The 144,179-nt window shown below is 39.2% G+C and overlaps 1 protein-coding gene, 2 pseudogenes and 1 gene segment (V, D, J or C); 1 reads left to right on the plus strand and 3 right to left on the minus strand.

The window, feature by feature from the left end:
• Positions 1–315: 315 nt before the first annotated feature.
• LOC100713305 (serine protease 58-like) lies at positions 316–6,656 on the minus strand. Its single transcript, XM_023567409.2, has 5 exons — positions 6,376–6,656; positions 5,274–5,412; positions 3,416–3,666; positions 996–1,141; positions 316–562 (listed from the first exon to the last, which is right to left on the minus strand). Exons 1-5 carry the CDS (start codon positions 6,413–6,415, stop codon positions 413–415), a joined length of 726 nt encoding a protein of 241 aa, XP_023423177.1. The 5' UTR covers positions 6,416–6,656; the 3' UTR covers positions 316–412.
• A 10,791-nt stretch (positions 6,657–17,447) lies between these two features.
• Positions 17,448–50,194, minus strand: LOC100713033 (trypsin V-B-like; annotated as a pseudogene).
• Positions 50,195–54,364: 4,170 nt separating this feature from the next.
• Positions 54,365–76,398, minus strand: LOC100712764 (trypsin-like; annotated as a pseudogene).
• A 7,567-nt stretch (positions 76,399–83,965) lies between these two features.
• Positions 83,966–85,007, plus strand: LOC134476254 (T cell receptor beta variable 4-2-like). The segment is given in 2 exon segments: positions 83,966–84,514; positions 84,625–85,007. Coding segments are annotated over 2 exon segments (417 nt in total).
• The last annotated feature ends 59,172 nt before the right edge of the window (positions 85,008–144,179 follow it).

Below are 144,179 nucleotides of genomic sequence, written 5' to 3' on the forward strand. Positions count from 1 at the left end.
ACAAGTTAAGCATTTCCCCCTGGCTTTTAATAAACTATTCTCTTAGTCCCTTAATTTGCCTGCTTTCCTCATGATTTCTCTTTTAACTCCACCACCAAAATACCTAATTTTGTGCTCTACTAGAGATTATTCTTCATGTTCTCTATAGCAATTGTCACAAAGCATCAAATTGGATAATGGATGGGAAACGTCCTATTGTATCCTTGAACAGGCTCAATATTTTTTTCACGAATGAACAAATAGTGCTAAGTCTCTCCCCATTCTCAAAGTCTGCATGGTAAACAAACAGGAATCATAAGTGTTGGGTGTCTTTTTTATTGGATGTTTTCACCTTGAATTTTGCACAAGAAAGATGAAGTGTGTTGTGGACCCAGTGTGGAAATTATGCAGACATTACATTGAGAGGGTCACTTCAGTGGGTAGTCATGATTTCTGTGATCCATTTTACATAAGGATGAATCTCTGTGAAGAATCCTTCACTTCCCAGGGTGATAGAACCTTTGGTCCAGGACAAGATTCCCTGCACTCTCCCGCTGCAAATGGCTGGAGCCGCTGAAACTTCCTGCTCCGAAGAGAAAAAAGGAATTCAGTGTGGCTTTGTCTTCACTTAACAAAGATAAAATTTCAAGAAATGATGCATTACAGCAACCAAACCATCCAAGGTAATGGAACTATTTTGCTGGAGAGGTGACAGCCCTCTCTGAACATCCATATTGGTTTTCTCTTCCTGATTCAAACTTGGTCCAAATCTCAGTGTAGTTAGGAGACAGGACAGGTGTACAGGACAGGACAGACAGGGTCAGGAATAATCCCAGATATTGCTTACCCTTAGATGAAATGAGAGGAAAGAAATACATCTAAAGACTGAGCAGGGTGGGGAAAGGACTTTAGCTTTTCTATCCCTTGCTCTTTGGAGGAGCTTTTGATTTCCCATCATCACTGCTCCCTCCCAGTGGACCCCACAGTACACTCATCTGTGAAGGAGGGAAAGGTACCTCAATTTTAGATAGGATAGTTAGAGGTTGTCCTATACACATGATGTTCACTGTGGTTTTTTGTTCTTGTGTCAGAAGCATATTCTGGCAGTCACGAGAGGGAAGAATGTGTTGGTTTATCCATGTCAGGATATCAGGTTCAGTAACTGTGGGTAAGAGAAAGCACACTCCAGAGTTATTCCTCTCATAACAGTGCTGTTGTAGTCAGCCTATATTTTATAAATACATCCTTTCTGAGAATATTCAATGCAAATCATAGTAGACATGCTGTCCCTTTTAGGGTATTTAGTTTAATCTATAGTTCTCTCTCACTACTATGCATAATTTATGAAAATCAGAAGCACCTATGTAAACATTATGAGTTGCCATGAGTGATAAAGCCACTTATATAAAATCTATCCTGTCTCCATTTTGGGTCATCTACTTCATTTTTATAATTTATCATAAAAAGAGAAACTATCTTTACTGTGTATAAAACTACTTTTTAAATTATATACATGTTGAATTTCTGCTCTGAGAAATGTATCATTAGGTAATATTTTGTTGCAGTGTAAACATCACAAAGGGGATGTATCCAATCTATGTGAGGCAGCCTCTTCATAGGCTGTACTGTATGGCAGCCTCTTGTTTCTATGCTATCAGGTTGTATAGTATATTACTGTAATGAATAATGCAACATGGTTTTAAAGCACCTGCGTATATAAATATACCTGTAAAAATGAGTAGGTATGGAAAAAATACTAGGAAATAGGAAAGTTTCAGCTCCATCAGAATATAAAATGATCGCTGTATCGTTGATATCACTGGTTGAAACATTGTGTAGCACATGATAGTAAATAGATTATTTAGAAATTCATTATTTAAAAAATATATTCTGTGAGAGGTCAAAATCTCCATTTCTGCCACACAACAATTGCTATTAGATTGTCAGCTTCAGAATGCAGGAGCTGTTATCAAGGAATCATGCAATTTTAATTTTGTTAGGAGCAAGAAAGAAGAAAAAGAACTGAGCAGAAATAGATCAAGCTTAGCCAAGTGGTGGTTAGGAACAGTATTTTTTCTGATACAATAAAATACCCCAAAGTAAAATAGGACAGAAAGCATCAGGTTAAACAAGGAAGAGAGGAGTTATGTTTAAGTTCTTGTGTGAAGTAAATTGAAACACATTTAAGAAATGAGGTGAAATAATTTAAATTCCTGGAAATAAGGCATTCTTGACACATATTGGAAGCCCTATACAAGAGATCTTACAAAGGTATAATCTGGTATTGTTGTTCTGGTTTACAGAGCCTAAATGATAAAATCTTCATATAGCTTTATCTCTAAACAACAAGGAAAAAGTATTTTTGTAAGATGTGATACAAAGTCTTTGAGTAAGACAAAGTCTAGGACAGAAATCATACAAGTTGTAATTTGTTCAGAAAATACACTCCTTTACATTCCTAGGCACAGTTCTTTGCATCTAAACTGAAATAAGTACTCACAAAATATTGAGAACATGAAATTTCCTTCTTTCCTCTTTTCTTTTATCCTCTCCCCTTCTCCTTCCTTCCTCCCTCCCTCCCTCCCTTCCTTCCTGCCTTCCTTCCTTCCTTCCTTCCTTCCTTCCTTCCTTCCTTCCTTCCTTCCTCTCCCTCCCTCCCTCCCTCCCTCTGCTGAGGACTAAACCCAGAAACTTGCACAAGCTATAGGCAGGATTTCTATCACTAAGCTATACCTTCAGTGCACAGGTACTTTTTAGTTTCCTGCCTATGCTGGTTTGGGCACATGGTGAAGGTTGTATATTTACTTTTTTCCCTGAAATGTGTCTGTTCAGAGTCAGCAACAATATATCAGAATCATCAAACATTTGTCGAACAACTCGAGTCTCCGTGTCTAATAGGGGATTCTCAGATATAGCAGCAGGTATAGCAGTGGGACTCTCTGGAAGGAGCTAGTTTTGGTGATAGTACGAGCATCTTCCTCAACTGTCTTTTGACCTCAGCACACAGTGGGAAGAATGAATCACTGTGTTTCAGCACCCAGACTCTTTTTCTTCTTACTTCTCTTCTCTTCCCTTAAGCGCAGAGTGACCTTCTCACCATTCACTGAGTAGACCACCCTGCCTCAACACTGTCTCTGTGAGTGAAGCATCTTAGTTTTCCACCTCTGTTTCAAAATTCAGATCCTTTGAACTTGGTCTTGAGTATTCTAGATACAATAATGACCACCTGTTCTATGTATTACTGTCTGATTAGCTGCCTTCTATCAGCGTATTTCAATATTCTCCTGCAGTCCTGATGTGTAAGTTACAGGCAGTAATCACGATAGAGTCATAAACATCATCTCATAGCTTCTTTTTCTAGAAAGTGCATGTCATCATGTTCATCCTGTAGCTTCAAATTCCCTCATGTGAAAACACAGAGTGGTCAAACACTTACTGTTTTTATAGTCAACCCACATCCAGGTTGGAATAAAGCAGGTGTCATTAAACAATGAAGGTTCCATAGCTATGGCGATAGTTCCCACATAGGAGTTGATACCAGCTTCCCTGGAGAGTTTTATCAACATCAGGTCATTTTTCAGGGTTTTTTCATCAAATTCAGGGTGAGTCACAGTCATTGAGTAATTGCGCAGCTGTTCTCTCTTATTTTTGAAGCTGGGTTGATTAACTCCCAGTCGGATTTTTTCACTTTGGAAGAAAGAAAGTGAGAAGCTGGTTAAAAAAATATGGAATCATAGAATGCCATACTTAAAGAAATGCCAAAATCATCTTTTTCAACCATCATAATCTCATTTAGTAACCTGAAAAGTAAAATGACCTAATTTTGTAAGATTAAGAATTCCCAGGATTGTGGTATTACAGATACGAATATGTAAAATCTGACATGGTGTTAGGTATCTAAAATATACTCAAGAGTGTCCATTCTTGTTAAGAGTTGGACAGTTTGAATTAACAGAGAGCAAATAAAGATGGCAACATAATCCTTGATGTCCAGGCTTTGTGTATTCCACAGTCTCCAACAGTACCTGAGAAACAGGCTGTACCCACTGTTTCTGGATGTGGCTGGGCTGTCTAGTGCCCGCAGTGACTCCTATCACTGTGTTGAGCATGTGTTGCTTAGGTTTATAACAGGTGTGCAAAATACTATTAGCAGTTTGTCAGGACTCCCAACTGCCATTTCCCCTCATATTCCCCAGGTAAATCCAGGCTTGCCTACCTCCATCCCCAGAAGTCTAGTTGTGCAAAAGATTCTAAAGCCATTCCTTGCTCAAAGGACTTTAAGCACTCCATAAGGACAGTGGAAAGAATTTTTGCTTTCCCATCACCATTATAGGAGGATGAGAGCTGACTTCATTTCCAGTGTCTTCTTCCTCATGCAGAGAGCAAGCATTTGAGCTGTGTTAGACTACACTCTGTTAAGACAACCAGGGGGCTTAGAATCTGAGGTTGAAGTGGCCCTGGGTGCTCCCGGAATTCTAAATAGGGCTTCCGCACACAACAGCTTCTCACATCTGAGCACTCACATTAGCACTGAGATTTGCATGGGAGGCATTATGTTGTACAGAGAGTGTGTTCTCCTATGACTTACATGACATGGCCTCTGGATAACTCTAATTCCATCCTATGAATATTTCCCTAATCATTATACCTGTTTGGGAAATGCCTTAATATCTTTGCTATGTCAGAGACTACATGAATATTTTTCCCTGTGCCTGGACTATCCCATAGGCTTTATTCTTTTTTTTTTCTTTTTTTTTTTTTTTTGTCTTTTTCCTTTTTATTGATACCCGGGATGGAACTCACGACTGCCTGCTTGCAAGGCAGGCGCTTATGCCGCTGAGCTAAATCTCCAGCCCCAGGCTTTATTCTTTTTACTGCTTCTTTTCAAACTGGTTTCACATCTTTGGAGAAGTCTAGCACAAACAGCCCTGTATATTGTTCCTGTATATCATTGCCCACTATTGTTTTAGGCTGTGTTTTGGGCCATACGCTTGTTTGGGGGTTCTTGTATCAAAATGTAAGCTCTGTGAGGGAAACCTTACTTCCATCTTACACGCTCACTGTTGTCTCAGTGTGCTAAACAGCCTTAGCTATTTAGTAAAAGTTTGATAACGTTTGTTGATGAATGAATAGTATTTACTTTTCATTGAAGTCTGCTGATGTCTCCTATTGATCTTTAATTGAACCACCCAATGGTCTGCTCTCCACTGAGATCTTCTGTCTTACTGGTTCTTCTAGTCTCACTGAAAACTCTTGGGGATATTTCACCACGCCTACTTCACTGGAATACTTACGGTAAGGGGCAGTGAGCGGCTGTCAAGACCCACTCGGGGTGAATGAGGACCCCCACACAGGGCTCGGGGCTGGCCTGCAAGTACACCAGGTAAGGAATGGGGAGATCTTCCAGTACTTTCATATTTTCTAGAGTGACAACTGGAAAGAAGAAGGTTATGGGTAGAAAGAAAGACAGAGAAGTTAGGTGGCTAGAACTAGCCAAAATCATTTTTGCTAACTGGAGGTTTCCAAAGATAGTATTAGAGCCTCTATGCTTAGTATTTTTTAAAGTAAGAGAAAATCATGCATGCTGCTCAGGAAAACAATTTTAAGAAGCTAACACATAGTTTTGCTCCAGAAATTTGGAATTATTATATTTGGGTCCTGTGACAAACCAGTAGGCTCATCTCGTATTGATCAGAAGCTCCGACTACCAGTGCTACATATTTCAAAAATGAAAAAAATAAGTTGACACTTTAAATGTGTTATTTTTTAAGAATTAAATTTTACAGGCGAGGGGTTTAGCTCAGCAGCACCAAGAGCTTGCCTGGCAAGCATGAGGTTGTGAGTTTAATTCAGGTACAAAAAAAAAAAAAACAAAACAAAACAAAAAAAAAAACAAAAACAAAAAACAAAAAACAATTAACTTTTACCAAGAATGAGGGGGAAAGATGAAATACTGCCTGACTTTGGAATTTAAAAAAAAAAAATAAAATGGGGAACCTGGGGGCTGAGAGGCCCTCATCAGCCTTCAGTCTCTTCCTGGGCCCACTCATCTAATAACCTTTTGCCCAAGGAAAGAGAGGGTGGCTTACAGGAGAAAGGAAACCCAGGGTATCACATGCTTGGGGCTTGAAGAGGACATCCTCAGACAGCAGGGCACTGATGCCAAGGGCATCCTGTCTACCTCACAGGCATCGTAGGCATCAGAAAGCACAGTGACAGGATGAACTGTCTGCATGAAGAATGCTCCTTTCACTTCCACAATGAACTACTTTGTTAAAATGCCCCTCCTAAACCCACTTCCTATCAGTTTGGTTGTAGCTGCTGACTTCTCTTCCCAGCCCCTAATACACTTCTCTGGGTCTCACCCTGGGCAGAAACCAAGCCCCAAACTCTCACCAGTGGCAGTCATGAAAATGAAGATGATATAGGACTTCATGGCTGGCTATGGTCTCACTGGACAAATAGTTCAGCCTATAAATGACCTCAGTCTGGAGTCCAGAGTCTTTGACAATGGCAGCTGATGGATGGAGAGAAGATTTTTGTGGAGTGAGGAGAGAACCAAGGGTCCCACAGTGGTATTCAAGCGAGTCCTTATTAAGGCTAAATTGTATAAAATAGCGCTAGACGCCAACTATGATGTTGGTAACCAGGATGAAGGAGTAGACCTAGTCAAGGCCCTGGTTCCTCTGCTCTGACCCAGAAACCTCCCGGCATCATTATGTACCTGCTGACTGCCTACCTCCTGTCTGTGATGTAGTTTTATTTTATTGTCCCCTCCTTCCTTTGTGACTTTAAATCCCTCTCCCCTCCCTCTTTTCCTCCCTCCCCCAGTCTTCCTCTGCCAATTCCCTCTTTCTAGACTCTGTGCTACACCCAGACTCACAGAACACTGGAATATAAAATACATTTAAGAAATCCTTTTTTAAACAGACAAAACCTTTTCCCCTTTGCTTGCATCTGTTGAAAGACCAGATGTCAACCTTCCAACTCTATTTTGTTCCATGAATTATGAGCTAAGATCAGGATAGCTACACTCTGATCTTCAGCCTGGAGCCACTCACTGTTCCATTTGAACTGAACAAAACCCACTTCCTTATACTTATTCCTTTTTCAAAATGTACTTAGAAGATAACTTTATAAGACAATTTCTTGCTATCCCTCAGAGATCAGTAGTAATAAATAGCAGGATTAACCTCACATTTTATAGAAATGGAACAAATGCAAAACATACAGCTCTTCACTGGTCTATGTCAGAATAATTAAAGAGCTGATCAGTTATAAGAGACTATAAAATAGTGTTCTTATATCTAAAAATTACAAACTCAGTTCTTATAAAATTTAATTATGAATTTAAAACACGATGTCTGTATGCTCCCAAATGCACTAATCTTTAGGCGATTCCATTTCTTTGGTATGCAAAGCTTTAAATTAATATTAATAATAAAAGTATTTATTGTTTGTACTGCATGTCATATGCCTCACTTATATGAACAGATTTATATTTTTGTTATGACCAAAAATTAAATATTCCTTTTTTTGCAAATAAGAAACTAAAGCTCCATATGATTAAAAAAAACTTGCTCACAATCGCACAGTATAAACCGTCAATCCATGACATTTGAGGAAGCCTTGCCCTCCTCCACTCTTTGCAAAGGTTTGCCTGATAGAATGGTAACTTTTTTTCTGATGGTTTCTCTAGTTATTTCCAGGATGCAAGTGAAGATAGCAGCCTCAAAATCATTCCTCAATCTGACACTAACCTAATCCTGGGGTGGTTTTTGGAGTCTAAGCAAAGATTTGGATTTATTGAAACTGGCTCAGACCTGAAAACATCCTTAGAGCATTAGCAACCACTATGCAAAAGCTTTAATTATCTGTAGCACATGCATAAGATTTCCTTCCATAGCCCTGTTCCTGGTTACAGCAGCAGTGCCGATTCCCCCTTTTATGCCCTGTATACCCCATCCACCTATCTTTCCCAGCTACCCATCCTCTTCTCAGGAAGCCATCAAAGAGAGGGAAACCTCTATCTAAGTCACCAAAGGAAATTTGACCAGTTTTGTTACTATTTTGCATTGAAGATTCACTGATAAGAACCTGAAGACAACTACTGCCAATGCTCTCTCTGTTAAAGTATCTATTTTTCTAACAGGAAAAATTAGACTAGAGAATAATTATTCACTTTTTGGAGAAGTAACAGAGTAAAATTATTCCTTCTTTCTGGTCAGGGGTGGGTATTGGGGATTAAATTCAGTGCCTTTGAACTGAGATATACTCCAGCTCTTTATTTTTTGCTATTTGGCTAAATTTCTCAGGTTGAGCTTTTTGCAACCCTACTGGCTTGAGCCTCTCAGGATTCTGGGAGTGCAGTTGTGTACCCCCACGCCCATCTGAGAGGTTTTAAGGGCTCTAAGGCATTATTACCATCATACCTGTTATAATTCCTTTTGTTACATTTCATTAAATGTCACTTAGTTGTGACCTAACCCAAGGTTATTTCTAACAGAGTTTTTGGGGCAGCTTTACAGAAAGTATTTTCATATTCTCTAACATTCCTTTATATGGAAGGTAAAGTCTAATTTTCTTTTTCTTGAATATGGACTGGTACATTTTGTATACATTTCCTAGAACCCCATACAATTCTCTTGTGGCTATGTTTTTCTTAGGCATGAGTCCTTGGAATCCAGCTCGTTTGAGAAGTTTCATTCTGTCCCTAACAGAGGCCATATGGAAAAGACAACAGTCATGCCCGAGTCTCAGCCAATAGGCAGCAGTAATCACCAGATATGTGAGTGAAGACGCTCTAAGCCTAGCCAGTAACTGACTATAAATCATGACAGACTCTAAGAAAGATTCCCCAGTGGAACTCAGTCACATCCAAGAACCATGAGACATATTTAATGGTTAGTGCTATATTACACCAAGTTTGTGATGGTTTCTAGTGCAATAATCAAAACAGGCGGCAACCATTTTTAGCTTTGTCTCATGTTTTAATGGCAGAGAGTGAAGGGAGTTTTAAGAGAAGTGACTCTGCCTCATTGTTTAAGGGAGTCCACTGTAAAATGTCCCTGTCCACCTAGACGACCTCAAAAGCAATTTGATTACTTAAAATATGGAATCTATCTCCTGGTTTTCTTTTTCTTTTGTGGTATCGGGGAATCAAACTCACAACCTCACACTTGCCAGGCAGGCACTTAGGACACTGAGCTGTATTCCTAGCCCAGACACCTGGCTTTCTTTAATACCATGTCTGAGCCTCATTCTGACAAGTAGTGAATGTGTGGAGCATTCAAGATCATCTGGAGAAGGTTGTGGGGAGGGTTAAGAGGGATATAATTGTTTCCATTTGTAAGAATGTAACACAGCATAATTCAGCGAAGTCTGTGCATTATTTAAGACAAAACATTGCAGTCTAGGGCAGAAAAAATAAGAGTATGAAGGACTCACCACTTAGGATCTGCATTTCTCATGATAACCTCTGGAGCTTGGTTGTCTGGGTTCTATGACATTCATATTTTAGAATGTTAAGGTTCTGGAGGAGTTTATTGATCTCTGTAATTCTCAGTTTCTTTTTATGCAAAATCCATCACATAGATTTTTCTAGGATAATTAAGACATTTTTATAAAGTGGCTTTGACTATTGCTAGAGAAACAGTAAATATATAGATATTGATGAAGTACAGTAACTATAACTTCAGGTGTCTCATTTTTTCCAGGTTTTCAGAGCTGTCATTTTATTTTAATGTCTGAATATTGTTATAATATCTGTCTAACTTTTTCATATGCATTCATCTAATGATAGAAGCATGGGGTTTGCAGTTAAATTGAGTCAATAAGGTTCAGGTCCAGAGGACTTACTAGCTGCCTGAGAAAGACATTAAATTCCTTGAATCTCAGTATACTAAGCTATGATATAGGATGAATATTAGGGTACATATTTGTCATGTTTTATGTTTGTGTCCCCCAGGCCTCATGAATTTGCATTGTTCATATGTGATGGCTCATTGTATAGTGCTTGGATTGATGGTGTCAGTGCTCCACCCACATAGGGTTGGAGCCAGAATGTGATGTAATGGCAGGAAGAAGGTGTTTTTCTCTTTGCTGGTTCGAGTTTGCTGCTGGTGGCTGCCATGAACTGCAGCCCAGCCATGCCTGCCTGTCTTGGAGCCAACTGAGTGTGGACTGAAACCTCCAAAAACTGTAAGAAATAAACCTTTCCTTTCCCAACTTTGGGCTTCACGTATATTGTCTCAGTGACGAGCATAAAGTGCCTAAGACAATATTCATGGGATAGTTTTGATGCTAAAATATTATTTAAAAATATTTAAACATGGTGTATAATGCAGAGAAGAGATTTCATAAGTCATACTTATTATTACTAAGGTTTTCACTTCTGTGGTGAGCAATGAGTCCTGAGTACCATATTAAGGGGAAAAAGGCTTCAGTATGTTCTATTTCACAGAATTGTGTATTTTGATTCCAGTGATCATCCTGGAGATTGGTTCTTCCTGAAATTATATTCTGAATATACAGATATATCTCCACTAAAATTATTTGCAATGTTATAACCACGAGGCTGACAGTGGAGAGTAATGTTTTCCAAGTTTTCAGCAGCCAGAGATAAATTTATCAGTTGCTATAGTTAGATATAGCAAGTAAAGTGCCTTGCTTACATACAATTCTCTCTAATTTCAGGCTTTTTACCTCATCGCATTTCCTTGTATTTCCAGTAAAGATACCTGGATCTTATTGAATTGTGAAATAAAGATATATTTACAGTAAATATATTTTAGTGATCTATGGTAAGTCTAAGTGGCTGGTTTCTCTAAACCGTAGTGTATTTTGATAGTTCTTTGTTATTTTTTCTTGGGTTGTACTTAGGAAACTGTTCTATTTAGTATTTGTGAAAGATTTAATGCAAAACATAGGAGATTTTTGTGCAGTATTCACCCATAGTTCCAAATATTACAAGATTAGCACATAATATTCACCCACAAAGTGCAAGAGATCTTTTGGAGAGTTTAAGATCTTAAGAATCCAGCCTGGGGACTAGAGCACATGGCAGTCTCCCACATGGAGGCCTAGATCCCACAGTAAATGTCCTTTGCAAGTCTGTGTCAACGAGCCAAGGAATCTTCAGTAGGAGACTGGAGGATCTGGGCCAGAAAGCTGCAGAAGCTTCCTGTGGAGATGTCTGTGCCCAAAGGCAGGAAACAAATTTAAAGAAGATCAGCATCAGCATGGAATCCTCCCTTCCCATTCTCCTTTTGCACCATTATAACAGTCCTCCCCAAGTGGGCCTCCCATGTCCAGAACCATGCGAATCACACACTTGAGTGGGCATTCTCACTCAAATTGATGATCAATCCACCACAGCAGAAGCCTATGGATATTTCCTAATTATTCATCCCTTGATCTAATTAGATTTTTCTCTACATTATTTTCATTGATCAATATGTCATTCTTTTTGTGGTTGATTACTTACCAATGGGAAGACACATTGCCTATGAAGGCACTACTGTTTCACTGTTGACCTCTTAAAATAAAACAGAACTAGAAGTACCATAGGTCCAAAAGATGTTTTTGTTGAGAAGCTGAATAAATAAACAAAATTCCTACTTTTTTTATTGAAGGATATACCCTATGTATTTAGTCAATCCTCTATAAATGGAGACTTGAGTTTCTGATTTTCTGGGAAATCAGTATATATTAAAAATACTTGATTACTTCAGTGGTGATTATTCTCACTTTTAAAGCAGCTATTTCTTCTCTTAGCAACTATCTTATTTTAATTCAGTTAACCAACACAGTCCTCAGAATTTCTGTATCTGGCATCCTTGAATTTAACTTTGATTTTAAAAATTACATCTTTATTGAACATGTACAAAATTATATTTGTTATTATTTTCTAAACAATAAAGCATAGTATTTGCATAGCATTTACATTGTACAAGGAAACATACAATACAGAGATGAATAAAAGTTTACTGGAGAATATGCACTTGATATATGCCAATTATACACAATTTTAGATAAAAGACTAGAGTAGCTGCAGATTTTGTTATCTATGAGATGTCCAGGAACAGCTTCCTCATGGCTACCAAGAGATGGGAGTACAATGGAGGTTGTGTGTATTGCAGAATGAAACAGACACTCCTTGCTATGATAGTGTGTCACATAAGTTAAATGTAAGTAAATCAGCAACTTCTATCGTGTTACACAATCAGGAGCGTGAAGAGTTAAAGTGACTCTACTAAGGAGACACTCCGTTAAGGGAGATTCTGTAGAATGTCTGAGAAAAATTAATCTGAAAATGATCATAAGCTTAATTATCATGTAACTTGTATTAGAAACCCAAAGTATGAATGATAAAAACAAAAAAAAAACCCACATACAATTAGGAATAATGAGATAGATCTTTTGCAAATGGAAAGGAGATCTAAAGACAGACAAGGAAAGGATAAGAAGACAAAGAGAAGGGAAATAAAAAGCGATCATACATGTAACATACACATACTACTTCCTAACATCGTTGTAAATGTTATGGAATATTAACATATACAAATAAAAACTGAAAGAAATTTGTACATACCACAAAAATGCATTTCCTTTAAAAGCATGTATTGAAAAGGGCTTTTGGCTGTCTTCCCCTGACCTTCCCTCACTTTATGGTGGGTCTTTCTTGATCTCTCATCTTTTATTTATCTTGCTTAACTTGGTAGGTTTTGGAACTTTCCTTGAATGGAAGCAAGATGAATAAGTGTGGATTGGTGACGTTGGTGAGGAGGGGTAGGGAACAAAATCATGTCAGAATGAAGAGTGAAATCCTGAACTTATGCACTTGAAGGAAATTCTGAGGTGTTTAGTTAAGGTAAATGCAAAGGTATATATTTTAACAGAGAAAGATACATATAAATTTTGTTTCAGCCAGAAGAATAAATTTTGTTCGGCATACAGAAAAGCAATTCAGTGAAAATGAAGGAAATAAGACATAAATGTTTAATAGCCACAAGATCAAGGCTTAATAATGTTGACCTTATCCTAGGAGCACTGACGAGCCAGTGTTACAAGTTCTGAGCTTCTCTCTTATGATGGCCTCTGGAGTTACAAAAGGTTTGGAAATTGGGAATGGATGTGCACATTTTATTATGATCTCCACTCTTGAGATACTGATTATGGGTGGCATGTTTGTGTCCCCTGAAGTCCCTCTGCTGAAACCTTAACCTCTGATGAAATGATGCTAGAAGGTGGATTCTTGGAAAAGTAGAGAATGATCAGATGAGATCAGAGGGTGGAGCTTCCATGATGGGATCAGTGTTTCTGTAGAAGAGGAAGGAATATGACTAGCTTTCTTGACAGCATGAGAATACAATGATAAGAGATTTGAGGGTGTATCAGTAAACCAGGAAGTCAGCCATACTGGGTCCCTGATTTGGGCTTCAACAGGCTTCAGAACTGTGATAAACTTGTATATTATGTAAGCTGCACCGTCTATGGTGTTTTTGTTACAGCAGTCTGAATTGGCCAGGACTATATTCAACCTTCACTTTTCCCCAGAGGCTGAAACCTTCCCTTTTAACCTGCTCCAGTTATCTTAATGTCTGTGCTCAGACCCCACTGTGGTTTTTGCCAATTTAATACTACCTATGCACCATAACCATGTGTGGTGGCTTCTGATATTTTGCTCTGAATGATTTGTGGGGCAATGAAGACTTGGGATTAGAGCTGGGGATGCATTAATGCAGTGTGTGGGGTGCTCTATCCAGGTTGGGCTGAAGCAGACAGATAATGCCTGTATAGCCAAGGTCCTTATGACCAAAAGGAAATTAATTTTCTGCTAGTTTGTTCAGATTGTTACTTTTTTCTGCCTATAGTTTAAATTTGTAGTCCACACACCTCCTCTTGGAACAGGGTGTAGCTGAATACCCCACAGTGAAAAGGCCAGTTGCTGCTTGCAGAAGGCTTGCTTCCTGTGGGCAGCCAGTGCAAGCAGAGAGATGCAGTCAGATATACCTCTGGTTGCTGGCCACCACACTGGAAGCCTTGCTTCCTAAGTCTCCAGCATGAGGAGGGACATGCAGCCAGGTAAGCCCTGTGCAACCACAGGCCACCATTTGAGACCCTTGCTTCATTTGGGCAGCCATTGTCCACTGGGAGAATCAGACAAACACATCTAGTGTGCCTGACACCATCGTGGGAGTCCTGATGTAGACAGACTGAAAGAAGAAGCAGCCCCCCACCCACCATGTACACCTGGCTGTCATGGAAGGCCTAGTGTTGCTGCAAAGGTCTGGAGAAACCATCCCCATGCCTGCTACATCCCTGTAAACCTGAGGTCAGAGAAGACCAGGTGCCTGTCCCATTCCCCTATACCATGGAGGGGCAGCCAATGTGGAAAGTGCCTCATATCCCATAACCAGCTTGTTGGGAGATACCTAGGAGAATGTCAAGACAAAGGAGCATAAGGCAATCTCAGACCTCCAGCTCACATAGAACAAGTCTGGGAGATACAGTCATGGAAGAAAATGGAAGTCACACACCTGAAATCTCTGACAGGATAGTAATTGAAGAAGCAGCTTCATGAGATTGTAAAAGTAGTCAGATCAGAAATAATGTCTCAGGTAAAAGGAGAAATCACAAACATAAAGAATTTCTTGTCATATCTAAAGAAGGCATAGATAAAAAAGAGGAGCATAGGAAAATGATGGAAACCTTAAATGAACAATATACAAAGGAATTACAATGCATGAAACAAACTCAAAGAGCTATCCAGGAAATTTTAAAAAATCAATCAACAGCTGGCAAAACTCCTTGAAAGAGACTGAAGATAGACTTTCAGATCTTGAAGACAGGATTGCAGCTAGTGATCATAAAAGGAAAGATCTCTTAAAAACAGCAAGGAACCAGGAAATAACAATTCAATGGCTGCAAGATTACAGAAAAAAATAATTTAAGAGTGATAGGTATAAGAAGCAAGAGTCAACGCAAATGAAATAAAAAGATAACAGAAGTAATAGCAGAAAACTTCCCAAATATGGGAAAATGATAAGTCATACAGATAAGTGAAGTGAAGCATACAGACTCCAACTAACCATAACCAAAATAAATCTACACCCAGACATATAATAATCAATATCTCAAAAATTCAGCACAAGAACAGAATATTAGATGTTGTTAGTGAAAAGAAACATATCACCTACAAAGAAAACCAATCAAAATCACAGCAGACTTGTCAATGCAAACCATCATGTCAAGAAGAGTTTGGAGTGAAATATTTCAAATCCTGAAAGAAAACAACTTCCAACCCAGATTGATCTACCCTGCAAAACTGTCTTTCAAAATTGATGAAAAAATAGATACTTCCATGATTAAGAACAACTGAAGAAATTCATGACTAACAAACAAACCCTAAAGAGAGTACTAAAGAATATTCTAGAGAGAAATAAAGATGATCATGGTTCTAGGGACAACAGTAGAGGAGGATCACCAAACAAGACAGGCAATTAGATGAAGGAAAAAAGTGGATGCCAACAGCAGGCGAATAGCATGGCAGACAAAATAATGTATGTAGCCATTAAAATAGATGGTCTCAATTCAGCAATAAAAAAGAAACAGAGAATGGATCAAGAAACAACATCCATCAATATACTCTATACAAGAAACACATTGAACTAGAAAGAAAATTTATATGTTGAAAATCAAAGGAGAGAAAACAATTGTAAATCACAGGAGACCAGAAAAAAGCAAGGATAACTTGCCTATCAACTGTAGAATGGGTAAAAACTATGTGGTGTTGTCATACAATGGAAAGATACCCAGGTATAAAGTAGGATAATCTTGAGGCTTTTGTAGGTAAATGGATGCAACTGGAGATCATGTTCATGGGTGAAAAAGTTTGAACTCATATGAGTGAATCCTAGCACGAAAAACAGAAGGAAATAGTGGGATCCAAAAAAGCAAAATAGATATAATAAAAATGATAGGGGAAGGAACACCTAGGAGGGAAAGGTTGTAACCATGGTTGATTTCTTATTGTTTTGTCTTCAACTCTTGCATTATTTAGGTTTTGTTTTGTTCTGTCTTGTTTTGTTAGATTTTACTGTGTCTGATGGTATGTTCAACTGTTTTGAGCATAATGGGATATATTATGGTAATCATGGTTAGTTTCCTATTATCTTGTTTTGAAATCCTATAATGCTTTCATTCATTTGTTTAATTGGTTTTATTCTGTTTTGTTTTGTCTGATTTTATTATGTGTGATAGTATGAACAACGATTTTGAAGAAAATGAGACATTTTATGGTAGCCATTGCTATCTATCATCTTGGAAGTTCTATAAGCTGTCCTATAAGCTTTTATTCTTTTGTTTTTATTTATTTTATTCTGTTTGATTTTATTATGTGTGATGTGTGATAGTATAGACAACTGTATTGAATAAAATGGACATTATAGTAGTCATTGTTCATTTCCTGTTATCTTGTTTTGTAGTCCCATAATACTTTCATTCTTTTTTGAATTGTTTTAATCTGTTTTCTATTATTTGATTACATTATGTATGAAGGTATGGACAGCTATTTTGAAGCAAGAAAAGACTTTATGGTAGCCACTGTTAATCTCCTGTTGCCTTATTTTGAAGTATTGTGTCACTTGCATTGTTCTATTCTGATTTTCTTTATTATGTTTTGCTTTATTCTTTTTAAAATAAAAAAATGAATTTGTATATAATCTGAGCTGGGATTTTGAAAGACTGGTGATAGGAAAAAGAAAACTACTGTCTCATGCCTGCCTTAACAAGAATATTCTTGTTGAAAACATGAAGATTTAGGAGAACTGGAAGAAGTAGATTAAGCATTGGAAAATATAAGAAACACATGACTTTTAATAAATTTTGCACTTAGAATTTTCTCATCCATATCTTCAAAAAATTCTAGAAAGATCAAAGAAGAAAGCACTTTGTCTGAATTTCAGCAAAGTGTTGTCAATAAAGAAAGCTAGCATTTAACCATGTCTTTAGAATGAAGTGGTTAAATCCATCTTAGGGAGTTGATTTGAATTTTAGGTTCATTGTGCATTGTGCATTTAGGTTCATATGCACACAGAATGTGACCTGAAAAGACATCACTAAGTATGCACTGTTGCTAAAACTTACAACAAAAATTCGCTAAGTGAAATAAATAATACATATTAAGCTAAAAATATAGTGGTAAAAGTGGCTATATTCACTTTATATTCTTAGTATTTCAGACAATGGTATATTTCAAATCATCAGTAGATGGTTGGATTAAAGTCATAAGAACTTTTCCAACTTTCATCCTAAAATAAATTTAAGTCTTAGCTCACTTGTTAATTAGCATCAACATGCAAAAGAAAGTTTATGGACAGATGTGGTGCTGATTTAGGTGTTGATTTCAGCCACAGAAGAAAAGTGAAGTTGACTGCTAGTTTCAGATCCTAAGGAGATGAAGGTGTTCAGTTGGCAGTGATGCTTCCCTGAATCCAGGCCAGGTAGTTGCACACTTTGGCATAAATGCCAGCTTTGCCTTTCAAAGCGCAGCCAGGGCCCCAGGAGAGCACATCCTGGAGCAGTCCACTGCAGACCACAGGGCCACTGGAGTCACACTGAACAAGAAGGATGATTCAGTTAGTGCTCTTCTTGATATCCAAATGGAAGAATGAGCTCCAAGATTTTTCTGTATTATCTTGGGGCCATATTTCTAGGTCACTGGTCCTGCATAAAGCACTTTCACTATTCCTAGAAATCCAAATTCCTACCATCTTACCATATTGTTATTTTTCTTCTTTTTTTCTTACAGTCCCTCTCTTTTCCTTAGAAGGCCAATAGGTTCTTTAAAAGGTGAGAGCCGGAGAGAATGAATGCTGTCAAAGTAGCTCTGCTCCTTTAAGGAGGTTTCGATTCTATATCTGTCTCCTCAGAATAGTGCATGGGGAGATTCTTTGTACAATACCATCTGTGTATTTTCTATCCTTGAACCTAATACATAATATTTACTATAATTAATCCCAAAGCTACCACTTACCTCTCTTAATCACTTCAGGATCCAAGTTTATATAGCATCTGTGTTTGAGAAACAGAAATGTGAAGAAGACCAAGACTAAGGCGGTAGGAGAAGACATTGAAACTCATCTGACAAGAGTCCTTTATATCTACAAGAAACCCACGCAGAAAATGCAGCTGGTGGTCCCACCTGGGCAGGCCTTGTGGCAGGTGGGGTCAGACAGGATGGGAACATCCAGACCCTGAAGGGGTGAGGAGAACTTGACTGTTGAATGGAAGCAGATGACTAACATCATCTGAGAAACTTTCCTTCCTAATCTGTTTCCCAATATTCTTCCTCATTATTTCATTTTGCCAGTGCCTTCTAATGTGGGAGAACATTTTCTCTTCTAGAACATTTTCCAAGTTGTTTCAAACAACAAGTTGTTCTTGGATTGAAGGATTGAAGTCTAGAGACATTTTTCCCAAAGAGGGGTAAACTTCAGGCACTTATCGAGTCCTTTCATTTTCTTCTGGACATTATACTTATACCTCATTATACTTCAGCAAAATATATTGACATTATTGTAATGTGTTTTTGTTGTGTTTTTGGCACTGTTTCTGAAAAAGGATCTTCCTTATCTTGTAAGACTGCTCAGATTCAAAGTCAGACTCTAGTGTGTTGACTTGGGTGAAAAGTTAGACCAACTGAACTTCAATGTGCCTTTAACCTGTGGCATCCTCAAACTTGATTTTTGAATTGCAAGAGGCCCTTAATGTCATTACAGTGTTGCTGCATCTGGACATGAGGCACTGAGCACTAATTGAAGGGCAGGATCTTGGCAGAGCCATAGTGTTCATGTGAGAGTTGATAGTGGCAGGTGACTTCAGTTTAATCAGCGTAACATCATTATCATGGGTGTTCTTATTGTATTTGGGATGACATGATCTTCACTGCATCACTGAACTTCTCATTACCCCCAAAGGCATGCATGCTGTGTTCTCCCAGAGGAATCCGGGAGATTGGCTAGATAAAAGGATTCTAAATTTCTTATGCATCTGACTTGAGCTTGAGCTCTTTTCCCAATCTCAAAATCATGAGAATAAATATGACCTAGTCTCCTCAAGAATTCACTCACATGGATAGTGCACACCTAAATTATGATCGTGCATTATCACACATGGAGCAGGTTACAGAATTCCCTGGACTTGTGTCCCTGCCAGTGCCAGTTATGGCCCAGCATCTTGTCGGAATAATAAAGTATAGGAATGAAAACTAAATAACCTCTATGAAGCAGTGCAAGGTGAAGAGGTGATTGATGGAGGTGGACCCACACCAGTCCCTGGATGAAGATCACTGAGTTTCAAGGTGAGATGAGACAGAGTCAGAGATATGGGAGAATATTAAAGGATCACAAAGACTAATATTTAATACTGCAGTGGAAATATGATTCATTTTATTACCTCCACACTTCACAATTTCCTGGTTCAGCTCTAATAGGGCTATATAGTTATGCTCAATTATTTCTAGGCATATTTTATCAGTCACTATTTCTCTTCTTCATGTTTTATAAAATCATTTGGGGAGACAACAGTAAACTTGGAGGGTACCTCTCTACGTATAATTTCTTCTATATATTTTGCAATTCTTGAGGGAAAAATAAGACTCTTCAGATCTGAGTACCAGGTTCATTGTGTTAGTTACTTTTCTATCATTAAAGAGACAAAATACGCAACATCTAAGGTTAAAGGAAGAAGGTTTATTTAGATCAACTTGTAGAGGTTTCAGTACATAAATGACTAGCTCCAAGGCAGGATGTCCCATGGCAGAGGGGCAAATGTTCATGGCAGCAAAAGACAGGAAAAGCCACAATGGAGACAGACAGACAGACAGACAGACACACACACACACACACACACACACACACACACACACACACACACATACACTCCTCTTTCTGCCCAATTTATTTCACCCAGACTGCTGAGATTAAGGTGGTGCCAATCTAATCAGTGGACTGCTTGGTCCAGCAATCACCCACCCTTAATCCCAGCACCCTTAATCCTAGCATTGAACCATGTTTTAATCATAAATTTTAGATTCCGCTACCTCCAAAAAAACATAAGACTGCACGAGGCTCTTTGGAGGACATCTAGATACATCCATCATGCAAAAATCTATAATTTTGTCTGATTGTGCTGTGGTAAGGCCAGAGGATAAGTTGTTCTTATTGTAAAGAATTTGAATAGAGGTCACCTATGCCTCATACCAGTGAGCTGCAAACAACACCCACTGGTTAGTGATGAGGGAGCCACCACAAAAATGGGAGCCATCATTCAAGGACACCTGGTAGGGGAGGGAATTCTTCAGACAGATGTAGGTCCAATGATCTTGTCGTCATCATCAACATCATCATCATCATCAGTGGAGATAGGAATGAATAGGAAAAGTTACAGTCTCTCTGTTGAACAAATCCATAATGGAGCTTCTAGTCCACCATAAAGTTCTTACAAGCTAACCAGAAAAGAGGTGAGCATGTCCTCTTCTTGTATTACCAGAAAATGTAGTAGAAGGCACATTTCTCTGAAAAGCTTTACATTAAAGTTTTGTATTTGTTTATCATAACTCTTTTTGTAAAGTAGCAGAAAGGAAATTTAGGAATTACCTGAAAACGTTCTGACATACAAGAAAAGGAGAGTTTTGCACTTTTTTTCTGTTTACATTCTAGACTAAGATTTTTATTAAATCATTGTACTGAATATTAAAATACTCCCCTCCACAGCATTTCCTTTATTTCAGTGATCCTTCCCACATTTAGTAATGAATTTATAATTGTTGAGTGTGACCCTCTGACTCATCAAGATTTCAATTTTATTATATGACACATTTTCCTAATACTTGAATATAATTTTAGGAGAGCAGATTCAAGGGATGCATACAAATTAGTTGAGTTTATAGTAGAAACTTTTAAATTTTTGCTATTATATTTTCATAGTATAAAACTAGGAAAGAGATTCATTGCTCTAATTATGATTGAATGACATATTTATAATTAGCAAAGACATTGTAAAACATACACCATGGGATTTTTTTGTTCATGAAAAACAGAATATCATTGTCTGCTACGACCTCATGGGTAATAACCTGCCCTTTATTCCTGAGGAGACAGAATTTAACCTTTACCGTCTATTCAAAGAATGCAGATTTAACTAATAACTTGAAATTTTTTGAGTGGTCAGGGTAAGAACTTTTTTCACAACCTTCTTTTTTTTGGTACTGGGAATTAAACAAAGGGACTTAATACTGAGTTACAATCTCAGCCCTTTCTCATTTTTTGCTTTTATTATGAGACACAGTCTCACTATATCACTAAGTTGCCAAGGTTGGGTTTGAACTTGTCATCTGCTTGCCTCAGCTTATCAGATTTCTGGGATTATAGGCATACACCACCATACCTGTCTTAAAATATAAACATTTCTGTTTTATCAACTGTTCATTCCCTTTTCTTCTTCTTCATGAAATGTACTTGGAAGTTCCAGATGAGTTCTGCTTCCTTATGCCGTCTGTTCTGAGTTACTCCTACTCATCAAGATCTTTCAAGTGAAATTAATTACCTATAAGCCTAAAGTACCTAAAGTACTACACTTTAGGTACACTTTCAACACTTTAAGCTTTATGAATATAGAGCCTATGTTTAGCATTCTGTTTTCCTGCACTCGAGCCCCAAAACTTACACACCAGAGATACTTCCTCATTTGTCCATTTATCTGTTGAATGCACTCATCAGCTATGCCCAGGAAGGTGAGGAAGATGAAAGTCTTTCATGGTCCCTCACTGTATGTGGACCAAAGACTAGAATAGAGACTGAATCACAGATATTTGTTTCTCTAGATTTGGCATTAACACACATGGCTATAGGTGCCAGAAAAGTGATTTCAATAGAAACTCACAGATTTAAATTTAGAATTCAATTCCACGACATGGGGATGATGACTCAGTAGAAAACTTAAACATTGACTTCCACTTTTCCAGAAGGTTAAGGGAATGGGCATAGCAGACACACCTTGTGAGAACTTTTCCTGTTCTAGGCAAATAAGTAGGAGTGGGGTCACAGGACAAGGATATAGATTTCTCAACAGTCAAAAATGTCAGAGGCTTGGTTGACTCATTCTGAATTTTTATCCCAAAGACTCTTTTGAACTCTGCCTCTTTATGTTTAGATAATACTAGTTGTCACACAATTATATATTTTGTCTTAGGGTAATTCTGATTTTACATGTCCATATTAACTTTTCAGAATAAGTAGAAACAACTTATTTTTCTAAGAAGAGAATTCTAATTCTTACTTGAAATGGCAATAGGTAAAAAGAAATGGTAAAAGAATAATAACAACTTACATTTTTTTAGAATTTACTATATGTCAGGGATAGAGCTGTCCCACCTATGATTTCACTTTTTTTGGTGGAGGTGGTAGATATGATTGAACCCAGGATCTTCACCCCATGTTTGTTGGATTTTGATGAAATATGGCTGCTTAAGAGATTGTTAAAATTGGAATTGTTTTGTCAAAGATCAGGCATAATAAGATGAAATTATTTATGTACAGTATTTCAAGCTCTTGCATAAGATTCCAACGAAGAGGCAACTGTGTTGATGATTTACAGAGGAGCAAAAGAAAAACAAATACATTCATCCTTAAATTGCTTTAAATCCTCCTCAGTTGCTGAAGGGATGGAGACATTATCAAGTTGTGTGGGTATGAATAACATCTGATTGATGCAGAACATTTATCACAACTTCTGTTTGCTGGCATTTGGTGTTTTTCTCCTGCCACTCATTCATCATCCAAATTTGCCTTTCCCTTCATCATAGGAAAGTATGTGGCTCAGCAGAAAGAATGGTATCTGCTCATCTAGGAAAACATACACAGGAAATGATCACCCAGGCTCATGAGCCTCTATGTTTGTTGTGCATATGTGTAAGACAGACTCAGACACGGTTGATGGAACCAGGGATGGAACCTTGGAAGCCACCTCTATAAGCACCAGGTAAGCTGACCAAAACTGTAGATCTTATTGTTTAGCACAGAAGGTTGCAATTCTTGGAAGGAAAAGAATCTCTGATAAAATGTGGTACTGAAATTGAAGAAAAGTATTTGGAGAGAAATCCTCATTTGGTACTCCATACTTGTTTCATAATTATGGGGCTTCAACTTTCAAGTACATAAAAAAAATGGGAAAATTCAACTAAAGATGACTTAATGTATCCATAAATAGAGAATTTTCAATATTTCTAAATTAGTTTGCTTTCACATTAAACTAGAGGCCTCAGCTAGTAAAATAAAAAGAATGCATATATATCGTCTTTCTAGCCAAGACTAAAGTTTTTGTTTTTGTTTAAAAATCTCAAATGATTTTCAGTACTTATGTGACTTGAACATCTTAAGTTGATTAGATTTCTAATATTGTTGGTTTACTAGCTGCAACTTTTCATTAATAAAATAAGAGAAATAATTTTGGAATAAATTATAAATTCTTTGTGATATTTATTGTTAAATTATAAAAAATACACAGAAGATAATGTTAAACAATGAATCCAGTCAATACTCTGAGGCAGTGTGTTGTGGAACGGTTCCCTTGTGAAAGGTGCTGACCTTTTGAAATGGCTTTAAATCTCTCTAGTCAGTCCTCTTCATCTTCTATAGACCTAGAAGGAATGAAGCGGCCATAAGAAAGGGAGAAAAAGAATAAGAATGTAGTAAACCGAGAAAGTTTCAATTTCTGGGAGCATAGAAGTTGCTTCCTAGAGGAACTGCAGCTGTAAAGAGGCCCAGTTTGAGGGAGGAAAATCATGGGTCTCATTTTCACGAGTGGATACAAACCACCATGACTTGGAAGGATGAGGCAAAAGGACTTCCACGATTTTGAGCCAGAGTCAACCACATAGCAAGTCCCAGTCTCAAACCATAATAAAAAACAAAAGGAGAAATGAAAGAAAGAAAAATCAGAAATCCAAAGGGTACAAAAAAAGAAGTTCTACCTGTCCCTTTGTTCTTATTCAGAATGATTTTGGTGGTCCTAGGGTTTGCAAGGGACAGCTCCAGGGAATCCTCTCTCGGGACTCTGGCTGTGCTCTTAAAGGCAAACCTGGTGTCTATACCAGTGCGTGTAACTACCTGGGCTGGATTAAGAGACCATTGCTGCCAACTAAACACCTTTATGTTCCACAATCAGAGTTCATTTCACTCACCTTCTGTGCCTGAAGCAGTGTGTTAAAAATAAATTTTTATCAGCATCACTTCTTTTCCCTGATGGTCCTTGCTTGTTATTCAGAAACTTTCAAAACACAATAGGAAGATAGAAATTTGTTTTACTTTATTGGGAAGTTCATCATTCACTCAATCAAATGAATAGACACTTACTTGTCACCTTCCACACGCCAGAGTGTGAGACCTTGAGAACAGAAAGAGAGTGGGTCACGGCTCCCAGGAACCAGTTCTCCAGTTCTTTATAGGCCTCCACTAGCGACCACACTCCACAGGGGTCCCTTAATTGTCTCAAATGTCTCTCTCATTCCTCTGTAGGCTTTCGTTCCTTAGATTGTCACAAGAAGACCTCTGACTGTGTGCCATTCTACACCTCTCTGTTGGTAGATTTCCATGCATTTCTGTTTCAAGAGGTCTGCTCTCAGACCTGCCCGTAGAACCGAGATCACCCCTAGGCTTGGCAGCACTGAGGACTCCTTCACCATCACAGGCTACTGAGCAGGATATCACTTTGTCTCAAGCGTGAGGTCCTGAATTTGATCCCTAGTACCAAACTAAAAAACAGCAAAAAACAAAAAACAATGTTGCCATTTATTTGCTTTTATTTTCATTGCTAGATGACATATGACCTCACAGAAAAGAAATTTTGTTAACAGAGTTGTCAGGATATGTAGCCCCTGATGTTTATTAGGAAATATAAAATATCCCATCTTGTGAATACTTCATGAGTAATCAAACCAGATTTTTAGTGTTCAACTTTATGCTTAGATATTCATGGTCACTTAAAGAGAAGAGTTCAGCTTCAATTATTTATGGCAAATTCTTGCAGATGTCAAAACAATCACTTCTTTTGTGGACCCTCTTTCTTTTACTCGCCTACTTCATACAATTTACCATTAAATTGAAGAAATGTTATGTTATTTTATGCCCTGCATTTGGAGTCACTTTCAACAGGATTTTCCTCCTCCTAGGGAGATTTTAATTATCCTATAACATCATTCTTGCGTACTATATTGCAATATTTTAAACATCTTGAATACAGAGGTTATATTCAACATTCACTGCGATTTTCCTCAGAATTAAGCAAAAATTATATGTAGAATTACAACTCATGGATTAATACACTAATGAGACTCACTATATATTGCAATATTTTAAACATCTTGAACACAGAGGTTATATTCAACATTCACTGTGATTTTCCTCAGAATTAAGCAAAAATTATATGTAGAATTACAACTCATGGATTAATACACTAACAAGACTCATCAATAGTGCCCAGGAAGACAAGGAAGATGAAGGTCTACATGGCAATAGGTGGTAGAAAAAGTGGAAACTCATAGATCTAAATGTAGAATTCAATTCCATGAAACATGAATCAAATTTAGCTATCTGTGAATTTCCCAGAAGGTTATGGAAAGAAAGTAACTAACATATCTGTAGGGAGCTGTTCCTTGCACTAGGACAATAAGTAGGAATGAGGTCACAAGACATGACCATAGGTTATGATTCCCTGATAAAAGTCTCTGGGACTTTAGTGACTCAGCTTGGATTATGTGATAAGATCCTGCTCCCTTGATGTTTAATGAACTTTGGTCCTTTCACAGTTACATAGTTTGTCTTAGAGTAGTTCTGAACTTACATGTCCATTATAACTTTTTAGTAGGTGTAGCTGGAAATCTCTCTCCTGAAAAATGAAAATATTTTATTAGAAAATAAAATGTATGAAAAAGGGGATAAATAATATTAATAACTTCCAATTATCTAGAATTTAGCATCTGTTAAGGATACAGTAATCTTGCCTTTTTCATGATTTCACTTGTCAAGGATTCAGGTAGGCACAGTGAATTACAGACCAAAGTCATTAACTGTGAACCTTTCAGAGAAAAATAATTTGTCCATTTTAAATCATTTACTTACAGTGTGTTTTTATATTTGTATTATTTAAAAATAGTTTGTTATGAACTTTTGCTAATTTATGTTAATTTTATGATAGACTTTTATAGATTGGATAATATTCATATGCAATTTGGTTCTATGTACAGACTGAGGCATCTTCTGTGAGTTCAGAATGTATTTTTTATGCAAAAAGTGGGGACTTGCTGTTAAGTTTATTGCTTTCATTAATTTCAGTAATCCTCATAACAATTATAAAGTGCATATTATAATCACAAATTTATAGACTTCAAAACTAAGGCAGTGAATGTTAGGGGATTTCACCAAAATTGCCCAGCAGGCACAGAGACTTAGCTTTTCAATTGTGGTTTCAGAATCTACGATCTTATCAAGGTAATAACAAAATTCTTAGCAAGTAATAAAGAGCTGATGTTTACAGAGTGGTTAGTGTTTATCAGCAAACTATCTCTGCATCTCCATATTCAGTCATCTTTGAAAATATTATAATAGGGTAAAATGATTTTCACCAAGAGGGAACATCAGTGAGAAGGAAATACACATAGAAATAGTAGCCAGATTTTTAACCTGCATGATAAATCTGTTATTTCTGCTCAAACAAATCCCTTTCCAGTTATTGTTTTTGAATTCTAGTTTTTATCAAGAAGCTTTAGTGCCAGGAAAGTGCATTAAATGCAACTTTGAGAAAATTCACATTTGGGCCAGGAATAATCTTTTTCTAAGCTTTAGTATCATTGATAATAAGCTCCATTAAATATCTAAGGTTTTATATTTAAAATATTTGTATGCAAAATCCTTATGTACTCTTTGAATAATAGGAAAAAATATACCTCCTATGTGCTCATTTTGCTGAGGACAGTTGTGCATCAGTATGAGAAGCCTAGTTCAGTTAGTTTTTGATTTGAAAATGTGTCAAGTTATGCTAGAGGGATGGAAAAATGGTTCATTAAAAAGTAAGATTTCCTCAAGATCTCTGGAAACCCAGTGGTCTACATAGTAAAAAAAAGATTGAGTATGAAGAGGCTGGGACATTCAGAATAAATGAGTACCTTTTATACTCAAGATTTTATATGTATATCCTTTCAAAAGACTGACATCCTTAAATTAATTTAAAATGTAACATTAAAATCATACTAAGGGGCCAGGGATATAGCTCAATGGCGTAAGTGCCTGTCTGGCAAGTGCAAGGTCCTGAGTTCAATCCCTCCTACCAAAAAATGTTAAAACTTAAAATCATATTAAGAGTGTATATGTTTATTTTCAAACAATTCTATAAAAGTACTGGTCAATTGCTATAAAGAATGAGAAAGACTGATATTAACATATTGATCATGTCATGTACTTTTCTGGAGACTATTTTAAATGTAAAGGAAAATTTAAATCTTATATTTCTAATACTAGTATATTTCCAATAATGTTCAAAGATGAGACTGAGAAACACAGCCTTTTCCCATAATTAGAAATCTGTAAAACTAATGAGCTTTATGCTCTAGGTGCCAGCTGCAAGTTAAGTATAACTTAGCCAGACAGTGATGTTTTGCTTACTTTGAAGTCCTAGAGATTTATCATTTCAAGGACTCCTCTGCCCAGTCTCAGACAATGGTGGATTCTTCCCCCATGTTATATATTACAACCTCATCTAGTGTAACCAATTGTAGACTATTATGTTATCTGCTTTTTGTACCTCCTTCTAAAAACCTATATTAGTGACTGCTAAATCCAAGATGGTAATGATTATTTGAAACTGAGATTCCCATCAGCCCACTAGCATAATAAAACCATATGCCAACCAAAGTTCCTCTGGTAACATTGTCTTCCAATGGGTCTGATTCTGAATTCCATATTATATTTGGGGGCTCATCCAGGATACACAGTGCTTACCATGTGGTCACTGATGAGGAGGCCTGCTGGCTACTGGAGACTTGATCTTTGAACTGCAGATAAGGAGGCATGCCCTCCAATTCTTTTCTCAGACTCTCCTCAGTGGTCAACGAGTGGCAGCAACTGTGTGGTAGCAGTGACCTAATCAGACCCTAAGAGAAGACTGAAAGCAATGAAGTTGGTCAATGGACAGGTAAGGTAGGTTGCCCTTGGGATGCCCATTAGCTAGCTTCAGCCTATTTGTTTCTGTTTCCATCCTCAATTTGAGATGACAAGGGCACTGATCATGCTTTGCCTGCATTAGGCAGAGCAGTCAGATTCTGTCCCAGATTTAGTCAGATATTACTCTTGAGTTTGGGAGCAGGAATGTATTTAACTTCTGTGACTGTGTGTGAACATGTAGACTGAGAACAGACAGCGTAAGCAATAGGCACCATGTAACATTGTCCATGCACCATGATTGGGAAGCATAAGTCACAGTGCTTGATTGGGCCTTCACCTAGTTTCCATGGTGGTTGGCATGACAGAAGACTCCCACCCTCCTTAGCTAAATTGTACCTAAAACCCCACGAGGGGCACAGCCAGGTGGGCATCTAAAAAATCTCACTATTATAGGTGGCTGAGGTAGTTAGAAATATTATAGCCAGTAAGGCAGGGTTAGGTCCTCAAAGGAGCAAGTGCAGAAGAAGCCCAGATACCTTGCAATTGTGGGGAAGTCAGATACCTGCTGCTGTGAGCCAGCTCTCAAGACAAAAGATCAAACGAATGCATGCATATCCTACAGACTGATATTCTAAATAGTTCTCTATCACCCTGAGGAAGTCAGGAGTCACCATCCTAACCCCCTATGGGGAAGAGTCACTGCTCCCTGAGTGCCCACTTTCTATGTGACTTACTATCCCATTTGTCCTCAATTTAACCACTTTTACCTGAACAGTTAATCTTATTGGTTAATCATAGTTCTGTCCCAACTTATGCACATTTATCTTGCAAGTTCCCAATTTTCCCCACCTTAAACCAGTCTTATCCCATGATTTTACTCTGTAAAAGTCCCTAGAAAATATAGAGTCTTTGGCAACTCACTCAGGAACCCTGTCTCTCAGACAGAAGCTTTGTTTCTCTCAATAAATATATCCCGCTCTTAACTCCCATCGTTCCTAAAATTCATTCTTCAATTTTAAAGAACACAATTACATATCAGACATATAGTAGGCCAGGAGTTTCATTCCCCTATATCATCACTATGAGGGCTCCCTTCTTTGTTGTGGTGACTCCATTGAAGAGAACCACAGACATTATAGGGAGCCAGTCAGTACAGGTGCTAGCCAGAGTAAGCTGATTCCCCTGAAGTGCAAGGTGAAAAACACTTTGTAGAGGACTATGGAATGAAACTGCAATAACTCCTCCACTCATTTTGCAAACTGCTCCTCCACTCATTTTGCAAAACTGAATGGCCATGCTTGTGTTCTGCTTGGCCACTGGAATGCTCTTTGAATGTAAAAATCGTTTATCAAATTTGGAACCAGAATATCAAAAGCAGCCCAGAGCAGTTTCCCTTTATTGATTGCTAAATGCCATAATCTACTACCTAGGACCCGAGCATGTGTTTACCAGGTAAAGACTCTCTGGTAATAAAAGCAGAGCAAAAATCTCCTAGATGCACAAAGAATCAAAAGGTTAAAAAGACTTGTTCCATCTTGCCTGACAGCCCTACCAAGGATTTTCTGAAGCCATATACATAGGTTATAACCTGAATCTGCTGTAGAGGTTCCCAGGTAGCCACCAGTCAGCCACTTGGGCTCCGGGATCAGCACTGCATCACTGTCTCCAAGAGTATCACCTTTGATGCTGCTTCCCAGTCCATTGCCAGCTGTTCTCCAAGCTCAAAACTCTGTCCTCATAACAGCCTGTTCTGTCCCTGCCACCAGCATTTCCCATACTCCAGCCAGCTTCTCCCTCATTGCTAGCACTGCACACATCCCAGCCAGCTTCATTTCCATCTCCAGGACTTTCCAGGCCACAGTCTGCCCTGTCTCTGCCATCAGCACCCTAACTCACAACACAGGCAACTTCCTCCTGGCCACTTGCTTCATCTCTACAGTCTGCACCATCCCTGGCTCAGGCTGGTCCCTGAGGGTCCCCTGAGCCAAGTCTGTTCAGCTTCCAGCTCCACTTAGCACATCTCCAGATGTGTCTCCAAAGATATCCCAGGAGCCAGAGGAGACCCAATTAACAACCGACTTTGTACTATTAGCCTTTCAGCTCCAGCAGTCTCCTGAACTCAGATATCACATCCTTTCATATTCAGAAAAGCCTCAAGTCAAGATTGACCCACTGATTGATTTTTTTTGACACATCATTCTACCTGGGATTATTGCTAACAAATTCTTCTGGCCTTTTTCAGTACTGAAAAGCAAACTCATAATTACAAAGGATAAAAAACCTCGATAGAAACTAGAATTCCAGATTCTGTTGCTGACCCTGCCACTTGAGTAAACACAGCCTTTTTTTCTATCTGTCCAGTCTGGGACTTCAATAGGTCAGAGGGCCTTGTTATTTTCAAACTGTACTTCAAGGCTCTCCTGGCAAGGATAAAAAGAAAAAATAGGGAGAAAGCCTATCAAAATGTCCAAGATTTCTGAAGTTACTCAAGAACAAAAGGAAAGTCCAACTAGGTTTTATAAAAGACTGTGTGACACTTACAGAATCTATTCCCTCTTTGACTTTGGGGCTCCAGAAAACCAGAAGGTGGTAAATTCAGTCTTTGTGACCCATTGTGCCTCTTACAGCCACAAAAAACTCAGAAAACTGATGGACTTTTGGGCATGAACGCCTCTCAACTGCTTCAGATAGCCCAGAAAGCTTTCGTAAACGGGGGGGGGGGGGGGGGAAGACAAAATGTAATGTCATGAGGATGCTCTTTTGGCTATAATTTCAGAAAAGCTATCTCTGGAGAAAATCCAGATAAATCTTTTGTCACTATGGAAAAGGTAATAAAGCTATGAGGGGTTCCTAATTCAAAATAAGCAGTCACCCTTGTGCTTTGGCTCCAAACTAATGTACTTGATGTAAACAACAGGGACTTAGAAAGACAAATGCCCCTTCTGCCTGAGGGGTCAAAAATCCTCTGAGGAAGTGAACATGAACTCTCTGCTTGAACCTTTGTTCCTGCTTCTTGACACTGACATAAAAGGATAAGAAGGCTCTGCCAGACTGATTCTGGGTCCCAGGGTGCCTACAGTCTCTGTTAGAATTGGGGCAAAACCAATGACTTTCATGGTAGGCAGTGGCATGGAACATTCTGTAGTAACTCAATCCATTGCTCCTTTAACCCCTCAGAAGAGTCCAGTAGTTTGTGCCATGGGAATCTCACTGAGAAAAAGTTCTTTCAGAGCAGAACCTAAGGGAATGGTGGACATTTTGTCAAATATGAATTACTGTACTTGCCTGAATGTCTCATTTCTCTTCTGGGACAACTCTTGAAACTGGGAACAACTATTTTGTCCCAAACCAGCCAGCATCTCTTACACTTAACCCTGTGACTCCCTATGTGATATTGGCATTGACTGTGTTCCCCAAAAGGAATGACAAATATATCAGTAAGAAATGTCTAAAGACTGTAATTCTGAGGTTTTGGAAAGCATGTTTTCCAGTGTATGAGCAGAGGTTCACCGACATGGCGAACCATTAAACATTCCCTTCTGAGAGCTGATCTCATCCAAACACCTTTCCTGTTGCTGTCTGACAATATCCAATACTGAGAAAAATTCGACTTGGGATCCTGCCCTACATCTGTGGATTAAAGAAAGCAGAGATTTTAATAGACTGCCAGTGACCATGGAACACTCCCTTGTTCCCAGCGAAGAAACCAAATGGTGATTTTTGCCCTGTGTAAAATCTTCAGGATGTCAGTGTACCTGCTACAGCTTCACACCCAACAGCACTGACCCTGTACACCTTCCTGAAACTGCTTCCTCCTGATATTACCAGTTCACCCGTTTGTACCTGAAAGACACTTCCTCCTTCCTGCAAGTGGCCCCTGCCAGCCAACCTTTATTTACCCTTAAAAAGGAGAATCTTTACACAGGGTGAAAGGGGCAACTTATGTGGACTCCTTTGCCCTAAGGTTTCAAAACTTCTCTCACCTTGTCTCAGGAAGCTCTGGCTGCAGACTTGGCCAAGTTGTGGTCCACCCCAGAAAGCATCACTGCATAGTTGTGTGGTATGTGGGTATAGGGGACTTTGCCATACAGAGAGAGAGAGAGAGAGAGAGAGAGAGAGAGAGAGAGAGAGAGAGAGAGAGACAGACAGACAGAGAGAGAGAGAGAGAGAGAGAGAGAAACAAAAAGAGAGACACAGAGATAGAGACAGAGACAGAGACAGACAGAAAGAGAGAGAGAGAGGCAGAGACAGAGAGACAGAGACAGAAACAGAAAGAGAGAGAGAGAAACTAAAGCCCTCCTCTGCCATCTGCTGGCCATTGGCTTTAGTCACTTGGAAAAAGCCTCAAACCTGTGAACAAAAAAGTCAGATATTTAGGATTTGACTTAAAACAAAGATTTAAGAGCCTAGGTCCAGAAAGAAAAGAAGTTATCTGCTCCATTCCATGGACTGGCTTAAAAATGAAACTTAAAAAATTCCTGGGAGCAGCTGGATTTTATAGGATATGTGTGCTTGGGTTAGCTGGAAAGGCTTGGCCACTCTATGGTATGTTAGAAACACACAACAGAGAGAGCTGTGATTAACTGGACTTTTTAAAAAACTTAAACCTTCAAACAAATCAAAAGGGCTTTAGCATCAGCTCTGACCTTAGGAATCTCAGATGTGACTTGTCCTTTTAACCTGTTTATTGATTGAAAAAATATTGTTTCAGGTGAGATCTGAAAAAGATCAATCACTGACTTGTCTAAGACTCTGGACTCAGTGTCAGAAGGATGGCTTCCTTATTTTCTGGCACTTGCTTCTGTTGCCTTCTGGTCAAGGAGGCAAACAAAGTGACTTTGGGTCAGAGCCTGACAATTCAGGTACCTCAAGTTGTTCTGGAGTTCCTCAGTTGTCAGGGACACTGATGGCTTTCAAATAGCCGCATCACCCAGGATCAAGGGGCTGCTTGTTAGAAATTCCTATCTAACTTTCCAGCCAGGTAAAGATCTGAATGCAGCCATTTATTTTCCTACAAAGCTTGGACAACCGGATCATGATTGCCTCATGTTGACTGTGTGCTAATACGCTTGATCTCAAGATGAAGCCTTTATCTGATGCTAATCATATCCTATTCATGGATTAAAATAGCTCTGTTAAATAACTTAAAGTCGGCTCTGTTGCTGTGACCATGAAAAAAGTGCTTCTAGCACCCTGTCTTCCTCACAACTGATTTGCTCAGCAAGCCAGACTGGGCATTTATTCAAGCCCTGGAATGGGGAAAAGCTAAATATATACACAGATTCCAGATATGTCTTTGCTGCAATTCATGTTAGTGGATGCTGTGCAAGGAGTGTGGCTTCCCAACAGCTAAAAAAAAAAAAAAATAAAAATAAAAAATAAATAAAATAAAAGCAAAGATAAAATCCTAAAACTTCTGGCTGTTATATGAAAGTCCAAAAAGAAGGATGTCATCCATTGCAAGGGACATCAAAAGATCGAAGACATCATCACCCTTGGGAACCAAAAGCAGACAAGGCTGCTAAGTTGGCAGCAAAAGGCTCAACATAAAAAGACAATGATTTGGTTCAAAATGTAAAAACACTACATGATATTCCACCAAAACCTGTTCTTAGCCTGCACCAGGGTCCCCTCTGGTATACAAATAAAATAAATAAAATAAAGTGAGCACAACTGAAAGGAGCAGCTATAAAACCAAATGGTGTCTTCAGCCTGCTAGGTGATCAAATGTTTATACATAAAGAATTAGTTCACTCCTGGGTAAAACGTCATCATGACATCACCCATGGAGGTGAGACTGCTGTGGCCCAGCTTCTCAACTGCTACTATTATATCCCCAAATTGACACTGATTTGTGAAACTGTCAGTCAACGATGCCAAACTTGTGCAGATTGAGGTCTCATGAGTTCCACGGCCACCACCTGATATTCAGCATACAAACCTTTCTGCTTTTGAGGACCTCCAAGTAGGCTACTAAAATTAAGCCATGTCAAGGATACAAGTACTTACTGGTCCTTGTTTGTACTTATTCCAGATGGCCAGAGACATTCCTCACTAAGAAGTATACAGAGCATTGTTAAGAAGAATTATTCTAAGATATGGGTTGCCCCTGACAATAGGCAGCGACAATGGGCCATCATTTATTGCAGAGATGACACCCCCCAAAATCTAAAATTAAAACCTTCACAATGCTTATAGGCCCAAAGTTCCGGTAAGGTAAAACAACGAAGCTGAGCTTTAAAGACAATACTGACCTGTGCCTATGTCTTCAAGAGTTTCACTCTTTTTTTTTTTTTGTCTTTTTTTCCTTTTTATCAGTACCGGGGATCAAACTCACTACTGCCTGTCTGCAAGGCAGGCGCTTATGCCGCTGAGCTAAATCCCCAGGCCTCCCTGGTAAGCGGTGGTAGTGTGGCCTACTGCAGCCCTTCCAGGGGGAGAACTAGCAGTGTCTCCTGAGATCCTCGCCATGTTGGAATTTAGGACTTTGGGATGCTAAGCCAGCACTTCCCCTCCCTGGTAAGCGGTGGTAGTGTGGTCCACTGCAGCCCTTCCAGAAGGAGAACTAGCAGTGTCTCCTGAAATCCACGCCATGTTGTAACTGAGGACGCTGTGAAAACAAATGACCATTCTGCCTCCCTGCTTAGCAATAGTGAACCTACTGCTACATGGCCTAGAGTCAAATATCCCACTTCCCCTATCCTCCTTCTCCTCTTCCTCCCTGCCCATTAGCCAGTGGGAACCAGAAATCTGAGCATCTCCTGGGAGGTTGACCATAGCAAATAAGGGGGACTTCTTTCTACCATTTCTTTGAAGGCAAATATTTTTATTACTGTTTTGCTTTTTTCTGATTAATGGTACTGCTCTATTCAATATTCTGTTTTGATAAGTTCTATAGTGTTCTATATTTCATCTCATTTTGATATACGGGATTGAAAGAACAACTATTATAAAGATAACAAAATATACTGTGATACCTATTACTGTTATCCCGGTAACCTGCTGTGAAGTTCTGTACCGATTTCACTGTACGATTTTAGTTTCTGGGCTTTATTCTGATTTGTTATGTTGTATACTTTCAAAATAAAAATTAAAAAAAAAAGACAATACTGACTAAATATTATCAAGAGACTCAGGCATCATGGATAGATTTTCTGCCCATTGTTCACTTAAAGTCAGAATATCACTTGGCCCACTGGATACATCTCTTTTGAAATTCTGCTTGGGAGGCTCCCACCTTTAATAAAGAGTCTCCAAGGAGACCTACATCAGTTGGGAAATATCACCTTATAGGAACAGTTTATTCAGACAGAAAAAAGCATTCTTTTAGACACACAAAAACATAGCTAAAAGGGGACCCATTCCCACTGATACTCCTGCTCATACCTATAATCCAGGTGACATGGTTTGGATTAAAGATTAGGAAAAAAACATCATCTGCTTTCTCGAGGGGGCCAAATCTTACTATTTTGAATACTCCCACTGCATTAAGAGTAGCAGAGATCCATCCCTGAATTCATCACTCCACAGGCCAGAGGGGCCATCCAAATGATTGCCCCTGATGAACCAGCTCCCTGAAGACTACCCTGAATAGACAATGCACTCAAAGCCCTGCTCTCATCACCCCTGGAAGCTGTTTAGTTGAAGCATGGCTAAAGAGTAAACAGACAGTGTATACTGGAATATCTATATTCTTGATGTACTATTATTCTTTTGAATTCTTAGTCTTTTTTCCTTTTTTTAGTCTTGATATTTGCCGTTGTATTTTGGACTGCATCCTCAGAGGATTGGGGAGTTCTAAAAAAGTTTGTTTTCTTCTTTCTTATCTTGTAGTCATTAGATTAAGTACTCTTAAGTGTTTAAAATGATTTTTCTGTGGATAATATGATTAAACATTCTAGGAACATACAGCAATTCAGGGTGCTGAAAATTCCAAATTTAAATTTACAGTTTAAATCCTGTCATAATTCTTAATCAGATTACATGAAACCCCTCCCAAACTAAAGTACATATTTATTATTATTATTATTATTATTATTATTGCTACTATTATTATTATTATTAATTTTTTTAAAAATTTACCTTATTTTGATGCATATCCAGCTCACGCTAAAACTCCCAAATTGGAAAAAACCATTGCTACTCCTCAGGATGTGAAAAATTAGATTGAGAACAAAAATATCGCTCAATCACTCAAATGACAGTGATTTCTTTCCAGAATGGTGACAAATCAAAAGGTGCTGTAAATCTCTGTTTTCATCTGAATCCTGTCCAAGGTGGGACTATGTCATAGAATGGGGTGGAATTAAAGACATTCTTCTACCTTAGTTCCCCTCAAGTCCAACCTACCTACAGGGAACTTGCAACTTCTTGCAGAACACTCTTTCAGATCCTTCCCATCAAGAGCAATCATCAGGTCATCAAATAAGAGTCTAGGTGAATGAGTGGGGACAAAACCTATGGCTTGTTTTATTTATTTATTTGTTTATTTTTTATCAGTACTGTGCATCAAACTCACGACCGCCTGCTTGCAAAGCAAGTGCTTATGCCACTGAGCTAAATCCTCAGCCCAACCTATGGCTTATTTTAAAAATCATAAAAATCTGGGAACCCTTATTACCCCCATCCCTATCAACATTCCTTCCCCAAGTCCTCTGCTGTTCCCATTGTCTCCTGCACCTGCTGCAAATCTCACAGGACCGCTGACCCATGACCTCTGTGCCTTCTGAATGGCACCCTTAAGGTCTTCTAAGTTGTAAATCTGGAGCTGAGTAATGACTGTTGGCTCTGTGTATCCCTTTCAGCCCTTTCCTGTGAAGTTCAAAGACTAACCCAACCTAACCTAAACTCAATTCTACAAATGCCTCATCACTTACTTCAGCCTTATTCCATAGTCTGTAGGGAAACACCTCTTGCTTCCTGGGTTCATCCAAATGTCTAAATGTCTCTGCTAACAGTATACATGTATTGACTGCTACTTCAGGTTCCCTAGCAGCAGCTCATGAAAATTTCTTTATTCTGATAAGGTCCACACCAGGTGTTTAACAGTCCTACCCTGAGCCTCTGTGCACTTGCTATTCTGATCTGTTTACTCAGATCTGAGAGGCCTTATGCATAACCACCAGTCACAGGAAAGTGTGTCCTTGTCATATATTGTCCATTCTGGTGACAATAACAATAACAGGGAGCTTAACTCTTAGTGACACAGCGATATTCACAGTTATATAGTTCAAAAACAATTCTCACAGTTAAATGCTCAAATAACAGGAGTGTTTGCTACCATACAAAACCTCTATAGATATGCTATTACATCAAACAGACTCTTGAAACTACAGTTGTTCTACAAAATAAAAGAGCTTTAGATCTCCTGAGAGCCCAGCATGGAAGCATTTCTATTTTCCTAGAAGGAAAATGCTGCTATTATGCTGTTGTGGTTTATGTAAGTGGTCCCCAGGCCTCATGCAATTTACATTATGCATCTGTAATTGGTTCATTGTATAGTGCTTGGATTGATGGTGTCAGTGTAACACCCACATAGGGGTGGAGCCAAGATGTGATGTAATGTCAGGAATGAGGAATATTTTGCTTTCTTTTGCTAGTTTCTGCTTGCTATTTGCAGCCACCATGACCCTGCCATGCCACCCTGCCTTGGAGCCAACTGAGTATGGATTGAAACCTCCAAAAACTGTAAGAAATAAACATTTCCTTTCCCAGCTTTAGTCATCGGGTATTTTGTCTCAGCGATGAGTAAAAGTAACTAAGACAGAATTTGGTACCAGGAGTGAGGTCGTTTGCTATGACTGTACCTGACCATGTTTTTGAGAGGCTTTGGGAATGGCTTGTGGGCAGAGTTTGGAAAGGTTCAAATATGTCACCTGGATCCATAGAGCTGGAGTAGCTTAGGCTGTTCTGTAGAGGAGATTCTGGTCAGAGCTCAGGAGACCAGAAGGCTGATAGGAAGCCTCATGGTAAAGACCAGGCTTGGTAGGTTTTGCTGGGGAAGAAGGACTGCATTGGTTGTTAGACTCCCCATGATGTGTATTATGGCTTGGCAGAAATTTTGTCTGCATTTTGCTCATGTCCAGAGACTTTGCCTGAGACTGAGACAAAGGGCAATGGACTGATTAATCTGGAAAAGAAATTTCAAGGCAGTCCAATGTTGTGGCTGTGACATAGCTATTGTTGGGGACTTTTGGCCAGCTTTATGTTGCAAATCAAGAGCAAAAAGCCCAGCAGGATAACTACAACTCTGTGAATTTGGCCAGAAGGAAAATTCCAGGAAAGGTGTGGATTGTAAAGATAGAGTTGAGACTTTTATTGCTAAGGAGAAACAGAGAGATAAGAAAGATGGCCCTGGAGTATCCCAGGAAGCAGCAGGTCCCTACCCTTTGCATCCTCAAAGCTACAAAAGTGAAAGAATTTGCTCAGAGGAGAAAGCTGCAGAGCACCATGCTCCAAAATGATGATGGAGGCCATATGAGGTTCCAGAATGGTGGAAACATAGAGAAGCTTTTCTTCACAATTAGATTCACAGAGCTCAGTGATCCAGGCAATTGACTCCTACAGCCAAGAGAGAGAAAAGCCTGGATACTGCTCCAACCGGCAGCAAACCTTGGCGGCATCTACATGGTGCTGATTTTAGGTGCAAGGAAAATGCATAAATTCTGAGAGTAAGACGGCTTCCACCTTGATTGTAAAGGGCCTGGGAGGCCAAGCAGTGTGCCCCTGAGAGGGCAGTTTGCAAAGATGTTAAGATGAAGCCAAAGGTGCAATGGAGACCCCAGAAGTATGGAAAAGTCAGGAATGTGGATCATCCAAGGAAATGTGCAAAAGGTGAGCAAAGAGGGTTTAAGAGAGAAGCTGCGGGAGTTGAGATCTCAGAAAGTGCCATGGAAGTGGAACCACCTAACCTTTTGGAGCCTGCAACCAGGTTGCTTCAAATGCTGAGTATGAAACTCTAGGACTTAATGTTCGCTCTGCTGAATGTTGAACTTGCTTTGTTTCCAATGCTTTATATTCCCCTGTTTGTAACTTTTGGAATGGTAATGTTTATCTTGTGTGTTTGCATTTCAGAAATGTTTAAACTTGTTTCATTTGTACAGGGGCTACAGTTAAGAGGTTGCCATAGATCTTGGAGGAGAGGGGATTTGGACTTTTCAGCAATGCTGAAACTGTTAGGATTTTGGCAACTTTTGGCAATGGACTAACTGTCTTTTGTATAAAGGATGTACATGAGTCCTGGGGGCCAGGGGTGGAATGTTATGGTTTATGTTGGTGGCCCCCAGGCCTCATGCAATTTACATTATGCATCTGTGATTGGTTCATTGTATAGTGCTTGGATTGATGGTGTCAGTGCTACACCCACATAGGGGTGGAGCCAGAATGTGATGTAATGACAAGAAGTAAGAGGGTCTTGCTCTCTTTTGCCAGTATCTGCTTGATGTTTGAAACCGCCATGAACTGTGGCCCTGCCATGTCACCCCACCTTGGAACTGAGTATGGACTAAAACTTCCAAAAACTGTAAGAAATAAACTTTTCCTTTCCCAACTTTGGTCATTAGGTATTTTGTCTTAGCGAGGAGTAAAAATTAAATAAGACATATGACAACAAGTCAGGAATAGTAAAAACAAACAAATAAACAAAGAAACTCCCATCAGCTCTGAATACTTCTGAAGCAGATAGCAGCTGCAAACAAAAGGGACAGGAGTTTCTTCCTGGTGGGAAATCCCTGGATTTTCTCTTATTAGATAGGAGCATTGTTTGGGCAAATAGTGACCAGTTTGTCAGTTCTTCTAAGTCCTGTGTGATGCAATTTCTGACCCAGTTTCTGTCTAAACAATTTAAAGCCATACATCAGTAACTCCTCTTACAAACTACTTCCTTCCTAGCAGCTTATTGAAAGTGGAAACAATGAGTTTTCCATGTAAAACAAAAGAGAGGAAATGTGGAGATTATTTTTAAATGTAAAGGAAACTTTAAATTGTGTATTTCTAAAGCTATATTTCTAACACTACTCAAGGTTAAGACTGAGAAGCACAGTCTGTACCCATTATTAGAAAGCAACAAAATTAATGAGCCTTGACAATTCAAGTGCCAGCTACAAGGTAAGTGTAACTTAACCAGACAGTGGTGTTTTGCTTACTTTCAAGTCCCAAAGATTTATAATTTCAAGGACACCTCTGCCCAGTCTCAGACAATGGTAGTAACCTCATCTAGTTTCTACAGAATAAATCCTTCCCAGCAATTTATGACAAAGATATATATCTGTATAGATATAACTGACTATAAAATACTGTGTTATTTGCCTTTTTATATCTCCTTCTAAAAACCTATGTAAGTGACTGCTGAATTTAAGACAGGGCTGATGATTTAAAACTGACATTCCCATCAGCTCACTAGTATCAGAAACCTAAATGTCTTTCAAAGTTACTCTGGTGCTGGTGTCTCCTGATTGGTCTGGTCCTGAATCCCACAGCACCATATTGACAGAGTATTTCTGTCATTTATATATCCATTTGAAAAATATATATGTATAAAATTGTATATTTAAATAGGCAGCTGAGCTTCTAATATCAGATATGGTTTCCTTTTACATACTCCAAAAGGTTATGACCATGAAGTTTACAGCTGTATTATTTTCCCCTTGCCACTCCTCCTTTATGTAAACTTGGCTTTCTACTTTTTGATCTCTTTGACTGATCGTTATAACCCTAATGATAGAAGTTCCAGTTTTCAGATGAGAAGAAATTTCTGCTAAAATCTTGAGAGATTCAAGGGAGGAGTTGTTATTCAGGGAAAAATTAATATTTGGCATTTCTGTTGGATTTACATTTGATGTTATGGTGTCTTAATTTAAAAAGAATTGAAAAATGGGGAATTTTTATTATGGATAACTTGGTTTTATGTTTTATTCCAGAGGGAACTTTTAAATTTCTTAAATTGGTTTGCTTTTCATGCTAGACTAGAGGTCGTGGGTAATAAATCAAAGATATACTTGGATCTGTATTTATGCATATTTGTAATGCTCACATTTTTTATTTGTTCTATATAAATTTTGATGCAACTAAAAGTGTTTGAATGTTTTTTAATCACTTTGTAGAGGTTGATTCTTGGGCATTTTTGATGTTATTGATAAAAGAACTGTCTCCTAACTTCTTGTTCAGTTGTTTGGAAGTAAACTATGGCATGCAAACCAGCAGAACTGGGCATGACCTGTCAATCATTTTTGCTTTGTCTAACTGCACTTTATTTTTCTCCCCAATCTTATAAACTTAACAACATTATAGAAAATAGATTTCATATCTTCACTTTTTTTCTCTGTGATATCTGCTTCCAAAAGACGTTAAACCTCAGATCTTCTGATTTTACAGCCGATGAAACCTTCTGATTTCTTCTTTGGCAACTGACACAGTGTTGTGCAATGCAAGAAGGGAAGGAGAGTCAGGTGGCTCTCAAAAGAGCTGGCAGCTGTCTTACCCTAAAGGCTGACCCCCTGTGGTTTTAGGTTCAAGAGAATCCACTAGTGTGTTACCTTCCATGGAGAGGCTTGCTTGCCCTTTGTAATCACTTCTTAGATTAAACAAGGCAAGTGTAAAGCACACATTAGTTTTGAGTAAAGGCCTGTGCTTAGAACTAGTAAGGTATTACAAAAGCACCTGGAGTATTTACCCTGCCATTCTTGCTGGGTTCTAATTTAGAGTCTGATGTATAGTGAGTTTTACCAAATCTGTAAGGAAATGATTATTAAATAAGTTTTGATAAATGCCTGAATGTTTTCTAATCATTATATTTTTAATATATCCTTACTGTTTTGCTTGGTTTATAATCCAAAAGTATCTATGAGGCTTCATGAGTTAGAAAAATTAAACAAGTTTCAAAAATGCAAAGTTTAACAAAAGAACTAACAAGTTGCTGTCTCCGAGTGAAACTTATCATGTAGCAATAATCTTTTGCAGGCTTAGGCTTGCAATAATCTTAGCTGTATTGTGACCTTGTTTTTACAACAAAGGTAAACATGCTGAAAAACATTTTGCTTCAACAAGTGGAACTCTGATAAACTGAAAGATGGAACAATTGTCACTTGATGAGTACAGCTGCCATAAGTGCATTCTAGTTAACACATTTCTTTATTTTAAAGTTTGTATATTCTTAATATCAAGAAAGGAAAACAAAAAGTAGCAAAGTTAGATAATTATTCATTTACATCATTAATGTTTTTTAATTGGATAAAAGTAACTTATTATTGATAAGTTACATATGACTGATGATGCTTTTTGTACTAGGGTAGGAATGTACATAAATTTTTAGAGAAATAATGAAAGGAATCTTACTGATTTAAATGGTGGCAAAGTGATAACATGGGAATAATTTCTCAGTTATTCCACAAGGAAAGGAAACTAACAGCTCTCTTAGTCTTTCTCCATTGGCTTCATGTTCTAAATGTAATATTATTATATTAACAAGTCTTCAAATAAAATTGGGGGAGCAATGAAGGAGAAATTTGTTTTCTTGTACTCCTAACATAATGGTATTTATAAAGGAGTGTGGGATTGGCTTCAGATACAAAATGTTAGGCAAGAATTTGAAACAGCCAGCCTCCCATGCTTGCCCCTTGTTAAGTAGGATTCCAAGGAGTAATTTTCAAAAACTTAAAATTCGGCTCACAGGGAAAATTCTTGTCAAAAGATTACTGTGAGTCCAAGATAGGAAATAAAATATAATATAGAGTTAAGTAAAAGTTTGGATAAATTACAAAAGACATTGAGAAAATTGTATAAGAATTTTGGAAAGAAATAGAACTTAAGGAAAAAAGAAATAGAACTTAAGAGATACTGAATGTGTGACTGTCAAAAATTATTAGTGATGTGATGGGAGAAAGTGGAAAGGAAAGAAGAGAAAACACAAGATGTAGTTAAGATAGTTATACAGCTGGTTTCTCTTGGTTCACTGAGAGAAAGTTTTGTGCTAGGAATTTTCTGGACAGTGTTTCATGCCTATATCTTGTATTCTGAACAACTACTGTGAATATAACAATGTACAACTTGTTACTCTCCTACTAGCCTGGTATGACACTTTTTTCTGTTATTCCTTACTTTTTCTGTTTAAAATAAATATTATTTATGAGATTTTGCATAGCCTGAACAAATATCAAAGATACATCGATTGTATTATGATAATTATGTTTGTTAGGTGTGATAGGCAAACTGAACATGCTTTGCTCTTGTATATTGCTACTAAAGTTTGTGGACATACAAATTCTAACAAAATAATCTGTCACAGTGCTTTGAGGTGGTAACCTACAGAATAGACAAGATTAAACTTAATAAGATAAACAAGCCTGTGATCCACTGCTCCTAAATATTTTTGCTGCTCAGATGTGGCTAAAAGGATTTTGACACTGATTCAACTCATCAGTTGCTTCCTTTAGGTTGTGGGATCACCTCAGAACAAAATTAAGTGCAGATTCATACTGGAAATGAGGAGAAAAAAATTACAGAGTGATTGACTATCTACATCTTCATAGGAAATTACTCTAGGAGAAATGTGGAATATTGACAGATTGAAAAAAACTCCCTCATGTCAGCTCCATCATGCATGTAAGGTGAAGAAGTTATGAAGGAAAAATCCTTACCCATGGTTGCCTGACATTAGAAGTATAAGTCTTTCCATCACAAATAAGGCTTTTCTATTTTAGTAGAGACAGGATCATGACATGACTCTTTTCAGTGACTGCATATATACGCCCATGATGCCATTTAGAAAAAGGCAGAGATTACATGGGGCTCTGCTTACCACCTGGTGTTGGCAAAGGGGCACTCTCCTTTGCTATACCTGGGGTACCCCAGGTTCTATGGGCAGGTCTGAGAGCAGAACTCTTGAAAGAGGGACACATAGAAAGCTACAAGCACAGAGGGGGAGAATGGCACATGATGAGAGGTCTTCTTGTGATAAACTAAGAAAAGAAAGCCTGTGGAGGGATGAGAGAGACATTTGCTGAGCCATAAAGGGAGTGATAGTGTGTGGTCACAGGAGAAGCCTGCAAAGGACCAGAGAACTGAATAACTGCACTGCATTTCCTTCCCCCCACAGTGATGAAGGCGATGGGATTTGAGACAGTGATGGAGGCCTGTAGTCATCCACACTTGGAGCGAAGTTCCAGATGGAGCAACAGCCCTCACTCCTGTGAGCAGACAATTCAGTGGTTCGTATGGGGAAACTACGTTACTGGTCACAAACAGACTGTGACTCAGCGTTGAGGGAGCTGTGTGGATGCTCTAGGTCAGTTGTGGTGATCTATGGCACACGTGCAGCAGTGGGCACACTGCTGTTAGCAGTGTTAGCAAATTGGCCCGCATTGCTCCAGCAACTAAGCATCAGATAGCAGAGCACCAAGGGCCAGATACCTGCTGGAAAATGAGCAGCTGCACAGCTCTTTAGAGTTTAATTGCAATGCTGATGCTTTGCGATAAATGTGGGTTTTGGGCTGCAGTTTGTATGCTCACACTCCAAAAAGTTCACCAACAAAGCTTTTCACTAATGCTACAACTGTGTAAAAGGTTTTTAATTATTATAACTTTTATTATTCATTGTTGCTTGTTTGTGTATTCTTGGTTGTTTCTTTTTCCTTCTGGTCATTACTGCTTTATTGCTATTACTATTTTATTACTATTTTTTTTCACTTTATTTTTTGAACATTTTCCAGGCTGGCTCCCTCCTTTAAACGTTCTTTCCTTTTATCTGTTGATTTTTTTCTCCCTATTCTTTTTTCTTCACTCTGTCTCATTTTTGTGCCTTCTTGCTGCTCTCTTCCAGTAGGTAGAAACTTGAACTGATTATGTTTAGATAAGGCTGAGAGAGAGGAACCCCTACAGTAGGTCCAGTGTACTTGCAAGTATAGGAGGAGACTAATGCTAGCATTCTTAGTCATATGGCAGTATAAAAACACAAAGCATGTGGTGTGTTAGTAAACCAGGAAGCAGGAGCTCCCCAGACATCAAACCTGCTGATGTTCTGACCATGAACCTATCAGGCTCCGGAAACCGAGAAACAAATATGTGGGATTGTAACTCACAGGACATTGTGTGTGTATGTGTGTGTGTGTGTGTGTGTGTGTGTGTGTGTGTGTGTGTTTTGATCATGCTGAGTTACGATAGCATACTTCTGAGATTGTATTTTCTTCCCTAATACTGCTGTCGCTATCCCACTGGATCTGTGCTCAGATTTCATTATGGCTTTTCATTGCCTGATACCACTTATGTACAAGAGCTCTGTGTAGGGTTTTTATGACAAACATTATTCTGTATGATCTAAAAGACAATGGAGATGGGAGAGGAAAGCTAGTGAGGAAGAAAGGCAGAGCGTTTGTACACCACAGGCAGGGAGGAAGAGGAGACTCACTTGTTCAAATCCAAGGCTGTGATCTGCTAATAGATGATCTCTATGTTCTGCTGACTGATTTGAATTTTGTCACTCTTTTGCCTGTTTTTTCCATCATCTGGGCTGAGGTTTGGGAAATGGGTAGTGGGGGTAGGTGCTGACTCTCTTCACAGTCTGTGAATGCTAATGCAGTCATATTTGGTTAGAAAACAAGGTTTTGTAGAAGTAGAACCTACAGGCAGGTGATACTTTGGAAAATGTAACACTCCAGTAGATTTTAGAAACATTATCCACCTAGAATTTTAGAAACATTACCCATCTAGAATTTTCCAGTGTTGAGAGTTCACATAGATAAAGAAAACAAGGAAAGAGAACAAGTGGTCACAGAACCACTGGAGAACTGTGGAAACAGACATTTTGGGCCTCATTGTAGTTTTACAATGAGCTATTTGATTGACTTTAGGCAACTGATTTTGACTCTGCATTTTAGTGACATTGTCTGTCATTACTAATACACACATTATCAGCCATCAAAAATGCATGACCGCATATGTACAATACTCATCATATAATGAAAATTATCTGAAGTTCTTGATACTTGTTTTATATAGGCGACATGATGGTGACTTACCTTCTATCCTCAGTGTCTCACAGTTTGGCATATAGCAGGTGACAAGTAAGTGTGTAGCCATTTCATTGGATGAATTATGAAAAGTCTTTCAAATTTCCCAATAAAATATTTCAAATTTCTAACTTATTGTGTTTCAAAAGCTTATGAATAACAAGCAAAGACCATCAGGGAAAAGACATGACACACAAAAAAAATATTTTTAATACAGTAATTTCAAACTCAAAGGAAAATGGCATTGATTCTGATAGCAGAACATAAGAAACAAAGGTGTTTGGTTGGCAGCAATGGTCTCTTAATTCAGTCCAGGTAGTTACACACACTGGTATAGATATCAGGTTTGCCTGTTGAGAGCACAGCCAGAGACCTAGGACACAATTCCCTGGAGCTGTCCCTTGCAAGCCCCAGAGCCACCAGAATCATTCTGAATAAGAGCAAAAGGACAGGTAGAGCTTCTTTTTGTTTTGTGATTTTTCTTTCTTTTATTTCTCCTTTTGTTTTTTATTATGGGTTGAGAATGGGACTTGCTATGTGGTTGACTCTGGCTCAAAATCATGGAAGTCCTCTTGCCTCATCCTTCCAAGTCATGGTGGTTTGTATTCACTCGTGAAAATGAGACCCATGATGTTCCTCCCTCAAGCTGGGCCTCTTTACAGCTGCAGTTCCTCTAGGAAGCAACTTCTGTGCTCCCAGAAATTGAAACTTTCTCTATTTACTACATTCTTATTCTTCTTCTCCCTTTCTTATGGCCCTCTTCATTCCTTATAGGCCTACGGAAGATGAAGAGGACTGGAGAGATTTAAAGCCATTTCAAAAGGTCTGCAGCTTCCCCAAGGGAACCGTTCTGCAATAGTGATTGGATTCATTGTTTAGCATTATCTTCTGTGCATTTTTCTATAATTCAACAATAAATATCACAATGAATTTATAATTCATCCCAAAGCTGTCTCTCTTTTTTTACAATTGGTACCAAGGACCTTTTACAGTACTCTGTGGTTCAGAAAAGAAAAGGGTATGATGACAAAGACTGACATTAAGGAGAACCGTGAAGTATAAAGAGGCCTTGCCAACCTTCCACGAAGTCCACGAGAACCTGTTGTTAGTGATATGACCTGGGTGTGCTTTCTGGTAAACAGTATCAGAGGATAGAGACTTCCAGACACTGAAGGAGGGAAGGGAACTTGACTGTTGAATGCAAAAGTTAGAGCAGAAGAGGACTACACAGAGTATGACCAGAAATTTCATTCTGGCCTCACTATCACACAGCTCCTACTCTTTGCATTTGCCAGTCACTTAGGACTGAAGAGACCACTTGATCCCTCCATGCTTCATCAAACAGTTCTGATCACCAATCATTATTTCTCTGACACTAATATAAGTGGTAAATGAAGTCAAGATCAGAGACTTTTTCTCAAGCGAATGCATGATTCATTTAGTACTGAGGCCCTTTATGTTGGTTCTATTTGCCTCTTCTATTTCTAGCCTTTTGAAAGTCACTAATCTTATTTAAATTAAGTAATATGACATCATCTTTAGCAGTTCATTGATGGTTCATCTTGCATTGTATCCAGAAGGGCATTTTCCTCACTTCACCACACACTTCCTGAACATGAAGCCTATCTCTGGGAGCTTGGCCTTGGATGAAAAGTCAGAGTTTCTACAACTTTCAGACTTACCTTTGTATTGCAGGAGAAACTTACCACCAAAGCTCAGGATGTTGTCCTAGCCAGACACAAGGCATTCAGCACCAGCTGAAGGACAGGATCTTGGCAGAGAGATGGTGCCCACTCATGCATTGGTGGTGGAAGGTGACTTCAGTTGAATCAGCATAATGTCATTATTAATGGTTTTATCATCTTATTTGGGATGAAGTATAAAATTGGCTGCATCAGTGAATTGCTCATCACCCTCACTGACATGAATATCGTGTTCTCCCAGTTGAACCTGCAGTCGGCTGGGTTAAAAGATTGAAAGTTTCCTACGTATTCAACCTGAGCTTTTTCTTCTTTTGCCAACCTCCCAACCACTGAGCATAGGTACACCTGATCCTCCTCAAGAACTCACTTATACAGACAATGAGCACTTAAGGTAGTATTTTGCACTAGCACACATAGTACAGTTTATAGAGTTCCCTGGACCCACGTGCTTGACAGTGCCCACACATCTCAGCATCTTGTTAGAATAGAACAGAACTGCTTGGCCTTGGAGATGAAAATCAATTGATAGAGATTGATCAACATCTGCTGTTTCTGCTTTGGTTGGAATCACTGAGTTTCATAGTGAGATGAGGCAAAATCAGTTATAACAGTAGGATGTCATGGGTGGAGAATTAATTATGCTTATTTTAAAGTAGTAGATATATGTTACATTTTATTATGTCCATACTGTATTCCCTAATTTTCTTGTTAAGCCATAATGATATCACTATATACTTCTTAAGAAACTTCATATGAATCTTCATCAGTCCTGATTTCCCTTCCATGTCTTTAGTAATGTGATAAAGAAGCCTTCATGAACTTTAAGGATATCTGTGTTTGTAAAGATTCCCCAGTACTTTTCACAATTTCTGATGGGATATTGTGAGTCTTAGGTACTGAATGGCTTATCTATTATGCACAACTGTAATTGACCTTGTTTGTCTATTGCAGTTGGAGGATAATTTGACTCTGGAGTGTAGGGGTGTGAATATTGTTCCCTAAGGCTCATAGCAGTTAGCTGCAGACAAAACCAACTCATCAGTGATGAGAAAGCCACCACAAAAATGGGAGCCATCATTCAAGGGCACCCCATAGGGGAGAGAGTTCTTCTAACAGGTGTCACCGCCAACCGTCTTGTCATCACCATCTTCAGTGGAGAAAGCAACTGATGAGGAAAAGTTAGGAAACTTGTTGAATGAGCAGATCAGGAATTTCTACTTCACCATGCAGACTAACCAGCCAGAAAAGAGGTGGTCATACTTTTCCATTGAGTATCAGGAGATGATAGTTTTATGGTAACTTTTTTGAAAACTTATTTTTCTACATTTTAAACTTGTATTTTTCTTATGGTACTATTTACAAGTATGTAATTTTTAACATATGCTGCAAGTTTGATATATATCTTATATTCATACTTACTTATTACACACACACACACACACACACACACACACACAGATTTCCACAAATAAAATCAGATCAACAACTATTTTTATAGTACATGTCAGAAAACACCTGAGGATATAAAATTGTTTTTATTAAGAATGCTGCTCAGGGGGCTGGAGGTTTAGCTCAGTGGCATAAGTGCCTGCCTGGCAAGCACGAGGTCATGAGTTAAATCCCCAGTATCACAAAAAAGAAGAAGAAGAAAAAAAGAATGCTGCTCAGTATCTATGCAAATATTCTCAATGTGTGCATTAATTCACTTTTTAATTTTGGGTATGCTTGGTCCTATATCAGTAAGACATAGTTTTGTTCATTAAGTTAGAGAAAGAAAGTAGGCAATTGAGAATATTGCATTGTGAAAGGGAAAAAATTTTGTATTTATATCCTCACAATTTCTGTCTTCGGTTTTAGGTTCCATATATTGTAAATCATTTTACAGAACATTATAAAATCTCCTTTCCTAAACTTTCCTCTTTTTCAAGTTATTTTCTTGTTCATATGAATATATTTGTTATTAAGAAGTGTATTCCAAATATATATGACACTTTTATATATCCTTGCAACTGTGCAATTACGTTATCTGAGCCTTTTTCCACTAATAATTTTTGGAAAAATTAAAGAAACATATTTCCAATTTTGAAGATAGGCATTGAATTTAAAACTTATCAAATGTGAAAATTTATTGTGAAATATTGAAAGTATAAAACTGGAGTCAATCCATTTGGGACCCCTTCTGTCTCTTTCTCTTAGGGAGAATCTTTTTCTCTTGATAAATGTATTTTGCTCTTAACCTCCATTGTTCCTAAAATTAATTCTTCTATTTTAGAGAACACAAATTCATACCATGCATCTCGCAGGTTGGGAGTTTCTTTTCCCTGTATCACTTGGAGTTCTTCCACTGAAATAATCAAGTTGAGGTGAGTTTGCCTTTTTCTTACATTCTGGACTGAGACTGGTTCAGGTAACAAATTTTTATGTTTCAGAGTTTGCCTTATCTTTGCCCATTGCTTATAATTACTTGTGCCTTGTCTTTTGTTCATTACTTATAATTGTTTTTGCTTTGTCTCCTATAGAGTTTTGTTATAATAATGATAAATCTAAGTTAAAACTTGGGAGGGTTATAAGTTTGTGATATTTCTTTTTTTGGTACCAGGGATTGAACTCACGATCTTGTGCTTGCCAGGAAAGTGCTTGAGCCCCTGAACTAAATCCCTGGCCAAATTTTGTGATATTTCTTTAATAGAACATTTTTTTCTGTTTTGTTCTTGTACAGAATGCACTTGAACTAGTTACTAAATTTACTGGTACTCTTGTTTGACTTTATTTAGACAATAGAACTAGAGAGAATAACATTAGACTAGCCTTCATAGACTTTCATATACACTTCTGTAAAATAGATCTTAAATACAATCTAGCTCAGACTTAGAAAATAGGCATGCCTACTGTGAAACATGGACCTCCTTCCACCAGTTAAATGACATTAGGTCAGTGATTATTCTTAAGACTTGGAGGACAGTTTTTGCTGGGACAGACTGGCTCTGATCCTCCTTTATACTCTTGAGGAGTATCAAGCTTGTGCTACTTCCCTTTCCTTTCTCCAGCCTTAATTCTAATCTTTTCCTGTCACTTTGAACTTTCCCTTTTATAGACATATAAAATTAGAAATAACTCTGCACTGTTCCAACATTTTCCTCCTACTAAGTTAAGTATGTAGAAAGTGAGCATTTGCTAATGCTGAAGATAAGAAAGTCACCTTAGATGAGGGACACATACCCCATTTCTGGGTCAGGTGAGACAATAGAATTTTGATCATCCAGGAGAACACATAAAATCCATGTTCCAGCTTAGTGTTCTGTGCAGGTCTCCTTCAGGTGACTCAATCTGAGACATAGCAGAAAGAACTGATTTCTGGGAGAAACCAGGAGCTATTATCACAAGCAACACACAGGCTCAATAAACATTTAGACTAAGGAGGCTCTCCAATCTTTCATTTATATATGTAAAAATACTTCAGTAATAAGTTATGGACTTTTGAATATTCATTGTGAACCTATAAAGTACTAGGTAATGATTTTGCTTGGGCATTTAGGTATTCCATATAGATCTCTGACAAAGTGGTTATTATGCCAGTTAGTTAAATGGTTTTAGAGCAGCTGCCACTCTTAAAGCAGAGTTCTCTTTGGTGAATCTCCATTGAAGCCAATGAGCAGTGGAATGTTGACCAGATAGACAGTTGGTTTCCTTTCTGGAGACTGATCTCTGGTTGTATGGGCCAACAGGAACTGAGAACAACTGATGGATCATGGCCAGGACATTCTAGGTATCCCCAGTGGAAATTGGCTCTCAACCACAGAAAAATCTCCACTTATCTATCATACTTACCTCTGCTAGTATACTTGAAATTCTCCTTAAGCTTTTCAGTGTATTTTAAGATCACTTAGACTACCCCTTCCTTCAGAGATTAGGCCCAGACAGCTTGAAACAATTGGTTACATTTCATAGCAGATTGTAGGGGAGTGATTAGCATTTGTGCCTTACACAGGTTAATTAAGGGCAAATAGTCATATTTTTCTTTTCTGTATGCATAAAGGACTGATGTGCCTTTACTAATATATAAAATATGATTGCTAGGCAATAACTTATAAGTTTAACCTGCGAATTTCAAAAATTGCCCAGGTGATTAGATGAGTAACACAAGTGTCTTGGAGGCTTCTTTTTCCTTAGGTGGGGGCAGAATTCCTCAAGTCAGTTGTTGCCTTAGCTCCAGAGGTGATTGCATTTATAGTACAGCCCTGCTTCCAACTCAGCTTTTTAAGTATGCTCTCTTCTAATGAACAAAAGCAATAGTTTACTAAAAAGTTATTTTTCCTTCTTTAAATATTCCTGTCACATAACACACACACACAGACACACACACACACACACACACACACACACACACACACACACACACACACATAGAAAGAAAGTTCATAAGCTACTGGGGAAGATAAAATTGTGTGCTAGTTCAAGGGTGTATAGGCTAGTCAAATTTTATCTTTTACTCTCTCCAGATAACATACACTTTCTCTGGAGTGGAGAAAACCTGAGGGATGCCTTGAGGCCATTATCAAATAGAAATAAGGAAGGGCACACAGTTATTTCTTTTTGCATAGATAGGTAGCTCAGTGCCAAAGTTTCTAGAAGATGGTCAACCCTTATATGTTGCTTTTTACATTGCAGACATGGGTAACTTTACTCATGTGGAGTGCATTCTTAAGCACTGGAAGATATTCAGTGCTTACATGTTGAAAAAGAGCAGTTTGGTATTTCTCTGCACACATGTATGGCCTACCTACACCCTACAGCCAAAATGGAATGCAGAGGAAAGTATTAATTATGATGTTATTTTCAATTAAAGGCATACTGTAAAAATGAGAGAAAATTGTCATAATTACCTTATGTTCAACTTTTTTTTGCATTGAGAAATACTCCTTATTTATGTTCTAAATGTAAATGTGAGCAACAGAAAAACCAGGAACCTCCAGTCCTTAAGGCATTTACTACTCTGGAGCCTGAAACTGCTCCTCCCCAACATTTGAAACCTGAAGAAAAGACAGCCTTAATAAAAACCACACCCACCATCATTGAACCTAAGAAATAAGATACCAGATCTATTTTATCATCATAGAGATTTATCTCTGTGTGAAGGATGGTAACAGTGAGAATAAAGAGCAAAGACAGGGAAAAGTGGATGCTTTTTTAGGGAGGATTCTCTCACAAATGCAGCAGGGCACTCTGGATAGGGACAGAAAGGATTTCAGGATAGATTTATGAAGATTTATATGAATGATGGTTGGGCAATTGATTTTAACTCACAATATTTATTACAAGTCATATTGTTCTACCTCAAAAATTTTTGAAAGTTACATTTTCTTTAAGTCATACAATAAAATGTATCTGATAAATTTTTGAGTACCTAATAATTATTATGCAACAAAAAACTTTGTTTAACAGTGACTTTATTCACATTTATGTCTTCCATGTCTCAGAATCTATAGACAGTGATCACTAATATTATTATATTGGTTAGGTTAAATGAACAACAAAAAGTAGCATTTCAAATTCTCTCAATGAACTGGTTTCATTCTCTGTCCAGCTTCTCATTTAGCACTGATATTCAAGAGAAAGTTTCTAACTACTAAGCAGGAATCATCCTTGATCAGAAGTCAGACAGAAAAAATATTTTATTTAGGTACTGATTTCAGGCACAGAAGAAAGGCAAACTTGACTGGCAGGGGATGGATCAGGAGATACCAAAGCGTCCAGTTGGCCACAATCAAATTATCTGAATCCAGTGCATGCAGTTGCACACCTTGGCATAGATAACAGTTTTGTCTTCCACAGCGCAGCTACCAACCCAGAATACTACACCCTACAGCTCTCCCTTGAGGATCAAAGGTCCACCAGGGTTACTCAGGCAAAAGAAAAATACAAGTAGACCTCATGCTGATGCCCATATGGGAGAATAGATTTCGGGTTCTTCCACTGTTCTTGGACTATTTGTGAAGGTAACTGGTCCCCTATTTAACACCTTTTCAATTCCCTGGAAATTCAAATCTTAGTCTTTGTGTATAACTATACTTCTTCCTCCTTTCTTATGACTACTTTCTTTCTTTAGGAAACTAAGAAATCCAAGAAAAAGTGAGACTCAGAGAGATTGAAGTCTATGTGTTTTATTAGCTCGACAGCTTTCACAAGGGTCTCATTCCACAGTATAGCCTCCTCCTAAGAGTGTCACACTGTTCTTTTGCCAGCGGTATTGTGTCCTTTTTTCTTAACCCTTAATTTTTTGTATTTGTCAATATAACAAAAAGCATCTCTGCATTTTCAAAATTTGTAATTGATTTCAATCAGTTGTTCAACTACTTCAATGAGCCCTAAAGACATACAGGACATTTTTCATTTCTCTGAATTTTGGAAAGGGAGAACCATGGCGGAGAAGAATGAAACTGACAGAGATGGAGAAGGAATACAAAGTTCACATTGTTGGAGTCCTTCCCCCTTCCAGAAACCTTGGGTAGAACATGTTGCTGGTGATGAGACCTGGGTGGGCTTTGTGACAATCAGTGTAATACAGGACAGAATCATCCAAGCACTGGGGAAGGGAAGCATGTTTACCTGTTGAATGAAAGTGTGAAAATGGAAGAAGATTACCAATTACCAGTATTAAGATGTCCCATTATATTGCTGGAAATATCTTTCCCATGATAGTTCCTCTCTCACAATATTCCCACTTTTTCAGTTGGTCCATGACTTCTAGTTTGGGAGAAATTTTCATTTCCTAGAAGGTTTTCCAAATAGTTCTAATCAACAGCTTACTTTTCCTTCAACACTTACATCATAAACCAGTGATCTCAAATCCAGAGATGTTTTCAGCAGCAGATGTACACTTCAGTTAGCAACAGGTTGCCTCCCTGGTTCTTCTTACATTCTAATTTCTAGTTCTCTGAATATCACTAATCCCACATCAGCTAAATAGCTCACTCTTTCTAGTAGTTGCTTAGTTTCATCTAACATCGTCTTCACAAAGACATCTGGCCACTGTAATTACTGTATTTCAAGGCACATTCAATGTCTGTCTCTGAGAACCTTGCCTTGTATGAGAATTTGGCACAAAGGATTCTCAAAGTTCCCTTCTTCTCCATTCTCAGTTCTATGATTTTCTTTTTTTCCTTCTTCTAGGTTACAATGACTGCTAAACCATTCTGTGTTGCTCCACCCAGAAACAAGGCACCCACCACCAGCATACAGACAGAATTTTTGAAGAGAGATAGTAGAAATTTGAGAGTCGATGGTGTCAAGGAACTTCAGTTAAATCAGCATGATGCCACTGACAACTCAGGCATGTATTCAGGATGGGGAACGATTTTGTCATCGTCGATGAATTGCTCATTTTCCTCAGTGACATGAATGTTGCATTCTCCCAGATGATCCTTGATTGGCTTCTGATTGTATTAAAGAATTTAAAATAGCCTAAGTGCCCAACATAATATTCATCCCATTACACTGCACATCAATCTTGAACATAAAAACAAATGTCATATTTTTCAAGTATATTTTAAGCTAGCCCTGTGTGTTCTATTCCACATGGAACAGGTCAGGTAATTCTCTGGAAAGTATCATTGTTCATATAGGATGACATCCCACCATATTTTTAGAATAGTAAGGCTTAGGAGTTGCAAGCAAAAGATACATTTGCAACAATGAGACTTGAAGGGGAAATTGGTGGAGATTTCTTTACCCCATCAGTTTTTATCTGCTTCAGAACACCGAGTTAATTGGGATAATGAGGCACTGTCAGAGATACAGCTAAAGTTGAAGAGAACAGAATGGAATACTTATATTTCATATTACATTGAAAATATGATGCATGTCCTTATTTCCACGTGGCTGCCTTTCCTGGCCTTCTTAAAGGTGTACCCAAAATGATCTTGTCATCATTATCATCAATCAGGAGAGCCACCAACAGGGCAAACTGGAAAAACTAATTAGAAAAAACTGTTTAGAAAAACTGAATTTTTACTCCACTATGAATTTTTTGCAGACTACCTGAAAAAGAAATGACAGTGCTTTTTCCTCACTAAATGGGAGTTTAGTGAGGAAATGGGAGTTTTCAAGTATTTTACCAAGAAAAATTCTGTAACACTGATGCATGCTTTTCTCATTTCATTGTTAATAAGCATTTGAAATTTGTGCTTTAACTTTGCTAAAAATATTGGTCTTTCTACTATTTTTTATAAAAATGCAAAATACTCCTTCTGTCTCTGTCTGTCTGTCTCTAATGGACATACTCAGACACTTTCAAGGATCATAGACTCGTTAGAGAATAAATGAGTGACCAGTGCTACCTGATGACAGAAAATAAATAACTCTTTTTACACAGAACTCTGCTTAACAGGAATGAAAATAGAAAGTATTACAGTAATTCTGCTTGTGTGTGCATGACAGTTGGGTGATGAGTGTTTGTCTGACATAGCTCTTTCCATGAGGTAATAGAAATAAAATAATTAAAAAGCAAACTGGAAATCTGCCCCAGGATGAACTGAGCAGTTTACCTTGTGTACCTTCAATTCTAGCCTAAAACTTTCATGTAATCATTTTAGAGATCAGTATATGTTTCCCCCACCCAATCTTTCCCAATATCCCTCTATCATTGTAATTTTCATTGTGCAATAGACTCAATATATCTATGTAGATTTTACGCAGCTTCCAAATTCTGCACTAATTTTATATGGATGCCATTTTCCCATTATTTTGAAGCAAATTTAAGAAACATGTTTCCAGACATGTGGACATGCCTTATTTCAACTAGCTAAACCTTTAAAAATACAAATATAATGTTCAGGATTTCTATAAGGTGATGGAATAGGAAGTCTAAAAGGAAAATATTTAAAAACCTGACCGATAATATAACCAATGGCAGCTATACAATCCTTATTTCTCATCTCTATTTATGCACACATCCATGTGTGAATAGCATGTCTACATGAGTGTTTGTGATGTATATCAATTACATAGCACCTGACTTGAAAATTAATGAGTACTCAAGTTCAGAATGTGAATCTAGATGCTTTTCATATCTTATATGCTTTGGAAGATTGGAAACAGGATAATGTTAACAGTCTTTAATAAATACAGCTGTCTTCGATCCACAAATATTTAACTATTAACTATGAAACTATTGCTTAGTGACCTGGATTTAAAAATGGTTCTACAATATTGCGGAGGAGGATGCTTTTACTCTGGCTGATAATTTCATAGTTTTAGCCCATGATCACTTGGAAGCTTCTCTTTTAGGTCGGGATGAGGAAGACACATCAGGACAGAAGGGAGTAGTGGAGGAAATCTGCTCACCTCATGGCAACCAGAAAGCACAGAAAGAAGGAAAATGACTAAGCCAATGGAACCAGGAACATGCAAACCCCAAAGCCATGCCCCACACTCCACTCCTCTCAGTAACGCATGTCTCCACTCCCTAAATTCTCATCATGAGCCTATCACTGGATTAATTCATTTGTCATTCTCCAATTAAATTCTGAAAATCCTTTGGCTGAATACACAAGATTTGGGGGCACCATTTTAAATCTATAACATTGGTCTTCCCCAGATATCAGACCTGCTGGTGCCTTCACCCTGGACTTCCAGAATTGTGACAAATCTACGTATTTTTATCTCAAGCCTTCAAGTCTAGTTGTTGCTGTTACAACACCTGAACCAAGACAGTATATTTCCTTTACCTTATTCCTGAGACCACATTTTCTCCTTTGAGACATGTTCCAGTGGGCCTGTTCTCAGACCCTTGGTGTGACTTTCCCTTTGTCCCAGGTTAAATATGCACAGGAATCATTCATTGAGACTTCTGCTCCAGATGTTTCTTCCCTGGGTGGCCCACGGGACAATGGAGATGTGGGGAGGGCAATAAGAAACTAAGAGTGTGTATGGTGCCTTCTCCAGGCAGGGCTAAAGGGAATGGTGACACTTCTGGAGCCAAGACTTGTATAATCTACATTATATAGATTTATGCTGTTCAAACATACCTGCATTTGCCCTTTTTGTTTTCTGAAAAAATTAAATAAATATGCAATCTGGCCTGGGAGTTTGGAGAATTGTAGTGAGGGAAGGCCACAGATGGTTTCTATCACCTCTGCTTATTTAACAATAACATTCTTCTTTCTAAGATCCTGAAGAACTAAATCATATGTGTAGGTGCATAAGAGCAAGCATCAAGAGAAAAGTGGCCAATTCCTATCAAGAAAAGTTCTTAGAGAGAGGTGAGATGCTAAAAGATTATTTGTATTTAAATAATGATTTTAGGCAAAGAAGGAAAGTGAAGCTGACTAACTGGGTGGATCATGAAGTGATGAGTGTTTGGTTGGCAGCAATGGTCTGCTGAATGCAGCTCAGGTACTTGGTGTAGACATCAGGTTTGCCTTTCAGAGCACAGCCTGTGCCACAGAAGAGCACACTCTGGGGCTCTCCATTACAGACCACAGGTCCACCACAGTCACCTGAACAAAAAGGAAAAGGCATTCAGGGTTCTTGTTTACATCTGGATGGGAAATGTGCTCCAAGAAGTTCTTCCATGTTCCTTGGTCCATTTTCTCATGCTGCTGGTCTTTCATGACATACCTTCTCTAACCATGATAATTCCAACCTCTGCCATCTTAGTATGTTCCTATTCTGTTTTTCCTTTGTTTTTTGTTCTTCCTCTTTCTTAGGCAGCCACACTGGCCAAGAAAAGGTGAGAACTGGAGAAATTTGATGCTACTCTCCTACTCCCTTCACTGACCTCATCACAGTGCACCTCCTCAGAAAGTTGAAATACATGTAAACAGTGATCTGTGTGTCTTTCTACCCTTCATCCTAATGGTCAAATCACAAAGAGAAGGTGCACCATTTATCCAGAAACTACACCTCATGGTCCACAATCAATTGTAAGGATACACACGCAACTTTTTGTGTTTCAAAGATGAGAAATAAGATGGAGATGAGTGGGATTAATCCAGACAGTAAGGAAATATGACAGATCTAACCTGTCAAGAGTCCTGTATACCCTCCAGGAAGCCTAGGAGAACAGGTTGTTAGTGATGTTACTGGGGTAAACACTGAGGCAGGAACTGTCAGAGAGGATAGGAGTGTCCATACACTGCAGGAGTGAGGGGAATGTGTCTGTCAAGTGCAAATGTGAGAATGAAAGATTACCCACAGAGTTACGGAAATATTTTTCTTACTTCATTCCTTCTTTTTCACAATATTGACACTATTTCTTTCAATTTGCCAGTGACCTCTATTTTTGGATATTGGTTTTTCCTGGAAAGTTTCAAATACCTCTAATAAATAAGTTGTTAGTTCTCTGGCACTAGCATCAGTGGCTACAGATCTTAAGTCTAGAGGTCTTTTTTTTTTCTCTAGCAAGAATACACTTCAGACAGCTTCAAGTCCCTGAGCTTCTGTACTAGCAGCATCTTCTGTGGCTAGTTCCTCACAACATCACTGGCCATACTTTAGTTTCATAAATTTGTTCTTCCCTAAGACTTAATTTTTGTTTTATTTTCTGCTTGTCTCAAGAAATAATATATTCTAAGGCTGCACATATCCAAAGCCTGATTCTGGCAACCATGTCTCAAATGAAAGTTTAGACCAATTGACCATTAAAATGTCTTACACTTCTAGCATTCCCAGACTTGGTCCTTGTGTTACAGGTTATACTTCCTGCCAGTGCTCTCGGTTTTGCCCCAACCAGACACAAAACACTGAGTACCAGCAGATGGACCAGATTTGGGCAGATTAAACAGTGATCACTGGATACAGGAGTATGGCAGTTGTCTGCAGTTTAATCAGTGTGATGTCATTACACAGGTGTCTTTGTTCTAAAAGGAGTGATGAATGATCTTAGCTGCATTAATGAATTGTTCATCTCCCTTGGGTACATCGATGATGTGTTCTCCAAGAAGAACCTGCAGATTGCTGGGTTAAAGGATTAAAATTGTCCTAAGTATCTAACTGGGGTTTCTCTCCCTCCAGTTCCCCCAACAGTCACTAGCAGTATTACACACACCATTCTCTTCAAGCACTGAATCACACAGGTAATTTTTCCAGAGCAGATAACATTGTGCACTACCACACATGGTGCAGGTTAGAAAATTCCTTAGCTAAAATAAAATTGCAGTGCAGACTAACAATCCAGAATCTTGTTGGAATAGTAAATTGTAGAAATGGGAACCAATAAGTTCTATTGAACAGCTAGAGATGGAAAGGGGATTGGATCCTGATCAGTGCCTGTCATTTCTCTGGTTGGGACAATGAAGTATCATAGGGAGATGAGGCAAAGTTAAGGATAGAGTAGATTATTAATGGAGCACAATAAGTTATTCTTATTTTTAATGTCTTCCTGAAAAATGCAATAGGTTTTATTATCTCCATGTGACATAGTTTTCATGGATAGGGTATATTATTTAGGACTGTGTATTGACTTAGTTTTTTACAATTTTTGGAGATTCTTTGTCAACAATATTTCCCTTCTACATCTTTAAGTCTGGCACTTAAGAAGTTTTCACTCATTAATTAGAAAGGCTTTATTCTGGGCTTCTTGATTTGAAAATATTTGAAGCTAGAGTATATGAAGTTTTATCCAAATATATCAAGGAAAAAGACACTATGGTAACTACTATTAAGTCAGGTTATATGGTGGTGAAGTACTAGGTTGTTGAAACAGTCATGCTGTGACCTCTATTGTTATATTGTTATGTCCTGCTTTATCTCAGTCTCCCCCTTATTGTTTTGAAAAATTATTTAGTCATTTCTTATGTTTGTCTTAATTAAAGAAAAAATTCAAAAAAAAAAGAAGACATCATGGAATTTTAAGGGTATAGGTCCACATGTATCTTCCTCAAAGCATGATGGAATTCTGAGGAGACAGTAAGGTTCTCTAAATATGTTTGCTTTATCCATAGGTACTTTAACCTGGTTGTGCTTTGGAATGGCAAGGATTGGAGACCAGGGGGATGTGATTGTTTGACTGTAGACCATGGGGATGTGACTCTTTGACTGTAGACTACAGGGACGTGACTGTTTACTGTAGATGATAGGGATGTGACTGTTTGACTGTAGACCATAGGGATGTGTTTGTTGATTACTTATGTAGCAGTGAGCTGCAGACAACACCCACTGCAAATTGATAAGGAAGCTGTTGCATCTGTGGGGACCATCATTCAGGGACAGCTGTTGGGATGAAATTCTTCTGACAGGTGTAGCCCCCAATGATCTTCTCATCAACATCATCACAGGAAGGGTGTCTGGTGGGGAAAATTTGTAACTCTCTTATAAACAGATGATCATAGAATTTCTACTCCACTATGAAATTTCTCAGACTAACCAGAAAAGAAATGACAGTGTTCTTTTGTGTCACATAATCTGAATGTGGTGGTTTTAAATTAGCTTTAAAATTTCTTATTCTATGTACAAGTTAACATGTACCCTTCTCATATGACTATGAATATATAATTTTTAAATTTGTTTCCAGCTTGATTAATGTCTGGTATTTTTCCTTATGCACCATTCACACACACACACACACACACACACACACACACACACACACACAAATACATACAAACTCAGAGGATCAGAAACTTGTCATACAATACCTATGTTACCATCACTATCTAGCATATAAAAAGTCCTTTTTTCCTAGAACCCCCTCAGTAAAAATACAGACAGGTAGAACACTTTGCAGTGATCTTCCCTTTATGTGTTTGGGGAAGGCAATATAGTGTTGGTGTACTATAGCCATTTCCATAAGATAATATAAACTTTTAGAAACTCAGATTATTCTTACTTAAAAGAAATGGGATTTTCTGAATTTTATTCCCCCAGTTCCTGTCTTTGCTTCCTGTCTAAAATTTTCACTTAATGATTTACAAAACACTGTAAGATTCCTCTACCCAAACATTCCTCTTACCTCAATTATCTTTTCCATCATTTAGCAAAAAATTATGATTGTGAAGTAAAGCCCACTGATATCAACATTCTTACAGCTTCAAAGGTCTATTAATATATGAGCCCAGTTTTCCTGTATTTTAAAATATGCTTAGGAAGAAAAGATTTCAGGAGACTTTAAGAACATCTCTTCTGGAGCTCAAGGACCAGCCCAGAGCCCAGCCACACTAGGCTGTGCTTGGCAGGTTTCAGGCCTGCCCAGGACATGCCCAGTGACCTTCTCCCAAACCAGGAAACTCAGTGGCAGGAGAGGTAAATTTGCACCACCCTGAGTCCCAGGAGATTTTAAGATCATCTCTTCTGGAGTTCAAGGACCTGTCCAGAGCCCAGGCACACTAGACTAGCCTTGGGATTTTTGTGAACCAACTATATTATGCCCAGTGAACTTCTTCAATTACAGGATTTGAGAGTAGGTGAAGTGAGTTCCAGGGCATTGGTTTTTACCCGGGGAGAGCTTCAACCCATCACCTACAGTGGTTAGGTGCCTGCCCAGCTACCTGAAACACTGAAGGTGGCGTGGGAGGGCCTGAGGGCCTAACTGGACCAGGCTCAGCAACTTCCATTCATTCCCAAGAGCCTAGGGCATGGGAGATGATTTCCAACACATCCAGGGGAAGCCTTGGAACAACACGTGAAGCATAGAAATATAGGAAAATGGCAAAGTGAAAGACCAAAATGCAATCTCAAACCTCCAGCCCATCCAAAGAAATCTTAGAAGCTATGTACATAGAAGAAAATATATGCCATCCACCTGAAATATCTGAAATAATAGCAACTGAAATAAAGCAACTCCAGGAAACTTTAAAGGAATTCAAACTCGAAATAATCTCCCAGGTAAAACAAGAAATGATAAAAGTAATGAAAAAGATGCTGAATATATCTAAAGAAGACACAGTTAAAAAATTGGAGGAACTAAACAAAAAGGTAGAATCCCTGGATGAACAAATATAAGAAACAAACAGAATACATAAAGCAGATGCAAAGAGATATACAGGAAATCAAAAATTCCATTGAAAGTTGTAAAAACCACCTCAATGAAAATGAAGATAGAATTTCAGACCTTGAAGACAGGATTGCAGCTAGGGAGCAGGAAAGGCAAGATCTTTTAAAAATAACAAGAAATCAGGAAATAACAATTCAACAGCTGCAAGATAATGCAAAGAAAAACAACATATAATTGATAGGGATAAATGAAGGGGACAACATAAAAGATGTCAAGAGGATATTTCAAGAAGTAATAGCTGAAAATTCTCCAAACATGAGAACAGAAACTGACAACAGGATCAGTGAAGCATATAGAACTCCAAATAGTCATAACCAAAATAAAACTACACCCAGATATATAATAATCACCATCCCAGAAATCCAACACAGGAATAGATTATTAAAAACTGTCAGAGAGAAAAGAACAGATCACCTATAAAGGAAAACCTATCAGAATCACAGAAGACTTCTCAGCACAAACAATAAAGTCAAGAAGAACATGGAGTGAAGTATTTCAGATCCTAAAGGAAAATGATTTCCAATGTAGACTGATGTACCCTGCAAAACTGTCCTTCAGAATCGATGGAGAAATAAGATACTTCCATGACAAAGAACAGCTGAAGAACTTCATGATCACCAAGCCAACCCTGCAAAGAATACTGAAAAGACAGTTTAGATACACTTCGGAAAAAAGCACTAAGCAAAGCAGACAACTGAACAGAACAGAAAAATAATGCAACAGCAGAAGGATAACATGTCAACAATACAGCAACATATAACAGTTATAACCATTAATGTAAGTGGTCTCAATGCATCAATTAAAAGAAACAGACTGGCAGAATGGATCAAGAAACAACATTCAACCATATGCTGTCTACAAGAAACCCATCTAACCCAAAAAGAATACACACAGACTGAAGTTTAAAGGATAGAAAAAAATACTTTAAGCCACAGGAACTGCCCCCCCCCCAAAGTGGGAGTAGGTATTCTGTTTGCAGACAATGTGAACTTCAAGCCAATAATGATCAGAAGAGATAAAGAAGGTCATTACATACTGGTTAGGGGAAAACTTCAAGAGGAAGAGATAACAATCTTAAATATATATGCACCAAATGCCAGAGCACCCAGTTATATAAAGCAAGTATTAGCAGAAATGAAAAACCAAATTAGCAGTAACACAACTATAACAGGAGACCTTAACACACCATTGACACCAAGGGACAGATCAACCAGACAGATCAGCAAAGAAATAACAGAAATGAATCACACATGTGAACCAAGGACTTGATAGACATATACAGAGTGTTCCATCCAACAACATCAGAATACACATTCTTCTCAGCAGTACATGGGACATTCTCTATAATAGATCATATATTAGCCCGCAAAACATATTTAAATAAATGCAAAATAGTTGAAACTATACCATGTATAGTTTCATAGATCATAGCACCATGAAATTAGAAATTAATGATAAAAGATACAGTAAAAATCCTACAAACACAAGGAAACTGAATAACACACCCTTGAGTAATCAGTGGGTCACAGGGGAAATTAAAGGAGAAATTAAGCAATATCTACAAGCAAATGAAAACACAAATACAACTTACCAGAATCTGTGGGATGCAATGAAAGCTGTCCTCAGAGGGAAATTTATTGCACTGAGTTCCCACATCAGGAAAACAGAACAAATACAAATAAATAACCTGATGCTACACCGCAAACATCTAGAAAAAGAAGAGCAAGTCAAGTCTAAAGCCAAAATAAGGGAGGAAATTATAAAAATCCGAGCAAAAATTAATGCAATAGAGACTAAGAAAACAATCCAAAGAATCAATGAATCAAAGAGTTGGTTCTTTGAAAGAATAAATAAAATTGATAAGCCTCTAGCCAACCTTATTTAAAAAAGGGAAGAAAAAACTCACATTCATGCAATAAGAAATGAAAAAGGTGAAATCACTACAGACTCTGTAGAAATGCATAAGATCACCAACAACTATTTTGAAAACCTCTACTCTCATAGGTTTGATAACACAGAATAAATAGATAGATTCCTAGAAGCATATGAAGTACCAAAGCTAGGTCAAGAAGATGTAAAACTGCTGAATCACCCACTATCTATTAATGAAATCAATAATGTAATTAAGTCCTTACCTACAAAGAAGAGCCCAGGCCCAGACGAATTCACTGTGGAATTCTACAAGAAATACAAAGGAGGCTAACTGCTGACACTCCTCAAACTCTTCAATGAAATTGAAAGGGAAGCAATCCTTCCTAAGTAATTCCTGGAAGCAAATATTACTCTAGTACCAAAATCTGAGAAACACCCAACTGAAAAAGAGAACTATAGACCAATCTCCCTAATGAACACAGATGCAAAAATCCTCAATAAAATATTAATGGATGCAGCAAATCATCAAGAAGATTATACACCATGACCAAGTGGGATTCATCCCAGGCATGCAGAGAGGGTTCAACATACATAAATCAATAAATATAATCCACCATATCAATAAAGCCAAAAGTAAGAATCACATTATCATTTCTATAGATGCAGAAAAAGCTTTTGATAAGGTCCAACACTCATTTATGATAAGAACCTTACAGAAAATTGGGATAGATGCTCTTTACCTCAATATGATAAAGGCCATCTACTACAAACCAACAGCCAGTATCATACTAAATGGCCAAAAATTGAAGGCCTTTACCTTAAAATCAGGCACAAGACAAGGATGTCCTTTATTACCACTCCTATTTAATATAGTACTGGAAATAGTGGCCGGAGCAATTAGACAAGAGAGAGAAATAAAAGAGGTAAAGATAGGAAAAGAAAAAGTTAAATTATCATTATTTGCAGATGACATGATACTTCACCCAGAAGACCCCCAAATCTCCATTGAAAGACTCCTAGATATAGTAAATAAACTCAGCAATGTAGCTGGATACAAAATCAATACTCAAAAATCAATAGCATTTCTATATACTGACAACAAAATCACATAGAGAGAAATAAGAGAAGATACATCCTTCACAATAGCATCCAAAAAAATGGAATATTTAGGAATTATTCTCACAAAAGAAGTGAAAGACCTATATAGGGAAAATTTTAATACACTGAAAAAGGAAATTGAAGAGGATCTCAGGAAATGGAAAGACATCCCTTGCTTTGATAGGAAGAATGGATAGGAAGAATAAATATTGTGAAAATGGCCGTTCTCCCAAAACTGCTATATAGATTCAATGCAATCCCAATAAAAATACCACCAACATATCTTATGGAGCTAGAGAAATCACTCCTCAAATTCATCTGGAACCAGAAGGGACCTAGAATAGCAAAAACAGTTCTAAGCAGCAAAGGCAAGGCAGGAGACATCACAATCCCTGACTTGAAGTTATAACATAAAGCAACCGTAGTAAAATCGACATGGTACTGGAATCAAAACAGAGCTGAAGATCAGTGGAATAGATTACAAGATACAACCCAAATACAAACACACTCAACCACCTTATCTTTGATAAAGGGGCCAAACATGTTCACTGGAAGAACGACAGCATCTTTAATAAGTGGTGTTGGAAAACCTGGCTCTCCACATACCAAAAACTAAAACTAGACCCATGCTTATCACAATATACTAAATTAAAATCTAAATGGATCGAAGATCTGAATATCAAAACAGAAACACTAAATCTATTGGAAGACAAATTGGGTAAAAACCTTGAATACGTAAGAGTAGGTAGATAATTCATGAACAGGAATCAAACCACACGGGAAATACTTCCTAGAATCAATAACTGGGATCCCCTCTTATTCAAAAGTTTCTGCACAGCAAAAGAAATCTCCAGGATAGTGAAAAGAAAACCCACAAACTGGGAAAAAGTCTTAGTGAACTCCATAAGACAAAGGAATTCTATCTAAAACATATAAAGTTAGAAACATCAGACCCCCAAAATTCAATGATCCAATCCAAAAATGGGCATCTGAGATGAATACACACTTCTCAGATGAAGAAATACAAATGGCAAATAAATACATGAAAAACTGTTCATCGTCATTGGTCATTAGAGAAATGCAAATTAAAACCACACTGAGATTCCATCTCACTCCTGAAAGAACGGCCAGGATCAAGAAAACTACCAACAACAAATGCTGGAGAGGCTGTGGGGAAAAAGGAACTCTCCTACACTGTTGGTGGGAGTGTTAACTGGCACAACCATTGTGGAGGTCAATCTGGAGATTTCTCAAAAAGCTGGGATTGGAAGTCCTATTTGTTTCAGCTATTCCACTTCTAGGCATATTCCCAGAAAAACTGAAAACATCATACCACAGTGATATATGTGCACCCATCTTTATAGCAGCACAGTTTGTAATAGCCAGATCTTGGAAACAACCTAAGTGTCCATCAACTGAGGAATGGATAAAAAAGTTGTGGTATTTTTATAAAATGGAGTACTACTCAGCTATAAAGAATGATCACATTGAGATATTTATAAATAAATGGGCGCAGCTTGAGACCATACTCATAAGTGAAATAAATCAAAATCACATGTATAAATACTGAAGTTTCCCTAGTGTAAGATATGGTAAGAATACATAAAAGTATGCCGTAAACATGATTCCGCATTGTATTGCTTTGAAGCTTTATAATGTTTTCATTAATTGGAATAGTTCTATTCTGAATTGTTTGATTTTATTCTCTGTGATGGTATGAACAGTTATTTTGAAGAAAACAAGACAATATAATAGCTAGTGCTGATATAGTATCATCTTATTCTGAAGTCCCTTGAAGCTTTTGTTCTTCTGTCTCCATCGGTTTATCATGTTGTATCTTACTGGATTTTATTATATGTGATAGTATAAACAACATTTTTTATAGACAAGGAGATAATATAGAAATCATTGTTTGTTTTCTGTTAGTTGGTTCTAAATACCCTGCAATATTTTCATTCTCTTTAATGGTTTAACACTGTCATGTTGTGTTTAATGCTATAATATATTATAATATATATGTAAGTTATATTAAAATATTTCAAAGAAAGAGACACTATGGTAGCTACTGTTATGTCGGGTTATCTTGTAGTGAAACGCTATGTTGCTTAAATTGTTCTGTTCTGACCTATGTTATTATGTTGTTATGTCCTCTTTTATCTTAACCTCCTCCTTTCTTTTAATTTTTTTAATAAAAAAATTAAAAAAAGATTTCAGAGGCATGTATACAGGAATATTGGATATTTACCTGATCAACTTAGAAGTAGTACATTTAATGATATAAAATTTGCTAATACTAAAATGTAATTATTTCTCTATTTTTCAGGATCGAATGACATGTGACATTATAACTGGCATTTTTCCTTAATAAAGATATCCAGAATAGAGTTTGAGGCTTTTATTGAAGAACATTAAATATCTTGCTTGTTAAACCCTCTTGGTAAATAACCAGTTCTTTAGCATCAATGAAACTGAGACTGGACAGTTAAAGGTTGTCCTGAAACCACAAATCAGTATCAATGATCAACTCAAAATTCTTGGAGAGGTCAAGACAAATTCTCCTTTTGTGTGAACTATCTTTCATTTTGCCTCCTCCACAGAATTTATCTGGGAGATCATGACAAGTTCTTCACAGTTGTGAATTCTGCTCTGAATCACTGATGTTCTCCATGATCTTCCTCTAACAAAGGAGATTTAATGATCTATAAAGATGCTTACTAAACACTGTGTGGTCAACATTCTAAGCTCCTTGAAAATAGAACCCCTAAGGCAGCATTTGTTGTTGTTTCCTTGGCATCAAGTTTAAGACCTGTCTACATGATAGACACCTACTGACCCATCCATTAAAAAGACTCACCAGGAGCGCTCAGGAAGGCAAGGAGGAAGGTGACCTTCATGGTTTTTCCCTGTGTCTGCACTAGGAAGCAGGATGAGGGCTTCCCATTCACAGAGATTTATACCACATTAGCCAGGGACACTCATGAGTATTGGTACCAGAGCAGTTTTATTGTAAATGAATAAATCTAAATATAGAATTCAATTCAGTAAGAGGTGGAACAATTCAGAGCCATATTTAAACATTAGTATTTTTCTACTTTCCAGGAAGTTATGAGAATGGAACTCACAACGTCACCTGGTAGGAATAGTTTTCCATATTAGGAAGATAAGAAGAATTAAGGTCACAGGACAGGATAACAGATTTCCAGGTTCCAAGACAAAAATTTCATGTACTTGGTGACTCAACTCTGACCTTTGGTTTTCAGTATTATCTTAAATCTTTCATTCTTTTTATTTAATTAAGACTGACTTTCACAGTTTCACACATTGTCTTATATTAGTTCTGATCTCACGTGCCCATGTTACATTTTCATTAGTATGACGAACTTGTTTTGAGTATAGAAAAATTGTCCTTATCTAAAATTATAATAGGCAATGGGGGAAGGCAGATGAATGATAATAACTTCTATTTCTACAGAGCATACTGTATGTCAGGAATGTGATAGTGCCCACCTTATCTATGGTTTCAACTTTTGCTTCAATTTCAATCAACCATGGTCCAGAAGTGTTAAACAGAATATGATAAAGATAAGTTATTCATAAATTTACATAGCTTTATTAGTATACTATTGTATGTGTTCTATTTTATCATTGTTCATTTCTTACTTTCCAAATTCATTAGTAAATCCCCATCATAGTTGTCTACATGTAAGACAAAATTATTATTAATTATTTTTCTCGTATTGCGAATACAGTGTACACAACATCCAAAGTCAAGGGGAAAAAAAAGGATTATTTATCTCACAGTTTGCGGAGGTTTTAGTCCATGCCACCTGACTCCAAGGCAGGGTACAACATAGTAGAGGGGCAACTCTTCATAGCGGGAGAAGACAGCAAAAACAAGGGAGGTGGAAGAGCACGCCTTTTTGTCCTCCCTTATACTGTGTGCAGGTTACCTTCTCTAGGGCTGGTATAGCTTTCACACCCTTAATCCTAGCACTATACAATAACAGACACAAATTCTGCATTCAGCTGCCCCCACTCCATGACTATATGAAGTCTTGGAGAGACATCCAGACACAAACCATAACATTTGGTGATAATAATTAAGTACATATTTAGTATTCTGAAATATCAAGCCTTTGAATATATACTGCATGAATAAAAGGAAACTATTGTGCTTCAAGTACTTTGTGCATATTAACATGGAAATCCTCATAGTGACTATAGAATATACCTATTATAATTTTCACTATCAAACAGGAAAACCAAGGCACCAAAAGTAGAGGAAATTGGACCAGTATCAAAAAGTGAGACCACATGAATGCAGAATCAGTATGACAGTATGAGATCTCTTATATATTATAATTTTGTAAAATGGCTATGGATATACTTTTTATGTAAAGTGGGAAAGTCAGTATATATGTCACTTATCTAATTATGTAAAGTGTATATATATCTTTAATAGAATATGTGAGCCAATGTGGAAAAGATAACTATCTAGTTTGCAGGTGCTTAGACCTAAGAGATACCTTTCACTTCTGAGATATTTCAAGCATTCTGTGATGCTTGGCATTGGAAAATTGAACTGAAGGCTTCTAAGCTCAATAAATAATGAACTGGCTATAACAGGATAATTTCTTATCTGTACTTCATGTGTTTAAAACACGAATTCTCAGTGACATCAATGGATTCTCATTCATAGTCAGCAGTGAACATACTGTGTAAGTGTCTTTTTCCTCAACCCACTCCCACAGTGAGAGCTGTCAGCTATGGGAAATGCTCATGTTCCTTTTGCACGACAGAGTGTATTGGCATCAAACCTTTTATTTTCCCTGACTTTGAACACTGCGTTCCAGAGGCGTGTGATTATTTAATTAGTCTGTATTTATTCCCTGTTCATATTACTTAGGATCCTTGGAAGCCTGTTTACACTTTTGCCTACACTGAGAACTGATTGGCTCCAGCAGCACGTTGACATTTGTGTTGGGAAGAAGAACAAACAACAGCCTCTAAAGGTAAAGTGGAGACTGTGAAATAACCACTGTGATAGCCCAAGAGTCTACTCTAAGCTTACTTTGTAATCATTATCACATATAACACATATATCACATAAATCAGTGCTCGTGGAGAGGATTTATTTCTTAGGAAAGAAAACACTTGAATAGATGTAAGTTTCTTTGAAAATGCTGCTTAAACATGGCATCAGGTAAGGACATTTCTGCTGCAGCTATAGGTAACTTTTTTTCCATCAAATTGCTTGCAGGAAAACTTCTTCCATAAAGAAGTAGATTAAATGTTTTAGGCGTAGCAAGCAACGTAGTCTCTATTGTAATTACTATGTTGTTGCATGTGAATTCAATGCTAAACAAAATGTAACTGAGGGAAAGTGACTGTGTTCCCTTAGGTTTATTTATAGGCTGCAGACCACATTCCCTATTTTCTAGTGTTCCAGAGGTGACCAAATCAATGCAATGGATGACTGGATCAAAGCATAAAGGAGTCACACAGCTCTGTTATCATCTTACTCTCTTACATAGTATTATGAGACACAGCTCTGACTCAAGGTTCACCTATGATGCCATTCCTTGACACATGAAATTCAAGCACATGCAGGCCTTGCTGGTCACCCTCCTGGAAACTGGACCTTCTCTGTTCAGGCATCTCAGCTTTTGGCATGGTCCTCATGACCAAGTCCACATTTGAGAGCATCTCTTGTGGCAGTTTCTCTGTGCTAATATCCATGTGATATATCTATTCTTTAAAGAGAGTGTTCAGTCTTGATGTTACTGCCCTTGACCAAATCATAAGCTCCTTATCCAAGCTACTACCTTCTTCCAATTCCTTTGAGGTTGACAACTATCTACCTGGACTTTCACTATTTCTGTGACCCAGGACCAGTGTGTTAATGTGTATCCTGCCCACTTCCTCTTGCCTCCTTATGGGACTATGGGAAGTCTCTTCTTGGATATAAGAAATCACGTATGCAGATATAACCCAAATGAACACTGTACAAGAAAATCTTCCTGGTGAGGATAGTGAAGATCTTGCCACTCAGGGATAGCTAAAGAGATCACAGTCTCAAGAAAAAGATGCTAAGGGTGTATTGTGTAAAATACCTGAAGGAATGCTGTGCTAGGAAACACCAAATCATGCCAGAAGGCTCCATATGACAGAACAGGAAGGTGGAAACCACACAGATGTGTTGCTCAGCATGAGGAAGAACTTTCTAACAACCAACAGCAACATCTATCTGGGCGGCAGTAAGGAGCTTCTCTCTACATGACACAGGAAACTAGATGTACAGAGTGTTTTTTTTTTTTTTCTTTAAGGACATTGCCCATATGCTTTTGTAGACTGGGCTCAAACATGAAGTCCTCTTGCCTGAGCTTCCTGCAATGCTGGGATTACTGAGTAATGTTTTATGTCATGCATAATCCATCTATCTACTGCCATCTGTTTCCTGAACTTCCTTAGGTCTGGTTCTAGCTGACCAAATCTGCTCAAGCAACTCTGAGCAACCTGTCTGGAGTACAGCACCTCACTGTAACTCTTTTCACCATTCCTGTTCATCTTTGAAGAACCTTGTCTTATCTTTGAAGTCATCCACCTGGGCCTCAGGTCAGGGTGATGCTGTCTCTCCTGAGTTTTAGAGACACTGTCAGAAGCACTCCTTGTTTCTGGGCTTACTTCAGCCCACCCTCTATCCTTGAGCAATCTTTCTAAAGCAGACAAAGATCACACTTCCGGTCTTGCCTTGCTCTGTGCTGAAATCAAAACAAGCTGAGTTCCAGGGCATGCCTCTGAAGTTTATGCTCTGTGAGTCCCCCAAACACCTTATCTGGTCAACTCTTGCTCATTCTTCTAATCCCTAACATATAGTGCCCACCTGAAATCAGGTTTTTTGTTTGTTTGTTTGTTTTTTGTCTTTTTCCTTTTTATCAGTACCGGGGATTGAACTCACGACTGCCTGCTTGCAAGGCAGGTGCTTATGTCGCTGAGCTAAATCCCCAGCCCCCCTGAAATCAGGTTTTAATGAGTCCTCTCACCATCCTTTACTGTCCTTTCACTGAATTTATTCCCACTCACTTATAGTTCATCTCAATATCTGCTTAATAGCTATTTATTTTAAGCAGTTTAAAATTCCTGAGAACTCAGTGTCTTAATTGCTACTATGCCCCAAAGCCAGTGAGTACCTGACACACAATAATTGCTCAGTGCATAATTAACTGATGAAAGAAGGGGGTTAATTTGTTCGCTTCTTTGATTGTGAACTCCCATTCATCCATTAGAACCCATCTAAAAAGATAGAACATAATGTATTTCTTTCATGGAAGAAAAATCTAAACCTCACCCAGGTATCCCACAAAAAAATCTCTGAAGTTTACCTACACCCATCCACTTAATTCCCTGATTCATTAGATGTCAGACTCTTCTGATGCCTTTTTGTACTGTTATAAACCTTGTATATGTTCATATTGTAAGTTTTTAACTCTATGGAGTTCTGATTCCTTTGTTTGTTTCTTCAATTCATTTATATGTGTCTGGAGCAAACTTTTTTTATGTGTTTAAATTCCCAGATTGAAACACCATCTTTTGGAGAGAGTAAAATCTTAAGTTCTTTTCTGCCCCACTTGATTCTCACCACCACCATTTCTATAAAAGGCAAAATATCATCCATCCTGGGAATCACTACACTTTGAAAATCATTTGACTGGAGATTCTTTCCCTATGTTGAACCAGAACTGTCTCCTTAGAAAAATGATGTAAGATGGTCAAATTAAGAGGAGATACAAATATGCACAAATGACAGACAAGGCCAGGAGGGAAGACAGAGAGATACCTAAGGTTTCTAAGACATTGACATTGCTTCCTGAAGAACATGGTAAAAATGAATAGAGAAACACAACAGGATCAGAGAGCCCAACTGAGTCAAATCCATGTTTATTGGTCACAACCACCACGCTGAACATCAAGAAGCTCTGTGAAGCATAGAGGGGCAGGTCAGTGCCCCAGCTCATCTCTTCTCATCACCACTTTAGGGGTCCCAAGTTACTTCACTGTAAATTGAAATCTTTGCTGTCAGAGGCTTAAGCAATTGCATTTCTTTCTGTCTGCATAGACACAGATGCAGCAAACATGTGGTCACATGAAGAGAGGTTGATCAGATAGGACACTAGGATGAATATTAAAATTTGGAATTGTGACTGACAGGATTAGAGAAACTCATGGTTTCTCAGTGTGGACAGACACAAAATCAGAGAAAAACATTTCTCTGTGTGTATGTACATTTGTGTGTGTATATGTATATGCATAGGTATATACATCATTCCCAAGCCCTTGGAATGGTTCACTCCAAAAGCTCAGGTATGGTGTCCACATCCTATTGTTTGTATATCCCTATGCACTAAAAGGACAGGTCCCTTTAGAAAAGTAATAGCTACCAGGACTGCAGCTAGAAAGCTTGGAATACTTTCTAGTGCCATAAAGCAAGGAAGTGATAAAAGAATAAATGGAACCTGATAGAGAGGATAATTTAAGAAGAAACACAATTCCTTTAGTCCTACATTTTCTTTAGACAATGCTTGACATACACTGACAAGTTATTAGTCTTTAACTAATTTTAAAACAAAATTAATACCCAGAGCTGAATCCATGCCTGACAAATTTATTTTAATCAGTTACATTTCAGCCTTGTATCCTCAGACTGTGCCCCCACGTTATGCAAAAGAACCAATACATTCACCCAATGCTATCAGCACCATATGCAAAGCACATTTGTTTAATGTTCAGGATTATTCTTTATATGTATGTTCTTACTATTTCCATTACATTAACCTATTCCTTTGTTCATTAAACAAGCTCATCAGCTGTACTCTAGGAATATTTGAATGTGGCTGGGGAAGCTGGAGTTCCTGGCACAGCAGCTGTGTATAAATCTGCTCAAACTGCTTTGAAGTTGGGCAGGAAATGGCAAATAATTATTTCAGCCTCTTCTCACATCTAGATTTCATGGATGAGAAAAGGTGATGGTGAGTAGATAAAAGGAATAAGCACTTCAAATTGCATTTTCACTTTCCAATGGTCTACATTTTAAAAGAACTTCTAATGTAATATTACCAATAAACACTCATTGAAAAATTTCTTAAGAAGACTATCCTCTGCCAGTGTGTAGATAGTGGTGGTGGTCATTGGTGCTTAACCAGTAGTTGATGCTGTAGTTATGAAACTTTCACATTAGGGCTGCAAATTCCTCCTTAGCCCATGTGTTCTCCCATGTTAAATGTTCCGGCTCAGCCCCTGTGTACATCTTTGTACTTTTCCATGCTCTGAGAACGGTGGCTGGGGTGAGATGACAGAGTTGAAGTTAATGCACCCTTGTGACCTCCAGGGGGAGCTCTGACTATGCTGAGACTCCAGAAGCAGTGGGAGAACAGAGCCCAGGGGGTGGGAAGAATGAGGAAGGAATAAAGGCTCTGGTATCAGGGTTTGCTTTGCTCTGGTTGGGAGGCTGTGTGAGGGCAGCTTGTAGGCATTCCTTGCTCATTGTACTTTCCCAGCATCCCAAGCTGTCCCTGAAGCATCGTAGGCTCTGTCCCTGGATCATTATGTTCTTGTGAAGTTTGTTTGTAAGAATCAGCTCATGTTGAGGTCCCCCATCCCAGAGAGGTGAAATGCTTTTGGGGGCAGGTGGTGCACCATGGTCCTTTCCTGGCCCCCTCCACACACTCCAAGTGGAGCTTCCTGCCTACTTAGCATTACATTACTGATTTCTAAAAAGAGGCATGGCAGACTCCAGAGAAGGGCCCAGTTCAGCTGGGTAAGGCACCTCTCTAAGTTAGTTGGGAAGAGAAAGAAACTCGTCCTGGGTCTGGGCCACGCAGGATCTCTGTCCAAATGGAGCAAATCTGTATGTGAGGGAGAGCAGGAAGAGGAAGATGAGACCCAGTTATCATTGCAAAGAGCGCATCTACTAGCAGGAAAGTGATTGCCGGAGGACAACTGTCCACTCAGCCCTGACAGGCAAAGAGGAAGTGGGAGCTGGAGCAGAAGAACCTGTCTCCCAAACACACTGTGAGAAGGAGACAAAGGTGCCATCCTGTGGGCCACTGCCACCATGAGCTCCACACTCTTCTAATATGTGGCACTTTTCTCCTGGGAGCCAGTGACTCCTGGGCACAGCTACTCTTGCACTTCTAGATTTTTCATTGACTTTTCTCATAAAACTCTCTCTTAGATTTAGTTTCAATTTGGCGTCTCGTTTCCACAGGTCCTGTGTTTTCTGGAATTACTCAGATAGTGGAAAACCTGATCACAGGGATGGGGATGAGCAGGAGTCTGAAATGTGTGTTGGTACAGACAGAATGCTAAGAATCACTTAAAGCTCATGTTTTATTACAGCTACAGTATACTGCTTCAGAATGAGAGTGTTTCAAATGGCTTCACCCTGATAATTCAGACAGCTCTCAGTTGTGCCTTCATATGGCTTGCCTGGAGCTGGTGGACTCAGGCGTGTATCTCTGTGTCACCAGCACAGACACAGCCATGCAGCATAACCATCACCGCGTCCACAATCGTCCTCAGTAGATCCAGAAAGCTGTGGGGATAATTCGCCCACCTGAACTTTGAAACTCAGTTCAGCACTCTACAAAGCTCTGATAGAAGCCTTAGACCAACACCCCACCTGTCAGTTCACTGGCCATGCCACTACTGCACCTCCACACAGGCATTCACAGCCAGCAGCCTGGCTTCGTCTTGAGCAAGAGTGCTTGTTTTTGAATAGAGGAGAGACACACTCAGGATTAAAATGTTTCCAGTTTCCTTCAGGTGGCTTGTGCTCCTGGGAAATCTTTCATCTTTCATTTCACTTAGCAAATGTCCTGCCAATCCTCCTTCCAATATGTACCTTTTTGTGACCTTTTTTTCTGCCCAAGTTAGTTAGAACTTTTGTCTTAGTGATCTGACTAGCTCCAAATATACTCAGACTTTTTCATAATACTTTATTCTCTCTCCATGTCTTTGTCAATCTTCCCAGTGTTTCTGTCGCCAAGGACAATAGTTCCCAAGTGGTTTGCATCATTGTTCCTAGCAGTGGCAATTCTGTCCTGCAGACCCAGTGAGGCAGGGCAGAGAGCCCCAATTCCTGGACTCTCAGATGTTACCCTGCAGCAAAAGCTCTCTAGTTTTCCTGTAGAGGGTGCTCCAGAAATGATGTGTTGCCAGAAACATAAATAACTCTGTCAGACCTGCCTAGGGAACCCTGGAAGCTCAGCATATCCCTCCTTTGATTCCAATGACTAGCAACCAGAGCTAGGCGATGCCTTGTTTCTGGTTTGTTCTTGCTATGGATTACTGGCTCCTATGTTGGGCAGTTTTAATCTTCTGAAAGCAGGTGGATTCTTAAGAATCTTGGAGATTATCATCTCAGACTTGCTTAAAATAGTTCTAAACCATTCCCGAGATGTTCTAAACCACTCCTGCTTTTTGTAGAACACACAGAACCTAGAGTCTTACAGATCCACATTCATCATGTCACAACGATGGGAAAGTTGGTGATCTTGATTTGAGTTGGGATCACCTTGACTTATACTGGTAGTGTCAGATCTTGGAAAAGAGAATACAATTTCTGGTTTGCTTCTGTATGGGGTAGTATCTTGGAGGGATCTGAAATATGCAAGGATGACTATCTAGTTGAAAAGCCGATGGCTCATATTTCACTCTGAAGATTCATCCCACGAAGCAGGAAGACTCAGCCATCTACTTCTGTGCCAGCAACTTAGCCACAGCTTTGCATAAGGACCTCCTGCCTGTGAACCAACTCCTGTGTGTGTATGCCTCTCTCCTGGCCAGCAGCATCTTTTCCTGTCCAGGAGAAGGAAGTCTGGTTGAGTTTGTTTTTGCAGATGTCTTATGTAGACAGAAATCTGAAACTAAATTACCTCCTGGAACGGACTTTAGACCACACACTTTGCACAACTGCACAGGCTAAGTAATAAGAAAAGTCCTGATCAGACTTATGTCTTTGTGGGGCGAAGGCTCTTTTACTTAAAAAATCCTATTAAGCTGCAAGTCCTTCAAAGACAATAATATTGCTATCTAGCTCTTCCGAAGCTCACCTCCTCCTCCTGGCCTGAAGCCAGTCCTTGGACTTCATAGCCTGGCCCCATTCCTGCCTTGTGCATACAAATTCTCAGGGAGCTATAGAGAAATCAGCCTGAAATGGAGGGCCAGGACCACAGTGCAAGGCTTTATATTTTTTGTAAGCTCTAGCTATTGTGCAGCAGAAGGAAGCTGAGAATATCTATCCATGCTGCCACGTACGGTCTATCCTTCTCCAGATGCAAAAGCCTAGCAAGTGGTTTAAGAAGAGAATTGGTAGCCTTTCTGTGAATGTTCATTTTGCAGTTTATCTTGAAATGGGACAAAAGAACCTATTCAAGATAGCTCACTTGGGTTTCCACATTAGAATCAAAATTTCTTAACTTTCTGTACTTCCAAGTATTTTCAATATCTGTTGAAATTTGTGAAGCAGAAAATGCAGGTTTTTACTTCCAAAATTCACAATTAAATATAAATGGAATAACTTTAACTTGAGGCTTGGGAATTCGAAGTTCTCCTAGACATTCTCATGCCCACCTCCACAAACATCTATACTTTCTACCAATAACAAATGGAAGACAGCATAGAATCATTTTAAAGCCAGTAAACAATGTCTGCATATCATAGTACTACATTCCATGGGGTAGACTTAATAAATGTAAATATTAAAAAGTATATGTGAGAATTTAATAGTTAAATAGACAAAATTATATGGCGTGATAGTAATTTATAAAAGTGAAGAACGAATGAACTGCAACAAGATGTCCTATCTTGTTTGAATTTGAGTCTCTGTTTAGATAACTGGTCACTGTTGGTCTATCTTCAGTAGAATGATTGCATGACTTGATGTGTATGCTTACTTTGATGTTTTTGTCAGCAAGCAAATGGATGTTTTCAGAGTCAGAGACACCACTAACTAGCACCAGCTGAGCAGAATGGAAAGCACACCACTGGATTCCTGAGACTAAATTGATCCCCACTGAAGAAAGATCAAATCTGAGAGCACTAAAATCTTTATAGGATTCTGTACCATGATAACTGCATTTTATGTGATTGAGAAATAGAGATCCCAACTGCATCCATTTCTCTCAGCTCACCCAGGAATTAACATCTGATCTCTTAGGGGACCAGCAGGAGATAGCCCTTCCAGGAAGAACTGTGTTCCTAGGAAGATCACAAAAAGTGGAAGCAGTAATGAAGATTTTATTTCTAAAATGAAATACTTTGTTTACACAATATGCCAACATATATGTCTTTTTAGCTAAAACACAAACTTTTGGAAATGGCCGGAATATAAGCAGGAGTTTAAGTATTGGGTGATCAAAGTCATCACCAACAACCAAAACATGCATCTGGATAAGACTGGGTTCACTTCCCAATTGTTTTACTTTTTCTCTAGGTCTCTCCCTCATTCCAACTGGTCCTACAACTCGCTGCCTTTTAGTGGATTACACTATCTCCATTCTAAAATTATTTCCATTTTCTTCCTTCCTTTACTTTCTTGATGGACTCTAAATCTTTTTAGGGACCTCAGCGTCACCGCTGGATTCTTTTGTACAGGTTCCCTCTTCTCCAATTCTGCCAGCCTTCTCAGAACAACAGGTGTAAGGAATTACTGTTGTTCTTTTTTATCATTTATGGATGTGTGTGTGTGTGTGTGTGTGTGTGTATGTGTGTGTGTGTGTGTGTGTATGCGCATGCGCGTTTGTGCACCAACTGCCTTTCTGCAGTCCTAGTTCTTGGTCTTACCATTATGAGTGCAGACCTGTGTCCCTGCACTGTGTCTGACCCACCAGTAGGAGGTGCTCTGACTCTGTCAATTTGCTTTGCTCCATTTCAAAGGCTGGAGAGGAGATGAATTGCTGCTTGGAATGTTCTTAACCAGGGTGATTTTCTATTATCAGAAGGACTTTTGGTTCTGATGAGTAGGGGTAGGGGCAGTAGTGGTACTTGATGGTTACAAGCCAGGAATTCTTCTAAACATCCCATAGTGCATAGGACAGTTCCCACAACACAGAAGTATACAAGCAATTCGTCAATAGTGTCAGTATTGATGAATCCTGGGCCAGGTATTGGGTTCTAAAGGAAGGTAATTTGTAGGCAGCTCAAGGACAAAGGAGCCATTCTATCTAGATTTCCCTAACTTTCAGGGTCTTGTATAGTGACTTTGCTCCCAACACATAGTGATATCTCTAGACTCAGAAAAGGGAAATCAACCTTACTCTCTCTGATGCTGGGGCCTGAGAAGGAAAGCAAGGGAGGAGACAGCAAACTTCTGTGGCAGCAAAGTGAAGGGAGGCATCCCCTGCTGCAAGAATAATTGTAACAGGCACATGCTGGTGGAACTTGCCCACTCCACGCAAGGCCACCCTAAAAATCCTAAGCCAACCTTTGGAAGGAGCAAGCTCAGGATAGGAAGGAGGAGACCTGATGAATAGGGAGATTATCACAGATGTCAAGGCATACAAAAGCACATGTTAGAGGATCCTCCAACCCCATTATGCTGCTGAAGACCAGACTCCTGAGCTAGTCCTGCCTGGCCTACTGTTGTGGTTTGTGTCTGGATGTCCCTGCAAAGCCTCATGCAGTTATAGAGGGTTTTGGACTCTGAAAATTATTTATGCTGTCACCACTCAAAAACAAGGTACTCCAGAGCTTTCTTCTCAAAGATAATCCTTTCACTTCTGCAATTTTGAAGTTGCAGAGTGTGGAGTCCTACTGCTTCTTGTGATATCCTCAGGCAATCTTTTTTATTCTCCTGTTACTGCTTAGCAATACAAATATACCCTACTCTATATTTTCAACTCACAGCTTTACTAGAGCTTCCTTTCTGGTCAAACTCACAGTGTTTTAAATCATTCTTGGCTTCTTGGCTTTGATTCTCAAAAATCTGCCCAGAAGACTCCAATTGTAGCCATGTCAATGCCTCAACATTAGACAGTCTTAAAATTTCTTCTTCCAGATTAGTCTGTCACTATTAATCTCAGTCTCAGGAAAAGACTCAGAATATGAGCACAGTGCAAACTTCCTGCCAAACCATAACACACATCATCTGGAGTCCAACAATCAATTCAGCCCTTCTTCCCAGAAGAAACCTCCTGAGCCTTACCAGCAGGATTTCTATCAGTCTTCTGCTCTTCTCAGCTCTAACTACAATTTCCCATACACAATGGCCTAAGGCATTCATTCCAGATCTTCTTTTACAGCTGGCATCTCCAAATGATTCCAACCTCTTCCCGCAATGCATTCCCAATGGTTAATCAACTACATGAGCAGGTATAGTCACAGCAATGACCCCAACTCTCTGGTACCAAATTTTGTTTTAGTTACTGTTTTGTCACTGCTGAGACAAACTACCCAATACTCAAAGTTAAAAGAGCAGTTTCATTTAGCTTATAGTCTGTAGAAATTTTATCTATACTTGTCTGACTGCAAGGCAGGGTGCTTGCTACATGGCAAAGGGGCAGCAGTTCATGATGGAGAAAGACAGCAAAAGCAATGAGAAATAGATAGACAAGCCTCTTTCTGTCCTTTATGTTGTATTGTAATCCCAGCCTACTGGTATTAGGGTGGTACCAATCCAGTCCGTGGACTAATCCCACAGCCACCATCCATCTCAGAACTGTTACCTCCATCATTGCACTACAAATCAACACATACTCTAGATTCAGCCTCCTTCAAAAAAGTCTAAGATTGCATGCCTTTGTTATTTTCACTCTTATTGCTGAGACAAAATGCCCAATGCACAACATAAAAAAATGAAAGGTTTATTTCTTAAAGCTCTTGGAAGTTTCAGTTCATACTCAGTTGGCTCCAAGGAAGATGGCATGGCAGAGCCATCATTCATGGCTGCCACAAACAGCAAGGCACGAACCAGCAAGAGAGAGACACACATCTTCTTCTAGCCATTACATCGTATGCTCGCTTCACCCCTAGGTGAGAGTAGCGCTCACACCACCAATCCAAGGGCTAGAAAATGAACCAATCACTAATGCTAGATTTGGTTGAGTCCATAATTGCATGAGGCTTGGGGTTCAGTGACATAAACCATGACACTGCATAAGACTTTGGGGGAACATCTAGACACAAACCATAACAATGTCCAAAACCATTTAGTTAAATTTTAAGCCATGTAACTTTGCAAACTTTATACATTAGAAGAATATTATGCTTTCCTTCTGACTCAACACATCCCTAGTTAAAAAAATCTAAATAATGAGTCTATTGAATTAAATAATAGGTAATTATCCTTCTGGCCGCAACATAAATTTATAAAATCATAACCTAATTGTAACCATAGTCATATAGTTCCTATTACAGTTTGACAAAAAATATGGCTGTGATAATAAAGAGATATTAGAAATCATTTAAGGATAATGTATCATTTCATTTTTTTTATTTGTATCTTCAGTGTTTTAGAATAAAATCCAATACGGGTATTGCAGCACACTTTAAGAAAGAAGATATTTCCATAACTAAATGGTCAAAAATCACGTAGCTTATACAGTACAGGAGTGATCATAATGAGATATCACAACTGCAACTATCCTTAGATTGATAGCCACCTGAGGAATAGAGAGGCTAGTTTGGTTTCCAATACTTTACAAGTGAGTGGGGCTTTGGAGGTCACTTCATTGCAGGTTTGTTTGTTTTTTTTTTTTTTTTTTTTTTTTTTGGTTTTGCATGAGAAAATATGTTTTCATATATATGAAGTAATGTTGATTTTTTTCTTAAACATCATTTGAAATACATTTTTATTCTCCAGTGGCAATCTGTCAATACATTTAATTGCCTTAGTAAAATAGAACTCTTGTCGGTGAAAATGTTGATGTTTTGATACTCCTTTCTGGCTGCTGCCCAGTGAGAATTTGTGGAGCAAATGAAGCATGGCTGTGAGCTCCACAGTGTTAGCTAACTAAAATCTGCTCCTCTCCTGCTAAGGATCCTGACCTGCCAATCTCTATGACATAAAACAGAGTGTCTAGGGGTGTGGGGTCCTGAAGTTGTTGCAGACACTATCTGTTGATTTCTTCCTTTCCTCACTGCCCTGGATTTTCAAACCTTCTCAGCTCTTTCCCTCTCTGCACTATGTGGGACCAGTTTTGGATTTACGGCAGAGGGATGTGTGACTCTGGGGATATGCTGCTTTGGGCATAGGGAGTCCCAGAACTCTAGGAAACCTCTGAGGGTGGGGCAGGATGAAGAGGAAGTGAGTGGAGTTTGTGGCCCACGGAGATGAAGGTCTCACATCAGGTGGACTTTGAGTGTGGACAGAGATGCTAATACCAGGTTCAAACTGATTCCGTTTTGTTTTGCATCCATGCCTTGTGTTGTCATTAAGTATTGTAGAGCATTTCTGTGTGATTTTAAAAAATGTGATGTTTAAATTTTAAAAAAATTTATTATAGTGGAAGACACATTGCCATGAATCCACCTCAAAGTACTCCCCTTGCTTCAAACACAGGTACCCCATTTTTCTTGCCCATTTCTGGAGCACTTCTGAATGTCCTCTTTCCTGAATGTTTTTAATTGCATTGTCCTGAATGCCTCAATACTCTCAATTGATCCAGAACATTTATCTTTCATGGTTACCCTCGGCGGGAACCAGAATTTTCACAGTGCCAGAGTCAGTGAATAAGGTGAGTGAGGGCACAATGCATTATTTTTATTCAAAAGAAATTACAATAAATGTTTTAAATGAATTAAGGTCATATTGATCGCCACGAAAAGACACTCATCCACAAAAGAGGATTTCCAGAACTGCTTCAGAGTGACAAGAATTATTAGGTCCAAAGGGAAAGAGTATTTTGAAGGGGATTAATGACAACATGTCCTTTATGCTGCAGTGTTTTTTTTTTTTTTTTAAATTTAAGCATTCACTGCGTTTTTAAATCACACATTGTGTGTTTGCTCTAAACCTAGCCAATAACCTCAATTCAGGGTCTGGCATGGCCTTTCTGTGCTTCTCCTAGTGTCTTCCTCAGTGATTGGCTCTTGTCTCATCAGAGGCATACAACTCAAATTCAAAAGTGCTGAATGGAACCTTGTTTGATGAATCATCTCCCATCCACAATTTTATGCATCAGCTAAGATATAGTGTTTGATTATGTTGTCCCCTGTAACTGAGCAAGGAAAGAGGGAAGTTAACTGAAGAGTAAATAGTCTGGCTCTGAAAGGGGTCTCAGAAGGGAGGGTAACAGAGGGAGGAGCTATATAATGAGGATGGCAACTAAGAGCAAAAGGGCAGTGTCATGAATACCACTGAGGACTAACAACCTGGTGCTGGTCTTTTTGTATTCATCCTTATTGATCCCAGCCTGTCCAGTGCAAATGCACCACTTATCAGAATGCAGAGAGGGTGTAAAAATGGAAAGAAGAAGCATCCACTGGATGGGGACCGCTGGGGACAGTGATGTAACAGGTAAAACCACCAATCAGGGTCATGGAAGTCAATTCTAGCTTCCTCACCCAGGCTATGCTTCCTAGACGACGCCCATCTGAGACCGGACTCCACCATGAGCTTCAGGCTTCTCTGCAGTGTGACCCTCTGTCTCCTGGGTGTAGGTGAGTTTGGGTTCCAGTGGCAAGTCCCTGGACTACATGCTTGTTCCTGAGGGTTGCAATATTAACTTTTCACTAGGTTCTCTCTGAGTTTTGTTTCTTTTTCCCCACAGTCCCCATGAACACTACAATTATCCAGACACCAAGATATCTGGTTATGGGAACAGCAAACAAGAAGTCTTTAAAATGTGAACAACATCTGGAACATAATGCCATGTACTGGTATAAACAGAATGCTAAGAAGCCTCCAGAGCTCATGTTTGCTTACAACTATCAGCAACTGGTCCAAAATGAGACAGTGCCTAGCCGCTTCTCACCTTGGTGCTCAGAAAAATCTCACATCTACCTTAACTTGACTGCCTTGCACCCAGAAGATTCAGCAGTGTACCTCTGTGCCAGCAGCCAAGACACAGCCCTGCAGAGCAACTGCCTTCCTGTGCACAAACCTGTGGGTCCCCGGGGGAGCTTTGGGGGCAAATGAGGGCTCTGATGCAGATTTCCTGTAGGGTTTCATGGTAAACCATTATGCAAACCATAACACAACTTGCTGTCTCAACCGTCGTGGTGACTATATTTTAAGAACATACTCAGAATATGGAGTTTATTTTCTTGTATGTGACTCTGCTCTGTTAAGTAATAAAAAAAAACACTCTTGAATACAGTGTTTATTAATGCCTTTCTAATTGTGAAATAAAACAATCCTGCAATAAGCAGATTCTTTGGTTTACAAATAAGATGTTGTCCTTAGAGGATTTCACTGTACATTCCAGAAACCACTATTTTGAGTCTCTTATTCCCACAAATCAAGGACTGTGGCCACCTACAGCGAGGCAGCACTGAGCTTAGGGAATCAAAGAAGAAACTTCTGGGCAAGGGTTCCAGGCCTGGCTGCAGCTGCAGAGGACAGTAAGAGATTTCCCTTGGGAAATGGATTGAAAGTGTGTACTGTTCTGTCTTCACCAGTTCTATTGCAGTTCTCTAAATTCTAATTTTTTCCCATTATTGTGGCTTTGCTGTTTTCTAATTTCTCTCTCTCTCTCTCTCTCTCTCTCTCTCTCTCTCTCTCTCTCTCTCTCTCTGTCTGTCTCTCTCTCCCCTCATTTTCTTTCATCTGAAGGGAGACCCTGAGCTCTAGTCTACATCAGTGTGCTGTGTCTGTACAGATGCTCTCTCTGAACCTGGGGATGCTCAGAATGTGGCTGTCTGCTCCCATCCATTCAGTGGAGAGCTCACTCTATCCACGCTCCCCTGCTTACTCTGAAATGTCTCTGCTGATTTTGTGCCTTAGATCCTCACTGGAATATTGAGCAACACCGAGATTTGTGGGGTGAACTACCCACTTTTGTCCCTGTATTCTTCAAATTCTAAATAGTCAGGCCCAGAGAGCTTCTGCAATGAGATCTTGCACTGGCTGTTAGCGAAGAGAGTGGGTTCTGCTATTTCTTGCAGGCCTTACACACTGGCTTGCTGTCCTGAGCCCTGTAGTATTAGTGAGTCGCCATCACTATCACTATTTAACATAAGCTGCACACTTCAGGACACTCTGGGTCCACCCTTGGGGCATCTCATGTCCCAGACTGAGTGCTGATTCCTGTTTTCATTTAGTACCCTTGAGTCTGTGGGTGCAGCACAGCCTGTGACATCACCAGATTTCTTCCTTTGCACTGCTAACAACCAGAGTCCCAACTGAGACACACCTTAGACTTGTGAGACCCTACCATCTATAGAATCCTCCCCTGCTTGGTGATCGTTGGTCTCATGGGGGCAGGTGAGTCCTGGGTGTGCCTACAGTTTCCCATTCTGCCTCTTCTAGGGGTGCTTCCAATCCTTCGTCTCATTGTCATTTTGCTGTCTGTCTCCACAGGACATGGCACCAGGGGTCAAGCCAACTCCCAGACACAAGATCACTGAGATGGGACAGCTGTGACTCAGAGGTGCGATCCCATTTCTGGCACCTGTACATCTATTGGTACCAACAGATTACAGAAAAGGGAATGGAGTTCATGGTTTATCTATACAAGGAACAGAGGGAGCAAGCCAGCTTTTTCTAGGATCAGTTCTCATCTGGGCAGTCACAAGAGTCGCACTCCATTATGAAGATCCTGCCCTTGCAGCTGGGAGACTTGGCCATGTATCTCTGTGCCAGCAGTGCAGCCACAGCCTCACACAGGCATTTCCTGTCCCTACAAATACTCAGTAGCTCCTCCTCTCCTCAGGCATTGAGCAGTCCTTCCTTCCTATGGAGGCAGAGATGTGTAGCTGTGTACTGATTGTTTATAGTGGGGGCAGAAAATTAACACTTTGCATCAGAATAGTCAATAGAACCAAGTATAAGTCAACTCAACTAGGTCTTGACTCTGATGCTAGCTGACTGCAATTTCTTGGGCTGTGGGCCCTCTTCCTTCTGGATGTATGGTCTCTGGAGCTCACAAATGATGTTTTTATGTTCTGTGTTCTTCTTTATGTAAATACTTAGCTGTGGTATAAAGTCTTTTACAGATGCTGTGAAATGAATCAATACTTCAGAGGCATCATTATTGAGACAATCAAGGAAGTACTAGTTTCTGGCCACGTGACAGGATTGGGTTAAGGTGTTGCAAATCAGTCCAGGGTTCTTTTGTGCAATTTATCTTTTTTTAAAATTTTATATTGAAAGTAGTAAAATACAACAGAACAAGAAAGAATAAAGTCAACTAAGATTGTACAGTGAAATTGGTACAGAACTTCACAGCAGGTTACCAGGATAACAGTAATAGGTATCACAGTGTATTTCATTATCTTTACAATAGTTGTTCTTTGAATCACATATATCAAAAATAAAATGAAATATACAGCATTATAGAACTTATCAAAACAGAATATTGAATAGAGTTGTACCATTAATCAGAATAGAGCAAAACAGTAATAAAAATATTTGCCTTCAAAGATATGGTAGAAGGAAATCCCCCTTATTTGCTATGGTCAACCTCCCAGGAGATGCTCAGATTTCTGGTTCCCATTTACTAACGAGAGCGGCGCGCAGGGGGTGGGGGCAGCAGAAGTGGGGGTAGAGGAAGGGAAATGTTTGACTCTAGGCCATGTACCAGTAGGTTCACTATTGCTTAGCAGGGAGGCAGGTTGATTGCTTGGTTTCCCAGCTTCATAAGTTCCAACATAGTGTGGATCTCAAGACACTGGTGGTTCTCCCCCTGGAGGGGCCATAGTCTGCCACACTGCAGCCACTTACCAGGGAGGAGAGCCGCTTGCTTGGTTTCCCAGTATCCTAAGTTCCAACATAGCATGGATCTCAGGAGCTGCTGGTGGTTCTTCCCCTGGAAGGGCCATAGTCTGCCACACAGCAGCCACTTACCAGGGAGGGGAGGTGCTTACTTGGCTTCCCAGCATCCTAAGTTCCAACATGGTGCAGATCTCAGGAGACACTGGTGGTTTTCACCCTGGATGGACCGCAGTCTGCCTGAATGCAGCCGCTTACCAGGGAGGTGAGCTTCTTGTTTCGTTTCACAGGGTCCTAAGTTCCAACATGGCGTGGATCTCATGAGACACTGGTGGTTCTTCCCTTGGAAGGGCCACCGTCTGCCACACCTCAGCCACTCACCAGGAAGCCTTTTGTACAGTTTAGACAGACATCAGGCATTGGCAGATGCAGCTCTGTTAACACCTCAGAAATTGAATCTCAGGGCCTCTTAGTCCTTAGTGTTGAAGTTCTGCACTCCAGATGACCAAGTGTCATAGATGGACTTACCACTGCCAGATGTAGCCATTGGTTATCTCTGGTCAACACTGGCTCCTTCTTCCATTGCCAGATGCTACCACCAGCCAATGCTGGTTGTGCCCATGCTGGTCTCTGTGGATGGTCTCTCCTGATTTCTATGGCCACTATGGAGTTCTTTAGAGCTGGCAGCCCCTAGTGTTTGCACTTGTAGCTCTTTTCTGACACATCCACTTATCCTAAACTGTTTTGAGCTAAGAATCCTGAGTAGATTTACAAGACCTTCCAAGATCATACTGTCTGACAGCTGAATCACAAGTAAATTTGCAGGACCACCAGAGGAAGGTTTTATCTCAAAAAGGCCTGTGCTAAGGAACCTCAGGTGCCAATGTGAGAAGTGTGAAAAGAGTGCTGCTTACACAGGAGCAACAGGCCTGTGGCTGGCTCACATTTCAATTCATTGATTGGTACATATTGAATTCTACTATTTGGTTCAAATTCAATCCCACTGCTTTGGACTCAACTACCATGAACAAAATCCTCTGAAGTTGTGAACCAAATTAAACTGCTGTTCGTTAAGTAGATGTTGGAGGTGTGCCCCACTCATGAAAAAGGTAATGAACACATTTAAATTCAATTTACTCTATAAAGGCTATATCTCCACATACAGTAAGCTTGGGTTTTAAATTAAAAACTAAGTTGCAGAGGAACATAGAGCACTAAGTTCCTAACATGTGAAGTCTTATTACCCACTGGACCTAAGAGTGGGGCACTGTGGCACTATGGGTCTCCCAATGTCTGTGGGGTGTAGCACACAAGAGCTGGCAGCCAAGGACAGAAAAGGTTCAAGAAGAATGATATTTCACAATTTCATCCACTAATATGATTGATGACACATACATGATTCTGTGGTGTGTTTCCACGGCAGGGAGTCAAAACTCCAGCTATATAACAGTTAGAAAACTTTCAGAGTTTCAAACAGATAAGGATATATTTGTGCTAAATTGAGATGGCCTGCATGTGCTGAGTAGTGACAGGCAGAGGAAAATCTCCTCCCAAGGAAAAGCAAGGGAGCTGTGGTGTAGACACAGGGCCCAACCCCAGCCCAACTAGAGCACCCCAAGGTAGCTGTCTACGTTGTGTTATTGTGTCAAAAAAGACCTAACTGAGGTTTTGGACTAGCTGAGCCCAAGGACATGGTAAGAAAAGTAGGTTGCATGGACATCTGTAGAGATCATGACATCACAGAGGTGACATCACATCCTAATGTCCAGTAGAAGAAGTGATGTTTACAGCTCCATCCTTTAGGATGGAGGACAAGAGCCTTGAGCAGAATGACAATGGCTCACTGCTGTCCTATCTTGCCATGTGCTTGAGGTTTCTCTGCTATGTGGCCGTTTTTCTCCTTGGAATAGGTAAGTCCAGTAAACAAGGACAATATCCCCATTATGAACTTGATATCTTCTGAATCTTCCACTCCCCACTGAGAATGCACATCAGGCTAGCTCATGGTTGAATCATTATCTGCTTTTTCCACAGGTCCTGTGGAGTCTGGAGTCTTCAAGATCCCAAGACACAGGGTCAAATTAAAGGACAGCAAGTGACGCTAAGATGTTCCCCTATGCCTGGGCACCAGTATGTGTCCTGCTTCCAATGGGCCATGGGTCAGGGGTCTCAGTTCCTCTTTAAATACTACCATGAATTGCTGAGAGCAAAAGGATACATTTCTAATCAATTCTCAGCTCAATTCCATGACTCCCTCTCTCTCTGAGCTGAACATAAATACCTTGGAGTTGGGTGACTCAGCTGTATATCTCTGTGTCAGCAGAGGGCACAGTTCTGCAGAGCACCCAGCATTCTGTGCAAAAACCTCCTGTCAGCATGGAGTAACCTCACATCTGACAGAGATCTGAAAACCTAGGGACCAGCCAGGTGTGGTAGTGCATCTTCCCAGGTCTCTAGAAAGCTGAGGCAAGAAGATCACAAACTGAAACCCAGCCTGGACAACTCAGTGGAACAACGCTTCAAAATAGAAAGAGGATAGGGGGACAGCTCAGTAGGCATGCCCTGTGTTCAATTTGCAGCAAAAGAGAGACAGAGACAGAGACAGGAAGAGAAGGAAAAAGAGAGACAGAGAGACAGAGACACAGAGACACAGAGAGAGACACAGAGAGATACAGAGAGGCAGAGAGACAGAGATAGAGAGAATGACAAGGGAGAAAAAGAAAGAAAAAAAGAAAACATAAAAGAAAAGAAGAAAGAAAGGAAGAATCCTAGAGTTTGAGGTTATAGTAGGAAAGAGAAATGCTGTTAGGTCTCCATAAGTGCAAAGTTTTCCATCAGTAGCAGAAGGGAAATTAAGACTGAGTAGGCAATGTGTTACTTCAGTAAGTTCCCTGCAAAAGCACTTTGCCCAACAGTGTATCACAAGTGGTACCAAAAGAGGAGTCTGTAAAGTAAGAGCCCTTCTTCTATGGACAGGAAATTTTGTTTTAAGACAAAATTGTATAATAATAGTGTTGTGTGGGTGGAAACATCACAGAGGTTGGTGTTGTATAGTTGGAGGAGAGTGAATTGAGATTTGAGGAAGATCAAGAAGAGAGAACTGAGAAGAGATGTTTGAAAATAGAGATGGAGTTGCAAGGTAGCCTAAGGTGGTGTTCTATGCATCACAGTCTCTCTTCTCCTTCCAAAACCCTCTGTACACCAAAATTATAGAGAAAGCCTTATAGACATTGGCATCACCTGGCACCCAGTCTCCATAGAGGACATAACCAGATAACCCTTTCCCTGAAATGAGAAGCCTGGAGTTGATTATGAAATCTTTCTTGACTTCTGTCTGCAATGTTGTCTCTCTAGGGAATAGTCAGGTGCTCTCCAAAGACAGAGGAAGGCAAATCAGCCCTAACAATAAATAGGCAAAAATTTGCCAACTTTCCCAAGATCCATTCTGCTTTCTAGGGATATTAATATTCCAATGAACACCCATACCCAAGTCCTTCTATGCCTACACAGCTCTTCCCAGTCTCTCCTAAAACTCAGCAAGCTTCTGTCTTTCTGCACTTGCCCTTTCCAGGAGTGGAAGGATCTCCCTTTCCCCACTCCTAACACATGCTGCTTGTCTGGCTCCCAGCTGACCTTCTCCTCTTTTTCCTCTGTCGTTCCCAGCTCTGGATGGTATCCCAGCTCTATTAACCGTACATTCATAAATGTATATAATTGACCCAAGTTAATACTCACTTATATGGAGTCCTGGAATAATATTCATCACTGGTTTCCTTTTGTAAGGGATTCCTCTCTCCTGGATTGTACTGGATAATTATTATTAGTCATCTCAATTTTCTGTTCATGACACATTTCCAATATGGTGAGAAATTATATTTTTGTAGTCACGGTTGATTACTAAGTTTGGAAGGTCTTTTAATTATGTCTAACACTAGGATATGAAAAAAGAAAATATTATAGCAATATTTATGTAAGCTTGAGGTCCTGTTACAATGAAATACCTCACCAGAACTATGCTTTTCCACAACCTCATTTTAAGGGAATTAATGGAACTGGAAACTTTAGTAAGGTTCCCCATAAATTAATTGAAAAACTGAAGAAAATATATTTATGCACAATAACAGGGTCCCAACAATCTTGGAAATTAGAAGACAATGTGTATGGTACCCAAAACTTAAAGGAAGAGAAATTTATTTGGTTCACAATTTCCGGTAGGTTCAGCCCAAAGATGGCTGGTTCCATGGCAGGAAACACATGGTCAAACTACTTGACAGGGTAGAACTGCTTCCCCTGGGAAATCCAGGAAGCAGAGAAAGAAGGGAGAACCAGAGGCAAGAGTACACTTTTCAGGGTGAATTCACCAGCTTCTTTTACACACGCCCTATGACTGAACACATGAGATTTTGGGGAATATTTAGACCTAACCCATACCAGATTGTTTATTCATAGCTTTAAAAATCTTGAAACAAACATGTCAGATCTAGAAATAATCTCTATGAAGTAAACTATCTAAAATTTGATAATAATTAAATGTAAAATATGAAAACATATGGGTCTCATGAAGAGGAGCGCTGGATGCAGTGTTCTCATGATGGACCATCTTGCAGATGCCCCATTGTTTATATTTATGACCCCTGTTATTCTGGCTTACTGTGAATTTAACATACTAGATTCAATGTTATAGTATTTGTTGTCTTTTACTATGTGGTGTGGCTTTGTACAAATGTGTCTCTTTTTTCTCTAAAACTTAAAATTACAAACATGGATTTGAAAAATGAATCCTAACTTGGCCAGTTGGTCAATGGGTAAGAATGAGTCTGTGTGAGGGAAGTAGGGGTTCAGGATCCCCTTCTTGGTTCAGGCAATCATAGGCATGTGGTCCTAAACGGTGGCCTTCAAGGAGACTGTGGTTCATTGGCCACTTGGGAGCGCTGTGGTGTCACAGTTTTTGGGGGAACCCTGTGTGTGTGTGTGTGTGTGTGTGTGTGTGTGTGTGTGTGTGTGTGTGCGCGTGCGTGCCTATGTGCCTGCTTGGATCAGAAATGTGGCTTGAATTTACTGGAAGGGACCTGGACAAGTGGAGGCAAACACAGACTCATTGCTGGGAAGGTGAGGGTCCCGTGGGCCTCAGTGTGCTCAAAAAGGAAGATTCTCTGCAGTAGATGATAAAGCAGCTAAGTATTAGGAGAAGGTGGAAAATCAGTGTCTAGTTAGAACCGAAGTACTGTTAGTATGAAAGTAAGGTGTGTGGGAAGGGTGATGGTCCTGACCCAAGGTCAGCTTATTTTTTCCATTATGGTGGCTTTGCTGTTATCTAATATCTCTCTCTCCCTCTCCCTCCCCCACTCTCTGTCTCTCTGTCTCTCTCTCTGTCTCCTCTCCGTTCATCCAAAGGTAGTCTCTGAGCGTGAGCCTTGATCAAATTGCCACTTCTGTACAGATGTGCATTCTGAACCTGGGGATGCTAAGAATGTGGCTCTGTCTGCTCCCTTCCATTCAGTGGGGAGCTCACTCTGTCCATGGTCCCCTTTTATCTCTCAACTGTCCCTGGAGATTTTGAGTCTGGCTTATCTGACCTCAATGATATTTTTGGGTTCATTTACCCTCTTTTGTTTCTGTAATATTCAAACTCTAAATAGCCAGGCCAAGAGAGCTTCTGCAAGGAGACTTGCACTGGCTGTCAGAGAAGAGAGTGTGTTTTTCCATGGGACTCTTGGCAGTAAGAAAAACCTTAAACTCCATTCCTTTTTCTGCAGTCTGTCAGTACCACTAGATGTACTGGTGACCAGAAATGAGGTCTTCCATTCATATCTAAAACACTGGCTTGCTGTCCTGAAGACTGTGGTTTGAGGGAGGCCCCATCAGTGGCCCAATTTAATATAAGGTACACACTGCAGGACACTCTGGCTCCAGCCGTGGGGCTTTTCATGACCATTATAGAGTTTAAGCTCCTGTTTTTATGGTGTATCCCTGAGTGTGTGGGTGCAGCACAGGCTGTGTCATCACCAGATCTCTTCCTGTGCACTGCTAACAACCAGAGTCTCAACTGGGACAGACCTCAGACCTGTGAGTCTCTACTCTGGACAATATCCTCCCCTGCTGGGTGTTCTTTGGTCTCCTGTGGTCAGGTGAGTCCTGGGAGTGCTTACATTTTTCCATTCTACCTTCCCTAGGGGTGCTTCCAATGTTTCACCTCATTTTCTTTTTGCCGTCTGCTTCCACAGGACACATGGCACCGGGCGTCAAGCAAACTCTCAGCCACAAGATCACTGAGATGAGACAGACTGTGACTCTGAGATGTGACCCCATTTCTGGTTATCAGTTCATCTATTGGTACTGACACACTGCAGAAAAAGGAATGGAGTTTATGGTTCATCTTACTGACAGGAGTCTCACAGAAATTACAGACTTTTTCACTGATAGATTCTCAGTTAAGAAACTTGGATCACAATTCATTATGAAGATCCAGCCCATGCAGCTGGGAGACTCAGCCATGTATCTCTGTGCCAGCAGTGTATCCACAGCCTCACACAGACATTTCCTGCCCCTACACATACTCAGTACTTCCCCCTCTTCCCAGGTTCTGAGCAGCCCTTCCTTCCTATGGAGGTAGGAATGTGAGGCTGGTGCAGTGGTTGCAGTCAGGGCAGAAAATAAACCCTATTCTTCACAATAGTCAATAGAAACCAGGATAACTCAAACAATGGTATTTGGGAAATGCTCAAAGAATGTGGATCTGGCCCCAAGGATGGGTAAAATGTAGCCAGTGGAGAGTCCTAGTATGCTACATAATGAACTCTATATCCTTTCTGCATGTCTGATTGGAATTTTTCTATTAGCAATACACACCTTTCATCTTTGATTGAAACAGGCCTTCTATAGAGGAAGGGCTTTCATGAGGCTGATAAAGGTCTCCATTATTCCAGAAGATATCAAATCGAATACCATCTGAGGGTTTGGAAAGAAAAAAATTCGGAACACTACCTAGCAGAAGCAAAAGCCATGGATGACTCTCACACAGGACTGTGAGGAAAGCTTGTTTTGGGACCCTGATAGCCAGTGTGAGTGTGGGCTCCCACAGCAGATGCAGGCTGGCTAGAGGGTGAAAGTCAAAAGCACAACAGGAATGAACTGTCCACACTTTACGTGATGTGTGGAAGGAACCTCTCCTCTCCTCCCCTCCCCTCCCCTCCCCTCCCCCTCCTCTCTTCTTCTCTCCTCTCCTCTGCTGTCCTCTCCTCTCCTCTCCTCTCTTATCCTCTTTTTTTTTCTTTTTTTGTCTTTTGAAACAGGGTTTGACTCTGCAGTTCAGGCAGCCCTTGAACTCATTTTGGAGCCCATGCTGGTCTTGAACTTGCAATGATCCTCCTGCCTTAGCCTCATCAGAGCTGAGATTACAGACTTACACTACCACGCCAAGTAAACAAATGAAAAAGATGTAATACTAGTGATGACAGTGTTTTAAGAATAATACAATGGATCAAGTGCAGGGCAGAATATAATTAATTCCATGATATCTGTATCGAGTTTAGGAGCACCCCTAAAGTTCACAGAGAAAAGCAGGAAAAACAAGGCCAAAGAATCAATGAGCACATAAAAAGACAAGACATACATGCAAATGGATAAGGAATATGGAAAAATGTTCTTCACATTCACATTCATTAGAGAAATGCAAAATGACACCCAAAAGGAAAGCACAGTTACACAAATAAAGTCAATGGCAGATAAAGAGAATAATTTTGAAAGACAAAATTAAAATTATTCACAAGGAAACTGAAAACCCAAACATATGATATCTCTGTACATAAAAATTTGCATGCATAATTAATGAAAATATTTCAACATAGAAAACTGTAATCCCTGGCAAAATCAGGGTAAAATCCAGCAAGTTATCAATTTGAAAATTTTGAGAAAAATAGCACCTAACCCTAGACAAACTCCTTCAGAAAATATGACAGGAGAGCCTGCTGCCCAATTTATTTTATGAAGCTTGCGTTTACCAAAATCAAACATGTTACAAGAGAGGAGAGTTACAGAGCAATACAACCTATAAACACAGACAAAGAAGTCCAACACAAGACGAATAAAATTAACAACATAGTATAAAAATTAAAACCCAGTGACTAGATAGTATTTGTACCATAAATGCACACATTTGAAAAACAGTGTCATTCACCATATTCATGAACTAAAAATGACATAAACTTTTAATAGGAAACAAAAATGTTTGGCAAAATTAAACTTTCTGGTAAAAATTCTTAACTACTTGAAATAAAAGCAAATACCCTCAACATGATGATGGGCAGCTCTGAAATACCTATAGCCAACATCATTCTTTTTTTAAAAAAATTTATTTAAAGAAACACTAAAAAAAACAGAAAATGGGTAGAAATAATACATACTTCCAAAGAAAAAAACAAACAATAAGAAATCACTAGTTGGTGATTACATATTGTCCTCTTACAAATAGTTTTTCTTAATGATGGAAGACTGAGTGCTCTTCACTAAGACTGGGAACAAGGCAGGGTGACCCAGCCATGTCCCTTCCATTAAACACTGTTGGGGAGATTCTAGCTCATGCAATAATAAAAGAAATGATATTGAAAGCATGAAGGTAGCAAACAAAATTAGTAAATAAACTTTGTGCCAATATAACACCACCATGCATGTTGAAAATTCTAAGTAGTGCATGAAACACTTACAAAAAAGAGATAAATGACTCTAGAAAAGATTCAGAAATCAATTTAAACTGTATTTCTCTGTCAGACCAATAATGATGGAATTTGAAGTTAAAAGGTCATTGTAAGCCACACCAACAAATACATTAACTACCAAAAGATAAATTTAACGACAGATGATATAGTTTATCAAAAGATAAATTTAACGATATATGCTATAGTTATTGATTGGATACAGATTGGCAACAGAATGCAGAAGGTGTTATAACTACATCTTGGTTGGGATGCTGTTACTACAGTATCATCATTTGTCAAAATACAAATAATGAAACACAGTAATGTGTATTTAATGCATATAATTAAAGTCTTTCCAGACAAAAGAGCTAACAATGATTAATATTTTATTCAGTCCTCTAAGTAATGCCCTAAAATTATGTAGGAAAATATGCTGCATGGTATCAGGTATTCACTGTACTCTTGCTACCAAATAAGACTTCATTTTCACAAATATCCAAATTATATTAACTGTAGACCCTCACACATCAGCAATCCCAACAAGTTTAGCCTTTGGGTTGGCAGTCTTTTCTCTCAATTCCTCATTCACTGCAGCAGGGTAGCTGTGTCCAGAGGTTTAAAAATACATGAAAATAACACAACATGTTTAATAAACTTTAACAGTAAGTTTTATTTTCTCATGTTCTTTATTTTCATCATCCTTTGGGTCTGGGATATAGCTCATTATTGCACACCTACCTGGCAATCACAAGATCCTCAGTTCAACTCCTGGTAAAATGAATAAAAACAAAATCACCATCTTGGTGCTCATGGATTAGTTCCAAGTCCATGTGCACACATAGTCTGTGTGTTCATTTCAAGTGAGCCTCTGTCAAACTGGAGTGAGAGCACTTTGTTGGAACCTGGCTCCAGGTAGCTGTCAGGGTTTGAAAGTGTTTGTAAACTATGTGATAGTCAATGTTGGGTCAGCTTGAGTTAGAAACACACAAATGCTTGTGTTGTATACTTCTGAATGTGGCTGAATGGTTTTACTGAAGATAGAAGGCCCACCCTGGCTGTCAGTAGCACCAGTCAACAGGGCTGTATGATGAATGGAATAAGAAGGGCAAAAAAGGAAGGTTCCCTTCTGTTTCTCAGAAAATCCAGCCTCTGCTGTCACTTTGGATATAGTCTCTCCTTGTTTCCAGTGCAGACTCCTAAGCCTAGTACTGCAGATCCTGTAGCCTTCCAGTGCACTGAATTTTGCCTGAATCCTTTGAAACTTCAGCGAGCAGACAGCTCTTTTGCCCATCCACACCTGACTCTTCAGGCAGCCATTGTAAGCCTAACTCATAAATCCATATACAGATATATGATCATCTCTCTAATGCGAGATATATAGGTATGTGATTGTCATGGTTCATGAAGATAATTGCTCCACAGTTCTGGGTAAGATGATCACAGTCCCGTTTATCACCAGATGTGGTGTTCACAAATGGAAGCACATTTTCGCAGAAAGCTTCTGTTGGCAAATTGATTTGTTTGTCAACAGAATCACTTGTGAACCAAGGTCTACCACAGACATACATCCATGCACGTGTGTGCGCACACACATACAAACATACAGATATAAACAAATTATATTAAATCTGACTTGTTAGCATTCAGTGATACAAGCTATTTTTAATAAATACCTGCAAGACATACTCCCTCTCAGATAACCCTCACTTACAACAGACATTCTTGAAACCAGAACATTGCTTTAACATCAAGTCACTGTGAAAAAAATGTTTTATCTTTAGTACTATCAATGGTCCTTCAACTAGTGGGTTTCATAAATGAATGTGACTTCCCATAAGTATAGAGACCAACGTTTTGGCTAACTTAAGATTAAAAAGTAAGATACTTAAGAAGTATAACAAGAGTAAAAGGTAATCTCACTATGAATTAGCACCATAACATACAAAATTGAAAACATAACACTCTAGGGCCCATAATATTGACTGCAATAAAAATCAAAAGGAAACAAAAAATAATAATAAGTGTTGATGAAGGTGTGAAGAAATTCAAGTCGTGGCATTGCTGGAGGGAAATTAAGAGAGCTCCCATTCTCTGTTAAAGCATTATGACAACTTCTTACAAGTTAAACATAGAATGTGTGTTCTATGTATTATCTAGCAATTTCCCTTCTGCATATATAAATGAAAATACTGGAAACAAGCACTAGAACAGACATTAGTACACTAACGCATTCCTAGCAGTGTTATTTCCAGAAGCCAAAGTGTAGAAACCATCTATCCACAACAACTGAGGGCTTTATTTATTTATTTATTTACTTGTATCGGTACCAGGGATCGAACTCACGACTGACTGCTTGCAAGGCAGGCACTTATGCCGCTGAACTATATCTCCAACCCCAACTGAGGAGTTTTTAACATGTTATGTAAGCTGAGTCTAATTGTGCCCACCTATATTCCCAACACTCCGCAAGGATGAGGGAAAAGCATTTCAAGTTAAAGGTCTGCCACAAAAAATTAGCAAGATTCTGCTCAAAATTTAAAAAAAAAAATTAAAAAGGACTGAGCATGTAGCTCAATGCAAATGGCCTGGATTTAATCCTCAGTACTGCTGAAATAGAGTGACATAGAATAGGAATATTATTCAGTCTTAAAATGGAGTGAAGTATGGATGCACTCTGTGATACAGAGGAACCTCAAAGACGTTGTCCTATGGGAAAGAATCCAGATGCAAAAAAGATAGGTGTTATGTAACTTCAGCTATATGATTTATAGAATTAGTCAAATTAGTAAAGAGTAGAGCCTGGAATGATGGTAGCAAGAGACTTGAAACAGGAAAGTATCTTTCTTTCCTAGCACAAAGAAAAGGGGCTTTTGTGCAATTTAGACAGAAATCAGGAATTGGCAGATGCAGCTCTGTTAGCATCTCTGGACTTTGAATCCCAGGACCTCTCAGCACTTAGTGTTAAAGCTCTGGACTCTAGGTGACCAAGTGTCACAGATGGATTCTACCAGTGCCAGATGAAACTATTGGTTACAGTGGTCAGCACTGGCTCCTACTGCCATAGTGAGATGCCATCACCAGACAATGCTGGTTGTCCCCATGCTGGTCTCTGCTGATGGTCTCTCCTGATTTCTATGGCCACTCTCTGGAGGTCCTCAGAACTAGCAGCCCAAAGTGTTTGCACTCATAGCTCTTTTTCTAACTCAACCACATGATCTAAACTGTTTTGGGATAAAAATCTTGAGTGGATTTCCAAGACCATACAAGAACTGAGAAGAAATGACAAGTAAATTTGCAGGACCTCCTTATGAAATTTTACCTGAAAAACGCCTGTGCTATAGAACATCAGGTTCCAATGTGAGAAGCATAAAAAGAAGTGCTGCTTACACAGGAGCTACAGGCCTGTGAATGGTTAAACTTCAGTCCATTCATTTGTCCAAACTGAATCCTATGCTTTGGTTCCAATTCAGTCCCACTGGTTTGAACCTAGGTACCATGAACCAAAATTTCTGAAGCTGTGAACCTAATTAAACTATTCTTAATTTAAGTTATAGATGTTTAATGTTGTGCCCCAGTCATGAAAAAGCTAAAATACATTTAGCCTCAGTTTTCTGTATAAATGTCATCCAAATACAGTAAAGTTGAATGTTAGAATTCAAAGTAAGTTATAGGGGAACATAGCACGCTAAGTTCTTAACTTGCAAAATTTTATTACCCACTCGCCCACAGAATGGGTCACTGTGGTACTATGGGTTACACACTGTCTGTAGGGAGTAATACACAGAGCTGGCAGCCAGGGACATAGAAGGTTCAAGAAAAATGCTATTTCACACCTTCATCCACTAATACTTTTGATCACACATGTAGGAATTTGTAGTGTGTTTTCACAGCAGGGAATCAGAAACCCCAGCTATGCAATGATTAGTAACCATTTGGAGCTTCAAAGAGATAAGGAAAGGTTTGATGCTAGATTCTCACATTCTGCATGTCCTGAATAGTGACAGTCAGAGAAAAATCTGCTTGCAAGAAGAAGGAAGGGATGTGTGCTATAGACACAGGGTCCAACCCCAGCCCATCCTGGAACCCCTTAGTGTATCTCTACAAGTTGCGCATGTCTATAAGTTGGACCGGATTTGGGGGACTCAGCTGTGTATCTCTCTGCCTGCAAAGGGGACAGATAAATATCTCCAGTCTTGCACAAGATACCAAATCTGAACACTGTATGAGGTCTGGGAAGGGCAAAATTTTCTGGAATAGTAGGCAGCAGAAGCAAAAGCCTCTGAGGACTCTTTATGCAGGATAGGCCATGAGGCTTATTTAGGGATGCTAGTTGCCAATGTGAGTGTGAGCTCATATTGTAGATGGTCATACTGTAGATTTAAAAAGTTTCAAGAGAAAAACACAGTGAAAATGTTTCTTGCATGCCTTGGGGGTGTGTGGAAAACCCTGATTTCTTAGGGCTACAGTCCTTTAACATTTGGGCTGATAACCAAATGTTATCGTACCTAGGTACGAAATACCTTATGAAGAAAGCTCTGGATTTCTTAATAATAAAACATGTAACTTACATTTACACAATTGAAAAAATAGATAATTCTGTACGAGGATAGATGAGTATATCCATTTATTACATACCTGTTTATTGATTCACTCATTCATTCACTTCTGTCGATAAAGACCTTGTACTTTTCACATGTTGAAAGTATGTCTGTTTCTATGTAGGAAAATTTACCATTCACAGTGGGGGACATCTGTGGGTGAAGGAGGTGCTGTTGATTACACACAAGCAACAGACATAGAGTAAAGCAGGTTATATCTTACACATGTCCCAGCCATGGAGCCCTGGGACTTCCCCTCAGAGTCACATGTACGAAAAGCTTCAACTGAGTCTTGACTTTGATTCTAGCTGACTGCAGGATCCTGGGCTGTGGCCTTCTTCTTTTTGGGTTCATAGTCTCAGGAGCACACACAGGATACTCCTGGCTTAGGCTTGGGAGACCCCTTGTGTATGTCTCTCACTTATCCTCCCAGTTAATTTCCTGTATCATGTCTTAGATGGTTGACTAGAGTCAGCTGCAAGGGACAATAGAGGGAGGCCACATACAGGAGTTGGTCTCCAGTTTGTGTCTTCTTCCCCTACAGAAGATATGTCAGCCTCAGCTAGACACTGGTGAAGCCAGAGTAGCAACCCAGCCAGGCACCTCTGTGCACTGAAATGGCAGTCAAACTGGTCAGGTCTGAGACCTGTGAATTTGTCCCACGCCCCTCCCACAAGTAGGTGATATCAGCCCCCATCCTGTCTGTCTTCAAATCCTGCCTTCTCCTTGGCTCTGGCTGTGGGGGAGATCAAGTCTCAGTTTCCTCTGCATTGTAAGGAAGCATTAACTTTACTTCAATAGCATCTCCTTTGAGCTCCTCCCCATGTCCCACAGTAGGATTTTTCTTCTGAGTACCCATTGTATTCATATCTCATTGTGTTGGTCAGTTCCACTTTCTCTTACAACATTGTCTTCTTTTGTATTAAAAATTAGGCATTACATCTCAGATTCTAGATAATATTAGACTCAATTTTATTTCTGAGACATTGTTGTAGGTAGCTAAGTTAGATAAAAATATTATAAGCATTCAGAAAGGGACAGGCCCTTAAATGAGCTAGTGAAAAAAACTCAGATACCTTGCAACTTTTGGAGAAACAGATACCTCCCACTGTAGGGCACACCTCAAGACAAATGATAAAACAAATGCACCTACATCCTAAAGATAATGGTCATACTTTGATATTCTAACCAAGTATCCACCATCATGAGAAAGCCAGAAGGAAACTCTAAAAAAACCTTACAGAACATGCCGTTTGATATTCATACCCACTTGCTAAGTAACCTGCTTCCCTGTTTGATCTTCATTTAATCAATGTTACTCAAGCAATTATACTTGTAAGCTTATTGACTGACCATAGTTCAGTACCACACATAGCTCATGTCCATCTTGCAATTTTCCATTTTTCCCCACCTTGGATGAACTCTGATTGAGGATTTGCTCTATAAAATTTCCTAGAAAAGAAAGGGTCCTTGGCAAACCACTCAGGACCCTGTCTGTCTCTCTCTCAGACAGAAGCTTTCTGTTTCGCAATAAATATATTCTGTTTTTATCCTCTGTTGTTCCTAAAATTCATTCTTCAAATTTAAGCAACATGAACTTGTATTGGACATCTGGCAGCCTGAGAGATTCTTTCCCATATCAATATTTAGATAACCCCTTCTACCATACAGTGTTATAAAAATTGGGCATTATTTGCATAAAATATCAAGAACATGACAAATATTCCATAAGTGGTAATCATTATGAGTATAATATCTGCAGAATATAATTTGTTCAAGAAGTTATCATTGCTCCTAGTAGATTATAGTTTAGGAGGCTGGAGGCTAAACAAGGCTGTTGGATTTTAAGTGATGTGTTCTCTAAAAAGTAGTCATGTTTGCTGGTGGATAAGCCAAAATAAACAGAGATCATTCATTAGAAAAGCTATTTTTCTGCTGAATCATGGAGCTTCTCACCAGGAGAAAAGGCTTCTGGAACAGCAGCACACTGGCCTCTCATCTCCACCCCTCCTAGAAACACTGGCTGTGTCCTTAACCTTGTGTTGGGGGATAGAATTACAAGTAAAATCTTTCTCAAATGCAGAAAATCCACTACAAAGTTAGAACAAAAGCAAAACTCTTTAATGACTGCAAAGACTTTAGCCAGACTATTATCAAGATTGCCAATAATGTGCTCAGAAATTGCAAATATAAAACAAATTCTCAATGCTTTATTTAAGCCGATGAGGCTCATCACATGTGTGCTCTCAACAGGACTGGAACTAGTCCTCAACTTGCAGCAAAGTACATGCTCTAAAATAAATCAAGTTTCTAAATTAGGGTCTGCCTTGCTAGGATTAACTTCTACTTAAGGTAGGTACCTATGTCAGTAACTTAAGGTAAGCTCCTAAATTAAGCTATGATCCCCTTGTAGACTCATGGAAAGGGGGGTCTTATTTTGCTTGTTGTTTACATTTGAGAGACAGGACTTTTAATTGCTTGATAAAGACATCCCTAAATTATAAAGCTGAAAATAGAGTTATCTAGCCCTCTTGCCTTTTGGGACATAGTCCTATTATGCATCTCAGGCTGCCTTGAGCTCACTTTGTTGCTCATGTTGTTCTTGTTTTAGTCCTCCTGCTTCAGCCTCTGAGTGCTGGGATTATACTCATGAGCTACCATGCCAAGCAATAGGATGAAAAAAAAATGTAAAACTAGTGATGATAGTGTTTGTAAGAATAATGGAATGGTCCAAGTGCAGAGCAAAATATAATGAATTCCATGATATGTGTATCAAGTTAATGAGAAGCCCTAAAATTCACAGAGGAAAACAGGAAAAAATGGGAAAAAGAGTCAATATAAAAAACCATACATGCAGATGGATAACAAATATTTAAAAATGTTCTTCACCTCAGTATTCATTAACGAAATGAAGAATGAAAACTTATAGTAATAGAAATAAAGTCAACAGCAGATAAGAGAATATTTTTGAAAGACAAATTAAAATTATTCACAAGGAAACTGATAACCCAAAAATACTTCATCTGTGTGCGTACAAATTTACTCATAATTAATTAAAAACATTTCAACATAGAAAACTGCAATCCCAGGTAACTTCAGGGTAAAATCCACCAAGTTTATGAATGTGAAAATTTTGAAATAAATAGCACTCATCCCAGACAAGCATCTTCACAAAATAGAACACCCCAGAAAATAGAAGAGCCTCCTGCCCAATTTATTTTATGAAACTAAGGTTTACTGAAATCAAACACATTATAAGAAAGGAAAGCTACAGAGCAATACAACCTATAAACATAGATGAAGAAATCCAACACAACCAAGAGAAATCAAATTAATAATATAATATAAAAAATAAAACCAAATGACTAGATAAGACTTGTCCCATAAATGCACAGACTTGTAAAACATCATATAAATGAACTAAAAATTACATAAACATTTCAATAGTTATCAAAATTAAACTTTCTCAAAAATTGTTCACTCATTAAAGTAAAAGCAAATACCCTCAACATGATGAAGGGCAGCTATGAATTACCTACAGCCAACATCATTCTTAATGGTGGAAGACTGAGTGCTACTCATCAAGACCGAGAACAAGTCAGGGTGGTCGAGCCACTTCTCTTCTATTTGACATGGTGGGGAAGATACTAGCCCATGCAATAATACAAGAAAAAAGTATTCAGATGGCAAACAAAGTTATTAAAAACCCTTTGTGCATATATGATACCATCATGAAGTAGAAAATTCTATGAAAAAAACTCAAAAAAGGTATAAATGAGTCAACAAAACTTTAGAAAACAAATTAAACTGTATTTCTATGTCAGACCAATGATATTGACATTTGAAGTTAAAAGGTCACTATAAACCATGCCAACAAAAATATTAACTACCAAAAGATAAATTTAATGTAATATATGCAATGGTTATTGATTGGAAGGCAACAGAATACAGAAGGTGTTATAACTACATCTTGATTGGTGAGGTGTTATTACAGCATCTTAATTTGTCAAAGTACAAATAATTGAACATGGTAATACACACTTTACTGTATGTAATAAAAGTCTTTCTAAGAAAAGAGAGTTAACAGTGATTATATTTTATTCATTCTTCTAAGTAGTGCACTAAAATTAATTAGGAAAATATGCTGCATAATATCAGGTATTCACTATACTCTTGTTAGAGAAGAAGACACATTTTCACAAATATTCAAATTGTATTTACTCTAGACTCTCACACATTAGCAATCCCAAGAAGCCCAGTGCAAACTTGGATTCCCTTATACTCCTGAGGAGCATAGAGCTGCTCACTGCTCCTTAATCACTTCATCCCTCAGAATGAACTCAGCATTGAGTGACTCTTGATTATTACCAGCTGCAGGCTGGAGCTGCCTCTGGGACTCAGCTAGTTTCTCAGCTGCCTGAGAACCTGGCCTGTCTGCTGCGTCCTGGTCAGGATTCAGGAAGGGCGGGGTTGAAAATTGCCACACTTAACCGTGGCCAGTGCTTTGATTTTGGCTTCCTCCTTTCTAACCTTGGGAGCAGGTTCCCTTCCAGAAGCTCAGAGCTTACTGGTTCCTCATGAAGCAAGAACGAGGTTCTGCTCCAGGCCAAGCTCCAGGAAGACCTCAGAACAATGACCAAGGGCCATTGTTGCCTCTGTTGTTGGAAGTCTTTCCTTTCTTGTGTGATTTATGTTTTTTCATCATCCTTTGGGTCTTGGCATATAGCTCTGTATTGCACACCTGCCCAGCAAGCCCAAAATCCTGAGTTCAATTCCTGGTACCAAAAATAAAATTATCATCTTGGTGCTTGGTGATTAGCTCCAGTCCATGTGCACACATGGTCTGTGTTTCTATTTCAAGTGAGCTTCTGTCAAATTTGAGTCAGAGCACTTTGTGTGGAACCTGGCTCTAGGTGAGCTGTAAGGTTGTCAGGTCTAAAAGTGTGTCTAAACTATGTGATAGTTAACTGCTGTGTCAGCTTCAGTAAGACACTCCCAAATGCTTGCACAAGTGTAGTTCTGACTGTGGCTGAATGGATTTACTGAAGCCAGAAGACCCAACCTGGCTGTCACTGGCATCAATTCATAGGCCTGTATGATGAATGCAATAAGAAGGAAACAAAGCAAGGCTTGCTTCTGTTTCTCATAGGATCTGGGATTTGCCTTCACATTGGACATATTCTCTCCTTGCTTCCAGTGTAGATTCTTAAGCCTAGCACTGTTGACCCTTTAGCCTTCCAGTGCACTGAATTTTGACTGGATCCTTTGAAACTCCAGGGAGCAGACAGCCCTTTTGCCCTTCCACACCTGACTCTTCAGGCAGCCATTGTAAGCCTACCTCATAACTCCATATATAGATATATGATCATCTATTTATATGTACTATGTATATATATATATATATATATATATATATTTACCAAATATCATAGTTCACAAACTTAATTTGCTCCACAGTTCTAGGCGGTATGGTCATATGGTCACAGTAGTGTTTATCTTTGCATGTGGTGCTCCCAAATGGACACACAATTTTGCAGAACGCTTGTGTTTGCAAACTGAATTGTTTGCAAACCAAAGCATTTGTGAACCAAGATATTACTGTACACACATGCGTACACACACACATACACACAGAGATATGTACAACTTATATTAAATGTTTTTCTCATGAGCATTGAATGATACAAGCTAATTTCATAAAAATCTCCAAAACAGACAACAACTCATGTAATCCTTACTTACAGTACACATTCTTGAAATTAGAACTTTGCTTTCCTAACATCAAGTCCACTATGGAAACCTGTCTAATCTTTAGTAATATTGATGGTTTCTCAGTCTGTAGGTTTTATAAATGAAAGTGACTTCCCATAATTTTAGAGACCAATGTTTGGCCAATTTGAGATTTGAAAAGTATGATATTTGTGACAAAAACAATAACAGTAAAAGGAAATCCATTATGAATTAGCACCAAAATCTCAAAAATTCAAAACTATAACACTGTAAGGCTTTAAGATTGGCTACTACAAATATCAAAATTACCCAAATGTAATAATAAGTGTTGATATAGATGTGAAGAAATTGGAGTCCTTGGCATTGCTGGCAGGAAATTAAGAGCTCTCCCATTCACTGTGAAAAATATTATGACAATCTTTTAAAAAACTCAACACAGAATTACTGTATGATCTAGCAATATCCATTCTGGATATACAAATAAAAATAGTGAAAACAAGCACTAGAACAGATACTAGTACACTATTGTTCATAGCAGTGTCATTTCCAGGAGCCAAATGTAGAAACAACCTATGCACCAACAACTGAGTCATTTTTAAAATGTGATGTAATCAGTGTCTAATTGTGCTCACCTATAATCCCAGGACTCCACAAGGATGACGGAAAAGGATTGCAAGGTAAAACCCAGCCAGAAAAAATTAGCAAGATTCTGCTCAAAATTAAATAAAGAAATTTAAAAGGTCTGAGCATGAAGCTCAGTGCAAATGCTCTGGATTTAACCCTCAATCCTGCTAAAATAAACTGACAAATGATTGGAATATTATTGATATTAAAATGGAATGAAGCGTGGACACATGCTATGACATAGAGGAGACCCTCAAAGACATTGTCCTATGTTAAAGGTACCAGATGTATGTAAAGATAGAGGTTATATAACTCCAGTTATACGAGTTAGTAGGATTAGTCAGATCCATAAAGAACAGAACATGGAATGGTTGTGTAAGGGGCTTGGAAGGGGAAAGTAATGGACAGTGTTTGTGTAATGTGTACAGGTTCCAGTTTGGGATGAACAAGTTCTGGAGGTGGATGATGGTGACTGTTATCCAACAAAGTGAACATTGTCAGTGCCACTGATATACACATTTTACAATTTTACAGTTAAATCTTGTTTTATGAATACAAAATACCTGGTAGCAGAAGTCTGCTTACACCATGGAATCTATGAAATAGAGAAATAAGGGAGAATCCAGAGACAAGACAGGCTGATTTGACTAGCTACTTTTAACCATTCCCCACCTCTGAATACATGAGACATTACTGTGACATTTAGATCTAACCCGTACCAGATTATTTATTCCCAGATATCAAGATCTGGAAGTATACACATAAAATCTAGAAACAATTTTTATAAAGCTCACTATGCAAAATTTGAAAATAATTAAGTGCAAAATATGAAAAGATACCAGTGTTAGCAAGAGGAGCTCTGAAGTGCAGTGTTTCCAGAATGGACCGTCTTGCAGATGCTCCATTTTCTATTTTTATGACCTGTGTTTTTCTGTATTACCTTGAATTTAGCATACTAAATTCAATGGTATGGAATCTGTTTTTATTAACCTGTAATATGATTTTGTACATATGTGTATTTTTTTTCTCCAAGACTGTGAAATTACAAACATATATCTTAACATTCGTGGTAATTAGAAGAAGACATTACATGCATATGACACTCTCAACTTAAAGTAGGAGAAATGTATGTGGCTCACAGTTTCCAGTGGTTTCTTTTCAAATTTGATGGAAAACACAAGGCAGAAAACACAGGATAGCGAGTCTTGACAGGAGAAAACTGTTTATTGGAAAAGTGTGATGGGTGGAAAATTGAGATGACTAACAATGTCCCTAACCTGGCCAGTTTGGCAATGCTGAAGAATGGTGAGTGTGTGAGGGGTTGAGCGGTTCAGGATCCTCTTCTAGATTGTCAATCATGAGCACATGACCCAAAAAAGCGGGATGCATGGAGACTGCAAGTCATTGGCCACTTGGGTGCGCAGGGAGAGTAAGATCAGCAGGGAGAGTAAGATCAGAACATAACACAGTCTCCTGTCAGGGAGACCAAATCTGCAGCCCTGCTGACTGCTCACCCAGGAGGCCCTGAACTGAGCTAGGAGATGCCTGGGATTCCTGATGTTGCCATGGGGTTCGGGTTCCTCTGCTGTGTGGTCCTTTGTCTCCTGGAAGCAGATGAGTCCTGGGCACAGCTGGAGAGCCTCTGATCTATTTACTGTCCCTAAATACAAGTCTGGTGAGGATGGCCCTGAGCAGTCCTTAGCTTCTGTCTCCTGACCCACAGGTTGTATCGATTTGGGAGTCATGCAAACACCAAAGAACCTCATCCAAGTTAAAGAACAACAAGCAACATTGAGATGCTCCCCAGTCTCTGGACACCTCACTGTGTACTGGTACCAACAGAAGCTGGACCAGGGTCTCCAGTTACTATTTGAACATTATAATGCTGAAGAGAGAAGTAAAGGAAACACTCCTGATCGATTCTCAGCAAAGCAGTTCTCTAACTATAGCTCTGAACTCAGCCTGACGGCCTTAGAGCTGGAGGACTCTGCTCTCTTTCTCTGTGCCAGCAGTTTGGCACAGAGCTACATGAGGCCAGCCTTCTTTACAAAAACATTTTTCTCTAATCTGGAAGTGGCCAGGAAGGCAGATATGCCAGCCGGCTCTGCTCAGGCCCTGGGTAGCTCACAGGTTTTTTCCCAGGTGTTTCCTGCTGCTGGCATGTGTGACTTGTTTAATGTTCACAGAACTGGCTCTAGTTAAGCTCTATTTTCCATATCTGTGTATCTGGAATAAAACACCTTTCCCAGACCTTGTGTTCCATAGCTGGCTGGTACCTTTCACTCTTAACACGTGTGGGTCCTCTCATGATTCACTTAGTAAATCTGTCCCCTGCACTGAGTTCCCCTTCCCAAATCTAAATTAGTAGGAAGTGAATGCCATATAACATATGCAGTTACTATGAGCTGCTTCCTGAAAGTCTAGAAAACATGATCTCAAGGCCAAGTGTGTTCCAGGGTCCTTCACGGTAATGATAAAGAAAGGCACACTTCCACACTGTCGTGTTCTTGCCATGGTACAGAGGTTATGTGATCTCTTCTGTGCCAGCTGGTGAGTACCATGGTTTCAGAGCTGCAAAATGAAAGGATAAAGGCATTCATCAGAATAAAGTGCAGTTTTCCTGTGCAGGACATGGTGAGCTACAGGGAAAGGAATGTGAACATTGTCACTCATTAGCATCTTCTGTTCTTTAATTCAGCAAACATTTTTGGGTCCCCTCTTTGTGCAAGGCACTGTTCACAGAAGAGAGAAAATTGAAAATCGAATTTTTTTAAAAGAAAGAAAAATGAGGAACAAGAAAGAGTTTGGGTTCTTCAAATTAATTTCTTTAGATTTTGAGTTATGCAAATCAAATTTTGATTTTTTTCTTTCTCTGATTACCCTTTTCAGCTGCTTTTAAATACTTTTAAATATATAAATGAAATCTACCTTCTTAACAGATTTTTTAAATGTACACTGGAGTATTTGTTTTCCATGTGGGTACAATGTGTTACTGTTGGACTGTAAGTAGGCAGCAGAACATTACACCCTTTAACATGTAACTCCTCCGGTCTCTGAAAAGCACCATTCTGTCCTTTGTTTCTGGGGTCTGCTTTCGACACCTCCCATAAATGGAATTATGCAGTTGTGCCTTTTTGTGATTGGCATATGTCAATTAGCATAATGCCCTCCAAGGTCATGAATGTCATGGTATGTAGCAGTTCTTTCTCTTATTATTTTTAAGACTTCCTGACTTCCATTATATGTATCCACTATCTCTAAGATCTATAGCATAAATTGCATGATACTTGACTTTTCCTGTGAAAATCATCCATCTCTTGAGGGGGTTAGTTGTAGACAGGAAAGCACACTCTTTAAGGCACACTCCAAATTCAATTCTTCCCCCTGTACAGGTCTCAGAAAAAAAATCAAAATAATGCCAAAATTTGTTGACAATATACTACAGACTGAAAAGACTTCAATTGCAAAATTTTATTTGTAAATTCAATTATCACAGAAAATACTAAGAGGCAAATGCTATTTTGCTCTCATTTTATAGCTGAAAGAATTGGCCTAGAGTTAAATAATTGGACCAAATCAAATAGCTATTAGGTTACAGAACTAAGACTCAACTCCTGGCCTAAGTCTCATATTTCTAGCTCTGTACTGTACTGCATTTTCCCAAAGAGAGGTTCCTGACTTCAAAACCAGAACAGTTTATACACAGGATTTATTACATGAAATTAATTGCAGAATATAATGTACATCCTAGCCAGATATTTAAAATCAACCTTACTGACAGCTAATTTATATGTAGTAAACATTTCACATTTTAAAAAAAAAAACTGGGCAGTGATTTTTGATCTATATGCATGATAACTCAAAGGAAAATTTGGGACAGGTGAGTGCAAAATTCCTGGAAAGCCCTAATAATTTTCTCTAATATTTTAAAATACAGAAATACTTGAAATATTAAAACTAGTGTGTTACTGCAGAATTATATTATCATAGAAATATAATAGGAAAGGGCTTAAAAATCGATTTACAGAGAAGTCAATAACAAGTTCTGTCAATTCAGACAAATATGTCCCATTCTAACATCTGGATTATGATCACACATTTATTTTAGACTTGTTTCTGAGGAAAGAGGCTCATCCTCCCCAGTGATAGGAAAGCTGTGGGCCCTAGGCTGGGAGATTAGGTCCTCCTAATGGATGGCCTAATGATCACCCATGACTCCTCCTATAAAGCCCCATACTCCTTTGTCTAACAGGAGCCCATAAGACTCCTCTGTTCTGCTGAGACCCTGCCATGAATTTCAGCTTTCTCTGTTGTGTGGCCTTCTGCCTCCTGCAGGCAGGTGAGTCCTAGGCAGGGACTTGTCATGGGATTTCAGGTCCTTGTCCAAACCTTTCCCACTGGGTTGCAGCATCAGCATGTTCTTCTTACTCTGCAGGTCCAGGGAATGCTGGAATCACTCAGACCCCCACGTCCTGGGTCCTAAAAAAAGGCAAGCACATGACACTGAGCTGTGTCCAGTGGCTGAATCATGACTGCATATACTGGTACTGACAGGATCCAGGACTGGGGATGAGGCTCATCTACTACTAACATTACTGAAAAAGGGTACAGTGTGTCTGTTGTACTCTAAGAAAATAGCTTTGTTATATGTGTATTATAGCAAACCTGCAACGTGGCTTACTGAATGTGTTTTTTTTATCCTTTTTCCCTAACTGATATGTTAAGTGACCTAACTGATATATTGAGCAATACTCTCCTCTGTAAAGAATTGAAAGAATCTCACCTAATTGATATGTTAACCATTGTTGCCCTCTATAAACTACAGAAGTTGTGCTAACACAAGCTAACAAGGGTTGTTAATCACTGTTAGGTGCCTCTATTCTCCGATAAAGAGCTAAAGAAAACTAGGATGGCCCACTAATTTACACTTGTTTGAAGTAACTTGCTTGTGTGCAGAGAGATTTGTGTATGAGTTTAACCCTTTACCTGACCTTGACACATAACCGCCATTTTCTGTTCTGTATGGCGCCTTATTGCCTCCCTCTCCCCTCACCTATCTATCTAGGCCATAAAGAATTTGGGTTTCTGGTGACCTCTTCCTGACCCAGTGATAATCTGTTATAAAATGGGCCTGCCCCAATTTTAAGAACTGTTTAGCTTCAAAGAAATTATCGGGAAATACTATGGCCCAAACCCCAATCGGTGTTTTCCTTTTGTTCTGTATGCATCAAATGAGTTAGATATCAGATCTTTGTAAAACTTAAGTTTTAGCTTCTTGTAACTCTTGACCCCTTTGCACCCACTAGCGAAAACGAGCTGTCCTGGGATAATTAACTCTCCACTTTCTTCTCCAAATATTGCTGCAGATATGCCACTCTGAGATAATATCAGTCTGTAGGATGGGACTAATTTGAGAAACACCAGGAACTCCCGAGATTGTCAGAGCTAAGTGGACAGCAATACAGTTTCCAGACTCGGGTCAACAAGTTTGATGGCTCTGCAGGTTTCTTTGCCCCCCCCCCTTTTCCTCCAGCCTTTTTTTAAAGTCCTCCCTTCAGTCTCTGGGACACAGTCTCCAAATTGGCTCCCAGAGACTCATTGCCAGGCCTGGAAATAAAGCCTTTGCTACCTAAATTTTTGGTCTCTTGCTTCCTTGAATTTTATACCGGGGCCTGAGTTATAACAGTGTCCAGACCAAGTAAAGAGAACTTCTCCCTCACTGTGGAGTCGGCCAGCCCCTCCCAGACATCTGTGTACTTCTGTTCCACCAGTGATTCCACAGTGCTACACAGCTGCCCCTGCTCTGCCCATTAAGGGCAGGAGGCCCTGCACCCTAGAACTAAGGGACGACCTGGGCAGAGATTGTAGCACTGGGAGGCTGGCATACCAAGGACACTGGGTTTGCACTGTCACTGTGTATGTCCAGACAGTCTCAACCAGACTTGAACTCACTCTGGACACAGAGGTCTCTACTATTGCTCCTTGAATGTAGTTCTCTGAATCGGACTTTTCTAGCCATAGACCTGAGGAAACACCTTCCAGCAAGGGCATGGCTTGTGACTTGAACATACCTGGGCTCCTTCCTCCAGAACCCTATCACCTCTCTGGAGAATTCTCACCAGCCTCATCTCTCATGCGGTCTCCTCTGACAGTGACCTTTTCCATGATGGTAATTGTGCTCTGGATCCCCACCAGGCCTTTCTTTTTTCCATTTCTCTAGTCTTTCTACTCTACCCACACTGTCAGGCCCTCATCCAAGCCTGACCTTTTCAGTAGCAGAGTCATCAATGGTGCCTCCTCTGGCATAGAGCTTTGCATTTCCTAGAGGCAAAGAGACACCTGGAGCTCAAGTATCAGTGATGCTCCTAAGGGAAGTTCTTTCCTTCCTACCAAGCTCAATTTCCCTTCTATAACTTCATAAGGCCTCATGTGACTAGAATTGAGCACAGATATAATTTTGTAGAACTTGGCTGATTAATTTTCTGCTTAACTATATTTTAAGGGTTATAACTGTCTCTTTAACCCCCTATAAATTCACCTTACTGTATTGAGAACCCATATGTTATGGATTAAATGCTGATGGTGAACTTAAGGCCAGCAGAATTAAATCACCATGGTGCTGAGCATAGATGTTTCACCTGAGGAAATTTGGCAGTATAAATAGAGACATGGAGAAGGAGAAAAAAGGCGTTGAGGCACTGAGACATTGTGGGTTCTCCTAAGTGTTGCTGTTTGAGCCATTGGTTCTCCTGGAGAAGCTCTGGTCCTCACATTGAGGATTGCTTCCTGGCCCAGAGGGGAAGGAAGGACATGTGCTGCTTAATCTCCAGGATGAACTAGTCACACTGGCTTCCTGGTATGTACTTGACTGTGATTATCATTAGAGGAGCTCTGACCTCCATGTCATGGAGGATGATTGTCATCCTGTTCAGGACATCTCTGGTCTTTGTTTTGATCATGATTTCTTGGCTCTAGTGTAGACCCCTAATCCTACCAGCACAGCTCCTTCACTCTGCTGGCATAGACTTTCTAGATCCCACCACTGACCTTTGAGCCTTCTTAGCATGGATCCATAAAACAGACTAGCATGAGTCCTTCTTGTGGCCTCTAGATCTCAAGTTGTACTGGTTGGGGGCATTTTCCCGAGTTCTGGGTCATCATCTGGCCTCATGTGGGACATTGCAGTTGGATTCAGGCCCTTGGTTTCATATTCTGTGTCTTTAGTATTGTGGCTAAATTTGCTGCATTTTCTACTGTTAACTCTGCCATTATTATGTTATAAATTCCATGTTCTGATTTTAATTGTTCTCCTCACAACCCCTAACTACAACACCATCTTACAGAGAAAGGGTGAGTGAATGACTCACACACTGGATGGAAGAACCAACAACAAAAATACCCTAGATTGCACAATAACATGGCAGAGATCAAGTATTACCTATGAGAAGTCACATCCTTTTCTTTGATGGGCTACAGTGGGTTTTGGAATACGATGGGTAATCTCTTCTCCATGTCTAACAGATCTGGCTTCTTTTAGAGCTTCACGGCCAGACTTCCCCCTAAGTCTACTCTTTCCTTCAACTGCTTTCTTCACATGAAATGTAGCCAGAGCAGAGCTCAACTTCCAGGATGTTAACCTAAACTTTCTTTCTTGAAAATCACTCCTGGTATCAATAACTCTATGAAGTCTCCCTTAGAGGAACATAACCATTAGTAGTATTATGGGAAGAGAGAGCTTATCATGTGAATTGGGCCTATTTCAAATGTGAGAAGAGCTGAGCAAAGCCAGGCTGGAAGGGAGAAATCAGACGTCAGGGAGCAGCTGATGGGCTGAGCTTTTGGAGGGATGGTTCAAGTGCACAGGCTGGAGCCAAGGGGGATGAAGCTAAGGGTACATCCAGACACTTGGTGAGACCTAAATTAAGAGCAGGAGAAATCCATGAAAACCTGATGCTAGAGAAGTTATTGCCCTTGTGGGATTCCCTCCATGGGTTTATGGGTGTTAACTAAGCATCCCAGCTGTTGGCCAACATTTGAGGAGATAAACTAGGTACAGAGTGCAGGAGAGAGAGAGGATGCCTTTGGGGTGTTGCCACCTCTGCACGTGCTGGTCAGTGTCTCCCTACTTGAACATGATGATCTTCCAAGTGTAAAGGTTAGTGTCTTACCAGTTCATACTAAATTCTGAGTGAAGGTCTCCTTAACATTCATTCTGGAAATGTAGTTTCCAAGCTAAGTAATTGATTGAAAAGGACCTTGCACAGGAAGGCTTCTCCTAAAGGGATACTTCCAATTACCCACCTTCTTACCCTGCTGTGGTCTTCAGTCTTCTTCCTCTTTGCCTACACCTGGGATGTCAGTGAATGATGCCATAAAATAGGAGTTCACCACTCTAGATTTTCCTGTCATGACTGAGGTTCCAGTTGTCCCCCTCTTCAGAAGCATACTTTAAGCTGTTTCTACTGTCTTCTCCTTCATGAGATGCCATGGTGCTGGAGTATTGCCAAGAAATACTAATTTATCAGTACTGTGATGCTTAAACTCACTCAAAGGAGAACATAAACATCAAAGTGGAAAACACTTTATTTCTCTTAGTAAGTTGGAATTAAGTGATAAGTCAAGTAATTTTGCTCTTTTATTGTTTTCAGTTGACCAACAGAGAAACAAATTTCTCAAGTTAGGTGTTGGGCTCCTAGTGTTTTTCACATATTAGATTCCAGTTGCCTAATCCAGGTTTCAGAAGTGTAAAACTTAGTGAATTTGTGCGAGTGAATCGGTATACTGTGGATTATGAAGACATTCACATGTTGAACAAGAATGGGAGCATCCACAAGGACAGACCCATTTTCCACTTGGTGTGAAAATTTCCTCCTCAAAGTGTGACATATTCATGAATTCAAATGTGACAAAATCAACAAATGTAATTTGGTACCAAGGCCTTTTCCTGTAGTTGTGTGTGAGTGGGAAAAGGCAAAAAGAAAAGATTATTTTTAGATGCAAAGTTTTTATGTTTAAAATGCATTCATACACAGATGCATAACCTATAAATATCTTTTCTTCCTTCCTTGTGAAACAATGCAAATTTGAGGACTCTGCATCCAGACAGCATTAAGTTTAGATGTTATGACCTATGAATTACTTTAATTAAAAATAATCTTATAAATATTTAAATCAGTCACCCTAGTATTTTATAATGTAAATTGTGTATTACTAATGTGAAAGGGAGTTTTAGAGGAAGTGATTTCACAGTGGGAACCACAGTGGTGACAAAGGATGCCTTTCCTTTTCTGTCTCATCTGGTGAGCCTCTGTTCTGAGTTCACCCTACCATGGACAGTAGGCTCCTTTTCTGGGTTGCCCTCTGTCTTCTGGGGATAGGTGAGTATGCAGAAAACCAAGCAGTCTCATTGTATGTGCATGTGTGTGCCTGTGTACATGTGCATATGCATGTGTAGGCTTATGTAAGAGGCAACTATAACTATTTTTATCATTCTATTCCCAACTTCTGTCCTCAAAGATCACACTGAAGCTGGAGTCTCCCAGTCCATCTGTTACAAGGCCACAAAGAAGGGACAGAATATAGTTTTCAGGTGTGATCCAATTTCTGGACACACTCTTCTTTATTGGTACCAATAGAATCCAGAACAAGACCCAAAGCTCCTCATGTACTTTCAGGATAAAGTTCCATCAGACACCTCACAGATGCCACCAGAACAGTTCTCTGCTGAGAGGACCAAGGGCACCTTCTCCCATCTGAAGATCCAGAGTGCACAGCTTGGGGATTCGGCTGTGTATCTCTGTGCAAGCAGTCACAGTGAGCCAAGGCCACCTCCTTGCTGTTCACAAACTTCCTTCTCACCTGGAAGCTCCTAGAGACCCTAAAGTCACTGAACATTTATAGTCTTTTGAGACCACAGAAGAGCTCTGCCAGCATGCTGGCAGTAAATGTGAGTGGAAAGAAACCCTCATGAATTTTGGGGTTCCTAGAAGCTCTCAACCAGCCCAGTACAGCTGGTGAAGATTGAGTATCTTAGCATTGGTAATCACAGTTGTGACAGGTGGAAAGAAACACTCATGACTTGTGGGGTTCCTAGAAATTCTCAACCAGCCCAACACAGCTGGTAAAGATTGGGTATCTTAGCATTGGTAATCACAGCTGTGACAGGTGATATATCCTATGACTTTGAAGTTGTTGTTCACCTACATTAGCTTGGGTCATGCACTGTGCGCTGCCACACACCAGCCCATCTGCTGACTCATCTGGTTGCTGAAAGATTGGAGGCTACACATTCACTCCCTGTTTAGGACCCCCTTAGATCTCTGTCATAGTGAGAATTTTCTGCAACATAGTAAATTTGTCTCCCATTTTGAAGTTAAAGACTTTGTTGCATTTGTGACAGTTGAATGAGCACAACAATAGCAATAACAAAATGTCATTTCTTCTGCTTAGTTTACCAATTTCTTTCTTTCCTTTTACTTTTGCTTTCCAATGTTTCCATTATAATTCCTAGAGAAAAGCATGCTTTCACTACCGCCCTAGCTTCTTCTTAATTACCTGTCAATCTTCTACAAATTACTTTTTAATTAATTAAGTGTAGTGATACACTTTAGATTTACATAATGATCATATTCATTATAGGGAGCATGATATAAACTAATTCTTCTGTTTTTCCCATTCTTCTTCCACACTTCTTCCCTTCCTTATATTTACAAAATCTTTGATTCAATATTTTGTTCTTATTTATTTTCTTTCCCACTCACAGTTTCACTTTCCATTTAAACATTTTCTTCCTATTTTACAATATCCATTATACATTTTGGCCCTTATTTATACTCACAGTTTTTCCTAGTAGGAAATAGTTCAATGCTTATATAATGCAATACTTATACTTCACTTAAGTATGGCCTCAATGTGCAACCATTTACCTAGAAATGTCTCGTTAATCATTTTTTATGCCTGAGTAGTACACCATTGTATTAAAAAGACATATCTTCCTTATCTAGTCACTGGTTGATGGGCATTTGGACTGTTTCCAAGGTTTAGACATCATACAATGTGCTGCTGTATCAGGGTGTGCATATATCTCTGAGGTGTGATGCTTTTAATTTTTTTGGGAAAATACCAAGAAGGTGAATAACTAATTTTAGTTTTTAAGGAATGTCCACAAATGCACAAACAACTGCAAACACACTAAGCCTCCTTAGTGTAGACACAGGGGCCAAGTATAGTCACTAGATAAAAAATAGCCCCTTTAACAAATGGTGTTGGAAAAACTGGATATCTATATATCAAAGACTAAAACTAGAGTCATGCCTATCACCATGTACTGAAGTAAAGGCAAAGTGTTCCAAAAATCTAATTATTAAAAATGAAACACTAAATCTAGTGGGAGAATAATATATTAAACTCGTGGAGGTTTAGGTATAGACAAAGATTTTATGAACAAAACTTGAATTGCATATGAAATATTAGAGACTTAACAACTAGGATTTCATCTTGTTAAAATCTTTTGCAGAGCAAAGGAAACCAACAGAATGTGAAAAACATGTTACCAGTTGTTCCTCAGACAAAGGCCTAATATCTAGAATATATGAAGAACTCAAAAAAATCAGACTCCTCAAATGTAATGACCTAGTCCAAAAATAAGCATCTAAAATGAATATACATTTCTCACATAAAGAAGTACAAATGGCAAATAAACATATGAAAAAATTTTCAACATCACTGATCATTGAAGAGATACAAAGTAATGCAGCACTGAGATTCCATCTCACTCCAGAAAAAATGGGTGCTATCAAGAAATCAACCAGTAACAAAAGCCTGAGGGATTGTGAAAAAAAAAAAGAAAGAAAAAAAAAAAACAATCCTTCACTGTTGGTGAGAGTGTAGACTGGTTTAACCAACATGAAAATTGGACTAGTGTGATTGTTATCCTAGATGTTGGATTTGAAATAATAAATATGAGTTTTTTAATTCAACAAAATGGGATTCTAAAAAATAAAACTTTGAACTTTTTAAGCAGATGTGCCTTCTTTTTATCTGCTTTATTTGATATATATTATTACATGGTATTTCATATAAATTCAAATGCTTATATTGTAATTAAATTACTTGCCCATCTATGGTTTGTTTTGGTGAAAAATGAACAGAGGTTATGTGATCATAGTTCTTAGGTGTCTGGGAGTCTCCATAAACAACCCAGGGCTCCAGGAGTGAGACTGAGTTTTACAGACCCAGCCATAATTCAGATGCCTCTGTATAGTTGGCAGGGGAATCTCAGTACCCCTAAATCCACTTAACAAGAATTACAGTGTCTCAGTACACCAAATTTCTTCCTTCAAGAATCACTATCCTTGTCAGGGTGCTCTCCTGGTACCATTTTAACAGTCTCATCACCAAATGCTCTATATTCTGCTCCCCTGTATCTTCTGAGAGCAAATAAACCCAGGGCCCTGATGAAAATTTCCTGTACTTGAAATCCATTCCAGTAACTTTTTTCCTTGACCTTGTTCCAACATTGGCAACCTTTACTTAGATGAAACCCACAAATACTTGATTATAACAATGGGACCAGTTTGACAATTAGGTTTGTATAAGTAGAGATCATAGCTGCAAATACCAGGCCAAAATGTAATGTTTGCAGTAGCGAACTGAAAGGGTACAGGTTTCTGAGATTCTTATCAGATAGTTTAGAGAGTTTGCTTTCTCTTAATTCTACACTCTTACCAACTAACCAGTAGGACAATCCCTGCAGGTTTCTGTTTCTTATGAAATTTGGGGACATTTCTGAGGTTTAATGATATTCAGAAATCACTGCATCTGTACAAATCCTTTGCTCAGCTACAACCTGTAGACAAAAAAAGAAACAGCAAGCTTTTAAACGCAATGTTTTGTGTCCTAGCAGCTTATTGTCCACATCTACCTATCACTCTAGTTGAAATGAAAAAGTGGAATTAAAGGGAATGGAATTACTGCAGGAAGAGGTTTATGCCAATTACTGTGGCATTCTAAAGGATGGAGAGATTTCTTCTGCTTAACAATGTGCTAGACAAGGGAGAGACAGTGGGTGGTTCACAGGAATGGGCGGAAGTCTACAACCTAAGAAGAGTTTTGTCTCTGAGTCTAGTGGCCACCCATTGACAATGGAAAGAATAAAAATCCTTAACAGCCAAACTGGAGAAAACCCTTAACAAAGGAATGCCAGTTAAGGACATCCCTTTCTCAGCTGAAGGTCTCTAAAATACCAACAAACCTTAGAGTAAGGCCCACTCTGTCCTGATTCATCTTCTCCAGTCTTTTTGTCTCAAGCTAAATGCCTGAAGAAAACATCTTGTCAAAGCTGCAACCTTAAATATAAAATTTTGCACTCAACACAAGTGCTCCCTGAAAGATCTACAAGGTGCCATGTGGTCCAGGAAAAGGCATTGTTTTAGATAATCACATTTGCTACCTGAATACTTTTTCCACATCCTCACACCTTTGTAAAAATCCCAATCTCTTACCTTGTCTGCTTGATTCCAGCTCTTCTCTGGGGAACTCCCCTGCTCCTAACTTGGTAGTGTACCCCAATCTAAACAAACTCTCTCTTTTCTCTGCATTTCTTGTTTACTGATAAAGTCTTCTTAACATCTGCCTCACCTGCTCTCTGCATACAAAGTGCAGAGAGACATGAGCAGATCACTGGGTGTAGAAATGGCTCCTTTAGGCTGGGCCATAAGAAAATAAAGTTCTCTAATCCACCACACAATCTGCTGAGTAGCTGAGCTCCCCTGTCCTAGTGGGTCGTCAGCTTCATCCACTCCCTGTTGCTCATGTCAGCAGACACACATTGGGCAAGTTATTGGTTGTGTCAAATGACCTCACCCCTTCTTAATTCTACACACTCAAGATTTACCACTGGACATTGTATCTTTCATGATTCTTGTCTTATAAGATTCCCTCTGTTGTAACCTAGCTAAGGCTCTGCTATCCTGTTCTTTTAAAGCATTGTTACCCTGACCTGTGTTCCAACTCTTGTTTCTTATGAATTACCCCCTTCCAGAACAGCAATTTGGTCCTGAAACCAGATGACCCTTAGGTTGTAAAACATTTGCTGACCACTAATTATAAAACACATAGTCCTTGTACTAACAGGCTGTTGGTTGTAAAATGTTTTGCAGAAATTAACTCCCTTTTTGTATAAGCTTCCTTCCTTTTTTCTTCTCTGCGATTTTTCCTTTTATAAACTCCCTGTTACCTAACCTGGTTACACAGCTCTTCAGACTCCTTGCAGGCTATGTTTCTGGGTACCAGCTAAAATAAAGCACTTCTTTTTAAAGACATCTTGCCCTATTATTTGAACAACATCTTGGGGCCTCGTTTTTGAGGTACAATCCCCTCTACTTTTTTCCTATGGTCATTTTACTTTTTATTCACACATTTGATGTCGTCTTGAACATAGTCACTGAAAGTCTGGGTTTTGGCCCAGATGGGACGCTGTAGTCAGGAAAGCCTCAACAGTAACTTCCCATGCCCCTAAAGATTTACCTGTGACTCTATCTCCTCCCACCCTTAGGAATCTGCCTCTGGCGCCAAATGTGTGCCAATGAAATACCTGGGCATCTCTAATGGCCCTAGGGCACTACCCTAAGCATAGGCTATTTATATACCCCCACGCCACGTGTCCGCCAGAGAGATCGATGGACTCCAGCAGTCAGGGGGTGTCAGTTATCTCTCTCCATGTTCTCAGAATAAAGGCCTCTTTTGTTTTATACTTCACATCTTTTGGAAATAATCCTATCATTTGGTGCCATGACTCAGTCGGCAGGTGATTGACTACTGGGACACACTCAGTTTGAGTCCCACTAGAGTCCACAGCCAATTCGCTAACCGGATTAAATCCTGCCACTTTCCTCTCCCAGAATCTTAACCTGTAGCCACCCACCTGCATTCAACACCAGCCAATTAATTTCAGGTGAGCAATCTCTGGAGAATTCTTGGTGCTCCATCCCAGACGAGTTTTCTCCCTGTTTGCGTGGGTCTGTGACACTTTCACGTCCTTAGGACAGCCCATGGCAGGGTCTTTCTGGGCAAGCCTGTGTCCACAAATCTCTCATCCTTTGGGTTCAGATAGCCCGAAGCAGAGCTTTTTGGATTGCCCACATTGAGAAGCCCTCACTTCCTGTATAGCTTCACGCTCTCACGAGCAGAACTGTTACTGACCCCACATGGACTTCACTCGTGAATCTCTCAGTGACAACTGGAATATATGAGTTTTTGGAACCTTAACTGCCATGCAGCACCACAGAATGAGTGATGGCTTGTCCTTTGGTCCACGGCTCATTTCTTGCCTGAATCGATTATGGGAAACATGTTCTCTAACTCTCAAAAGACGCCTCTACAATGCCTAATTTCCAATCTACGTACTCTTAAGATTAAAAGTACCATTAAAACTAAGCAATTAACTTTTTACTGCCAGGAGGTCTGGCCAACCTATCCACTTAGCGGCAATCATTGGCCCAGGGAAGGAACATTTGACCCCCGTGTTCTCAAAATCCTCTATGATTTTTGCTGAGCCAGTGACAGGTTGATAGAACTCCCATACACTGAGGCCTTCCTGGTTCTGAGAACACACCCGTTTCTCATTAAGTCCTGTATTCCCACCCAAATAATGTTAACTAGCTCTGCCGTGACCCAAACTGTTTCCTCCTGTCAGGATATGCTTGACGATGTTCCTCCAGTCTTTTCCTGGCCACCTGCCTACCCCCAAACTCGTTCCTCACTGTTACCTCCCACTGGACTGCCCTCCCCTCCCCCTATCCCTGATTCTCTCAGCAGTTCTGGTCCCTCTGTGCTGTAGTTACCTCCTGCTGTGTGATCATGTTCCTCTCTGCCTCCCGGGACCCATTCCTCTCCCAGCAGCTCTACTCTGCCCTCTACTGCATTTTTGCTGCCCACCCACCATACTCGATCTCATTCGTTGTGCCCTTCCAGCAAGCTGTCTGATTGTTCTAGCTTACGCCAGAAACAGTCACCATGCTGCGGTCCTCTGCCACGTGATAGGGCGCTGCCATCTTGGGACAGATCTCACAGTCAATGGGTGCCCCCTTGTGTCTCCTCTTGTGAACAGCAACAGGGATCCTGTTGCAGTCCACATGATGCTTCATTGTGTTGCCAACAGCAATTTTCTCACATCAAGGCACACAGTGAGATGCTATCTGCCTGTGTTTCCTCATCCCAGGGTAACCAGCAGCTGCTCTGTAGCTGCTCTACAGATAATTGCTCACACTTGTCTACTTGACAGATAGCTGCCCAATGGCCCTCTACTCCGCAATCTTCTCCTCAAGCTCTGCTACGACTTTGGGAGCAAGCTGGCCCTGAAGGACTGATTAATATACATGTGCCTTTCTCCCTTTCTGATCTATCCCAGATTACCCATAAATTAGGTAGCTTCTCTGTTGACCCACAGAATTATATCAGGCAATTTGAATTTATTACTAATTGTTATGATTTACATTTTAAGGATGTTTATGTGATTTTAAATACCACTCTCAGCTCACAAGAGAGAAATCAGCTGTGACAAGCAGCTAGAGAAGAAGCTGACCGAAGACATAAGGCAAACACCGCTGATAACGACCCTGGGCCTGTAGCTGTGCCAGAACAGATTCTAACTGGAACTATCGGAATGGACAAGTTCAACAAAATTACATAAGATAATTGAGTGTCTGATTGTGGGCCTTAATAATATTGCCCACAAACATACTAACTATAACAAGCTTTCAGAACAGGTCCAGGAGGCAATGAAAACCCAGCTGTGTTCCTAAATTGGCTTTGGCAAACCTTACTTAAGTATACTAATGTAAACCCAGACTCTCATGAAGGGATGATTGTTGTTAACTCTTATTTTATTTCCCAGTCTGCTCATGATATTTGTGCAAAATTACAAAAGGTTGAACATGGCCCTCAAACTCCACAAGGGGATCTACTTAAATTAGCTTTCTGTATCTTCAACAATAGTGATAAGATTCAAAAAGAAGAAAAGCAAGCTCAAAAATTAAAGTTTGCTAAATATCAGTCTGACCTTTTGGCAGTGGCACTCAGAGCTCCCAAGACAAGAAATCCACAACAAGGTGTGGCTGCTGGAGTCCCACCCGGACCGTGCTTAAAATGCAGCAAATAAGGACACTGGGAAAAAGATTGCCCTAACCCTGGCATCCCTCTAGGACCCTGTCCATACTGCAACTTTAAAGGACGTTGGAAAAGCGACTGTCCTAGCCACCAGCGAGTGGGTAAGCCATCCTCTAATCCCTCGCCCTCACAGGAGACTCCATCAATGCCATATTCATTGCTGATTGACCTGCTCGGACTTGCTGCGCAGGATTGATGGGGTTCCTGGCTCACAGCCCCCACTTAGGTAATCTTGTCAGAGCCCTGAGTCTCACTGGAGGTCTCAGGTAAGATAATATCTCTGCTTGTAGATACGGGGATGACTTATAGTGTACTTCCTTAATTTTCAGGAACTTGTAGTAAGTCCTTGATTTCTGTTGTGGGCATTGATGGCCAGCCTAATCAACCTTTGCAGACTGGGCCTGTCCCATGTAGATTCCAGACTCTTTTCTTTACCCATAGCTTCCTAGTGATCCCAACATGTCCCACACCTCTTTTAGATAGAGACTTTCTTCAAAAACTTAATTGTTCATTCACTTTATCTCTCCCCACAGCACTAATCCTCCAAACAGCCTCACAATGCATTGCAAAGCCATTCACTCCCCTTTCTCTTTCTCTGGTTGACCCCATGATTTGGGACACATCCAATCCCACTCTGGCTACACATGCCATGCCTGTTTTAATCCGTTTCAGGGATCCCTCAATTTTTCCCTAATACCCCATAGCTCCCCAACATTAAAGGGGACTTAAACCCATAATTAAGTGGCTTTTATACAATGATTTTCTTAAACCTACCCATTTTCCCCACAATACTCCCATTATCCCAGTACTCAAGCCTGATGGGCCCTATCACCTGGTAAGGACCTTAGGGTAATTAACAGTGCTGTTATCCCAACTCACTCAGTCCTGCCAAATCCCTATACCATGCTCTCTCATATCCCTCCCTCCACCACTCACTTTACAGTCATAGATCTTAAAGATGCCTTCTTCACTATCCCCCTACACCCTGATTGCCAAAACCTCTTTGCGTTTACATGGACTGACCCAGACCTTCTCAGGTCTCAACAACTTACTTGGAAAGTGCTCCCCTAAGGATTCAGAGATAGTCCCCACTTCTTTAGTCAAGCTCTTGCTACTGACCTCACAGAACTTGATCTCAAACCTAGCTTTCTTCTTCAATACATAGACAACCTACTATTATGTTCTCCATCCCATATTTTAGCCATACACCATTCAGCCAGTCTTCTTAATTTCCTTGCTAGACGTGGATACAGGGTATCTCCTGCTAAAGCCCAGATAGCCTCCCCAAAAGTCAAACACCTAGGTCTCACTCTCACCCACACCACTCTCTCCATCACCTCAGATTGTAAGGCAATTCTTCGGGTTCTCCAGGTGCCCACAACTAAACAGCAGGTTACATCTTTCCTAGGTTTAGCTAATTTCTTTCGTCTCTAGATTCCTAACTTTGCAGCCCTAACTCAACCCCTCTACAAGGCCCGTAAGTGTCCCTTATCAGAACCCTTGGACCCTAGTAGGCCCATCCATGCCTCCTTTCAAAAATTAAAAGAGGCTTTTCTAAAAGCTCCAGCTCTTACCCTTCCTGATCCTACCTAACCTTTCATCCTATATACTACTTGTCAGGGCCACAATACTATTGGTGTACTAGGACACAAAAAGGGACCTTCTTTTCAAGCAGTAGCTTACTTGTCAAAACAGTTAGATCACACAGTAAAAGGATAGGCTCCTTGTCTCCAAGCTCTTGCAGCTGCAGCTCTCCTGACACAGGAAGCTAAAAAGTTTACATTAGGGCAATCTGTTACAGTACACTCACCTCATCACCTATGTGAGCTTATCTCACATAATGTGCTCCCTGCCCTAATGACCCCTTCTTGCTTTCAACAGGTACACTTAGCTCTCTCTCAAGACCCTTGAATCTCTATTGCAACTAGTGGTCCTCTTAATGTGGCAACCTTACTTCCCACCTCAGAGGGCCATCCTCACCATGACTGTATTGAGTTTTTACAGATGACTCCCACCTCTTTCCCTCACATCAATAACACACCTCTCTCTTTGGCCTTTGACACATGGTTCATAGATGGCAGTTCAACAAACACAGACAACCAAAAGAAGGCAGGATACGCAATAGTTAACCAGTCAAAAGTTATACAGGCAAATCCACTGCCACGTAGTACCTTGTCACAGAGGGCAGAACTTATTGCCCTTACAAGGGCTCTTACACTAGCAAAAGACAAGATTATAAATATATACATGACTCAAAGTATGCATTTAGCACTTTACACTCTCATGCCTCTATTTGGCAAGAACTGGGTTTTATTACCACTCAGGGAACCCCCATCATTAATGCTCCCCTTATCCTTAAACTTCTAGAGGCAGCCCAACTTCCAAAGCAGGCAGCAGTTATTCATTGTAGAGGACACCAAAACTCTACAGATCCTACTGCTCAAGGCAATGCCTTTGCAGATTCACAAGCCAAGTTAGCTGCACAAGGGCCCTGCCTCTCTCATCTTCTCCCGTTAGTCCCAAACAGTCTACCTCAGCCTAATTATTCACCAGAGCAGTTACAGCTACTTCATAAACCAGGTTACACACAAAACACTCAGGGATGGATTTTTTAGGGATCTAAACTTGTTCTTCCACATCAACAGGCCTTAGGCATCATCACTGACTTACACTACTGTTTTCATATAGGATCGCAGGCCCTATACAAACTCTTAGCCCCAATAGTCACATACCCTTCTCTAAAAGTTATCATTCTTAAGATTACTCACACCTGTGATCTCTGTGCCAGGACCTCTCCTCAGGATGTACGGCACCCCCTTCCTTTCCTAACCATCAGTTTTGAGGAAACACTGCTGGTCAGGACTGGCAAATAGATTTTACACACATGCCCCGCCACAAGACTCTCAAATATTTTCTCACCTTTGTTTGTACCTTTTCAGGATGGATAGAAGCCTTTCCCACAACCAGGGAAACTGCTGATGTAGTTACCAAAATCATTTTACAAGAAATCATTCCAAGGTTTGGTCTACCTCAGAGTATTCAGTCAGATAGTGGTCCCGCCTTTGTTTCTCAGATCACTCAACAGGTATCCTCGAGCTTACACATCACCTGGCACCTACACATCCCAAACAATCCACAATCCTCAGGAAAACTAGAAAAAGCAAATGGCCTCATAAAGACACACCTTACAAAACTCACTTTAGAATTACATCAACCTTGGCCTCAATTTTTGCCCTTAGCCTTAGCCAAGCTCAGTGCACTTGCCCAGGCTCCTACTTTCTTGAGTCCTTTTGAACTTATGTACAGTAGGCCATTCTTACTCCACAATCTTCCTACTCCCCAAAATCTCCCTCCCCTGGCTGACTATGTCCCAGTCCTCTCCTTCCTCTGACACCTGTTGCGACAACATGCTGATCTCTGCCTTCCACAACCCTCTGGAGAGGCCAAACCAGATCCTCCCATATCCCCAGGAGATCTAATTTATCTCAAATATTCTAAATCCACAGGACTACAACCAAGGTGGAGTGGCCTCTATCTGGTCTACTTGGCTACCCCTACAGCAGTCAAAGTTGCTGGACTCCCATCCTGGTTTCACATTATTCAGGCTAAGAGGTGTCCTCCAGCCCTAAATCTGATCATTTTGAGTGGTCATATCATCTTCTGTCTCCCACCTGTCTCTGTTTCACAAAGGCCTCGCTGCCACAGTTAACAGGCTAAGTCATGTTTTGTTATCCACTTTGGTTCCTAATTTCTTACATTCTATTAATGATCATTTTTACAGCAGGACTCTTGACAGTCTTTCCTAAAGACTCCCATATCATGCATAAGATCATCTTCATAATGTTCTATGTGATGACTGTCTTAGTTCTTTCTACCCTCAGCTGTCTGGTTAAACGTGACATCCCTGAAAGCCTAAGCGCTTACCTTTCCTATACTGGTACAGCCATCGCCTTCCTTACTCCCCCTATTTTTTCCAGTTCAACTCCTAGACTGGAGAGATGTTTTACACACCTACTCTCTTAACGTTTATGCTTTCAGATGAGGGAGTAATCACCTCTCATAACATCACTCTTCCTAACCTCACACTTATTTTTCAGAATTCTACCTCACCGTGACAATGATCCTACCTCAACGTCATCCTGATATAATGACATGTGTAAATCAAAGGCACCTTTCCCTCTAGCTCACCTGGGTCCTTAAATATGACAGTACCATGTCTCATAACATCTTGTCTCTTTGTTTTTCCAGTCTAACATACGTGCATTCACCAGTGAAGTTGTCCTGGCTAAAACACCTGGCACCAGCGTCTCCCTGGGCATCAACCGTCATCCTGTTGGCTCTCCTAGACTCCAGTACAGTGCCCTCTGCCAGCAGGAAGTAGTTAAAGAGAGAAATCTTCACCCCTTTAATAATAATCATAAGACAAGATATGAAAGGGTTTTGGCCCTGACGGGATACTGTAGCCAGGAAAGCCTCAACCGGAATCTCCCCCACCCCTAGAGATTTAACTGTGACTCTATCTCCCCCCACCATTAGGAATCTTCCCCTGGCACCAAACGTGTGCCAATGAGATACCTGTGCATATCTAATGGCCCTAGGGCACTACCCTAAGCTTAGGCTACTTATATATCCCCCATGTCACGTGTCTGCTAGAGAGATTGCCGCACTCCAGTGGTTGGGGGGGTGTCAGTTATCTCTCTCTGTGTTCTCGGAATAAAGGCCTCTTTTGTTTCATACTTCACATCCTTTGGTAATAATCCTATCAGTCACATTATCTGCACACTCCTTTGCTGATATATTATTTGTGTAATGATTTAAATGTTCATTTTATTTTTAAGCTTTTAATGGAGTTAAAAGAAATTATACTTCATACATTGCAGTTTTTGGGCAATATTTGACACCAAATATTTTCTCTCATTTCTCTCATTCTATCCATCTTAATTTAGAAGATGGCTTTAAGAGAAAACACTTTAAGGCTGTGACTGAGTAGCAGAAAATACTACCCCCTCACCAGTCAGGATACTTTAGATTCTTAGTCTCCAAGGGACTAGTTCCTGTTTCATGTCCCTCTGCTCCTGTCTCCTAGAAACTGCTGGTCACTGTGATGCATAGCTATCATGCACACTGTATAAATCAATCCCTAACAGACAAGCCATTCTGCCTCTGTACTTCCTGACTGCATAATACATATAAGCTCTAGACCTCCAGAGAACAGGACCTGATATCCTAGGAATGGTCCCCATCAGCACTGATTGATATAAATAAATCTGCTTCCAAATCCTTTGTGTTTCTGTTTGCTGCTTTTGCAATTGTGAAGAATGTGATGTAAGGAAAATGAGATACTAAGCAAATGAGATACTAGAAATACTAATCTCATTAGAAATTCAGGGCAAGATTTTGAATTTGAATTAGAATTCAAGGAAATTGACCATAAAACCTGCATACTATGCAGACATTTACCTGTATTCCTTAGGCCATTGCCAAGGAAATAACAATGCAATTTCACATACTGCCCACAAGATGGCACTGTGATGCCATAGGGTTCTAAAAGAGCTCTAGGGAGAGCCTGGGAAAATAACATAGGAAGGAAATGGTTAACAGTAACTTGGCTTTGGATTCACTACCAGGGATATGCTGAGGAGTTTTCAGTTACCAACAAGTGTACAAGAGGTGGGGGGAGGTTCTGTCTAAACTTGAATGAGATTCACAGTTGAAGAGTTTGGCAGGGCAGCTTTGATATCAGGACAGGTGCACAGAGAGGACCAACAGTCTTAGAGGAATGTGGGAAAGCTCCATTGTGCAATTTGCTCACAGCTGAGTGCCTTGCTGTAATACTCCTCCCTCCCTGCAGGTCTTCTCTATTAGACAAGTGGGCGATCCTGTCTGAGGCCAGTGGGAAGGGATCCTCAGCCAGGGAGAATCTGCAAGGGTAGATAGAAATGACATCAGTGGCCCAGCCACCCTCTCCTTAGGGAGGATCCTGGGAGTTCTCCAGTCTCTGTCCTGAGACCTCAGCATTTAGATGTAACTGTTTCTTTCTATGGTGCGCTGCTCTGAGCCCTGAACTCTATGTACACCCCTTTGTCTCCTAGGAGAAGGTAAATTCTAGACTCTGTTAGCCAACTTTGCCATGGGTTTGCAGAGTCCTTGCTCCAGATTTTTCCTCTGAAAGTACAACACAAGCCTTATATCCAGATTTCATCTTGTGATTCTCTTGCCTAGAGGCTTCATGGATGCTGGAAACACCCAGACACCCAGATACCTCATTATACACAGTAAAAAAGGTGACCCTAGAGTGTTCTCAGAATATGAACCATCACTCAGTGTTCTAGTGTCTTCAAGGTCCAAGTCAGTGGTTGAGGGTACTACATTACTCAGGAAGCATTTCCAGCACTTCCAAGGGTTTAGCTGAAGAAGAGTGCAGTGTCTTTGAGATGAAATGGAATATTTCCCCCTGACCCTGGAGTCAGCCAGTACCAGCTAGACCTCTCTGTGCCTCTGCTCACAGTGCATACACAGCAAGGCACAGCCAAGGACTCTCTCTTCAAAAAGGAAAGCCACACAGAAGATAAATGATATTGCTCTCCAATGAATGAAGAAGGACTGTAGTTTCCAATGTGCAGTTTGTATTTTCTTTTCAAGGAGAGAACTATAGAAAGAAGCTAAGCAACTTTGAACTCTTTGAGTGATCAGGGATTCTCCAGTTTCAGTACTATTACATGAAGTCAGGTAGATGCAGCTCCACTGGAAACCAAACAAGAGTCCATTATAGAGAAAAAAATGTCTTTATTAAATGATTTAAAAATACATGAGTAAACAAAACATTCAGAAGAAATATTTGTATGATTAACAGTAGCATTAGCTCTGGATATAACTAAGTACTAGAATTAGAAAAATAAGACAAAAAGCTAAATATTTACTAAGAATCTGTGAGAAAAGAGCAGCATTTTGAGACTTCTGAAGGTAGATCACAATATGGGCCTGATTCTTGCATTACATTGACTTAGGTTTAAATCAATTAGTTTTCCATATGAAATATTACAGAATAATATAATACAGTTTATTATTTTTCTCCACACATTTACCTCCATAACTTCTGCAGGTAGAAACCCACAGCTGGCACCAGGGTTTCTTAACATGGAATTCCATAACTCTAAGACCTTTATGTCCTAGCTGGATATCATAGGAAGTGCAAATATTATGTGTCTATGCTGTGTTCAAGGGCACCTTTTTGAGACAACCAGAAAGGAGGCACTGGCTCACCAGGGTGCTACACATGGGGGGAGGGGAAAGTATGATTCTTGACAAAAAATTAGTTCAGTAATTGACTAATTCACCTGAATCAATTAAAGTATTTATCTCTCATGATTATTTTGACATTGGAATAAATCCACAAGTTGTATGGTGCCAAACCAGTGAATAATGTGGATTGGGGCACACTGTAATAGCAATTTTAGAATGATTTCAAGGCAGCTATGAGGGTTCTGAATTTAGTCCTGATGCATGCATGCATGAATTGAATCCCAGTACACAAGGAAACTTTGGAACATCGCTCCAAGCAGGTAAGACCATGCCCAACATCCCAAATCACAGGAAGACTCTTGGAAGTTCCCTGTGGGCCTGACTGGGCCATGGCCTGCAACCTCCAAGCTGCTTGAAGGGGCCTGAATTTATTCCCAGGAGCTGAACTTGCATGGGTTGAATTGCAGTTCACAGGGAAGCCTTGGAATGTCGCCCCCCAGACAGTAAGAATGTGCCCCATGTCCCAAATCACTGGAAAAAGCACAGGAGATAACTGCGGCTACAAACTCCAAGTGTCCCACACACTCCAAGCAGCTAGCAGGGAACTGAATTTAATCCTGAAAGCTAAACATGGACAACTTGACTCAGTTCCAGGGAAACCTTGGATGGTCACTCACAGGCATTAAGACTATGCGCCATGGCCCAAATATTCAGAGAACACATGGGAGGTCCCAAAAAGGTCTAAAAGGGGCACCCTCAGGGACCTACAAGTGAGTAGCAGTCACCTGCAGTCTGCTCCATGAGTCAAAAGTAGGCCAGGTGATTCCCAGCTAATGGGGGAAGCTTTGAAACATTGCTTGAAACTTGAAAATATAGAAAAGTGACAAAATGGAAGAATAAAATGCAGTCTCAAACTCCAGCGCAAGCCTAGCTAGCCTAAGAGACATAGAAATGGAAGAAAATGTAAGCCAGACACCTGAAATTCTTGAGATGATAACAACTGAAGTAAATTACAAATTCAGGAAGCTATAAAAGAACTCAGATCAGAAATAATCTCTCAGGGGCTGGGGATTTAGTTCAGCAACATAAGTGCCTCCTTGGCAAGCATGAGGTCATGAATTCAACCAAAAAACAAAACAAAACAAAACAAAACAAAAAGAAAGAAAGAAAGAAAGAAAGAAAGAAAGAAAGAAACAAAGAAACAAAGAAAGAAAGAAACAAAGAAACAAAGAAAGCATCTCTCAGGTAAAAGAAGAAATGATAAATGTAGAAATGCTGAACACATCTAAAGACATAGTTAAAAATGAGAGGAACAATGCAAAAAGATGGAAACACTAAATGAACAATATAAGAAACAAACAGAATGCATAAGCAGATTTAAAGAGATATACAGGAAATAAAAAATTCCATTGAAGTATGGCAAAACTGCCTCAACAAAAACAAAGATAGAATTTTAGATCTTGAAGATGAAAATACAGCTAGTGAACAGGAAAGGAAAGATCTTTTAAAAATAACAAGTAACCAGGAAATAACAATTTAACAGCTGCAACATGATGCAAAGAAAAACAACATAAGAATATAGAGATAAATGATAGGGATAAATGAAAAAGAAGGTGACACAAAGGATATCAAGAGACTATTTACAGAAGTAATAGCTGAAAATTTCTCAAACATGAGAATGGAAACAGAAATTTAGTTTGGTGAAGCATATAGAACTCCAAATAACCATAACCAAAATAAAACTACACCCAGAAATATAATAATTACCATCCCAGAAATGCAACATAAGAGCAGAATATTAAAAGCTGTTAGAAAGAAGAGACAGATCAACCAAAATGGAAAGACTATCAGAATCAGCACCGATTTCTCACACAAACAATGAAGTCAAGAAGAGTATGGAGTAAAGTACTTCACATTCTAAAAGGAAACAACTTCCAATTCAGACTGAAGTACCCTGCAAAACTGTCCTTCAAAATGGATGCAGAAATAAGATACTTCTGGGACAAAGAACAGCTGAAGAACTTCATAACCACCAAACCAACTCTGTAAAGAATACTGAAACACATTCTAGACAGATATAGGAAAAAAAAAAAACACTAAGCAAGGCAAACAGTTAAACAGATTGGAAAGGCAAAGAACCAACAGTGGAAAAATAACATGTCAACACCAAACCAATATATATCAGTTATAACCATTAATGTAAATAGCCTCAATTCACCAATTAAAAGAAACAGACTGGCAGAATGGATCAAGAAACAGCATCCAACCATATGCTGTCTACAGTAAACCCATCTAACCCAAAAGGAAACTCATAGACTGAAAATCAAGCAATATAAAACAGTACTCAATGCAACAGGATACACAAAAAAAGCATGGGTAACTATTCTGTTTGCAGACAATGTGAACTTCAAATGAAGAGTGATCCAAAGAGATAAAGAAGGTCACTACCATACTAGATAGGGGAAAACTTCAAGAGGAAGAGATGTCAATCTTAAGCATATATGCAATAAATTTAGGAGCACCTAGTTATACAAAACAAATATTAACAGAAGTGAAAAATCAAATAAGCAATAACACAGTTATAACAGGAGACCTTAACATGCCATTGACACAAAGGGACAGATCAACTAGACAGATAATCAGCAAAGAAATAACATAACTGAATCACACCTGTGAACAAATGGACTTAGTGAATGTGTACAGAGTGTTTCACCCAAAAACATCAGAGTATAAATTCTTTCAGTAGCACGTGGAACATGCTTAAGGAAATGCAAAAGGATTGGAATTATCCCAACAATGTTATTGGATCATAGTGCCATATGTTTATTAGAAATTAATGATAAAAGGAACATCAAATACCCCACAGACACGTGGAAATTGAATAATAAACTCCTGAGCAATCAGTGAGTCACAGAAGAAATTAAACAATATTTACAAGCAAACAAAAATACAGATCCAGCTTAACAGAAGCTGTGAGGTGCAATGAAAGCAGTCCTCAAAGGGAAATATACTGCAATGAACTTTCACATCAGGAAAACAGAAAAAACACAAATAAACCATCTGATGATACATCCCAAACATGTAAAAAAAGAAGAGCAATCAAGCCCAAAGCCAAAAGCAGGGAGGAAATTATAAAGGTCAGAGCAGAAATCAGTGCAATAGAGATTAAGAAAAAATACAAAGAATCAATGAATCAAAGAGTTGGTTCTTTGAAAGAATAAATAAAATTGAATGGCCCCTAGCCAACCTTATTTAAAAAAAAGAAAGAAAAAAACCAAATTCTTGCAATGAGGGGTGAAATCTCTACAGATTCTCTGGAAATATAGAATATCATCATTCCCTATTTCAAAAAATGCTACACTCATAGGATTTCTAGCACAGAAGAAATGGACATATTCCTAGAAATATATGAATTACCAAAGCTGGGTCAAGAAGATGTAAAACTGCTGAATAGCCCAATTTTAATTAATAAAATTGAAAATGTATTTATATCCTAACCAACAAAGAAAAGCCCAGGTCCAGATGGATTCACTGCAGAATTCCATAAGAAATTCAAAGATTTAATTCTGCCACTCCTCAAAATCTTCAATGACATCGAAAGGGAAGAAATTCTCCCTAACTCATTCTTGGAAGCAAATATTACTGTAATACCAAAATCTGAGAAAGACCCAACCGGAAAAGTGAACCACAGGCCAATCTCCCTAATGAACAGAGATGCAAAAATTCTCCATAAAAGATTGGCAAACAGAATGCAGGAATTCATCAAGAAGATTACACACCATGATCAAGAGAGATTCATCCCAGGAATGCAGGGATGGTTCAACACACACAAATCAATAATTGTAGTCCACCAAATCAATAGAACCAAAAATAAGAATCACATGATCATTTCTATACATGCAGAAAAAGCTTTTGATAAGGTCCAACACTCATTCATGGTAAGAACCTTACAGAAAATTGGAATAGACGATCTTTACCTCAATATTATAAAAGCCATCTATGACTAACTAACAGCCAGCATCATATTAAATGGCCAAAAACTGACAGCCTTTACTCTAAAACCAGGAAGAAGACAAAAATGTCCATTTTCACCACTCCTACTCACTAGTGCTGGAAATAATAGCCAGAGCTGTTAGATAAGAGAGACAAATGAAAGGAGTAACAAGAGGAAAAGAAGAAATCAAATTATTATTATTTGTAGACAACATGGTACTCTAATAGATGACCCCTAAAATTCCATTGAAATACTCCTAGGTATAATAAATAAATTCAGTAATGTAGCTAGATACGAGTCAGCACTCAAAAATCAGTAGCATTCCTATACACAAGCAACAAACTCACTGAAAGAGAAATAAGAGAATCCACACCCTTCACAATAGCATCTAAAAACTGAAATGCTTAGAGATCAATCTAACAAAAGATTTAAAAGACCTATTCAGGAGATATTATAATACCCTGAGAAAAGATATTGAAGGATCTCAGAAAATGGAAAGACATTCCCTTTTCATGGATAGGAAGAACAAATATTGTGAAAATGGCCATTCTCCCAAAATTGTTATACAGATATAGTGCAATCCCAATCAAAATACCACTAATATAACTCACAGACATAGAGAAATCATTCCTAAAATTCATCTGGAACCAAAAAATTCCAGGAATAGGAAAGGCAATTCTGAGCACCAAAGACAAGATAGGAGGCATCACAATTCCTGGTTTGAAGCTGTACTACAAAACTACTTTAATAAAATCAGCATGGTATTGGAATAAAAACAGATCTGAAGATCAATGGAATAGATTAGAAGATACAAATAAAACTACAAACATAATTAGCCACTTGATCTTTGATAAAAGGGCCAAACATTGTCACTCAAAGAAACACAGTTTTTAATAAATGGTGCTGGAAAAATTGACTCTCCATATACCACAAACTAAAGTAGACCGATGTCTGTCACAATATACTAAGCTAAAGTCAAAATGGATCAAAGATATAATATTGAAACAGAAATAATAAATCTGTTGGATAACCAAGAAGGTAGAAATCTTGAAGACACCAGTGTAGGTGAAGAATTCATGAAGAAGAGTCAAATAGCACACAAAATACTTTCCAGAATCAATAACTGGGATCATGTCTTATTAAAGAGATTTGCATGTCAAACGAAATCTCCAGCAAGTAAAAAGAAAACTGACAAATTGGGAAAAAGACTTGATGAACTGACCCTCAGACAAAGGACTTTGCTTTAGAACATATAAAGAATTAAAAAATCAGACCAGTGAAATTCAAAGATCCAGTCCAAAAATGGGCATCTGAGATGAATACACAATTTTCAGATGAAGAAATACAATGGCAAATAAATACATGAAAAAGTGTCAGCATCATTGGTCATTAAAGAAGTGCAAATTAAAAGGACACCGAAATTCCATCTCAATCAAGAAAGAATAGCCCAGATAAAGAAAACTACCAACAACAAGTGCTGGAGTGGCTGCAGGGAAAAAGGAACTCTTCTACACTGTTGATGGAAGTGTAGACTGGTGCAACCACTGTGGAGGTCAGTCTGGAGGTTCCTCAAAAAGCTCGGATTGGAAGTCCCATTTAACCCAGCTATTCCACTTCAGGGCATATTCCCAGAAGAACTAAAAGCATCATATCACAGTGATATATGTACACACATGTTTATAGCAGCACAATTTGTAATAGCCAGATTTTGAAAACTACCTAAATGTCCATCAACTGAGGAATGGATAAAAATGATGTGGTGCTTTTATACAATGGAGTACTACTCAGCTATAAAGCATAATCACATTGGACTTCCAGGATAATATGGCAGATAGATAACAGGAGCTACAGAGGCTCTCTGAGATAGCTAGCTTAGATTCCAGGAATGGGGTAGTGTGGGGAGTCCTAAGCAGGGGGAGATATACCTTGCTGATCCAGGAATGAACTAAGCTGAGAGAAACCAACTGGAAATGCAATCCTGGTGCTATGACTGGAACAGCTAAAGTCTCATTGCTGAAGCTGGAACCTGTGCCTCTGGAAACTGTGGCTTGAATTTCCTGCTGCCATTGCTGCATCTGAATTGGAACAGCAGGGATAGAGATGCGAAAGCTCTGAGAGTGGGAATCAGTGAGCCAAACTGAGAGCAGAGCTGGTGGGGAGCCCTGAATGGACCCTTCCAGAGACTAGGAGGCTCCAAAGAGGACATTCTGGGATTGGGCAAACTAGCTGGAACAGGATGCTGCAGTGACTTCAGTCATATATTTCCCTCTCAAGTGGGATTGGTAGGGAGTGCTTGACCTGGGTGACGCTGTGGACTAAGACCCAGTAGGGTAGCCCAAACCAGGTCCCTGTGCTTGGCAGTGCACCCTAATGCAGTGAAGCCTTCAGCAGGTTGACTGACCTGGAGGGGCAAGCCCAGCACAGACTGCTCAGGTCTGTGTCTCCCTAGTACACTGCAGTGGGCGGGAACACCTAGCCAGTGTGATTCAAATAAACTTTAACCAACAAAGAAAGAAACTGGGCCTCCTTTATATGCCTGCATGGAAGGAACAAAAATTATGGGAAGAGGGAGCAACAAGAAAGGGTCCTCAGTCCCCAATCCTGAGGACACTGATCCAGGAAAGGTAAATGCAAAGGAGAATGAGGACAGAAAACATGCAATATCAGGCATGGCCCCAATATACATAAAGCAATATCTCTGGGACCTCATAGACGAGTTCAAAAGTGAAGTATTTAACCAAGTAAAGCAAGATATAAGTAGAATAGTTAAAGAAATGCTAAGCACTTCCCAAGAAAAAAACAGATGGTGGAGTGGAAGAACAGAAAAAAAGGGGAGAATTGTTTGTTGGAGAAAATAGAGAAAATGTAGGATACACAAAGCAGGTTCAAAGAGATTACCAGGAAACTAAAACTCTATTGAAATCTGGCATAACAGCTTGAAAGAAACTAAGGATAGATTATCTCAATTGGAGGATAGATTTGTAATATGGGAGCATGAAAGGAAAAACTTCTTAAAAATAACAAGGAAACAAGCAATAACAATACAAAGGCTAGAAGATGATAAAAGGATCTATAACTTAATAATAAGATTGTAAAAGAAGAAGTAGGGATACAAACATATGATCTGCAAAAACTATTCACAGAAATAATCAAGGCGAACTTCCCTAATATGGGAAAAGGTAAAGATACTCAGATCTATGAGGCATACAGGACCCCACCCACCTACAACCCAATCAAAACTACACCCAAGCATATAATAATCAAAATTCCAGAAATCCAATATAAGAACAGAATATTAAAAGCTGTCATAGACAAGAAATAGATTGCTTACAAGGGAACACCCATCAGAATTACAGCAGGCTTCTTGGCACAAACCATCAAATCACGAAGAGCATGGGAGGAAATAATTCAAGCTTTGAAAGACAATAAACTTCCGGCCAAGATTGATATATCCTGCACAACTGTCCCTAGAAATTAATGGAGAAACAAGGTGATTCCAGGATAAAGAGGAACTAGGGGAATTTACAACCACCAATTCAACTCTACTGAGAATACTGCAGGATATTCTAAAAAAATACCAAGACTTCAGAAACAGTGGCAGAGAGGCCACAATGAATGGAGCAGAAAGCAAAATGAAGAAGACAAATTGACAACAAACGACAGAAAAAGAGCTCAACAGAAGTGAGGCAGAGAAGTTTGCATGTTATGAACAGCTATTGTGGAGAAAACAAGACATCATAATAGCTAGTGATGATTTAATATCATCTTGTTTTGAAGTCCCATCAAGCTTTTGTTCTTCTGTCTCCATCGGTCTTAACATGTTGTATCTGATTGGATTTTATTATATGTGATAATATAACCAAAAACTTTTATAGGCAAGGAGGTAATACAGAAACCATTGTTCATTTTCTGTAGATTGGCACTAAATACCCTGAAATACTGTCATTTCTTGAATGGTTTTACATTGTCTTGATATCTTTGATGCTACAGTATACAAAGTTATACTCATGGATTTCAAGGAAAGAGACACTATGGTAACTACTTTTATGTCGGAATATCTTGTGGTGAAACACTATTTTGATTAAATGATTATGTTCTGACCTGTGATGTTTTGTTGTTATGTCCTCTTTCTTTTATCTCAATCTCCTTTTTTATTATTATTTTTTTTATTTTTATCTTTTTAATTAAGGAAAAAATAAATAAAAATAGCAGGATATATTATAATAAGCCACTCTGATTTCCTATTAAATTGATTTGAAACCCTTTATTGCTCTTACCATATAGTTTTCACTGATTTTACTCTATTCTGTTTTGCTTGATAGTACCAAGTTTGAGAGTATAGGCAACAACAGTGAAAACAATAAGATTCACTATGACGCCCAGTCTGGTTTCACTATTATCTTTTTTTGAAGTCCTGTAATGTCCCTAATGTTTTGGTTTTATTGGTTTTGTTCTTTACTGTTTTGTTTAATGTTATTATAACTGATGATATAAGCAATTCTTTTTAAGATAGCAAGAGGCAGTATGGTAACCATTGTTGATCACCTTGTATTCTGTTTTTACATTATGTACTATGTACATCCTTTTGATTTGACTGACTCTATTTTGTTATATCACATTTTGTTTTATTCTCTTCAAAAAAAGTAATAATAACTGTGGGAGTAATAAACCCCAAAAGGTGTCATTATCATTGTAAAAAAGAGTGGTAAAGAAAGTGTTCTAAAGTATATAACTTCATGTCTATTTAAGCATATAAGATAGACAACCATATTACTGAGTTTTTGTTGTATCATTGAACAGAACTCTTTGCAGTCTCCCTGTTTGAATGCCCACTTTATATGTTTTAATTTTGTAACTTAAACAACTATTTCTAAGATGACAATATGTAATCTACTAACTAGTGATATCCTACTGTTTATTTTTTTGAAATTCTGTATAATTTGTACCCTTTTTCTGTTTTTTCTTTTTTCCTTAAGTAAAATTAAAAAAGAGAAAATATCCTTTTCAAAAAAAAGAATAATCACATTGAGATATTTGTATATAAGCAGATGTAACTTGAGAGCAAACACATAAGTGAAATATATTAAACTCATGTGAGTAAATACCGTACTGTCTCCCTAGTATAAGAAATAGTAAGACAAGTTAAGATACAAAATCCTCAAAAATATAGTGAAAGGGTATCTTCTCAAAAGGGGAAAATAATATCAGGGAAAAGCAGGAAAAAGAAAAGGGAAGGGAAAAGAAAAAATATGTCAATTTGTATAAACACACTTAGGATGGTTAAGACGATTGTGCTACAAATTCCAAGTTCATAGAAAAAAGTAGTTAATATTCATAAGGATGGAACAATTTTGCTTGTTTGTGTCAGGTAACCTGAGGAAATCTTGAAGATCACTATGTAAAATATCAACCTTAGTTCTGTTCCTACCACCGTGTTTTTAAGGACTGTATCATTACTGTCTTGGTCTCTTTGCTATTGTTATTTATTTGTCTTTTTGTTTCTTATTTTTCTAGTAATCTATCTTGTTTTGTTTTGCTTTGCTTTTTCCTCTAATGCAGAAAGGGTAAGTATACATTAGAGGCTTTTACATGCATAGAGTTTCTCATAAACAGTTTATGAGAATGGATATTATGTGTGATGAAATGAACAACTATTTTGAAGGAAAACAGATATAGTATCCATGCTGATTTTGTATCATCACGCTATGCAATTCAATAATGCTTCTATCCTTTGTTCAGAGTGGTTTTAGTCTGTTTAGTATTGTTTGATTTCAACATACGTGAAGGTATGGACAGCTATTTTGAAGAGAATAAGAGACATTATGGCAGTTTTCGTTAATTTTCATATTATCTGGTTTTGAACACCTGTAATGCCTTCAATACCCTGTTCTTGTCAGTTCTATACTATTTTGCTTTGTATGAATTTGTTGTGTGTGAAGATATAGACACCATTTAGAAGAAAGCAAGAGATATTATGGTAGCCATGGTAGACCTTTTGTTTTGAAATCTGTCACTTACATTGTTTTCTTCTGATTTGCTTTGTTACATTTTGTTACATTTAGTTTTACTCCTCTTTTAAATAAAAAATGTAAAGCTCAAGTTGATAAAAATAATTATATGAATATGACAAAATGAATGAACAAATATCACAGAACTTTAAGTTTTTCCTAAATTGTGAGAAATTACTTAAAAGTAGGTTGTGTTAAAATACAAATGTACACTCTACAGTAACAACAAAAAACAAAACAGACATATACCGGATATGCCAGAGGAATGAGTGTATTTATGAAAGCTCTCCACTAATCCACAGAACTGCTTAAACTGAGCAAGGAAGGGATGAGACCAACAGAAAGAAATGCAAGCAGAAAGGCATGAATGTAACAAAATCAGTGTCCATAACAAATCCAAATTATCTGCCTAGTCTACATGAGAGAATTATAAAACGTATGTTGTAATACTGAATAAAAAATTCTTTCTACCTGTGTGCTTGCAAGTGTAACTTTAATATGTACTGCAAAGATACTAATAAGAATATATATGAGAAATAGACACACATAAAAGACTTCTTCCAACTGCATCATGAAGAAAACTGTTCAATTGAAGAAAAGGAGGGAAAGAGTGGAACAGGCACTTTAAAAATTGCAAGATATCATAGAAGTTGTTTTCATCTTCTTGGACCTGTTTGATCATTTCCCCAGTTGCTTCCAAGCGTCCTTGCTAGGTGTTTGCTGGGGACCTGGATGCATCATAGGCTGTGGTTACCACAGACCTTTGTTTACTTACCATATGCTCATGTGTTTGTCACCTCCGTGAGACATGAACTGCAACCTTGTATAGTCACAGCCTCTCCAGGAGTCTACATTTGATGAAGTGTGCCTGGGCTTCAGGGGGGCAACCTGGAACTTCCTGGCCAGAAAGAGAGAAGAGCACACACTGCTGAATGAGTTAGAGAAGCTAGGGTGTGGGTTATCTGCCCCACACAGAGCCCCGCTTTGCTGGGCGCAGCTCCCTCTGCTCACTGAAAGCTCAGTCTAGTTGTGGGAAGATCTGGAAACTTGATCGTGAACTGAGGTTCAAGGATCTTACTAGAGGGGACAGTGACATCCGTGATGCTATAGGAAAATGCTCCAAACAGAGAAAAGAGAGGAGCAAAAATGAGCAGCTGCTATCTGGCCCAGGAGATCAGCACCTTATGTAGGGTGATGCCCTGTCTTGGCTTTCTAGACTTGGATTGGGGATCCAGGGTCCTCTGCTGTCAGCCCTTTGTCTCCTTGGAGCAGGTGAGTCCTGAGTACAGGTGGGAGGTCTCCTGGGGCCGCAGCTCTTTATTGTTGCTGGCTTATCATCTTCTCACTGTTGAGGTGTTCAATTCTGTCTCCTTTTCCCCTACGTTCTCTTGATGTCGAAGTCATCGAGTCCCCTAGGGACCTAGTCAAAGCCAAGGAAGGGAAGTCCACTCTGCTATTCTACCCAATCTCTGGACACATAAGTGTGTCCTGCTATCAGCAGCAAGGCCCCCACTTGCTCATTAAGTATTATGAAATACGGCAGAGTGCTAAAGGAAACATGCCTGACCGATTCTCAGGTCAGCAGTTCAGTTACTATCACTCCAAGCTGAACAAGAATGCCTTGGAGCTGGAGAGCACAACGGTGTATCTCTGTGCCACCAGATTGACGCAGCCTTGCAGAGCCACTGGCTTTTTGCTGCAACCTTCCAGCTCCATCTGAGGATGATACAGTAGAGGGGGACAACTGTTGTCACCTTAACCACAGCCCTGTGGATGGCTTCAGTGATTTGCTGACTTGTCCCTGCTCTGCTGTGGTCAGCCTCAGGATTTAAGGAAGGTCACATTCCAGGCCAGGAGGACACTCTCAGACCTCTTACTGGAGCTTTCAATTCTTTGCTACTGTCAGGGGCCCTATTCTGTGCTGGTGTGTGTGTGTGTGTGTGTGTGTGTGTGTGTGTGCATGCAGTGTGATTGACGAATATGGTAAATGTTTAAGCAAAATAATCGATTACAGTAAAAAACACATTACTCTTACCCCACCACTATCATCTCTCTTGATTTGAACACATTCATCCCATCATTCTTGCCAGTCTATGAAGCAATGGTGGAGGATTTCTTTAGTATCTGTAGCTGTACTGTCTTGGTTGCCACTTTGTCTTAAAGTGATTCAAATGTCTACCTTTTAGGGCTGTTTGCCCTTTGGGAAAGAGCCAGAAGTTTCCCAGTACTAGATCTGATGAATAAGGCCAGTGAGAACACACTGTAATGTATTTAAAATGCTCCATGGTTGCAGCATTTGAGCAATTCTGCTGACACCTTGTAAAGCTACTCTGAAAAGCGGACATCCAGAACTATGGCATAAAGGGTCAGGAGGTATGGACTAGGTGCATGTGGGATGT

Source organism: Cavia porcellus, unplaced genomic scaffold (assembly GCF_034190915.1).
Source record: "Cavia porcellus strain 051 isolate PalLab524CR breed Dunkin Hartley unplaced genomic scaffold, mCavPor4.1 scaffold_6, whole genome shotgun sequence".
In the NCBI taxonomy this organism is placed as follows: domain Eukaryota; kingdom Metazoa; phylum Chordata; class Mammalia; order Rodentia; family Caviidae; genus Cavia; species Cavia porcellus.

What these genes read in the sequence shown, in the direction of transcription:
- LOC100713305 (XM_023567409.2), bottom strand. Translation starts at nt 6,415, where the DNA reads ATGAAGTCCTATATCATCTTCATTTTCATGACTGCCACTG. An exon ending in GTGGGTTGACTATAAAAACA is followed by an intron (nt 1,142 to 3,415) that starts GTAAGTGTTTGA and finishes TCTTACCCACAG; the next exon opens with TTACTGAACCTGATATCCTG. An exon ending in CTATCCTATCTAAAATTGAG is followed by an intron (nt 563 to 995) that starts GTACCTTTCCCT and finishes TCTTCGGAGCAG; the next exon opens with GAAGTTTCAGCGGCTCCAGC.